The 127,571-nt window shown below is 42.2% G+C and overlaps 3 protein-coding genes across 20 annotated transcripts in view; 2 read left to right on the top strand and 1 right to left on the bottom strand.

The window, feature by feature from the left end:
* Positions 1-6,763: 6,763 nt before the first annotated feature.
* Positions 6,764-14,877, bottom strand: TMEM213 (transmembrane protein 213). Of its 2 annotated transcripts, XR_013992575.1 has the most exons (4): positions 14,601-14,877; positions 11,570-11,641; positions 10,486-10,712; positions 7,950-9,821 (listed from the first exon to the last, which is right to left on the bottom strand). XR_013992575.1 is itself a non-coding variant. In XM_081038286.1 (3 exons), exons 1-3 carry the CDS (start codon positions 14,710-14,712, stop codon positions 10,543-10,545), a joined length of 354 nt encoding a protein of 117 aa, XP_080894412.1. In that variant the 5' UTR covers positions 14,713-14,877; the 3' UTR covers positions 6,764-10,542. The 2 variants fall into 2 exon arrangements, 1 of the variants encoding a protein (XP_080894412.1); XM_081038286.1 differs by having other exon boundaries at positions 6,764-10,712.
* ATP6V0A4 (ATPase H+ transporting V0 subunit a4) lies at positions 13,171-76,728 on the top strand. Of its 17 annotated transcripts, none has more exons than XM_081038276.1 (26): positions 13,171-14,801; positions 15,616-15,731; positions 32,411-32,504; positions 32,619-32,666; positions 34,129-34,192; positions 35,967-36,100; positions 37,140-37,218; positions 37,497-37,591; positions 41,690-41,815; positions 42,257-42,351; positions 43,545-43,671; positions 45,847-45,929; positions 46,408-46,501; positions 48,340-48,552; positions 51,820-51,970; positions 53,010-53,149; positions 54,492-54,649; positions 57,832-57,925; positions 61,944-62,062; positions 63,696-63,912; positions 66,795-66,896; positions 68,226-68,315; positions 69,247-69,375; positions 72,735-72,852; positions 73,429-73,600; positions 74,487-76,728. In XM_081038276.1, the coding sequence occupies exons 6-26, from the start codon at positions 35,984-35,986 to the stop codon at positions 74,578-74,580; spliced, it is 2,613 nt and encodes an 870-aa protein (XP_080894402.1). In that variant the 5' UTR covers positions 13,171-14,801; positions 15,616-15,731; positions 32,411-32,504; positions 32,619-32,666; positions 34,129-34,192; positions 35,967-35,983; the 3' UTR covers positions 74,581-76,728. The 17 variants fall into 17 exon arrangements, with proteins under 17 accessions (XP_080894402.1, XP_080894400.1, XP_080894403.1 ...); XM_081038264.1 differs by lacking the exon at positions 68,226-68,315 and having other exon boundaries at positions 14,118-14,221; positions 14,505-14,801; XM_081038274.1 differs by lacking the exon at positions 15,616-15,731 and having other exon boundaries at positions 13,546-14,801.
* A 939-nt stretch (positions 76,729-77,667) lies between these two features.
* The window catches only part of SVOPL (SVOP like), a 54,270-nt gene continuing 4,366 nt past the window's right edge, over positions 77,668-127,571 (top strand). The window contains exons 1-15 of the mRNA XM_081038285.1: positions 77,668-77,853; positions 79,297-79,411; positions 85,104-85,218; positions 85,396-85,487; positions 88,757-88,855; positions 94,550-94,621; positions 99,431-99,555; positions 102,202-102,265; positions 104,618-104,743; positions 105,598-105,726; positions 110,294-110,367; positions 112,592-112,797; positions 113,446-113,557; positions 114,270-114,351; positions 116,338-116,427. Coding sequence (XP_080894411.1) covers positions 85,137-85,218; positions 85,396-85,487; positions 88,757-88,855; positions 94,550-94,621; positions 99,431-99,555; positions 102,202-102,265; positions 104,618-104,743; positions 105,598-105,726; positions 110,294-110,367; positions 112,592-112,797; positions 113,446-113,557; positions 114,270-114,351; positions 116,338-116,427 — 1,353 coding nt within the window. The 5' untranslated portion in view covers positions 77,668-77,853; positions 79,297-79,411; positions 85,104-85,136. The remainder of the gene's footprint in view (positions 77,854-79,296; positions 79,412-85,103; positions 85,219-85,395; positions 85,488-88,756; positions 88,856-94,549; positions 94,622-99,430; positions 99,556-102,201; positions 102,266-104,617; positions 104,744-105,597; positions 105,727-110,293; positions 110,368-112,591; positions 112,798-113,445; positions 113,558-114,269; positions 114,352-116,337; positions 116,428-127,571) is intronic.

The following is a 127,571-nucleotide window of genomic DNA, read 5'->3' as shown; positions in this document are numbered from 1 at the left end:
CAGAGTCATTTCTCCTTCCATCACCATATATTTGATCCCCCTTACCCTCATCTCCCTCCCCCCACCCCCCTTACCCTCTAGTAACCACTAAACTATTGTCTGTGTCTATGAGTTTTTGTTTCTCATTTGTTTGTCTTGTTCTTTTGTTGTTTTTGGTTTATATACCACATATCAGTGAAATCATAGGGTTCTCTGCTTTTTCTGTCTGACTTATTTCGCTTAGCATTATACTCTCAAGATCCATGTTGTCACAAATGTTCCTATATCATCTTTCCTTAATGCCGAATAGTATTCCATTGTGTATATATACCACAACTTCTTTATCCATTCATCTATCGAAGGACATTTTGGTTGTTTCCATGTCTTGGCCACCGTAAACAAAGCTGCAATGAACATTGGAGCACACGTGTCTTTATGTATAAATGATTTCAAATTCTTTGGGTAGATACCCAGGAGAGGGATTGTTGGGTCATATGGTAATTCTATTTGTAATTTTTTGAGGAACCTCCACACTGCCTTCCATAGCGGCTGCACCAGTCTGCATTCCCACCAACAGTGGATGAGGGTTCCTTTTTCTCCACAGCCTCTCCAACACTTGTTGCTATTTGTCTTGTTGATGATAGCCATTCTAACTGGGGTGAGGTGGTATCTCATTGTGGTTTTTATTTGCATTTCTCTGATGGTTAGTGATGTTGAGCATTTTTTCATATGTCTATTTGCCATTTGTAAATCCTCTTTGGAGAAATGTCTCTTCAGGTATCTGGGCCAATTTCTATGTCCAGTATCCATTTTCAGAATACATCTCATTGTACCATCACTAGCATTGAGTAATAGAGCTATATTTATAGACTTTTTAAACATTTTATAATTTGACAAAAGTTTCCACATAATTTTTACAGTATGATGTCTTTTTTTACATCTGTATAATACCCCATAGCAATATTGTCTTACCATTACCTTGTCCTTTGATATTTAGGGTTCTTTTTCCAATATGATACATTATCTAGAATAGCAAAGTATAAACAACTATTATTGTTCCAGACTATTTCCTGTCTTTTTTTCCTTTGAATTATTTTTCTATTAGGCAAATGATCAGCAATAGTCATAAAATGAGGATGTTTTCCTGGGTATATATGGATTTTAAGGGGCTCTCATAGTGTTAACATCATTTATTAGATATCATCAAGCAAAGACGGATGATCGTTGATGTGTGGTTAAGTGTGTGCACGTGAGAGAGAGAGAGAGAAAGAGAGAGAGAGAGAGAGAAGCGATTGGCCTCTAAGGTCCCTTCCAACTCAGATTCTTTGACTCACTATATTATCCCAGTATCCCAGACAGTCTTGCTGATAAGGATTTAAAGCAGAGAATTTTAAGCCTGGAAAGGATCCTTTTCTATTTTTTTTAAATCAAGCTGAGCCAACTCAGACTTTGGCCAACTCACATTATCTTCTTGGGTTACATTGAAACCCACAATGCACATAAAAATAATTTATGTAAATCACAATAAATGTGAAGCTAAACATCTCTGGGTAAAAAAAAAAATTTATCATTATTACCCTTAGACCATTGTGGAGCTCTGATGTACTTTATATGCCAGTTCTTCCCCACCCCACAGATCTTACCCACCTGGATCCTTGCCACCCTCACCCCACCCCTAGGGCTCTTCAAAGGGAATCGCCCTTGAGAAGGTGGGAGGTGAGAGATTTCTTTATTCCCGTTGAGCTGGCTGCCTTCCACACTTTATCCTGAGATGGGCTGGAGGGACTGGGCGTCTCTGGGAGGTTCATTTGTTTCCTGGAAAGATTGAACTCTTCCCGTGGTATATCCATTCTATGAAAATTATTTTAAAATATTGACCATAGTTTTTTAAATGATTAAAACTCCCTTCCTCCCTGGCATCTGCATTCTACTGTTGTGCAGAGTTACAGTGGTCTGAAATGCCCCCAGTATAAGCCTTGTAGGTCACGTCTGAGGTTTTCTCACCATCTCAGCATGTAACATGGCTGTCATTCAGCCTCATAACCCACTCGATTGTATGTTCTTGTTCCTAGGACAGACTTTTAGGATGGACCAGCAGGATCTACATTTTGGTTCATTTCTGGGAAGAACACTGTGGCGTCTCACTCATGTTCCAAAAAAGTCAATTGCTGAGTTGCTCTCTTGAACAAAAAAGTTTCTCCACGTTGCTCCAAACCTGGCATGATCCTGGCATATCTAAAGGTGAAAAATCTTTCCTGGACCCAGGAATAGAATAACACGATGGCACATTTTATTTTCTTGATTCAAATAAAACACACACTTGACTAGAATTTTATTTACAGCCAACGTTTTAAAAAACCACATTAAAAGAAAAATGCTAACTCGGATACAAATTAATAGCAATGCTGTCTTCAGATTCAAAGTAAAATTGAATTCAGTAAATCGAATTCAACATATAACAGGGATGCTGTATATATTTTTCTTTGGTGAGGCATGGACATAACTGATGTCTATCCTGGAACAGGAAGATAGAAAGAAACAAAAGTCAATTTCAATTTCTGGGGCAACTGAATGAAATTTTAAAAGCAGGTTAGTACATAATACTTAGTTTAATTAATGTGCTTCTTTTATGAGCCAGCATTACTGCCTTTGGCAATCTTTTCCAGGGAAATATGTTCACAGGCCCACAAAGGGAGTGTGTGAGGATTTCCCTGTTAGGGTGATATGGAAGTGGGACATGGAGACCTTCTAGGAATGCGTCTCTTAGCTAATGGAGAAGTGAACCATGGGGGCCCACACGTTGGAATTCTGTGCTGCAACTAGAAGCTCTGGACGTATGGACATAGCAAGGTAAATAGATCTTAAACACATTGCTATTAAATGAACAAAGTCAGAGGCAGGAGGAGATCTAATTTATGTAAATTCAAAACACCTGAATTTATAATTCTTCACTTACAAGAGCACATAAAGGACCCACCTGCCTTAGGGGATGGGAGCAGGAGAATGAGAGAGAGGAATGGGGGTAAAAGTGCATAAAGAGTAAAATGAGGACCCTGCAGAGGCCAATGATGACAGAGGGACGAGAACTGAGAGCTGTGACGAGCTACATCCTCAGCATAGATGTCCAGATAAGTGGGGGGAAAGTACCGGCTATGGCTTTTGACAGATGTGTGATGACAGGTATCCACCATTATTGTATCATACGGAACAGTTTTGCTGCCCTAAAAATCCTCTGTGCTTTGCCCGTTTATCCCTTCCTCCCCACAGCCATTTGATCTTTTTACTGTCTCCATTATTTTGCCTTTTCTAGAATGTTATATGGCTGGAATCATACAGTATGTAGCCTTTTCAGATTGGCTTCCTTAACTTAGTAATTTGCATTTAATGTTACTCTATGCCTTTTCATGGTTTGATAGCGTGTCAGTCCATTTTCAAAAGAATATTTGATTCAAAAATTTTCCAAAATATAATTTAATTCCCTATACTTCACATATTGCTTATATTGCTTTTGTATAACAATACACAACTTGGGAAAGAATCCACTTGCTCAACCAGTGAAAAGAGATATTTACTTATCTTTATAGAACCATTTTGACTTCTATTCCTTCTTGATAGAAATGAACATTTCATGAAAGAAATATGATCATTGCATTGTTTGGTTCTGTCTCTTTAGTGGGAAAGAGGAATGTAATTCCGCGTTTGCGGTCTGTCAGTCACTATTGCCATCTGTGTTGTGTTCTCTTCCTCAGTGGTGCTTTATGGGTCTTGCCACGATTGATTATTGTTTGCAGTCAAGAATTTTTTTTTTAGAACTCTAGCCCTTTCTTTTCAGTACAGTTGAAACAATGCATTTGCAAATATGCTACGGAACAAGTGTGCTTTGTACCAGACAAGCCCTTAATTGAAGCCAAGCACTACATCTCTTGTGTCATTTCTTTTTTCTTAGGTTTTAGCAGCCCTTAGGACAGACACTTCCATGCAAATTTCAAAAGGTGCCCATTCCTCAACGAAAACTGAGTGAGTTATGAACAACCTGAGCTACCCCACAAGGGCTTTCCCCATTCCAGCGGGCAGCAAGCCGCCTTGGTCCCCTACCCCTCACCTCCTCTCCTATTCCTGTGTACCCCAGATCCCAGGACACCCTCGTGGGCCTCTCAAACATGTCATGTCCTCTCCCGGGTTATGTAGAGTCAGGCAGAGGTGGATTCTGCCTTGTAGGGAGCAGCTGGGGAGGAAAGTGTGTGTGTGTGTGTGTGTGTGTGTGTGCACAGCCTCGTGGGGAGTGTGGGTTGATTCAAGGATTAGAAGGGGGCTTCATGCTGCCCCACGACTTGCACGAGAGGCCTGAATTGCTGCATTCCCCTCCCCCTGCTGCCCCCAGCTCTCACACAGGTAAGTCTGGATGGGAGCCATGCCTGTGTGCGGTGCACAGAACGTGTGTGATTCTGGGCTGACATCCATCACGTCTGGTCGCATCTCCCAGGGCAAGGTGTCCACCGCCTGATTTGTTCTTGGGCAGGTAGTGTGTGATGTGGGAGAGGAGAGCCGTGATGGGCCATCGGGCCGTGCAGGAAGGCTGCCTGGCACGTCCTGTCACAGAGGGTGAATCCCTCCACTCTCCCATGGCTGGAAGCTCCATAGGGAACTGCATTCTGCCAGTTGTCTAGTTGGTTCCATGTCGGTGGTCCATACATTACAAGCCCTTGAGCACACTTGGTTTCAGGTTGAAAGAGCTCTGTTTTCAAAAACTCATACTCCTTGTCATCGTGTAATAGTTTGCAGGGGTTGCTGTGACCAAGGACCACAAACTAGGTGGCTGAGACCAATAGAAACGTATCGTCTCACAGTTCTGGAAGCTGGAGGCCGAGATGAAGGTGTCGGCAGAGTTGCTTCCTTCTGAGGACCCTGAGGGAGACGGCTCCAGGCTTCTCCCCAAGCTCCTGGTGGTTTGCTGCCCGTCTTTTGTCTTTCTTGTCTTGGAGAAGCATCACCTGGCCTGCCTTCATGCTGACATGGCGTTCTCCCTGTGTGGGTGTCTGGGTCTGAATTTCCCCTTTCTGTAAGGGCAGATTGGATTAGGGGCCCACACTATTCCTGTGTGACCTCATCTTAACTAATTATGTCTGCAGTGACCCTGTTTCCAAAGAAGGTTACGTTCTGAGGTACTAGGGGTTAGCGTTTCCACATATGAAATTTGAGGGGACGCAGTGCAGCCCCCTCTCAGCAGTTTCCCTCATTTTGACCTGGTAACAGGATTCTCCGAGGTAAGAGATCTTTTTCAAGGTACAAAGAACAGGACAGATGTCTTAACAAAGAATTCAACAAATAGTCACTGTGGAAGTATAAACAAAGGACTACCCAAATGAGAGCAAGCAAAGGCTCTTTTTTTCAGAGCCTGCTGTAGGAAGGGAGCCAGCCACCACCATTTACATTTGGCAGAGGCAGAGGCAGGCAGGGGAGTGGGAAAGCTTTTTAGTGAGAAAGGGGGAAAGCTTCGGGTCTTCAGGTGTGTCCTCATGGAAGCTGTAGGCCTGGGGCATCTGTGTATGGACACTCAGAGTGGGGCAGCCTGTGTCATTGGTTAGGGGTACATATTTGGCTTTCTCTGATTGGTCCCAAGTTGGAAGTGGGCGCACAAATCAAGTCAACAGAAGCTGTTAGTTTTTAAATCCTGCCTGTTTGGGCCCATTGTTACGGAGGTTGTTTGGTTTGCTGGCCTGGTTGCTACAGATTGTGGGTCAAAGTACTATTTTTAGATATGGGCTGGCCCTTGCCCATTTGTATATTTAGTCTCTCATCACACAATTAACTTGTTGGGTAGACTTGCCAGTTACTCATTTCCACAAATGACTTAAGTATGTATAATCATAAACTTATAGAAACAATAATTTAAATTTTTTCCAACCTCAAATCCCAAGTTTTCTCAAGAGCCTTCTCCTTTGTCTTCCAAGCTCTGTTGCTTCACTGTGGTTATTTGCACAAGCCACGTTCCTGGGTGTCCTCTGAGTCACTAATTCATCAAACATTTCCTGCGTTTTTGCTGCACATCCAGGCACTGGTGGGAGGACTCAGAGGTTAAAGACACAGTCCCTGCCTTCAGAGACATCAGTGAGAAAGTCAAGCAGGCGGATACTGTCTTCCAAAGTGCGTGCGCTGTTGTCAAAGATAAACAAAGCCAGACACTAAAGTGATAAGGACAGATTTAATCAGTAATACACTATTGCAGTGGGTAGAGGGTCCCACATGAATTGAACTCAACTCTGATTTGTACAGAGGTGACTGAGCGTTTTAGAGGGAGGATGAGGGCGTAGGGTGGGGGTTGTTTGTGGGGGCTCAGTAGAGTCAGGGAAATGAGAAATTACAAAGAATTGGTCAATGTAAGGGCTGAGTAGGCCAGCTATGTTTACTAGCTGACAGTTGTCGAAGTTAGGATTCTGTCCTCCCACAGAAACTAGGAGACAGGGGCCCTGGCCTTCCTGATGGTTACAGTTTAAAGGAATAGCTTGCAGGCCCTGAACTGTAGGAGATACAGATGTATAAATATAGCTCTATACATCTCAAAGAGATAGAGGAAGGATTCACAACTAAACACTTTTTAGCGAATGCTCTAAGAAAGAGTGGTCAGGATCTTACTATCAGGTGTTGGTTAGAACAAACAATGAATTTTTTTGGCGACCTTGAGCTGTCTCAGGCACTTAAAGTGGGGGCTGGGGTCATCCTGGGGATATGGCCTTGTGCTGTTAGATGCTATGTTAGTGTTTAAGTCTTTTTTATTTTTCCTTTTAAAAAAATGTTTATTTTTTTAATTACAGTTGACGTACAGTATTATATTAGTTTCAGGTGTACAACATAGTGATTAGACATTTACATACCTTACAAAGTGATCCCCCCGATAAGTCTAGTACCCATCTGACACCATACATAGTTATGACAATATCATTGACTATATTCCCTGTGGTGTTTTAAGAATTTATAGGCCAAGGTTGAGAAGTGGACTCAGAGGAAGCTGGCTAGAGTTTGGACCAAGGCAGAGTCTTTGTTAACGGGCTGTCCTGGATGTGAGCACAGGCCACTGAGGTGAGGCATGTGTCCATGTGTGCGTGTCCATCCAGGGAGAAGGACACAGCTTGACTTGGAAAACCAATTCCCATAAACCAAATGAGTCCACTCAGGAAAGGGAAAGGCGTGGGAAAGAGCAAGGGCTGGTCCAGGTTTATGAGACCTAAAATGTATACAATTAGAGGGCCTTCCTTTAAAAAAACAAACAAACGAAAAGGAATTACAAAATTAGGTAGAGGGTCTCTGAGTAGGGCGGGGCATACAATTAAAGGACCCAAAATGTAAGCTTCTCTTGGTTCACAGCAAAGCTGCGTCATGGGGAGGGGTGTGCCAGGTTGTGTGAACAGCAGAAACGAGCCATGGAGGATAGAGAGGGCCTGGCATATTTAGGGAATTGAAATAATTCAAAACTGGGTTTGCTTGGAGAATACGCAAAAGCTAGAGAAACGTTGGAATCCAATTACAGAAGGTCTTGTGGGTCGTCCTAAGAGCATGGATTTTATTCTGTCCACTGTGGGGGTCACCAGAGGATTTTCAGCAAAGCAATGACTTGATCACTTATTTATGTGACAGCAAGATCAGGCTGGAAGTGTGGAGGATGGCATGGCGCCCGATAAGGCTGGTTGTAGATACCAGGTGTAGATTGCAGGTTGGTTGTAGACGCAAGGTGGGACAAGGCACTCCTACTACTTGCCAATGAAGACCATGGAATTACACCATATGTAGATACATGTAGACTTCAAGACAGATGCCAGTGTTCAGAGAAAGCTAGTCTCCATCAAAAACATTTCTAGATTGTTATTTCTCTAAGTTGAAAAACATGCTTACATATTTTTTTGTGTGGAAGAGAGGCCCAAGCTAGCCTAAGACTTGTTTTTGAGTAATCATGCATGGTACAGCATTTCATTTTTAATAGAAAATTCTGTATTTGGTTTATTTGTCATGGGGTATCATGCATATAAAAAGGAATAGCTTTAAAAATGATTTTTACAGTCAAATAATTGTGCCACACCTTAATGTTTACTCTTCTATTTCTGCATAAGATATTTTGATACAGAAATGTCTGGAAGAGTATGGGCTCTGTGTCACACAGCCTGTAAATGTGCTGAGGACAGCACTGATTACTACAGGCAAAGTTTTCCAAGGAAAAGTACATTTACAGTTGGGCAATTCTTACTGCTTTATACCAGGAAACTTAGACCCCTGGAAGTTAATACTTGATTTTTCCCCCCTCGGGTTTGCCTTTTTCATTTATTGACACATCTTTGCTGTGCTGGAATAGATTCTATGCCGAGGAAAAATCTGAGATAAAGCATCTGGGAAGCATTATCATCAAATTATATAACCATCTTTCTTTCCTGTCTCAAAGAAAAGAGTGATTGTTTGGATTTAGTCTAGCTTCCTCTTGGGCAGATGAAAGGAAAGCAATCCACGAAATGCCTAAATTTTAATGTGGCCATGGCAGCGACTACACATAATTATTCATTTTGATGTAGTCTTAGAATTTACATGTCGCCCCACATTGGAGGGGATCTCAGACACCCACCGGTGCTCTGACTCTGCTTTTTAAAGCAGCACATGAAATTTTACCATGGACATCTGATATATAAACAAGACGGGGGCCTCGGGCTCCCCGCTTTGTGCCACACCTCAAATAGCTCTACGAGTTTGCAATCACTGATTTGGTTCAAGTCTTACATTTTCCTCTTAGAAAGTTGACGCTCAGCAAGATAGTGACTTATTTCTGATCATGCTGGCCAGAAATAAATCTTAATTTCCCTTCTTATTTTTCGTTTTGGAGCCAGTGCTCTTCCCACAATGTCACACTGTTTTATTACAAAATGCTTGCAGATGTGACATCAAAGTGTGCTCCTTGCTGAGTCTTTTGATCGCTAAGGAATTAAACCATCACATATTGTAGAAACACTTTCCTTGAATCTCTAAAACAGTGGAACACAGACTCATGTATATTTCCCCAATATGCACCAGGCATCTTGCAGACACTTTTGCTCACATGCTTACTTAACACTTAAGCACAATAAATCCATCCCTTTTATTGATTCAACAACTGAGATTCTGAAACTATCTGGGTCTTCATCATGAGCAAAGCGATCCTTTTAGTTCCCACCATCATCAGGGAAGTTTAGATTTTCTGAAAGAGCGTTGGGCAGCTTTGAGTCATTTGCCATCTAAAGAAAACATTTCTTCCTATTTCAGAGGCCTTTCTCACTTCCCTCTTTTGTAGTTTGATTATTTATCCAATCTAAGTACGTGTTTCCTAACTAAGGGCAGAAATTGTTTCATAAAGAGGCATTTCGTCCATTCTTCCTTCTGATGAACCCGCCCTCCTCTCCTCCCGACCCCACTGGCAGAGTTTACAGTAACTGGAGACATCCTCATGCAAACTGACTCATTGAGAGAACAGGAATTAAACCAACTGGCTTCTTCAGAAGTTGGTTTTTTCAACCATTTATAGAAAAATGGAGATGTCCAGTGACGGTTTTAAGTTCTCTGGGACAGGGACTCATTCGTTCATTCATTCACTGGACAAACACTGAAGTATAAACTGGATGTGAGGTGGTCCATCTGTGACGGCTGCATCTCAGGGCACAGCAGCTCCAGTGCCCCCATGATGATCAGGAAGGCTCCGGGCAGAGCAAGCATTCGAGCTGGACTTTGAGCAGCAGTCTTCCTTCTGGAGATGGAGTTGGAAGGCAGCAGAGAAATGGAAGACACCAGGTGGGCCAGTCAGAGCCTTTCACCCGCTGCGCTGGGCGTCAGACCTGGAAAGATGGTTGGGCTTGTGAGAAGAGCTGAAAGCCAGGCTGTGAGGTTTCCGTTATTAGGAGTCATGGAAGGTTGTGAGCAGGGGAGTGAAAACACTACTCTGGCAGCTGCCCGTGGGGAGTGATATGCGGGGAGGAAGATCCTGAAGGCAGCGAGAACGAAAGGAAATATTCCTGAAATAATGCAGGGATGATGTAGTGAAGGCCAGACCCAGGATAGTGGCAGCAAGAATGGGACAGGCTAGCCCATTCCCATTCTGGAGACAAGAGCTGGAGAAGCATTAGATGTGTGGGTGAGGGCCGGGGGGGTGGCAGAGATGACCCTGACCTTTTGATGTCCTGCACTGAACTGAGGGACAGATAACAACGGCCTGTTTTTGGTACAAAGGTTCTGAGTTTAATTTCAAATGTGTTGACTAAAAGACTTAGTCTCATGTTTCTTGTGCACCGTCCGTGGAGCCCAGAAGAAAGTGTTGGTTAAAGTAGAAGCAATTCCCATAGAGACTGTCTTGAGAAAGGATATTATCAGGGCTCAGAAAGCCCGAGAGCCTTTTGAAATTAAGTGTTGCCTGATTTAGATCCCCTTATCATTTTTCCTTCCTTTTTAAAAGTAACGGAAGTTTAAAGGTGAAAATGACTTGAACAGAAACCACATCCGCGCCTGCAATTATCCATAATTGGGTGGCAATGGATCTGGTTGGGGCTATGATTGTCCGTCTCATGCTTGCAAATCCTTGGGCTCATCTGGAGTTAGCTTCATCAGTTTATCCACACAGAGCAGGATGAGGGTGAGAAACCAGAGACTCCAGCCGACGGCGGCCATGATCCAGCCGTACTCATCCACTCCAACGTGACAGCAGCGGGCTGCTTGCGGGCAGAAGTCCACATCTGGTGGGGAAGAGAGAGCAAGTGTTCCAGGAAGCATCATACCAGCCCCGTCCAGCTCCTTCTCTAATATTCATAATAACAACCATAATACGATAGCTCACCTTTACGAAAGCAGACCGTGCACTCGGCTAAATGCTCTGCACCTGTTACCTTATTCATACCTCACAAAGTGATACGTACAGTTGTTATTATTCCCCTTTCATATGAAGACACTGAGGCCATAACTTGCCCAAGGTCACGAGATGGCAGAACTAGAACTCAAACCCAAGACTGTAGGACTGCAAAGCCATGTTCTGAACCTCTACGTATAATTACCTATTACTGTCCTTTGTAAGTGCCTAGAAGTGAACACATTTGGTCAGTGAGGGTGGAATAAAGGAAGCCAGAATTAGAATAAAGTGAAACTTTCTGTGAATTAGACATGTGTAACAATGGTTGCTTTATAAAGGACCGACCTCTCTGTGGCTGGAAGTATTCAAGTAGAGGATGAACAGAAATATGCAAAGGGTACAAGATGAAACTCCTGCTTTGGGCAGACACGGGACTCGCTGATTTTTATGGTCTTCCCACTGCCAAACTTCCACAAGCTTTTGAAGTCGGCATCTCTGGCTGCTGTCCTGGGGAACGGGTCATTAAAACCACCAGACAAAAATTGTGAGCCTAGATGGGCGCCAAGGCCAAGATAGCTTTTTAGACATACTCTGCCAACAGTTCTGGGGCCATGAACAAACCCCACGAGTGCACAGGAAGGCCAGGCTGGCACTCAGCTACCGACATCCATTAAAAGAAAGCCAGGAACTTGTTTCCCTCCAGACCTAGGGCCAGCTCTGGGGTTAGGGCAGTTGGCAGACACTTACTGAGGCACTGCTCCAGGGTCTCAGGGTCTGGGTGGTGGGTGGTCAAGGTTGAGTTGCGGTTACTGCTTGCTTCTGGAAATAAAGACAGGAGACAGTTGGAAGTAGTCAGAAAAGCCATTCCCAGGCATAGAGTTTGAAATCTCTTTTGTAAATCAGCAGTGAGTATTATGATCATTACAGAAGTTCCAGTCTAGGCTTCATGCAACAGAGCCAACCCCCTGTTATGGACTGAATTGTGTCCCCCCCCCCCATATTCATGTGTTGAAGTCCTAACTCCAGTAGTGACTACCCCTGTTATGGACTGAATTGTGTCCCCCCCTCCCCCAATTCATGTGTTGAAGTCCTAACTCCAGTAGTGACTATATTTGGAGGTAAGACCTTTAAAGAGGTAATTTTAAGGTGAAATCGGGTCGTGCGGGTGGGTCCTAATCCAATATGACTTATAAGCAGAAGAAGAGATAGCAGGGAGGTGCGCGCACAAAGGAGAGAGCATGTGAGGACACAGCGAAAAGGTGGCCATCTGCAAGCCAAGAAGAGAGGCCTCAGGAGAAACCAGCCCTGCCAGCACCTGGAGCCTCCAGAACTGTGAGAAAATAGAATTCTGTTGTTTAAGCCACTCAGTCTGTGGTATTTCACTATGGCGGTGCTCGCAAACTAGTACCGTCAGTCCCCTTTTCCTATCCTTGTCTGTTCTTATTCAGAGATGCTTTATCTCCATTTCTTATCGTCATTAGTGACCAAGGACCTGCTATATACAGCTTTCCAAAGGCTCTATTTTAGCTGCTTTCTGTGCAGATGGATACATTGAAATCTGACTTTGATTCTTGATTTCTGACAGTAATAGTATTATTACTCAGGAAGATGGTTATCTAAAATATTAAACACCATACAGGCAAGTCTAGAGGCTGCTAGAATATGCAGCGCTTAGAATCATCCCTTGATTAACAAGCATGGAGCCCCATGATACAAGGAACTTCAGCAGGAATTGTTCCGGTTCTGTCAGAGTTTGGGAGGTGAGGTGGGGTTATGGAGATGGACAAAAAGATCTCCAAGGAAGGAAAGCTGTTTCCCACACTCCCTCTCATAACAGAATAAGAAGAGATATGTTCTCGATCCCCTCTGTCCCATATGTCAGCCACTGGTGGCTATTTAAATTGATTAAAATTAAATTGGAAGCACAGCACAGATGTGGAACATTTCCACCATCAAAAAAACTTTTTTAAGTTTCGTCCTAACCTAGGTTGGTTAAGACCAAGAGACCAATTTTGAAGACTCTTTCTGGAAATGGTGTTGCTGTTCAGTCTGCTTCTTGGGAATGCGAAAAAAAAAAAAAAGGTTTTGGAAACTCTTAAGGCCCTACTAATTCTAGGTCAGCATGTCCTTCAAAGGAGCTTGTTGTCACATAGCAGGACCAGGTAGGAAGAAATTCCTTGAATAGCCAAAGCCTTGAATTTGCTGCTCTGACTAATTTTATGCCACCCACCCCCGAGCCGCTCTGATGTCCTACCAAAAGTAATTACCTTGATGCAATCTGATTGTTACTGTAAATTATTTACAGCTTAATGGCTTAGAGCTTGGTCTTTATTTGTTTTGGGGAAATTGATTTCTCAACATTTTAATGCCCCTTATAACCCAGATCACTTTCTTGGCCCTGACTTTCACCTCCTCTCTACCCTAGACTGGAGGTGATCCCTGTCTAGAACAAGAGAGTGGAAAAACACCTAGTAAACTGGCTACTAGCATTAGATGAAACCATATGAAATTGCCATTTCTGTAGGTCAAAAATTGTTCAGCATCAGCAATTTTATATGATTCAAACTGAATAGCCTAGTTATAAGTTGCTAGGAATCTAAACATTACCCTCCTCCCTGATCAGTAGCGCCAACCAGCGAATGGTCCCACTTGGAGTCACTTCCAAAGTAAAGGCTGCTGGGAAGGCCTGGTTATTCAGTGCAATTCAATTGGTCAAGTTTTTTGAGGCTGTATGCTAAACAAGTCACCGTGAGTGTCATACAGAAAGAAATAAAGCACTCTTACTCCGGGAGGAGTTATGCTGGACAGTAAAATGAACGTACTAACATTCACTCATTGTTTACTATGAGCAGGTTTATTAGAATGTATTTACCTGTAGTCATTCATTTCATCTTTACAACAACCCTGTGTGTCGGCACTACGATTATCCCCATGTAGTGAATGAGGAAACTGCGCACAGAGAAGGTAAGTAATGTGCCCAAGGTCACACAGCTAGTAAGTTGTGCAAGCCTGAGTGGAGTTGAGGCTCACTGGCTTTGAGAGCCCACGCTCTCTGAACCTCCACAGGAGAGACTGTATGGATGAGAGAAATAGATATAGGCTTGAGGTGAGGGGCAGTGAGGATTGGTTTGGAGAGAGCAAGAGACTGTCAGGGAGCAGGGCTGTGTTCTGAGGGGAGTGTAAGAGCAACACCAAAGCCAGGAGCACCGGAGTGTACCTAACCAGCCTGGGAAGGCAGGACAGGATAGCCTCCACCCCTCGAGCCTCCACAGGGCAATAATCCAGCATCTCCTGTGCCCAGGGGAGAATGGTACTCAGCATATGGTAGCTTTCTTGAGTTAAGGTTTTGTGAAATTTGCAAAGAAAGCACAGGGCCAGGGGAGGAACAGAGGACGTGAGGTGAGGGGATGAGATTCAAAGGCAGCATTGCAAAGTGCGACAGCCCAGGGCACTGAAAAAGAGCAACCGGGAAAGAGCCCCCAAAAGATGTCATTTTAGGCTGGTTTTGTTCCCTGGTGGGAGAGACTGCTTTTTCATCTTTCTTTGTGACAAAGGTCAACAGAGGTGGCTGCTCCTGTTCTAGCTGAGGACGGAGTAAACTTTGAATACCCCCACCCCACCCCACCACCCCCTGCCTAATCTTTCAGATGACAAAGGACTGTTTCCTCTTTCCTTTATGCAGGACCAACCCTAGCCAAGCAATCCTCCTCCTTTTTCCCTCCCACCCTCCCTCCCGCCCCCTTCCCAGTGTGGCCAAGAATAAAGCTCACAGTTCTACCTGCCAAGCAAGTCGAGTGGAAGGAGGCGAAGACCAGGCTGAGGACCAGGGCAGCGTGGGGCGCGGAGATGAGGTGCCTCATGCTGGAGAGAGTGGCGTCTGTCTGCACCATCGAGGCTGACGTGTGCTGAATGACGGGTGCTATGTGTCCTGTCTGTGTGTGTCCTGTCCTGCAGGAGCTTGAAAGCAGCGCTGTCAGAGGTGAATTTCTACTCTGTGTTTTGGGAAAAAGAGAAGGGGTGGAGCAAAAGAAAATTCTCCTGTCACACCTTGCTCTTACCTCTCTAGGAGGGACGCCAAACTATGTAGCTGCAAGGAGGAAGGGAGGGGCAATTCAGGCAGCTTTTCCTTGAGCTCATGGTTTGCCCATACTGATTAAAAAAAAAGACAAGACAGAAGAGATGTGTGCCCTGCTGGTTCCTGGAGCATGAGTTTGCTCTCTCTTCCATCTGAAGATGTAGCGCTGGATTGCCTATTCCATTTAGCCCAGTATTTACTGAGTACTTACTGTGTGCACTATGCAAAAGTCTGGGAATAAATGCCCTCTGAGTGCTTTAACTACAAACATGCATTCAAACACAGAGCACCGTTTCAGGGATGACTTGGGAAGGACAAAGTACATTGGTTCCCGGCAACAAAAGGCCACATCTGTGGCTGGGATGGATGCTCTATGATGAAGGTGGCATTTGCGTTGGGTCTTGAAAGATGGCTATTAATGTTGACAGCAAAGAGAAGAAGGCACTGTAGGCAGAAGGGACAGGTGAGCCATGGCCCCGAGGGAAGAGGTGCTCAGAAGTCCACCATGCCCGCAGCTCAGGTGAGTGTAGGTGACCTGAGGATGAGGTTGAGAGGTAAATGCAGAGCCCTGAGGCTGAGCCTCTGGTGCCTCTGGCTGGGGAGTTTAAAATAGTCAGGAAGCAAACGGAAGGTTTTGTGAGGATTGTGATCTGGGTCGTAACTTGATTGGAGCTCTGCATTTAGTCTAAAACATTTATTCAGTACCCACTGTGCATAGGAAAGACCTCATCCCGGGCATTTGCCACTCAGAGATGGCTAAGACGGGATCCCCACTTGCCCTACTCAGTCCAGGAGGGAGACCAAGCAGTGAAGGAGGAATTGAGATGCAACATGGTAAGACTCAAATACGGCAATTTCCCACAGTTTGGGGCTGTAAAACAGGGAGGGGTTACATCTGCCTGTGAGGTGCAGAGGAAGGGTTCACAGAGGAAGTGCCCTTTAGGCTGGGCATGCTAGAGGAGGCACGTTTTTCTCATTTGCCCAAAGGTACAAATTAGTGGTGGCCTTATATTCTTGGGTTTAGGGGTTGGGGACAGACGTGTTTTTGGGAGGCTAGTCTTCAGGCAGTATATAAAAATCTGGTTCAGGCCGACCACTTGGTAGAACATTCATCCCTTACTGAGTAGCTGCCGTGTGCTGGGCCCTTCGGATGGGGGTGCTGAGGTGGGAAAGGCATCGCAGACCCTGTCCTCCAGGAGCTCAGGGTCCAGTGAGGGAGAGGGACGAATAATGGCGACACAATGACATCAGTATGGTCAGGAGGTCTCTACAAAGAATGGGGACTTCACCGAGGAGGGTTAGGGGCTAAGGGATTCAGAGAGCACTTCACAATGGAGATGGCATTGTGACCTGAAATTTGAAAGGTGCATGCGTTACCACCAGGCCCAGGAAAAGGAAACAGTCTGTGTAAGGCCCGTGAGGTATGAGCACGTGACCCTTGTTTGGGAAGTAATGAGTGCCCTGGGGGCCTGGGTTTGGTTGTGGTGTGTCTAGTTAGACTAAGAACAGATTGTAACGGTCCTGCATGCTAGACAAAGGGAACTGGATTCTGTCTTATGAACGGGGCACCCTGTAAGGAACTTGTGAACCCCTTTATATTTCAGAGGCAGGGAGGATAAGTCTGTGGAGGACAGGCCTGGATTCAGAGAGCTCCTCTAAGAAGCTTTTGCACATATCCCAGCCAGAGATCAAAAGGACCCTGAATTAACAGGTTGGGCTGAGGATAGAGAAGAGGGAAACAGAATCAGGAGGCACTTTGGAGGCCTCGTCAATAGAAGGGAGTCCAGAATAAAGGCACGGTTTCCAGCTGGGGTGAGTGGGTAACTATGAGGCCAGCCTGGGTGTAATTCCAGCCCTGTCTTTGATTGTCTGAGTGACCCCAGCAAGTTAGGGGTTGGGGGCAAGTTTCTTTATACATCCAAGTCTCAGGTTCATTATCTAAAAAAATAATGGGCCGTTAGCACATTTCTCAGGAGTTGTCAGCCATGTAAAGTGCTTTGCATAGTGCTAGCTGATACTCAGTAATTGTTAACTACCACTTTAAAAGAGGGGCCATCATAAATAGAAAATATGGGGGAAAGGCAGTGTTAGGGGAAAAGAACACTGTAAGTATTGATTGATTTATATCGTGTTTTGGTCCAAATAGAGTTTAAGGAAGCATACATCAATTAAGTAAGCTAGATAAAATAAATTTAACATAAATGAGAAGAAATGAGGCAAAAAAAAAAAAAGTTAGGGTAGGAACTGAAAGATGGATCCATGAGTGAGCTTAGGGCCCAAAATGGCATGCTTGTTTTCGAAGCTTCCTGGTAGCCAATGTAAAGAGGGTAACATGATCACATCCATTATTCGTGGGCTCAGAAGACGAAAACAAGAGAAGTGCAACTGCTCCTGATACCAAAGCCAGAGAGGAATTTTCCCCTTAAGTCCACAGAGATGACAGTGCTTAATAGGGCAAACATGATTCTTGACATTTTCCTCACAATAAACCTTGCACGTAGACTAGAGCTGATTTAGCTAATAGGCTCCAGAGGTAGCAGCAGTGCATTTAGGAGATTTTCAAGGGTCTCTAAAATGTTTGAGACCTGAAAAAAATGTTGTCATATCCAAAATATGAACAACTATAACAAAAACTGTGCAACCAAAAGAAGTAATTATTTCAAAAGCAAAGTTACAAAAATCATTGAAACCGAAACAATTTACTGTAGGCTATTGGGTGCATGTTTGCTATGAGCAGAGAGTGTACCTCTACGGTGATGAGAGCTCGGGACACACAAAGGTGTGAAAAGGTCCTGCCTCGGGTTGTCGTGATGCTGGTTTGAATAACATCCACCCATCTAAACTCTTAGATCTTAAGAAATCATAGCACTGAAAGAAATTCTGGATGCAGTGGATGTATTAATAGAGGGCAAGGATAATAATCTGTCTCTTCTCTCTTCTTTTTAACACATTGTTATTTGATTTGGGACTGTTTTAGATTTGGTGTTTGCAAGTCGTTAAAAGATAAACGTTCTCTTAACAGATCAAATGATTTTATTCCCCTATAAAATAGGATGGACTTCGCTGGTCTCTGATAACTCACGAATTTCTAAAGGAAAGGCTGCATGGCAGCTATTTTACGAGTGTCACCATTATTAGCTGTTTTGTTTTGGTTTTTAAAACAGGTCCATAATTAATAAATCCACGCAGCTGAGTACCTCACCCAGGAACCCAGGAAGCCTCGTGTCCATTTTACATCAGGTTTGCTTTGGAAGGTGTACCAGGAAGTTGCCTTGCTGGACATTCTGAGGGAACTGTCTCAAGATTTTTTTTAAGTGGCTGAGATTGGTGTTTGGTTACGTATACTTTTTAAAAAGTGCAGGCTAAAATGTGGCCAGGCTCCATGGTGGTGCTTGGGGTTGGTCAAGAGCCTGGGACCCTCTCTGTCTCCAGTTTTATCTGTTCTGCCTGCTATGATTTCATTTGAGAAAGAAGAGGAGGGGCAGAGTGTTTCCGGTGCTAAACGCTTGAAAATGAGCATTGTGTAGCCTGACATGACCTCTGTCTATGGGAAGGATATTTTATGTTGAGGAAACTTCCCCTTGTGATTCTGATAGGCCCTTCCACTGCCTCTCCATCTGTGGGGAGGGACCACTGGCCTTGAACGTGGAGCTTGCATTTCCAGTTGATTCATTCTGAGGAGACTCATGGCCCTGACCACTACCATGCCTGCTCTCCCTTAACTTCCGAGCAGTGATGGGGTCTGTGGCTCTTCTTGCCTGTGGCTTTGCCAGGATCGGTTTCTGTTGTCACAAAATAATGTCAGTCTCTAGATGCTCACGGACCTGAAACATTTAGACCTTCACCTGAGCAACAGTTAGTTTGTGGAGGAACTTAATCTCTCTCATTGCAACTCCGTTATGGCTCAGTCAGTTGGAGAGAATGAGGAGCATTCTTGTAAGAAAAATGGAGAACTACAGAGTCCAATTTGGACATCAAGCCATAGAGAATGAGATGAGAATTGTGACAGTGGCACTAAATCTCCTATTTTGAGACTTGGACCTCTGGTATAATTTGATTTAACAAGTGTAATTTAGCTTGGGACTTCTAGAAAGTTTTCTCCTCTTTGCCTCCCTCCCCTCCCACCAAACCTTGATGATTCTGTTTACTATCCATTTACTATGCATATTAGGTTTAGTGGTTCTGTTTGCTTGGGCCGTGGCAGGCCCTGTCATTTGGGAGGGGTTTTGAATCCACGTGGGATCCACTCCTGCTCCAACTTAAATCTGCATAACATATGCAAAGTTTGCAATAATCAGTTTAACCGTACCTTCCACCACCCCCAACGAACAAAGCCAAACTTAACAGAAAATTTTACTACAGGCCGAAGCAATTCACATCCTTGTTAGAGAATATAAAACTTCAGGCGACACAAAGACTGGAGGCAGTAATCTCCCACAGACTCTGCCCAGCCAACCCTCCTCTTACTTTAATATCTTCTTTCTGTATTTCTTTCTGCCTCGTGAATCCTTTCACAACCCTTGAGCAAGCAGCCACAACAATAGAGATGATAAAAGTAACCAAGTGAACAAGGCCTGGAGCCCACATTTTGGAACTGTTTCTGAACAGTTTCCAGGGTAGTTCATTCAGCGTGCTCTTCATCCACGACTGCATTGGGGGCGCTGGGACCACTGCCTGGACAGAGGCGGGGTTAACTAACAGAATGGGATCCTCTTGCCTAAGACCTCCCACCTGGGCCCTGGAATTCATTCTCTCCCATCTTCTCCGAAGTGCGGTGGTGGTGTTCTCTTCCTCCTCCTCTTTCTCCTCTTCCTCCTCCTCCTCCCCCCCCCCCAAGAAGTGTATTTAATTTCCAAACACAGGAAGGTTTTCTAGTTTTTGTTGTTGATATTGATTTATCTTAATTACATTGTGATCTGAGAACGCTTTTTGATGATTTCTATTTTTTGATATTTATTAAGAGTCATCACATGACCAATTTTTGTAAATGTTTGGTGGTGCTTAAAAAGAATGTATCATATACTTGTGGGGTTCAATATTCTACGTTAAATCCCATAAATCAAGAGTGCGAATTGTGTGATTCAGATCTATATTTTCCTGTGTTTTTTGTTTGTTTGTTTGTTTTTAATTTGGTCTACTTATTCTATTGAATACTGAGACAGATGATTGTGGATTTTTTCTCTTTTCCTTGTAGTTTTGTGTGTTTTGCATTCAATATTTGAGGCTGTAATTAGGCTTCATCCAAATACAGAATCATGACACCTTCTTGGTGAATTGAACCCTCTTTAAAAAATCATTTTGTAGTATCCTTCTATGATATTGATTTATAATAAGATTATAAACACATATTTGGTCTTTGATGATTAGATAGTTGGAATTTTCAGTCCCATCCCCTGAACGACTGGCCGGGGTGGGGAGAGAGACCAGATGGAGACTGGATCAATCACCAATAGCTGATGGTTTAATCATTCATGGCTGTGTAATGAAGCCTCCATAAAATCCCAAAAGGAAGGGTTCAGAGAACTGTTGGGTTGGTGAACATGTGGAAATGTTGGAAAAATGCCGCTTTGAGAAGGCGTGGAAATTCTGTGCCCCTTCCCCATACCTTGCCCTATGAATCTCTTTCCATCTGGCTGTTCCTGAGTTATATCCTTTTATAATAAATTGGTGACCTACGGAGTAAACTGGTTTCCTGAGTTCTGTGAGCCATTCTAGAAAATTAATAAAACCCAAGGAGGGGGTCATGAGAATGTTTGATTTATAGCTGGTCAGTCAGAAACACAGATAACAATCTGGACTTGCGATTGGCACCCTGAGTTGGCGGGCGTTGTTGGAACTTGCAGTTTATAGACGATTGGTCAGAAGCACAGGTTCTGACTTGGGACTGGCATCTGAAGTGGAGGGCAGTCTTGTGGGACGGAGGCCTTTACCTGTGGAATTTGATTCTGTTTCTGGGTAGAAAGCAGCAGAAGTTTGTTGCATTCTCTAACACACAACTGGCATCTGCAAATTGTTTGTTGGTGCGAGGAAGCTTCCCCCGCCACACACACACATTAGAATTGGGTCCAGGAATCCTTTTCACCCTCTTTATCTCTGTTAATGCTTTTTGCCACTAAGTTTACTTTGCTTGATGCTACTATAGCCACCGTGTTTCCCCGAAAATAAGACCTAACTGGAAAATAAGCCCGAGCGTGATTTTTACAGGATGGTATCCCCTGAACATAAGCCCTAATGTGTCTTTTGGAGCAAACCTTAATATAAGACCCAGCCTTATTTTTAGGGAAACACGGTATACTACTTTTCTTTTGCTTAGTTTTGCATGCTCTGTCTTTTCTCATCATTTCTTTCAACTTTTCTAAATCCTTATTATATTTTAGATGTGTACCTTATAAAAACATAGCGTAGGATTTTTTTAAAAACCAGTCTGACGATCTGTCTTTAATTTGGCCACTGATTCTGTTTACATGGAATGTATTTACTGATAGATTTATGTTTGAATCTGCATCTTACTGAGTTCTCTCTGGTCTTCCCATCTGTTTTATGTCCTTTTTTTTCCTCATTACTTTTGGATTGAGTTTTTTATTCTATTTTTTAGAGATTATGGCATAAATTCTTGTCTTATCAAAGTCTAATATTAATTGATACTTTTACTGTTATCACAAATAATGGGAAGACTTTGGAACTTTAACTCTACGTTTCCATTCCTGATTCTTATACGATTGTAGTCATGTATTTTGACTATATACATTCTTTTTAACTCAGTAAGTCATTATTTTATACAGTGCATGTTTATTTAAATTTATCCACATATGTACCAATTTATTGTTCTTGATTTTTGTCTGCAAGTCTGTTTTTCTATCTGCAATCATTTCCTTCTTTTTTTTTTTTTAGTAAACCTTGAGTGAGTGATTAGTGCTCTTAGTTTTTGTCTAGATATATTTTTAGTTTTCCTTCATTCTTGAAAGATACTTTCATTGGATATAGAATTCTAGGTTGGCAGATAGTTTCTTTCAGTGCTAAAGATATTCTATTTCTTTTGACTTCCATTGTTTTCTGTTAAGAACCTCCATTTAATTTGTGCTCCTTTGTAGGTAATTTGTGTCTTTTTTACTTGTCTTTTAGTTTTCAGCAGTTTTATTCTGATGTGCTCAAGTATGGCTTTCTTTTTTTTTTTTTGGTCTTGCTTGGGGTTTGTAGGTAATTGAATATGGAGTTTGATGTCTTTCATCAGTTTTGAAACGTTCTCAGCCATCAGATAATATTTCTCTTCCTTTCTTTTCTCTCCTTCTGGGAGTCCAGTTATACATAGGTTACACTTTTCCACTGTATCCTCTAATGCTCTATCCTCTTCTTTATTCTCTATCCTTTTGTTTTCATGTGCCTTATTCTGCATATTTTCTCCTGCCTTTTATTAAATCTTTTGTCATCTGTACCTAATCCAAAAAAATGATTAAAGAAGACAATTTAGGTGATACAAACAAACTTTAACACTTTATGACGTACACAGTCTCCTTTTGGAGAATCGCAAAAAAGAACAGCCAGAAGCTTTTATAGGATAAAGAACAAGGAAGAGACAAATAGAAAATATGTGATTGGCTGGGGCCACATAGTCAGCCTTATTTGGGGTGAGAAGGCCCAGAGTTGTCTTAGCATTTGGGGATTGTCTGACTAAATATACTGCGTTTCTGGTCCATCATAGCATTTACAGGGGCAAGAAAATTGTCTAAATATCAATTTGCTAACATGGCACCCCCGGCAGGAGTGGCTCCCTCTTGGACCTAGAAATTTATTTCAACAATAACTACCCATTGGGTTCTTAATTTCAGTGGTTCAGTTTTAGTTCCAGAATTTCTATTTTATTTTATTTTTTGTTATTCAATCTTGTTTTTCATCTTCATCAACAAAGTGAACATAATTATTTTAAATCTGTGTCTGATAACTTCAATATTTGCGCACCCCATTGGTCTGTCTGTTGTCTATTATTTCTGCTGGTTTTTATACATGTCATTGTGTTTCCTTGTGTACCAGGTTATTTGTGTGTGTGTGTGCGTGCAAAATTATAATTATACACAATTGTTTGTAGAAATAACTTGAAACCTAAGATGAAACTATCTTCCTCTCTATACATGAGTTGTTTTGTTTTTGTTTTTCTTTTTTGGTTATTTTAATCAGGTGCTTGGGAGCAACAACAATCTGTCATCGTGTCAGTCCAGCCTCAGTAACTAAGATAATTTATAGCTAAATTGTAGACTTTGTAAGGGACAGTTTATTTTGGTTACCTTCCCTTCTGTGGTGTAGCTCTTTAGAATCTTTTTTCCCCCAAGGAGATAAGATGAGCACAAAAATATATATTTAAGATTTTCTATCCCAACAGTATAATATTTGTAAAAATGAAAGCTTAGAAGCAATTTATAATGGAGTAAAAGATAGCAAGTAAAATGTAGAGTAACATTTAATTATTTAGAAAAATACTTGCTATGTAATACAAACAGAAGAAGCAGGATATAAAATTATACAGTATCATTGCAGTCTTGTAATACATATACAATGAAAAAAGTTTGGGAAGCATCCTAGCTGAATGTTAGTAGTGGTCACATGTGGAATATACAATTTGGGATGATTTTAATTGTCTTCTTTACACTTTGTTATGGCTTTCTAATTCTCTACAATGAATGTGTATTATTTTTAAAATCAGGAATAAAATCAAGTTAATACATTTTTTAAAAGACTATTTCACAGGAAAGCAATACAATCACAATGGAGCAGATAGACTACATTTTACAGTACCTGTCTGATTGCCTGGGGAAAATTTTCAATGTCAAGGAATCTTTTCCATTAAAAACCTTAATTATTATAAGTTGTATATGGCGTAGAAAACTGCTTATTGACAGCCTCTGTTCTTGGGGTGCCCAATGTGTACAAAAAAAGTACAGACACATGCAAGAATGTTCAGGACAGAAGATTAGAAGTAAGACACAGAAAAAAACACACAATCTCCATGTTGGAGAGTGACCTAGAGGCCATGTGGCCCAATCCTTAACCTAGTAAGATGCTCTCCTACACAGAAAGTAGTGTGTTAAAGACTTTGGTATAGCTGCATTTGACCTCTCCTGCCTCTTAAGGTTGTTACTTGGACTTCTGCTAAAATGCCTCAAATGACAGGTGCCTTACAGCCAGTTCCACTGTGCGATAACTCTGTTAGAAAAATTGGTGACTTACTAGCATCAAACCAAGTAAGGGCATTTTAAGGTGAAGTTAATTAATAAACAATTGGAGGGGAGGGTCCGTTCAGCTCAATGACTCTATGATTGGCAATTTCTGGCTCCCTTCAATTTCCAGTCTTACCATTTGTGCAAAGTATTTCTGTTGGCACAACAGTGCTTGTGGTCAGATTTATTTTTTGTTTAATAAACAGGGATGTGTGTTCTCAAAAAAGTAATTTTAAGCTAAGGTTTTTGGGAAATAAACTGCATGTTTGTGATAAACACTCAGCTGATTTTTTTTTTCTTCTAGTTTTCATGAAACTAAAAGGGAACAGATAGCCGAGTTAGAGATTGCTGGCCCTCTCTTCCCAATATCCAACTTCTCTTCTACTGTGTCTTTCTCGCCTCTTCTATGAATTTCCTTTACTGTCTATCCCTCTTCTGTCTTGTCCCGGCTGAACATAGTTCCTTGGAGGTCAACACAACCACCCTAAATCAGGAGTCCTGGATTCTAATTTTCATGTTGTCACTTCCTGTGTGACCTTGGGGGCAGTCACGTGACATTGGTGATGATGCTAAGATGATATGGTGAGGACTCTGTGGTAGGGGGACACAAGGGGGAAAATATCCAAGGAGATGCTGCCTTCAATCCTTTGTGGGAAGACCTTTGTTTGGGGTCCTTGGGATTCCCTGGAAGGGATAAAATTTCCCCGGAAGGGGTTTTGCTATGTGTGGTATTTACAGAAAGATATGTTAAGTCTTGTAAGACACAAATGGAAAAAGCTGCAGTGATGAAGTGAAAAGACCCTGATAGCCAGGAGCTCTGTGTTCTGTTTCCAGCTCTGCCACTAGTTGACTGTGTGACCGTAGGCAAATCCCTTCCCTTTCCTGAGGTTGTTTCCTCATCTCTAAAGTAAAGGGATTAGATTCCAGGATCTTGAAGTTTTCTTCCAGTGGTACAATTCTCTGCCTCTGTGCTCATTGCAGTATATTAAGTGGAGAAAGAAGAGAAACAAGGTTGTATAGTGTTTTGTTTTGTTTTGTTTTAGAAAGTAGAGGTAGAGATCATGCTGAAAAGAAACTCCCTAATAGAGTATTATTGCAGAAAAGACAAATAACTGGGAGAAGCCCCCAAGTGTAAAACCATGACAAACTTTGACGCATTCTGTTCTCATTTTGAAAGTTTGTTTTCCTAAATCTCACTTCCCGTCAGTCAGGAATGAAAGGGATGTAAAGTAGCTCTGCTCTGGAGAGTAGAGACACTGACAAGACCAAGATATGTGGAGGTGGAGAAGAGGGAAGCTGGAGGGCTCCATATTGGAGGGTCTTCTACTAAGGAATGAGGTGGCCATGTGCTGAGGGGGGTGAGATGGTGGGTAGAGGAGAGCGTAGCTGTCAGTGAGAGCCACTTGCTCTCAGGACAGGATCTAGAGGACAGAAAGCTGTAGAACAACAGTGAGTGCCACAGTGATGCAGGATGGCACCAGTGCTCACTGAGATCCATCACTGGAGAAGGCCCGTGGCCTGGAGAGAGGGGGGCGTACATAGTAAGGGATGATCCTGCTTCTAGCGTGTATAGTATTGACCTCAGTGTGCGGCTAACGTGAATTCTTGGGTGTCACTCTCGATGAATTGCATCGAATTATGTGTGTGTGTGAAGTTGAATACCATTCCCTCTCTTTTTAGCAACCTCACGTCATTTTCTTTCTGTGTTCTAGCACTTTGTGGGTACACATCGCATAGGATTGTGGGTGGTGGGCTCAGTGCCTCGCCAATGGTGGAGAGTTGCTAGGTAAGTGGATGGTGAAATCAATTGTTTGAATGAAGGTGATCTGGCTGGAATTCAGTTCAGAAAAATTAGGCACTGTTTTTCAGACTATCAGGTTGTTTTTTTTTGCTGCTAGATTATTATTTTTGGATTAAATTCCTTGCAGGTATTTTAGCTTGCTCTCCACTTACTCTCTTTCATTTTTTAAATTATGATGAGCTCCTGTAAATTGATCTTGTACAGCTGAACATGTGGTACACGGTATTGTCCTAATCCAGGGTGCAGGGATGTGAGAACAAAGGAGGCCCTTTGTTTAAAGGAATGTCCAGTAGGGGTGTGCGTGGAGTGCTTACCTGTTCCATCTGCAAGAGCCATTTTAGAGAAAGTCCTCGGGACATAAAAGTGCTTCCCCGGAGACCTGCATGGGTCTGTGTAGTGGCTGCCACTGGCACTGTGCCCCAGACTTGTCGAACCACCGATGAGAACAGTGGTATTAAACTCTAAATGTCAAAGACAGTGTTATTTTGGATGATAGAGGGGATTGATTCTCCTTTAAGCAGGTAGTTTCTCTCAAGACCTAATGCCAAATTTAAGTATTCTTTTCCTTCAAAGTATTGAGTGGCAGATTTTGAGAGTATATAAAAAATATATATATTTAATGATTACTAGGAGAATTACTTGCTTTTAAAAATGTCAGTGACATAAATACTTAAAGAAGCGTGAGTATACTATCTGGCTATGGGTAAATCAGGGCTATAAAATGTTGCATACAAAATACTGAGCTCAGTCAGGAAATGTCCAGAGAAGTTTAAAAGGTATCTTTATATGGTTCAAAGTGATTGTCTCAAATGAACATCATGGGAAAGAAAAAGTAGAGGTTGCCATTTTCTAGATGGGCTGTCCATCTAGAGCTCATAGAATTCTCTTGGATTATCAACTCTTTCCTTTGAGAAAAAAAAAAAATAAAACCCTCCAGTGATGCTTCGTTTTATCTTTAGCTGCTGCCCTGCTCCCTCCTTCCCTATCTTCTCTGCACCAGCCACTGACTCCCCAATTCCACAGTCTTTACTTTGGATTCTGTACCTTTCATTCCACTGAAGTAGGTCCATCGAAGTCACCAATAACTTCCAGATGCTTCTCAGTCTTTTTCTTGCACGGCCACTTCCCATAATAAGTATTTTATTCTTGAGACACTGTCTTGTATTCTCAATCTTCCGAGTATTCTCCACGCTCTCTGTTTCTTGTCCACCTCCTCTGTCCTGCCTTGAAACCTTTGAGTTCTCCCATGCTCAGGCCTACTTCATTGCTTCCCCTCGTTGTGGGCTGACCTCTGAATGTGACCTGATTTGGAACTAGAGTTTTTTACAGAGGTAATTAGTTAAGATGAGGTCACACTCATACTGGAGTATGCTGGGTCCCTAATCCACTATGAGTGGTGGATTAAAAAGGGAGATTTGGACACAGACACACACATGTGAAGGTGAAGTCACATCTAGGGTGATGCTTCTACAAACCAAGGAACTCCAAAGATGGCCAGCAAACCCCCAGAAGCTCGGGGAAAGACATGGAACCGATTCTCTCAGTCCTTAGAAGGAACCAACCCTACTGACACTTTAATCTTAGACTTCTCACCTCCAGACGATAAATTCTGTTGTTTAGATGACGCTGTTTGTGCCACCCTAACAAACTAGTACACCACTCTGTTCTCGCCTCACGTCAATGTTTTGGTCTAAGGGCTCTTTTATACTCTTAAAAATTATTGAGAACCCCCAAGAGCTTTGGTTTATGTGGGGTCTGTCTACCAGTATTTACCATAATAGAAATTAAAACTGAGAAATATTAAAAATGTAGATATTGACTAATTTAAAATAACCCTAAGCCTGTTGTATAATGATATGAATACATGTTTTTATGAAAGTAACTATTTTCCAAAACAGGCAATTCAGTGAGAAGAATGGCATTGTTTTATTTCGCAAGTCTCTTTAATGTCTGACTTAACAGAATTCCTGCTGATTGTCTTTTGCATATCTATTTTTACACTCCATCTGTTATGTTATTTTTGTTGATGGATAAGAAGAAAATCTGGCCTCCCATAGGTATGTAGTTTTAAAAAGGGGGAAAATATTTTACTAGCCTTTTCAGTTGTGGCTATTTTTCTTTGCTACTACACCAGAACTTAACAAGTAGTGATTTTTAAAAGTATAGCTGCAATGTGGAATCTGAAATCAAATCAGTGACCTTTTCATTTAAATCATTTATTTTTGATGGATGATTTGCCCATGCATGACTTTATAACATCGTACATAGGTCATTTGGAAAATATTGGTTCGTTGCGTTATGCAGACCTTCCAAATGTTGTCACATTTCATTATACAACACATTTTTAAAAATTACTTTATAAATATCGCCCCAGAAATATCCTCATCTGAAAAGTTTTTGGTATCAAGTTCACGGGGGCAGAAAAAAGTTTTCAAAAATTTTAATTGTCGCTTGAAAGCTAGAATTTTATCATTGGCAACAAAAACCGTCAGTTGTTTTCCTTTGAAGTGACAGAATCATTTGGATCAGTTTTTTGAGGCGATGCCTGTCAAGTAAGTGGCCAAAGTCTGCATAACGTAGTTTGTCATCTGTTCTTTCAAGGAAAAATGGTGTCTGGGAAAATAGCAACTAATTCAGCTTGCAACTCAAACAATTGCTTTTCTTACTTCATTATGCCATGCAAGTGCTTTATGTGTGCTTTCCGTTTTGTCACACAGGATATTAACGATAAAAACTACCTCATGTTTGGTCTGGACCGCTGTCCTAGTTTCATCGCTGGTCTGCCTTCTGCTGCTGCTGCTCTTGCCATCCATCCTCCCCACCCCAACCCCGCTCTCCCAATCCCTCTGTAATTAGAAATAAGTTCTCCAAGTTGTATCATTTACCCCACCCCACAGGCTTCATACCGATCAAGGGCTTCTTGTTGCTCCTAGGATAGACACCATCTTGAATCTGGTCTATAAGATCCTGAATTTCCTCGTCCTGCCCACTTCCCTAGTCCAATCCCACAGCCCTCCCTCATTCTCTCTGCCCAGGAAAGCCTTCCCTGAGCCCAGGCTGGGAGGGGATTTGCAGTCCAGAGAGCTGTCCTCCTTCCTTCATCACACCCATTCCAGTTAGTTCCCATTTGGTTATGTAATAATTTATTTACTAAGACTACGTGCCTCAGCTCTGGAACCACACTCCTTGGGTTCAAGGCTCCACTTTCCACTTACTAGCCGAGCTACCTGAACAGGTCACCTTTCTCTGCCTTAGTTTCCTAATCTGTCACACACATGCACACTCACATCACCATTCCTAATCCCTGGCCACCACTAATCTGTTCTCCATCTCTGTAATGCTTGTTATTTAGAGAATGTTGTATAAATGGAATCATGCTGTATGTGACCTTTTCAGATTGGCTTTTCCCCCTCTCAGCATAATGACCTTGTGATCTATTGAAGTTGCCGTGTTTATCAGTGGTTTATTACTGCTTTTATGCTGAGTAGTATTCTAAGGAATGGATGTACCATACGTAGGAAATTTTGGTGGTTTCCAGCTTTGGGTTATTATAAATAAAGCTGCTACCATTGATATACAGATTTTTTTTTGGTGAACATAAGTTTCCATTTCTCTGGGGTAAATGGCCATGAGCATGATTGCTGGGTCATAAAGAAAATGAGCATTTAGTTTTTTCCCACCAGCGATGCATGAGAGACCCATCTCTACACATTTTTGCCAGCATTTGGAATTGTCACTATGTATTGTGTTAGCTGTTTTAATGGATACATACTGATATTTCATCGTGGTTTTAATTTGTATTTCCCTAATGGCTAGTGACGAGGAATATTTTTTCATGTGCTTATTTGCCAACGGTATATCCTCTTTGGTGAAATGTCTCTTCACATTTTTGGCACTTTTTCTAATTGGATTGTTTTGAGAATTCTATAAATTCTAGATATCGATCCTTTCTCAGATACATAGCTTGCAAATATTTCCTTCCAGCCCTTAGCTTGTATTTTCATCCTTTTAATAGGGTCTTTTCGAACAGCAAAAATTTTTTATCAGTGTTTTTTCTTTAATGGATTGCTTTAGGTGTCCTAAGAACTCTTCACCAGGCCATCAATTCTGAAAATGTTTTACTGTGTTTCTTCTACAAGCTCTATAGTTTTACATGTTCCATGTATCTCTGATCTGTTCGGAGTTAACTTTTGTATAAGGTGTGAGGTTTAGGTGTTAGTTCCATTTTTGGCCTATGGATAATACCTAATTGCTTCAGTATCATTTGTTGAAAAGACTGTGGTTCCTCCTCTGAACTGCTTTCTCACCTTTGTCAAAAATCAGTTGACGGGACTGACTGGTGTGGGGCTATTTCTGGCTTCTGTATTTTCTTACATTCACCTATGTGTCTATCTTTCCACCAGTGCCACAGTCTTGATTACTGTACAGTACAGTAAGCCTTAAAATTGTGTAGAGTGGTTTCTCCCATTTTGTCCTTCTGTGCCCTAGACCTCTGATGACTCAACTCACGGACCCTGGCTGGGAGGAGCAGAAGTGCCTGACTGCTCCTCCCCACATGACCTCTGCACCCCAATTAGGGGGTAGCCTCATTACCAATGGGCAGTGGTGCAAGTGCTGATTAGTTCTCTTCAGACACCACCGAAACACAGGTTAATGAGGGGTGCCTTGTTGGGTGGGCTGGGAGTTCAGGCCATCTGATGTCACACGGGGAGGTGTCGCTTTGGTAGAGCTCCGTGAGAGTAGAAATCTAGGCTTTCCTCTGGGGCTTTGCTGCTGTGGGTAGTATGGGGCCGTAGTTTTTTATGATGTCTGGCTGTGTCAGAGTGATCATTCCGTGAAACTCTTCTATTCTTGCTAGGCTGCCCCTTTCCTCATCCTTTGGTTAGAGTGAGGAGGCTTTCTTTGGAATGTTTTTTTGTCTGCATATCTTGCCTGGTTTCTGCAGCACCAAGTCTAGAATATGTGAGGTGCAAAAACCAAAATAAACCACCAAAAAAAAACCAGAGAACTCATCTCTCGACTGATGTTTCTCAACTCTGAGAACCCCACAACTTCTGTCTTCTCTCTACCTTGCAGAATCTTCTAATATTTGTTGTATATTTAATGTTTAGGGTTTTTAGGTTTACTTGTTTACTAAGGAAAAGTACTTCTACTCCATCTTTCCAAAAGCAGAAGTCAAAGTAATTTTTCTAAAAATGTGAATCAAGTAATCAAGCCACTCCCTTGCTTAAAATTTTCCAAGGGCTTCCCTATGCAATTAGAATAAAATCCAAATTTCCTACTGGCTCATCAGACCTCACATGGCTTGGCCCTGACTCTTCTAACACACCGCATACTACCTGTCCCACCCTCACATGCCTCAGCCACACGGGCGTTCTCTCTGTTTCTCAAACATGTTAGCTTTTCAGACCCTGAGACAACATGATGCAGTAATTGTAAATAAGGACTCTGGTGTCTGATGACCTCTGTGAGTGACCGGGTGACCTTGGGCAAGTCACTGAGCCTCTTTGTGCCTCTGTTTCCTCATGTGTAGTATGAGAATAAGAATCCACCAACCTCATATGGTTGTTAAGCTTAAATGAGTTAAGACATGTAAAGTCCTTAAATGTATTCTGAAGTTGTGACAATGTCCAGCACATGAGAAATACTCAATAGATATATTCTCTGTAGCAAGGATGTTGCACACCTGCTCTTGCATTGCTATTCTAGCTGCCTGGAATACCCTTCCCCCAGTTTCTTTTTGTAAGATGGACTCATTTTCATCCTCCAAGTCTCAGTAACAATGCTACCTTTTGAGAGAGGCCTGCCCTGACAACTCATCTAAAGTAGCCTCTCAGCATTTCTCTAATTTTGGTCTTTCTATGATTGCACTTTTCATAATCTGCGATATCTTGCTCACTTTTTCCTTGTTTACTGTTGTTTCCTTCCATATGAACATAAGCTTCATGAGAGAAAGGCCTTGTCTCTTATTTACTGCCCTGTCCTCAGATCCCAGAACACAGCGGCACACAGACTATAAATATTGAACAGATGAAAGAATTCAGGTTATTTACAATTATTACACTAATTACAAACAGTGCTACAACAGATATTGTAGTTAAATTTTGGTTTGCAACCTTACTTTTATTTTTTTTTTAGGGTGAACTTTCTCAAATGGGATTATTGGGTCAAAGGACTCACAAGTCACCTTTCAGACAGATGGCACTCGTTTGTAGTCCTGCCAGGGTCACACGAGTGTGCTGGCCTTTTGCACCTTCCACTTGGGGCTTTAGGAGAGAAGAAAGCAAACTTTAAAATAACCTCTCCTTTCTATACTTCCACATTCTAAATAAATATCCAAGATCCTATTAGGTTTTGCAGATAAGGACCCTGAGGCCCTGGGGTTAAAGAGCTTCCGCAAGGTCACACAGGGTAAATGGCAGAGCTAGGGTCCTGCGTCAGGCAGTTTGGCTTTGACTCCGCTCTGCCCTTAAGATGTGCTTTCTTCTCTGTATGCTTCTCAGTGATCCTTGGGCACCGGGACATTTGACAACTATTGCTCCACTGCTGACCAGAAGACATAGCCAAGCCCAGCTGCAGTGGAGAGCAGCGTGAGAGGTGGGCAGGTTAGGGGCAGGAAGAGGGAGGCACTGACCGGGGCCCGGACTCCCCCGGCCTCCAGAGCTTGTCTGATGGGGGAGGCAACATCTGCTTTGGTGCTTTCTCTCCCAGATTCCAGTCCCAATTTTCCTGCTCCGCTGTGCACATCCTGAATTCCCGGTGAGTCTGAACTCTTGAGTGGCTGTGCCCTGTTGGAATGGGTGGGTATGGCCAAGCTCTGCTTCTCAAGAAACCCAAGCAGTACCTTCCCGATAGCGTCTAGTTACAGGCCACCCGCTCCCTCAGACACTGGCCTCCACTGTCCCAGGTTCAAAATCCTGCGTCTTCTTAGCTGATGGTTCCCCATCGGCCTCCCTCCTGCTGTTCTCTGCTGCCTCCCAGGCTTACATTAGATTTTTCACCGTGTGTTCTCAGAAGCAATGGTTCTAACGTGATCATGCACAAGAATCTCCCGAGGGACTTATTAAAAAGGCAGATGTCAGACAACCTGGGAAACTGGAGCACTGACAGAACTACTGTGGCATTTTAGGCGTGACCATGGTATCGTATAGTATATAGTCGAGCCTTGAACAACATGGCTTTGAACTATGCAGTCCACGCATATACAGATTTTTTCAATAAGCACGTACAGTACTGTAAATGTAGTTTCTCTTCCCTATGATTTTCGTAATATTTTCTTTTCTCTGTCTTACTTTATTGTAAGACTATAGTATATAGTATATAAACATACAAAATATGTGTTAATGGACTGTGTGTTGTTGGTAAGGCTTCCAGTCAACAGTAGGCTGGTAGTGGTTACGTTTTGGGGGAGTCATAAGTTACATGCAGATTTTCAACTGTGGGGTGGGGCGGGGAAAGGGGAGACGGGTGAGCACCCCTAACCCCCATGTTGTTCAAGGGTCAACTGTGTGTGTGTGTGTGTGTGTGTGTGTGTGTGTGTAAGAATCCTTTTAGAGGTAAATACTGAAATATTTTGCAAGACATAATATGATATATAGAACTTGCTTCAAAATAATCGAGGGCAGGTAGAAGTGGACAGGTCATACAAAATTCAATTGTTGATGCTAAGTGGTCTGTACGTGGGGGTTCATTATACTGTTCCCTGTACTTTTGCAGAGGCTTTAATTTTTCCATAATAAAAAGTAAAAAAACAAAAACAAAAAAAAAAACAGACCAGCTGAAAAACAGAAAGCACCCCTTATTCTGGGGTATGTTATTTTTTTTACAGGCACCCAGGTGGGCAAATGGGGGGGGGGACCTAGCCCCCCAATTGCTCTGCAAAGTTGGTTAATGTGAACTCAGGTGGTTTCTGTAGAGTAATCCCTGGGCCAAGAGCAAGTCATCTAATTGGCTCACTGTGCTCTTGACCCCTCCACCAAATCAATAGGAAAGACAGCAAGATTAGGGTAAACCTCACATCTGGCCCTGTCTCTTTTTACCTGGGTCACACAGAAGCTGAGTTTTAGTCATTGGGTATTTATAAAGGTCTGTCTGTTTATTTTCCTTTGAAGGGAAAGTGTTGTAGAAAATAATTGTTGTTAGGATGGTGTGTGTGATTTTGGTTTTTTTTTTTCTTTTCCTAAATTATTTTTCAATGTTATTTCATTTTTACCATGGAAAGGAGTGTGTTGGTGTTGGAAGGTTGTCTCAGAGCACCTCTTCCCGAACCCTCTGCTCCCTGGGAGGTAAGTTACTTTCCTTAGAGAAGACAGTCATTGCTTCTGGGTGGGGCCCCAATGTCTCGGCCCAGGGCACAGGTGAGGTGGAGGGAGGAAGAGAGGGAGGAGGGGATTTGAGCAGGCTGGCGGGCAGGTTTGTCCTTACCCAGGCTGGTGTTGATACAACAAGAGCTGCCTCAGGGCTCTGCAGGCTGCAGAGAAGCTCCAGAGGAGCAGCCAGGAAAGGGCTCCGGGGTCAGGGCTCGGCACTGCAGGGAGGACGCCTGCTGAATCCCCAGTCAGGCTGGTCCCACCTGGGCTGCCTCTTGGGTTCCGCGACTGCAGCCAAAGGATCGGGTGAAGGAAGTCACTGGAGAGCCGCAGCGCCCGGCCAGCTCCAGTGCCCAGTCCAGACCTGCTCGGAAGAAGCTGGGGTAGGAAGGTGTACTTTTTGGTCTGTGCCAAGACGGTGTCTTCTGTGTCCTTCTATGAAAACATTACCTATTTATCAGAAAGGGCAGTGTGGAAAGTGGAGTCATTTTGGTTCCAAAGGCAAAAATAGGGGCCCAGACTATACATTCTGGAAAGAGGAAAGATGGTTAGCTTCTAGTCAATAAATCAGGAATCATTGTTTCAGCACTTGCTTTGGGGTTGAGCTAGACTGGGGCTACAGCGGAAAACATGCAAAGTTCTAACCTCATGGATTTTTCTGGCTAGTGGGCAATGCAGACATTAAACAAATAATTGCAGATAATTTATATTCTGGGAGCAGATAGGAGGGGGCGTGGTTCCCTGGGGTGTTGGCTGTGGTCAGGAAAGGCTTATGGAGGAAGAGATTCCTTATACTGAGACCTGAGAAATGACAGGATTACGTGGAGTACAGGGGGTGGCGGGGTAAAGAAGGTGTTAAGGTTCTAAATCTAGGGGAAAGCGTGGACAAAGGTTCTGAGGCAGATAGGGGCTGTAGGAGAAATTCTGTGTCTGCAGAGTAGCATGAGGAGAGATGAAGCTGGAGGGAACACAGACCAGATTAAGCAGCCTTTTGTTGGCAAAGTCAAGGGATTTAGACTTTTTCCTATGGGAAAATGAAACAATGGAAGGGTTAGGACAGGAGGGATAAACCCAGTGTCTGCACATGGTGGATACTCTATACATTATAAAATGACTCAAGGAAAATGTGCCCACTATAGAAGTGAGAGAGTTCTTCCAGAAGGTTGGACTTTGGAGAAAACAATTTGGGTTGGCAGCAGTTGAGTAGTCATAGAGGGTCTTTGATGAAAATAGATTCTAGATGAATATTCTTTTTCCATATAGAGGATATGCAGATTTATTTCATTCCTACTGACTGCACAGTGTTCTGTTGTATCAGATTAACCATTTCCCTATTGATGGATATCTAGGTTAAGTCCACTTATTACAATTATTATATACAATGTTATCTGAAACATCCTTGTGGAAATCTTGAGTCTTGAGTATGAATAATATCAAATTTAATAGATACTGACAAATTGTTGTCTGGAAAAGCTGTACCAATTTACACTTCAACTCCTCTAAGTGTATGAAAATGCCTGTTCTCTCATACCCTCCACAATGTGAGTCTTTAGTAATATTTTTTAATCTGTTGCCAATCTGATAGATGGTGAAAACTGCTGTCTTATTTTTGTTTATGTTTTTAAAATCAGGAGTGATTCCTGTTGGATTTTTTTTTCTATTGGGTTTTAATTTACCTCAACAACAAAAAATAATTTTCATCCTAAGGTTTTCTCACATTTACTACCTCAAATATCTTTGTCTTCTGCAGACTGAGGCTGGGTCAAGATGGCTTCTGTGTTTCGCAGTGAGGAGATGTGTTTGTCACAGCTATTTCTCCAAGTAGAGGCTGCATATTGCTGTGTCTCTGAGCTTGGAGAGCTTGGATTGGTTCAATTCAAAGATGTAAGTACTACATTCTTTGGAGGCCAGAGGAAGGCGGAGTGGGTGTTGGCAAATCTTTCACACCACTTCTTGGTGGTGAACAAAGTGCAGGAAGAAGAGCCCTGAGCTGGACTAGATGGAATTCCATGATTCCAGTCCTCTGACTAGGAGTTGTGATAGCATTGGGCGAGTGACTTGCAAACACGGTCCCCTTCTCCCATATGTGTCTTCTCTGCAGGAATGTTTTGAAGCTCTAACACAATCACTACATGTTAGATGTGTTGTATTCTATTTCTTTTGTAGCAACTTCAAAGCATTGGCTATATCCAAAGTGTACATGGATTACCAAATCTTGTTCTGAGAACAGAAACCAATTCTTGACTAGTCTGTCTGAAGACAAAGTATCCTTGAGTCCACAGTCTCCCTAGAGTGACATCCTAAGACTACTGTCTTGAGTGTGATGTTGGGATATCATATCCTTATCAAGCTGTTTTGAATCCATTTTGGAAAATTGAACTCTTTACTCTTTGTTACTTCCTCACCAAGGTCAAGGTCAAAACTAAGCTCCTGCCTCCTTGTTCTTTGCGTCCCTAGTTCCTAGCACAGGACCTGATGTGAGCATTTCCTCAGTAACATTTATAGGGTTGGGCTGAAGGTCACTAGCACGAGAATGCTGAATTTTTGTTGCTGACCAGGGTACATCACCTGGATCTTGGCAGTTTTCAGGGTCCCGTCATATTCGTGCCTCCACTGAGGACTTTAAGGCTCGTTTGGGTAGAAAATGTAGCTAAAAGTAAGGAAAGCTTAGCTATGAGAGGACTTTGTTTCTCTTAGAAGGGTAAGAAGGCCAGAGCTCAGGCATTTGGGGGATTGCGTATAAGCACATCAAGGTGTGTTTTGCCTGTAGCACACTGGTCTTGAACATGGAAAGATCTTTTTCTAAGATAATTTCAGTGACATTCTCCAGCATTAAAAATATATATATATAGTCAAATAACCAGAGGGAATGTGATAGCAGCTGTTGCTACTAATGTGTGCTTTGTGGTTCTGCCCCTTCTAGTTAAATATGAATGTGAACAGCTTCCAAAGGAAATTCGTGAATGAAGTCAGAAGGTGTGAGTCGATGGAGAGGATCCTCCGTAAGCCAATTTTCTGCCTACTGGTTAACTGAACTGGCGGGAGGTAAATGGTGTGTAGGTCTTGCTGAACAAACACGTCCCTCTTTGTAATACTTTGCAAGGTGATCCTGGAGGCAGGGTGGGGAGGTTAGAGATGGGATCTACATGCCGTGGCAGGTCCCCGCGGCAATTCAGGCAGCTGAGCTGGCCGAAAGTCACCTGTCCTGCCTGGCCCCATATTTCTTAGGTATGAGAATATACAATCACCTTGGGCTCTCCGGTGCGGTTTCCTCCCTCAGGTTTTCTGGAAGATGAGATCAAAAATGAGATTGAGGTTCAATTGCCGGACAAGTCCCCAGCAACCCCTCTCCCACGGGAAATGATTACCCTGGAGGTAGGTTCTTCTCTACTTTGCTGAGGACAGTCACGGAACCTGTCTCCTGGGGAGCTCTGAGAGCCACTCATGGATCCATTATCCGGTTCCTGAAGGTGTGGTGGTGGATTTGTATGGTTGTCCACTTATCAGTTACACCCCCAGGAAAATTCCATTGTGCAATTTTTAGAGTCACTCTTCCTGATCCAGGAAAGAGCCCCTTTTCTCTCCCAGTGCAGCCCTAGGGACGCTCACCGCACTTAGAGAAATGGTTTTCTTATTGGGCATAAGATTGTCACAGGCAAGGAAGTCTTGTCAGTATGGTGCCACTGGACAGGAGTTATGTTGGTACAATGGGACCCTCTCTCCGTCCCTTCCATCACCATGCTGTACATTACATCCCCAGGATTTATGTATCTTATAACTGGAAGTTTGTACCTTTTGACCACCTTCACTCATTTCTCCCACTCGCCTCACCCTCCGCCTCTGTCAACCACCAATCTGTTTTCTGTATCTATGAGTTTGGTTTGCGTGTTTTATTTATTTATGTATTTATTTATTTATTTGTATTTATTGGGGTGACAATTGGTTTGTTTATTTTAGATTTCACATGTAAGTGTACTCATATAGTATTTGTCTTTCTCTGCCTGACTTATCTCACTTAGCACAATGCCCTCAAGGTCCATCCATGTTGTTGCAAATGGCAGGATTTCCTTCATTTTTAAGGCTGTTAATATTTGGGTGTGTGTGTGTGTATTTCTCCATTCACCTGTTGATGTTTCAATGTCCTGGCTATTGTAAATAATTCTGCAGTGAACATGGGGATGCAGATATTGTTTTTGAGATAGTGATTTCATTTCTTTTGGATAAACACTGAGAAGTAGAATTCCTGGATCCAATGGGATGGTTCCTGATTATCTGTCTGGTGGGAAACAGCTGATGCATCAAATCCACTCTAGCTTTTGAGATCAACTTTGCTAAGATCAACTGTCAGAAGATAGCAGTTTTCTTTAGCCAAGGACATTATGGCTGGTGGGGTCCTCCCTTTTTCTTTCCCCTCTCTGTCTACTTCCTTTTATAAAAGGCACCTTAGAAATAAAACATGGCGGTGCCCGCTAGGAGTTTCTAGAACAGGTGGTGGAAAGAGGAGGGAGGGGTGAGGCAGTGAGAGAGGATGTCAAAAGATGGCAGAGCCAGATCGTGGAGATTGTATCTTGATAAAAATGGAGATTTTAATCCTTGGAGCAAGAAGGGAGGAGGGCAGGTAGGTGGGAGTTTCACTGAGCTTATTAGCCTTATCTCTGGCTGGGTTTGTCTTTATTTTCTTTTGACATAACTTAAGATTCTTAAAATTTCTGTAGCCATCAGTAAGTAGTATACATCTAGATACTCTCAGAGAGATGTGAGACTGGCAACTTCCCTAGAAAACATTTTGGATCTTGCCAATTACAAATCTGGATATTTTGGGAGAAAGCTTTTAACCAAAAAGCTATGAATAGGATCTCAATAAAATCGTCTCTAGTTTCTCTTATCACTAGTCTTCTAATTCCGGACCTGTTAATTAGCAGCTTCCCTCCCATCATTATCCCCTTCACCTTTATCACCTAGACCCGGTTCTTGGGACCTGTGAGATGTCATTCTGGCTTATGCTTTCACCCTCATCTTATTCCTGAGTTTTGGCAGACGTTTGCTAGGTTTTCCAGCTTTCTTCCTAACCATTCTCGTCTATTCTGCCTCCTACCACCAGCCTAAGATTTGTCACCGTATTGCTTTATTTTGCCACTTCCCTGCTCAAGAATGTAGTATGGTATTTCCCTGCTCACCTGTGTTAGGTCCCACCTGGCCGTCAAAGTCTGCTCTCTCCAGCTCTGTCCTACTTTTCAAGTCTTCCACTCTCCTTGGGCTGGACTGTTGATTGTTCTCTGTTTGCCTCGGGTTCATTTCTCAGCTCCATGCTGTGGTTCATGCTGGACCTCATGCCCAGAGTCTAAAGTGCATCTCCTGCGTACACACCACCACTTTTCTCAAATCTTACCACACCCCCAGACTCAGTTTAATCCCCACATCGTCTGTAAAGCCTTCTCCGACTATGCCAAGACCCATGAATTCTAAGTTTCTCAGAACTCCTCTTGGGCTTCTGATCATTTTCAGAGTTTATCCTCTAATTCAGTGGTTATTAAGCTTCTTGATCTCAGATACCTTTATACTCTTAAACATTACAGAGGATAAAGAGCTTTGTTCATGTGGATTGTAGTTATTGATATTTACAGCATTAGAAACTAAAACTAAAAAAATATAAAATATTTATTGATTTCTTTAAAAATAATAGTATCTCATTACATGTTACACTTTAAAAATTAAAAATAACTGTTTTCCATGCGTAACCCTTTAGTGAGAAGAAAGGCACGGCTTGATAGAAGACAGGCTTCTCACATCTATTCTGCTTTGAGTCTGTTGTGGTCCATTGTTCTTACCGAAGTACAGAAAGAAAATTCAGCTTTGCAGAGACATATAATAGGAAAAAGGAGGAGTATTTTAATAGCCATTTCAAATCACTGGATATTCTTCTTTGATATTACATTGAAACTTGACAAGCACAGAAACTTTCTTGCTTTTGTTAAACAGGCAACAAGTGTTTTTGTTTCCAAATTGAGTTGGTTATGTTTCAGATAGTACCTTAAAAAATCAGTTCATCCAAATGAACAAAGTGTATGGATTTATTTATAATGGTTTTTATCACATATTAAATTTATATAGTAGAATTTGTAGAAAAATACGTATAAGGTATAAAGGATAATGACACAGAAAAGTCCAAGTGCTACCATCTTGTGTAAGATGAAAGGTGGCTACAGTGGTGCTCTTAAAGCCCTCAGTGTGCCCTGCCTCACCCCTCCCCTCCTGACCCACCTTCCTTTCCCTTCCCCGGTTGGAGATAATTACTACCCTGAATTTTGTATTTTTTCCTTGTTTCTTCATGGTTTTATCACATGTGTAGTCTTTTAAATAGCTCATGGTTTAGCTTTGCACACTTAAAATTTTTATAAAATTGGAGCCATTCTTTTGTAACTTGCTATTTTCTTTCATCGTTTTATTTTTTAAGACACCATATTGTTTCATTTTTCTGAAATTAATTCATTTCCAGTGCTGGGTAGTGTTCCTTCTATTGAATGTACCACACTTTTTCCATTCTATTGTTGATGGACATTTGGATAAATGAGAAATGAGACTTCATATGTTTAAATTATTTGCTAAATCTCAATAATTGCATTCACAAATTGTGTCCAGTATAGAGTTGATCTCATCTATTGGATTTTGAATTTCAATAGCTATATTTCATATTGACAAGATTTCTAAATAGTTCTCTTTTTATGTCTACTTTCATTTTACAGTATATTTGTTTAATAATTTCTTACCTTTCCTTTTAGTGGAAATAATGCCTTCATTCCTTAAAATCTTTAAACTCTTTTGCAGAATATTCTATAAAAATAATTTCACCCACTGTGATTTTGTGTTCTGATTATTGATTTTCTTGGTAATTTTTCTTATCATTACATTTCTTTGTGAGCCTTATTCTCTTTGTATGCTTATTTTGGAAAGCAGATTGCTTTCTTTCTTGTTTTTGTCTTCTTGCCTACCCTTCTGTTTTCTTTTTTCACTTGATTATCCGTGGTTCTCCAGACCCGCAACCCCGAACTGATGGTTGTTTGGGGGTGGGGGTGATACAAGGTTTCTTTTTTAAATATTTTATTTATATTACAATGTGTTTGGGGCAGATGGAATTTTCAACATGTAAATTCACTCTAGATTCCCTTTTTAGTGTTTTAAATGGGAGAGAGACATGCAATTTGCTGAAATGCTTTGACCTCTTCATGAAGTTGCCTTTTTCATTCCCCCAGTCTGATTTTTAATTCTCCCAATTTGATGATGAAACTCAAGAGTGTGTGGATGTGGCTCAGGCTGATAGTTCCGCAATCATGTTGAGTTTCTGGCTGACCAGGCCAGTCAACTTGAAACTACATTATGATGCACTGAACACTTCTTTGATATTTGGGTATCTGTTATGGTTAATATGTCATAGCACTTTCCGCCTGGTTTACCTTCTTTCTCTCCCCTCTGTAGACTGTTCTAGAAAAACTAGAAGGAGAGTTACAGGAAGCCAACCAGAACCAGCAGGCATTGAAGAAAAGCTTCCTAGAACTCACTGAACTCAAATATCTCCTGAAGAAAACCCAGGACTTCTTTGAGGTTGTTATTTGGCCCCCCAAAGCCTCACATTTTTATTTTGAAATTGGGCTGGTTTGGAATATGAACAAAATACTCTGTTTCTACCCCATAACTAGGCCATTGGTGAGTGAGAGAGTATTCTGGGTGGAATAACTATGGTGCTGGTAGAATTGAATGCAAACATATCATGATGGTCATTGAAAAGTATGTGCTTCAAATGGCCCAAACAGACATGGAAGTCAGAACAAATCAGAACAGTTAGTTTGAGCAAATTTGGGGTTTTGGTAGGAGGAGATTGGGAAAACTTTTTGATCTGGCAAGGAGACCTCTACTTTTAGAATTCTGTTAACTGTTTGTGGAAAATTAAAACTTCATTAAAAGCAGAAAAAACCTTGAAGTGTGGGTTGCTTTTAAGGTAGTTTAAATACATTTAAATGAAAATAGTGATTGTTTGACTTTCAGACGGAAACCAACTTACCTGATGATTTCTTTACTGAAGACACTTCTGGTCTCCTGGAATTAAGAGCTATGCCTGCATACATGACTGGAAAGCTGGGGTTAGTGTAATTGTGCTCTGAAACTTATGTGTAGATGGGTCCCTAATCCATAGCTGGCATATGATAGATTTCCCCGAGTGTTTGAGTGAATGAATAAGCAAATAGCCATTGGAATCGGGACTATTTCACATGAATATAAGGCCTCCACACAGTAATAAACCCAAGTATAACCTTACTAGGTTGTTGGAGTTGCAGGTAGTGTTTCCTTCTTGAGCCTGAAGGAGGCAATGTTTGTATTGTCCCAACCAGGGAAAGATGTCAGGATAATCGTTTAGATGGGTTTTCTCAGCAGTCCCCTGGCTTTGGACAAGGATTATAGGGTATATGGGTTTTTGTTGTGTTTTTTTTTCAACTTTGAAATATTGATTTGATAATAAAATAGATTTGGAGTTTGAAGTTTGAAGTGTAATAAGAAATGGGATAGTAATGCAATCAAGTTATTGCCAAGCAGTGGCAACACAATGTGATTATACTCGTCTAAATGTGTGATGATTCAAAATGGTGGGATTTTATTCAGTGTCCAAGTAAAATTGATGAATTGGTCAAGTGGTGAGTTTTGGAATTCTAGTTTTTTTTTATTAAATAGACATTTGAGGGCCTGCTATTTGACGCACTAGGCATTAAATTTGAAATGCAAAGAAAATATTTATTGACAATATTTAATCAAAAGGTGATACAGGATTAATGTACATTGAAAATAATAGTCCAATAAAAGTAACTCCCTTAAGGTTAGTATGTAAAGTTTGGGTCAGAAATTACCTAGATACCTGGATGATGATAAAAGCAGAGTAGTTTAGAAATCCATGTATATGTTTCACCCTTAGTACACTATTTGTAAAAATGTAGAGACCATTGAGCATTTTAAACATTTGCTTCCTTAGCTGCAATGCTATATAATGAAAGGGCTATCATATTTTTAATTGCAAATAATTGAATATGTAGTACTGAGATGGTTAAGGAAACCTCAGCATGCCAAAGAAAACAGGAGGTCACAAGCGACTTGGGGCAAGTTGGGGCTGGGATGCAGAGTGGCCTTGGGACTCCTGCCAGAGAGTCCTGTGTCATCACCTGCTGCTCAAAAGGAAGTGGTCCTTCATCTCATGGCAGCTCATCTTCACGTCTTACAGGGCCTTCTCCCTGCACCCCACTCCCTGAGCCTCAGTAATGTCTCCTCTTCTGACTGTTCACACCAGGTTCACGGCTGGCGTGATAAACAGGGAGAGAATGGCTTCCTTTGAGAGGCTGCTTTGGCGCGTTTGCCGAGGAAACATCTACTTAAAGTTCAGTGAGATGGACACAATTCTGGAGGATCCCGTCACAGTGGGTATCTCAGGCTACAGAAAGCTTTCTCTTAGATGTCCTGCAGCCCTCACCAGAGGGTTTTATTCTCTCAAACACCGAGTCTTCAGTTCTGTGAAGCTAATCTCTCTGTCCTCTCTTTCTCCTTTCTTTTTATCCTTTTAAAAAATACCTTGGAAAGGTCCATTCAAGGACTGATTCTTATCAACACCTCATTCCTTCAGGAAACTTAGCTATACTGGTTTCTAGAAACTCACCTGTGCTCGTGCCACACTAGGCAGCTGCTGTGTCTTAATCACAAAGAACTAAGAACTGATTTAGGTCAGTACGCCTCGAGCGTCAGTGTGTCCGTGAGCGTAGGACACGTTAAAAATGCAAGTTCTTATTTAGTGGGTCTACACGGGGCGCAGAAGTGTCTTCTGCGTTTTAACAAGCTTGCTGATACTGTCGTCACCAAGCCACAGAACAAACAAGGATTTTGAGGGTGCTCTTCACTGAGTGTCACACCTTTATTGCTGTTAATTGCGTAAGGTTTTGCTTCCTCTCTGTCCGCCCAGTGGTATTTAAATCCACTTACACTTTAATTCCAAGCGAGGCTTATTTTCAAAAGTCATGATCTTTTCCAGAAGAGAGGCTAGAAAAATTAATTTTAAGTTTTAGTTCACAGAAAACAACTTCATAGTTAAACAAAATTTAACATAAGACGAAAGCTTATTAGGAAAACAACCCACAAACCCTCGCGACTTTAATGTCTTTATTTTCCTTTCGTGCTGCTTTTCTCCAGTCCATAGCCATAGGCAGGTGTAATTTAATACGGTTGCCGTAATAACATAGAAATCATTTTTCCACGATCCCTTCACTTTAGATAATACAAATTTCCTGGTATATTACTATGTGTCCTTTATACATGTTATCTTAGAATATGACATTGAATCGTCACTTTTCATAATCATGTTTTGACATGTAGTAGTCATGGTGATGGAGTATTTATAAAGTAATCATCTGGAAAAAGATGACTTTAGCCTGTTGGCATTGGAGGTCCACCAAGTACATGACATGAGATCAGAATGGATTCATGGAGTTTGTGGATCAAGAGACAAAAGAACCTAAGAGATTCAAAAAAGATCAGTGGTGAACTTCATGGATGAAGGAACGTTGGGAAATAATGTAAAGCAAGTCGCTCCCCAAATCCTAAAACACCCCTCCCTTGCTCTAAGGAGAAGCAACCAGAGATGATTCATTTTGATATTTTTCAATCGATGCTTAAAATTTCCACTGAGTTGATGTGACATTAGCTGTCTGTTCTGGACACTTTATTTCTAGTTTTTCCCCAGAATATAGACACTATGATGGGCCTCGTCATGCCTGTGGATATGTATTTTCTTTTGAATTAGTTTCATAATAAGAATAAAAATTTAAGAAAATAGGACACTTGATGGGACCTGACAAGTGGCTTTTCAGTGGGGTTGTACCTATTCCCGTGCCCAGAGGGGTATGGGATGAGTAGTTGGTTGGATTAATTGTAACTTTTCCCACAGTGAGTTTTGTAATTTTACCTTTACTGCTCCCCACCCCAAACTAAATAAGAGCAAAGCAGGACATTTCTTTGCTTAGAGTAAAACTTGAACATTTTCTTATATTTCATCTATGAACTACATATCCTCCTTTTCCTGTGAATTGTCAAGCTTGGACTTTAAAGATGCATTTTAATCAGTGTTCTTATGGATGTACAGAGAGTTAACTTGTGAGTCAAACCTTTGTTAAATATCAAACACCCAACTTATCCCTGAAATGTAAATGTGTGGGAGTTAACACTGGTGAAAAGGTCAGCTCTTTTCATTTTAAGCCCTGCAGTATCCTGGTCCCCTTTTTCTGGATGTGTTCTTATTTATTAATACAACCCTTCAGTGTAGGGCTTAGAGCTGAATACAAGGCCCACTGTGATTCAACTTGTGGAGCCAACAGTAGGGTTGTCACTTTAAGGCTGCTTTGGTTTCCCTGATGGCCCCGGACAGCCTGCCTCAGTGGCCCTGTGCTCAACCATAATTGATTATGAACTTGTATCAACTGGGACAAGTGGAAGTTTTCCAATTTTAAATTTATAACTTTTTTAAAACCTAAAAACAGAACTTTACATTTCTGTTTTATTCTAACTAGAAAGAAATAGTAATGTTTTTACTTGTTCTAATTTTCCAGAAAGAAGAAATTAAAAAGAATATGTTTATCATATTTTATCAAGGAGAGCAGCTCAGACAGAAAATCAAGAAGATCTGTGAGGGGTAAGAGAGACTGTTAACAGCTTTTTCATCAGTGGTTTGGGTCAGAATCAGGTAAACAGGTGTGCAAAGCAAAATACACGATTGGGGCTCCTTTGAGGTTGAGGGATTGAGAATAACTTCCCCACATTTGACAAGATAGTGTCAAAAGTGCAGCTGACTTTTAGTAGCTGTAGGACTAGGAACAGACAGGACTTGAACAAGCAGAAACCGAAGGTAACTCAAGTAGACATTTTAACTATTTCAGTTTCTTCCTGCTCACAGGCAAACCATATGCTAAGTTGTCTGTGATGTTATAAAATCGTCTTGTCTCCAGCCCCTTAGAAGCAGAAATTGCTCCGTAAAGAAGGACATTAATACATTAATAAGGTATGGGGTGGGGGGAGAAGGGACAAGTTAAGCTGGCAAATGGCGGCTTAGCAGAAGAGGACGTGCGGAACGCTTTAACCATGTATGTCCCTTCGGAATTCATTGCCCACAGGTTTCGAGCCACCATATACCCCTGCCCAGAGCCTGCAGGGGAGCGAAGAGAAATGCTGGATGGTGTCAACATGAGGCTGGAAGATTTAGCCACTGTGAGTAAGGAGTTCAGGCGCATGGTCTAAGGGGGGCTGCAGCTGGGGCTACCTCTGCCATTGTCATCTAAGTCCTGTCCCCCTGGGGCCCTTGCTGGGAAGCTGGCTGGGGTGCTTGCTATGCTCTTCTAGCTCTTGCTGAGGAAGAGTTCATAATTAGGAAACTGTTCAGCAGGCTAGAGGTGATGGTTCTGCATGTCAGTAATGCTTTGCGGGTATTAGAATTGACCACTGCCCTAGGCCACCCAGTGTTATCAAAGGAGCCCTTTATCACCAGCCTGGCCTCATCTACGATACAGCTAACTAGCCAATTATGTTGACCAACCAGTCTGACCGATTCTTTTGCTGCTGATTGCCCGGTTATTTGAGCCCACCAATTCTGTAGAAACAGTCTAGTTTCGCATGTGAACACACCCCAAATTCAGATCCTCTTGTAGTCTGTTGTCGCCCGGTGTGGCACTTAACACGTCTATGATTAGAACACTTTTCTTCAGTCAGCTTTGGAAGTAATCACTGAAAGCAGCAGGACCTACATCAAATTCTATATTCTACACCAGTACTGTCCAGCAGAACTTTCTGTGGTGGTGGAAATGTTACGTGACCTGAGGCCAGTGCGGTAGCATTGAGCCATGTGTGACCACTGAGCACTTTGAAACCATCTTTTTATTTTTAATTGAATTTTAATTAAATTGTAGTAACCCCTGTGGCTGGTGGATGGGACAGCACAGTTCTAGAGCCTCCAGGAATGTCTTTAGTAATTAGGTGTGTGTATGTTTTACAACTCTTAAGGCTGACAGATATCTTTACCTTCCCAGAAAAATGTGTTTGATTTCTTTAATCCCGTCTGTTCCCTCTTTGTCATTTGTTAAGGAGACTGTATTTCCCTGAAGCAATTTCCCTTGAGGCCCTTCTCCCCAGTACTTTATGAAGATAATGGAAAAGAAGTTTATGCTAAACATGCTTATGTTTAGTATGACTTGGGTAGCCATGTGCCAGGTTATTACTGAAAAGCGTTATTCTCGTTATCACCAGAACAAAAATGAGCACCATGAAATCAATTCTTTGTGAGGGGTGCTGAGGTCACGAGGGCAGAGCCCTTCCGAATGGGATTAGTGCCCTTATTAAAGAAGCCCCAGAGAGCTTGCTTGCCCCTTCCTCCACCTAAGGGTAGAATGTGAAGTCTGCAGTCCAGAAGAGGGCCCTCACCTGACCATGCTGGCACCTTGATGCCCTCCTGCCTCCAGAACTGTGAGAAATAAATTTCTGTTGTTTATAAGCTGCCCGGCCTGCGGTATTTTATTATAGCAGCCCAAATGGACTAGAGCATCTTCCTAGCCTCTGTTGGCAATCCTCGGTGTTCCTTGATTTGTAGATGTGTCATTCCAGTCTCTGCCTCCCATCCCACAGGGTGTTGTTCTCCGGGTGTCTCAATGTCCAAATTTCTTACATAAGGACACCAGTCATTCCGGAGTAGGCCCTCCAATACAAACTCAACTTGGTTACACCTGGAAAGCCCCCATTTCCAAATAAGATCACCTTAACAGTGGATTAGGACTTTAGTATATCTTTTGGGGAGACACACACGGTTCAACACATAGCAACAGAACCGGAAGGAATGTAGAAGAAAAGCAAGATACGATCTTTGCCTCAGGGTGTTCACCCCCACCCTCAGGAGATAAACTATTCCTGAGAGTTAAAGCCCAGGTGAGAGCTGCAGGCCAGAGGCGGGAGCCCAGTGCACAGGAATCCACTATGGCTGATGAACCCCACATTTGTGCTGCATTGCCAGACATGTCCTGAAGTGTTCCTCGTTTTCCTGTGTGCTGCTTTCTGCCCAGGTCATAACCCAGACAGAGTCTCACCGTCAGGGCCTCCTGCAGGAAGCCGCTGCCAGCTGGCACTCCTGGGTCGTCAAAGTGCAGAAGATGAAAGCCATTTACCACACCCTAAACCTGTGCAACATTGATGTCACCCAGCAGTGCATTATCGCCGAGATCTGGTTCCCAGTGGCAGACACCGGGCGCATCAAGAGGGCGTTAGAGCAAGGCATGGTGAGTGGCAGGTGGGGCAGGGCACGGGGACGATGAGTCACGTCCCCCTCGGCCGCCCCCTGAAGTCACGTGAACTTCCCACGTGACTTGCTAGCAGGATTGTCTCCTTCCTCTTTGTTTCTTTAGTTCTTAACCCAGCGCGAGGGCCCATTTCAGAAACTCCTTTTCTCCGCTGTGTTTGACAATTAGTCACCATTTCTTTCATCTTCAGCGAGTGTCTATTGAGCGCTGATATGCCAGTCACCCTGCTAGTGACGACGGTAGATACCACCCACCGTCTAGCTCATAAAGGGCACAGTCTCCCTGGAAAGAACCACCAGCCAGAAGGAGTAGATGGCTCCCTGGGTGCCAGCAACCGTGCTGAGCAGTTATGTACCAGATTTCCTCCTCATAGCTCTCTTCATTCATCTCTCCAGATGTCCACCCTGGACCAGGAACTGACCTAGGGCTGTGCTGGCAGAACAAGGCCCTGCTCTGAAAGGCTTTCTAGAAAGGGAGACAGACAGTAAACATGTCCATCACTAGTGTGATTTCAGGCAGTGATAAGTGGTGGGCAGTAAGTAAAGCAGGGGGTGGTGAAGGGTGGGGTGGGTGGCGGGGGTTTGTTCCGATCCCCTATTTACCCCATTGGTGAAGATGGGATCATCTGCCCTAAACAGTGCAAGATGGCCAAACATATGACACCTGATTCTGGATAGCAGTTTGAAATTGGCAGCAGTTTACTAGTCACCTATGCTCATAGCCCAGGAGAGGAGGACACTACGTGACACATAGGGCCATATGGAGGTTGCAGTCGGGATCTGTACATGGGAGTAGAATGAACCAGCAGGAATTATGGGAGGCAGGCTTTGTAGTGACAGGGTGAGATGACCCGTGGTTTCCATGGAAGGATATGATTAGCTTGAATAATTTTCAGGGTGGCAGGGAGTTAAAACCCATTTGGTTGAAGACTAAGCAGTGTGCAACTGGTGTGGCTGATGGGAACACTAGCTGGGTGGGCATCCTTGCCTGCTAAGTAGGTGGCATATGTGGTGAGCCAGAGGAACTCATGGCTTGGCCTTTGGGGCTCTGTGAGACTCAAAGATGTCAAGGTAGCACTTGAACTTTTAGGTCTTATAATACTGTTATAGGGCTGTTGCTGGAGAGGGGGCCCCTCTGAATAGGTGGCATTGGAGCAGACCTCTCTAAATGTCAGGGGAAGATTGGGGTGGGTAGGAGAAAGAGGCTGAAGGGTCTGAAGGTAAAGGCCTTGATGTGGGCTTGGGACTAGGAGATAGGAGCTAACTTTATCACCTTTATACAGATGAGGAAACTGAGACACACAGAACTAAGTTGACTATGGTCCTGTAGCCAGGAAGCAGGATTCGAATATCCCCACAACATGGCCCAATAACCACCCAAATGGGGGCTCTTACACATATATAGGGTAAGATTCCAGATTGGGAAGAGCAGGGTGCTATATGGAGGAAGTGATGGATGAGCTGAACTGTGAAAGGGTGGTCAGAAGACAGGTGGAGAGGAGTGTGGGGTACAGGCCCCCCTGAGGCCAGTGGCTGGGGAGAGAGGGCAGCAAGTTTAAGGAACAAGAAGGTCAGGAACAGGCTTCTGGACAGATCCTGAAGGACTGTCTAGTGGTGTAAGGGGTCTGGTTTTATTCCCATGCTGGGTGACATCATCCAATTTGCATTTTATTATAGAAACCCTTCCCTGCAGTGTGGAGCACGAAGCATTGTCCTAATGCAAGGATTTAACTGATCAGTGTCATCCTGTAATCACAAAGGGGTCAACCTTCTATACAAGTCTGCTTAGGGCTATTTCTTCGGTTTCTTCAACACCTGAAATATCAAAAGTATTTCCCCAGATAGGAGTAGAAAACCTTATGCTGGTAGGAGATAAGGAGACAAGTGCAGGGGAATAGCTGTCATTATCACCAATAAGCAAAAAATACCCTATGCCAGGCATTACTTCAGCTGCTGGAGGGCATGTTACAAAAAAAAAAGGAAGCTACAGTCTTCGCTCTCAAGGGGGTCATATACGTGAAAAGATATATGACAATAGAATAAGGACCTCCTCTACTTGAGTTTTAACCTTGGGGAAGTTGCTTAACATCTCTATGCCTTAGTTTCCTCATCTGGAAAGTGGGGCTGCGATATTTAACTCGTGGAACTGGTGGGAGGATGGGTGAACACTCATTCCGCTGGTGCTGAGTCCCACTGAGTGTGCAGGTGGTGAGTGCTGTTGGAGTTCGAAGCGACCAGAAGGTTCCTGGGGTGGTGAGCTTGGAGAATGGTTAAAACTTGGGTAAGTAAAGAAGGGAGATAGTTAGTGTGGAGTTGGCTGATTTCCATGGGAAAATAGTTAGGGTGAAGGTGTGAATGGATGATGAAGTCAATATTGTAAAGAAGTCCCAATTAGAAGATTAATGAGTTCTGGTTTCATTCTTTAGTTAATAGAAGTCTGAGGATGTGGGGGTAGGAGGGTAACATGAATAAAGGAGTGCTTTTATTGTTGTTGTTTTGCTTTATTAAAAGAAGGATTACGTGGTCAGGAATGTAAGATAAATGGAAGGGAAAGAGGCTGGAGGAAGATGGTGAACCTCGAGGCTTGTCCATGTGGCTATGCACAGGGGAGGGAGAAGGATTTGAAAAGGACAGCTAGCCAGAGGTGGAGGTTGATTGATTGAATCAGGAGAAGGGATAAGTCTGCTGATTCTAAAGTTTCAGGAATTCGGAGAATGGAGACTGCTAAAGGAGCCTGGCTTTGGGGCAGGTTGATGAGTTCACTTCCAGGCTCCTGGGTTATGTGGGATTGCTGAGACATGAGAGTTGGAAAGCTGTGGCAAGCAAGTAAAAAAGAATTGAAATGCGGGAGAGGGTTAGGGCCATTCAGAAGGTAGGAATGAAATTAGGGAAGCGGATGAACTCTTGAGGGAGTAAGTGGAGAGAAAGGAAGAGTAAAGGCCTAGAACTGAGGTATACATCGCTTCTCGGCCTTTTGGCTAAGATCATGTGTGAGGTATAACATGCATTTCAGGAGGAGTGTGGAAATTGCCAGAGAATCAGGAGGAACTCTACTCTCTTAATAGCTGTCTTAATGGTATAGGTAAGTGTTAGGACGGTATTAACTTTTACAGAAGAAATCATGAGTCTTAGGTCAAGAAATTGACTCATGTTCACCCAGTAAGTGATGGCAGGAGTTGGACTGTATCCGTGGGCCGATACCCCACCCGAGGCTCTCTTCCTCATTTTTGTCATGTTCTTTTTGCAGGAACTCAGTGGCTCCTCCATGGCCCCTATCTTGACAGCAGTGCAATCGACAACAGCTCCTCCCACATTTAACAGGACCAATAAATTCACAGCTGGCTTCCAGAATATTGTAGACGCGTATGGCGTAGGCTGTTACCGGGAGATGAACCCAGGTAAAGGATCTGATATGTTGCACAGCTGAGCAGATTTACCCCTGTGGTGGCCTAGGAGGTGGATTGCTTAAAACTGTGACTTTGCTAAAATCCTATTTGGTTTCCTAATGCCCTACATTGTCTTCTGTAAAAGGTGAGGTGACAGATTTGTTCTTTGTCAAGATTTCACCTGTTCTCCCTTACACTACAGGCTTCTCAGGCAGCCCAGTTCAGTTCTTGTTTCCTTCAATTCAGTGAGGGTCCTCTCTAGGCATTTTCCCAGTCCTGTGGTTATGTAGGAGAGATGGGAGCACACAGAACACAGAGTCGGAAGACTGGAATCTGAGTGACATAAGCTGATATTGGTGGCCTGCTTTGTAAAATAAAGGGGTAGACCAGACGTCCTTTAGCCAAGCAGTTCATGGCACTGTTTTTCTCTAGCAGCCTGAGTCTCAGTGTAACTAGTGACCCCTAATGCAGGGGCCCCATAGGTTCAGGGGCCTGTAACTGCTGGAGATATGTCGGACATGTGAATGGTGGAGAAACAGACCAAAGATGGTGTTGGAAAAGTAGAGAAAGCACTTGGAAAACTGATTTTAAATCCAGTTAAACTTTGTGATCTTGGGCAAGTCCCTCAACTGCTCCCAAGCTCAGTGAGCTCATCTGCAAAGTGGGGAATAATAATGTTTACTCACTGATAAGCTAACATATATGGGGGCTAAGCAAGTGTCCGGGGTGGGGATGCTGAGAGAAGACAGAATAAGAAAGACACAAGAAAGCTAGCACTTGGATCAAGGAGCGTGATAGAGAAATCTTTTTTTTCCCCCCGCTTTCTTCTGCCTTCTCCTCACCCTCACTCCAGTTCAAGTGGTTGTTTCTCAGTCTAGTTGTGTAGGACACAGCTCCCTGGCCTATGTGGGAATTGAACCGGTAACCTCGGCATTAGGAGCACGGTGTTCCAACCACCTGAGCCACCAGGATGGCCCTCGAGAAATCTTTAATGGGGGGGCCCAAAGGATTGCTGGGAAAACTCAGGCTGTTGTGGGTCTCACCTCTACAGCTCCCTATACTATCATCACTTTCCCCTTCCTGTTTGCTGTGATGTTTGGAGACTGTGGTCATGGAACTGTGATGCTACTAGCAGCCCTTTGGATGGTCCTAAATGAGAGACGTTTGCTTGCCCAGAAGACGGACAATGAGGTGGGTGTCCATCAAATGCCTCTCCTCATTTCCTTGAAGTTACAAGTAGAATATTAAACGTGTGTGTTGTTTTCACTATAGAAATAACATGTTTTTATTAAAAGTTAAGGGAAAGACAAAGTGAAAAGGGGCCAACATTCAAAGGATTTTACCTCGTGGCCAAAGGTAAATCCTTTGGATGGTTTGGTGCAGTTTCTTTTAGCATTTTCGTTTTTTTCCACTTCTTGACAAGGCATTGATCTTTCCTTTTTTCCTAACATTGATTTTTTCCCCCCTTTGATTATAAAAGCAATATGGGTTCATCGTAAAAACTGGGAAATACAACAATCTACCTAGGAAAAAAAATCACAATATTTTTGTGTTATATTTCCAGTTTTTTCCTCTATGCATATATACAAGTATATAATCTTCAAAAACTGGGATCAAATGGTGCATATTTACTTATAGCCTTTTTAAAATCATTATATCACAATACTTTTTCATGGCAGAGCCTTTTCCCCACAAGTGCATAATCAGTGTTTTTGTGACACACTGAAAAATCCTAAAAACTACGTCTTCACTTTGACTGCATTGTTGCAGAGTTAATCAGTTAGCGAGACTTTATGTCCACTGTTAGTACATTTTACAAAGTGGAAACACACCTTTAGCTATGTTCTGAATTTTAGGAATATCTGCAATCCTTTTTTACAGGTTGACTTAACTAGAGCTAGTTCCGTGATGTCAAAGTGAGTTAATCATCAGCAAGGCTAGTGGAAAAATCAACCTATGACCAGTGAAGTTTTCCATGACCAGCATTTTCATAGATGTAGTTTCCTGTAATAAATATCTGAAGTTTCCAAGTTACACTTCAGCAGTTCGGAGAGTGACCGCTACACATCATCCAGTATTAGGGGAAGGCACTTTCTCTTCTTAGTGGATGTCCTTAGAGATTCAGGTTTCTATTGAAGACCCAAAATGAGTGGAAGCTTGAACTGTAAAATTGAGCAGCCCTCTGAGGCCAGCTCAGTGCCTGCCTCGTGGAAGTACTTAAGACAAGAGTCTCCCACTTTCAGGTGAGGCCTCAGTTTCTGCTTTTGTTACTTTTTCTAACCAAGGCTGAATTAAAGCATGCGAGACTTACATGTTTCATTTCCACAATAACAACTACCATTCTCGGACTTTTCTGACCCACCCGTAGAAGCTCAGGAAAATCATGATGTGTGTGCTCTTGCTACTTGGATCCCCTTGACGTCTGCCCTGTCACGTGACCCCTCCGTACGGGGCCTGGTGCCTTGCTGTGGCAATTCTAGTGGTGCTGGTTCAGAGCTTCTGACAGTCATGCTCTCTGTTTCTCGGAGGCCAGATCTGGAACACCTTCTTCAACGGGCGCTATCTCATCCTCCTTATGGGGATCTTCTCCATTTACACGGGGATGATTTACAACGACTGCTTCTCCAAGGCTTTCAACATCTTTGGCTCTTCTTGGAGTGTCCAGCCCATGTTCAGAAATGGCACATGGAAGTAAGTTTACAGGCAGAGATGGGTCACTCACTGGCCATGCAAGGTGGCCTCAGTGACAGTTTTCATGGTTGGGCGAGTCTATGCGTGGCTCTGCTCCTACAAATTCAACATGCAATTCCATTTTATCAACGGGGTGTGAGATCGTGTGCTGCTGACTCAGTAGCCGTGCTGGTAACTGTAATGCATGGAAATAGTTTTTAAAACTTCAGCTCAAGTAAGTCTGTATCCTGGAGTACATACTGTGTGCCAGGCACCGTTACGAAAACAAAAGTACAGCAGGTATAAACGGGGCATCCTCAGAACAGCAGGCTTCCCGGAGAAGAGGTGGCATTTAAAACATAGCTTGCTCTGTCAGGGAACTGGAGAGAGAGAATAAAGTTGTGCGTCCATGCACTTAGGACAGAGGCTTTGCTTTACGAAGTGCTGATGCAGGAGTGGAACTCTATGAATGATTCGTTTCCAGTAGTCAAGGCCCCAGCCTCTCCAGAAGGGCATTTTCAGTAAGTGATCAAAGCAAAGGAAGAAATAGTTTTGCAATGCTGGTTCCCTGTGTTTGCCTTGTAGGTGATGGAGGGAGGTAGGAAGCGGTAGGGTAGTGAGGGTAGGTGGGGTGCTTGGTGAGGAGATGTACTGACTGCAGAAACGTGAGGTCTGGAAGTTCTCCACATCCCCACAAATCATTCTTCCCACAGGCACCCCACAATTATTTTATGCAGTTAATCAGATGAACCATCATCAGAATAGAAACGCAACTCTTCAGGAATGGGGACTTTTGTGGGGAGGGAGAAAGATTTTCATGTTTGAGAGGTAGGTTAACTCGATGAATTGGGAGAGCACAGATGGGCAGTGGAGGACAGGAGACAAAGGAAACAAATGGAAATCATGACCACCTTGTGATCTTTGGGGTTCTTGGGCTGCCTGTGTTTCATACCCACGGTAACCACAACAGTTTCAGGCTAATTTGCAAGGCCCTAAACGTCACAGGTGACGTTTTCCTCACGTCTGTCTGCCCAGCTTCTTCAGGTCAGCTAAGGCTTCTCTGTCTCATTCTGGAGCTTCCACTTGAAAGTATGACAGGAGCGGACTGAACCCATGGAGGCAAAGATGTGTTAACATTTTTGCAACTTCGCTTCCCATCTTTTCTCTCCCAAGCATGGTAGGACTCTAAAATTTCTATTTCAGGTACTTCAAGGCTTTTACCTGCTCCCTGAAATCTGCGCTCACATCATAAATGGGAGGAGAGAATAAACAATCAATTTCATCCAAGGATTTTTCAGTAGAAAAGATTCAATCCAGGGTTCTTTTTGGCCTGGAGCTTTTCCAAGAGCATTTTAAGGGCTTGATGCTGATCAAAGGCACAGATAGGCGCAGAGAAACTATTGTAATATGGGGGTGGGGGTGTCATGGAAGGCATTCCTTTTTAGTTTCTCTGCTGGGTCCCAGTTCCCTCTAGTAAAGGACAGGAATGTTAAACAATAAGTCAGTAAAAAAAGAAGAAAATGTTTTCCAGAATTACACATGACTACATCGATGGGGTGTTTTTTCTTTGTTTGTTTTGGTTTTGCTTTGCAATTAGTATTCTGGAAATGCCTAGAAAAGCAAAACTTTCGTAAATTTAAAGACCCATTACTTAGTTCTGCTCTTCCGATTCAAACTTCTAAGCACAGTGATGGAGCATGTATTATCTCAGCATAATTTCACCAAACTACCAACACGGGATTTCATTTGCCCTGCAGTGTGATTGTGAAAGGACCAAGCCATCTGGTTCGTTGTCACTCTGCAAATGTGGGTCAAAATGTCAGTCTTTTATGCACGTGCAAATCACCTCGGCCCCAATCGAAGGCTCTTTGAGGCCCAGCCCAGTCTGAGGGACACTCAGCCACGTGCCCAAGGATCAATGGCGTAAAGCAGCGAGGCAAAGGGAAACTGTAGTCACCCATCAGAGCGGCAAAGCACACAGCAAGCTGATTTGGGTCACCGGCCTGACACAAGCTAGGTCTTGGACCTGCTTTCCCTGACAAGTGACATTGTCATAATATCCTTCAGCCAAAGACCACCAGACACATACTTCTCGTCACCCAAAATTGGGTTTATTGACCCAGTGAGGGATATGGCACCGCAGTGGGGACCGTGGGCATTTCAGTAAGAGGGTGTCAGAAAGGGCTTAGAGGACTTGGCCTCTGAGAGGACAAGGGGAGTGCTTGGTCCTTTTTGTGGTTTGGACAATGTCCTTAGGTTGATATGGCCATATTTTGGTATCAGATACGATTGTGGAATGGTCTTGTTTTTGTCTGGCTCCATCACGGTGGCAGAGTGGCCCTGTCTGCTGTTGGTGTTCTGTGAAATTATTTATGCCCAACAGCAGACATAGCTGTGGGTGCCAGGCCAGTTCCCTCTCGTCAGGAGCAGCTTTCTGCTTTGTCGACACACAAACACATCTCTGCTCATTAAATCCAACCATTTGCCCTGAGGCATGCCATTCAGGCAGGAGTCTTGTATGTCTGAAATGGCTGGTCAGAGCCAGCTGTTTCCATCTATTGACGGCCTGGTCAGCATGCTCAGGCTTCCTCACTTCCCACCTCTGCTCCCAAATACCCTCTAGCACCTCAGTTGCAGGAGGGAGCAGAGTATATTTCTAGGCTTCCTGTCAAAGTTGCCAATATTCTGTTCCTCATCATTTCAAATACTCATATTTCGTTACTTCTATAGATGCATGCTCTGTTTTGTACTTCTGGGTAAAAATAGAACACAGATTTCAAGACATGCAATGGACCTCAACTTTTGAGATCAGGGTCCATGTGTGACAGCCAGTTCACTCTTCCAGGAGCTGCCCACACACTCCCAGGAGAGATTTCCCAGGCTTGCCCCTGGGTTGGGATTTCTTTCCTGTAGGCTCCCTCACCTCTGCCCCTGCCTTTTTTCTGATGTGGCGTAACTTGACTAAACCCCACGAGGCTGAGAGCCCTTTGGAAACTCAGACTGTGAACTCCTTGGGGGCTGGCTGATCATTTCTGTAGCCTCAGCACCTAGGACAGTACCGGGCACGTAGTAGGTATTCAATACTCATTCATGGAATAACTGAATGAGCCAAAGTGATGAGTTACGCCAACAATGAGGCTTTGATTGGCTGGACAATTCCTGCCTTTGGTTTCATGGGTTTTGTTTTTTTCTTTCTCCTGCAGTATGAAAGTAATAGAAACAAATCCGCTTCTACAGCTGGATCCAGCCATTCCAGGAGTGTACTCTGGAAATCCATATCCATTTGGGATTGATCCGGTAATGTCTTCTTGTTAAATATTTATTACTTAAATGTCTTACTGAGGAGATCTCTGGGTGGAGGAGCAGAAAGTGCCAAGACCTCTCAAATCCACCAGCTTATGCTGAGATAGAGTAACGTGGACTGGACGTTTTTGTGACACCTTGCGCTGGATTCAAGTGACGGTCTTACCCACATCCTTGACGCAGTCCCTGGGTCATTTTCCATACAAACACCTGCGTCTGTGTCCATCCATTATACCCTGGTGGTTAATGATTGCTTCCTTAAAAGGCCCTTGGTTGCCTGGAAAGTGTTAATATTAGATAAGCAATTTATCGTCCTAATCAAGTTCTATACTTGAGCATTTTGTTGCAGTAGGTAATATCTCTCTTTTTCCTAGAAAAGTAAGGGTTTGCTTTCGTTTTTTTGCTTTATTTTATTGCACAGAATTGATACACGTTAAAAGAAAGGACACATATTCACTTTTATTTGTTTATTACATTTATCTCAGTTGGACTGGAGCCAAGCAAAACAAAGGTGCTTCCTTGCACAGCCTATAGTTATGAAGGGATTTCCAGACGTTGTGTCAAGCCACTCACACGATGGCCCAGCGCATGTCGCCACCAGGTGGCAGCCTTGTGCTCCAGATGAGCATGAGGGGTCTAGATTTGAACTTGGCGTTGGACGTCCATTAATGTTTCTTCTAAGCTGTTTTTGTGGGAGAGAACTGAGACTCAGTGTTAGTTGCTGACAGCTAGAATATACATTACTGACCCTCACGTTGGTTTTCTGGTCTCTCCTGTCTGTGGGTCATCTCCTTGTTTGTTTTCCTGGATCCTCCTGCTGTCTGCCCACCTTTCCTCCCTGATAAAAACAGAAAGCGCCACCCAGCATTTGTTTACACTTGCTGCCCGGGGGCACTTGAATTCCAACTTTTATCACAAATTGTAACGTTCTTGAAAGCTGGTTTGTAAGCTGCAATGGGCTGAAAACAAATGCAAGTTGTTATTTTTATAGACTGGAAGGCTTTATCTTCGGTCCTGGGAATTTTATGATTAGCAAGAAGAGGAGGAATATAGAGGGGAGTGATTTTAGCGTCTGGTTGACCTTGCTTTGCTTTGAATCTCGTTGCGCCTACTGTCCTCTTCCCGTCACGGCCCACATCTAATTCGTCAGCAAATCCTGTTTGTCCCACTCTGCTCCTCACAGACAGAGGGGAGGGCAGTGTATTTCACATTTCAAAACAGAGTGGTCCAGATTTTCTACTCCGCATGCAATTTTGTCATGTGCCCACTAGTCAGAAAGGAAAGGCAAATGTGAGGGTGCAAGAGAAGATGGGATGTTGAAAATAATTTTTTTCCTGGTAACATTTAGATTTTTGCAAACCTCTGGTCTTGTTATTATAAAATAATAATATATGATTAAAATCCATGTACAAAATATAAAAAAGGAAAGGAAAGAGTTGTCTTTCCTACTTTTCCTGCAATCCTGTTCCCCAGAGATGACCTTTCTAATGGGACATATCTGTGCCTGTATGAGCACTTACATGCATTAATGAAGGATTTGATTTTTACATCATGTAACTTACTCCAGCTGCATTTATTAACCGTGTGCAGTATCTAGTTTGAATCAAATCACAAACTATTTGGCTAGCAGAGCTGAGAGCTCCTTCTAAAGGCGTTTGTAAATATTTCATAATAAATGAACATGACACAATGGTTAAAAGCCCACACTTTGGAATCAGACAGCCTGTGTTTAAATCTTGGCTTTTCTGTTTCCTTGCTGTGTGATTTCGAGCAAGTTACTATCTCTGTGTCTCTCTTTCCTCGTCTATAATATGGATCTACTAAGAGCCCTAACCCAAAGGGTTGCTCAGAAAAGTAAATGATTATTACAGTTAAAACACTCAGAACAGAGTGGGGTGCATAAATGGGGGAAACGCTCCATATTATGTTTTCCTAGATGTAGAAGTAACTTAATCTCCCTGCGAGTAAGATAAATCCCCTTATCTGTAAAATGGGAATAGTTATACAGTAGTCCCCTGCTTCTTCACAGGAAATACAGTCCAAGATCCCGAGTGGATGCCTGAAACCATGGATAGTACTGAACCCTATATGTACCATGTTTTTTCCTACACATACGTGTGATAAAGTTTAATTTATAAATTAGGCACAGTTAAGACATTAACAACAATAATAGAACAATTATAACTATATTGTAATAAAAGCTAGGTGAATGTGGTCTCTCAAAATGTCTTACTGTACTGTACTCACCTTTTCACTTAAAGGAAGCACTTTAGAGCTTCTCTCTGGCAGATCTGAATTGCCAGCATTCCTATTCTTGCGCTTTGGGGTCATTATTAAGTAAAATAAGGGTGACTTGAACACAAGCACTGCGGCACCAGGACAGCTGATCGGATAACCAAGATGGCTGGCTACTAAGTGACTTCACAGGCAGGAAGCGTATTCAGTGTGGAGAGACGCTGGACAAAGGGATGGTTCACATCCCGGGTGAGATGGAGCGTGGCGGTGCGAGATTTCATCACACTACTCAGAACGGCACACAGTGTAAAACTTCAGAATTGTTTCTTTCTGGAATTTTCCATTTTATATTTTCTGACCTCTGGACCACTGTTGACCATGGGTAACAAGCCACAAAAAGTGAAACCGCAGATAAGGAGAGACTACTGTATCTATCTCATAGAAGTTTTGTTAGAATGAAATGAGATCAGTCCCTTCCAGGAGCTTTGTATGTGTCTGGTTCTTAACCATGAACATTTTTAGTTGACCAGATTTGGCTGGGTCTGTTGTGTGCTGGGTACCCTGCCCTCACCACACTGAGTGACTCTGTGGGGTTGATAAACCAGGTGGGCAAAAGGAAGGGCAGAGGATGGAGGGCGAGCTTGGTGCAGGTTAGATACTAGTGCAGATGGGGAGGTTAGAGGAGACTCTGGTGTGTGGGCACCTGTTACTGGAGTCCCTCCCCTCCCCTTCCCAGCAGCCTCCTTAGTGATTGTGCAGCTGGAGACGTTGTAAAGCAGGAATCAGTGAGATTGCTTCCTGCCCCTGTGTGTGCTTGGGGTAGGGGACATAGTGACAATGCATTGACACTGCGCCTAGGTGGATGTTGTCCCCTTGACAGCAAAGCAGTTTAGAGAGGAGGAAGTCATTTTAGGCGGGAAGATGAGAAGACCCTGTGGCGTTGTTACCTTTGAGATGCAGCAAGGCAAACTCCCAAGATGTGTGTAGCAGGTGGTTTGGGATGGGCCTAACGTTCAAGAGGGGTCAGAAGTAGGCACAAGGACTTGCATCATTTGCATGGGGCTGGGGATTGGAAATCACAGGGGAACTTGAGATTTCTGTGGCGAAGAAGAACCTTAGTGACGGGTCATTAACCCGTGTGAGATCCTGACCAGCCCCCTAACCACTCTGAGTGGTTGCTCTGTGTGCCATTCTCCTTTGGGGCTGGCAGGTACATACACGTGGCCCTTTCTTTGCAAGTTTGGCAAACTGGGCCCTTGGCGAAGGCAGGGACGTGGCTTACCCATAGTGCTAATAAATATTGGCTATAGGAGTGGCTACTGGACAAGGGCCTGGAAAATGCTTTTTAATGTGAAGTGCCATAGGAATTCAAAGCAAAAGGTGGTATTATTAAGAAAGGATTGGTTAAATTCATGGGCCAGAGAGCTACACCTTTCTTATAGGAACTGAGGCAAGTATGCGATCTCCATAATACTTCAGAATCTGTTTTCACTTAGAACAAGGGAAAAATCATATAGGATTTTTCCCCCCAGTTTCCTTTTAGCCACTTGATATTTTACTAGTGGTACTAATAGTTCTGACATTTTTGTCATCAGCGTTGCATTTATAAGGGGCTTGGTCCTTTTCTGAACCTAAAATACATGCGTTGAACTGGACTGAAATTTGAAAATGTGGTTTCCAGCGTGACTTCCTCAGGGGAAACAGCACCGTCGCCCCCAACTCCAGTTAAGCGTCTAGATTCTGGTCTCATGTGTTTCTGGTCACCTTTCCCATCCAGATTTGGAATTTGGCTTCAAACAAACTAACGTTCCTGAACTCCTATAAGATGAAGATGTCGGTTATCCTGGGAATCGTCCAGATGGCTTTCGGCGTCATTCTCAGCCTTTTCAATCACATGTGAGTTTTATGGTTAACTTCCCACCTGTTGGTCTGACCCCACGGTGACAGGGACGGAGCCACCAGTTCACTCTGTGTCCCTCTATGTGAGTGTGCTTCCTACGGGAGTCTTTCCGTGTCTCTTGGCTTGAGCCATGATAAGCTGGTTTGCCAGAAATGGCACCTCCGTTTCTCCTCAGCTGAATCTTTCAAAGGTCAGTGCACCTTTTACTTCGCATATATTTGAAAGAGGCTGGCAGGCCCCCAGCACCTCATGTCCCCACAACCTGAAAGACCTGCATTGGTGCTACATCCACGCTTAGCTCCCACCAGTGTGCAAATGGGGACGTAAGTGCGTTTTGACCAAAGTGCCCTCAGATTCTGAATTGCTTTGGTGTAATTTCTTCCTACTGGCAGCACCCTTCCACTTCTTTGGCTATTCCTTTCCTTCTATCAAGATCCCTTTCTGGAAAGCTTCTCCAGCTTGTTTATGCTAAAGGTATCAATCTTTGAAAACAGCTTCAAATTGCCTGTTCAGAAGCATCTTGTGTGGACATGGCAGCTTGTAGGTGTTGCTGAAACCCCACCTGCAAGGTAGTTTAGGAGTGAGTGCAGGCAGCATGGTGCCACAGAAATGAAACAGAGTTTGGAATCAGAAGTTTAAGTACTGGTTCCAACTTTTAATAGCTGTGTGATGCTGGACATGTTATTTGACATCTCCGAGATTGTGTAGTCAGTATGAGCTAGGTTATTGTGTGGTAACAAACATCCCCCCAAATCTCAGTAGCTCAAGACCATGACACCTGTCCATTGTGGGCCCACTGGGGGCTCTGTTCCTGTCATCCTCACCGTGGGTCCTGGGCTGATGGGCAGCCACCGGCTGGAAAACTGCCAGCTGCCATGTGTGGAGGAGAGTGGTCAATTACACATTGACTCTCAAGCTTCCACCTCAAAGTAACACCTGCCACTTTCATTCCCATTTCATCGGCCAGAGCCAGTCATGTGGCGACCCCCGGTGGGAAAGGCCAAAGAAGGACAAGGACACCTAGTAAATATTTTAGGCTTTGCAGACCAGACAGTCTCTGTCACAACTGCTCCGTTCTAGTGTAGTGGTGAGAAAACTGCTATTGACAATATGTACACGGATGAGTGTGGCTATGTTCTAATAAAACTTTATGTAGGAATGCTGAAATTTGAATTCCATATAATTTTCCTGTGTCAAACATATTTTTCCTCTTTTGACTTCCCCCCCCGCCAGCCCTTTTAAAATATGAAAACCATTTTTAACTTGCAGGCTGTACCAAGAGTGAGGGCCATAGTTTGCTGGCCTTAGGGCATTCTTAGGAGAAATCTTCTAAGTCGCCCTTATATATCTTTGTGCCTTTGAATGTGTTGATAAAAGCTGGGCCTGCATTTGAAGCTTTGGCCAAATCACCAACTGTCGGTGTGGGTGTGACCTTTGTTTCAGACATCACCTTCTAGGCCCTGGTTCTCCAGGAATCTTTTGTACAAAAGCACTTTCTCTTGTCCATTTGTGCGTGACTGCTGCTTCCCAGGGAATTGAATGCAGTGAACATTTTGTGCTTAGGGGAGAATAACGAGTTACTGATATTGTCTCAATGTTCTATCTCGTTTGTGTGTCTCCCACCCCCAGATACTTCAGAAAAACACTCAACATCATTCTGCAGTTTATTCCTGAGATGATTTTTATGCTCTGTCTGTTTGGATACCTGGTTTTCATGATCATTTTCAAGTGGTGCCACTTCGATGTCCATGTGTCTCGGAAAGCTCCGAGCATTCTCATCCATTTCATCAATATGTTTATGTTCAACTATAGCGACTCTTCAAATGCACCCCTGTACCAACATCAGGTATTTCTAGGTTTCTTTCTTCTGCTATGCACTTGACTATGTCAGATTTCTCATACTCTTGAGTACTGCAGAGAGTAATTATTTGCAAGACTGAGCCACCTTTGCACCCAGTCAAGGTCTTTACATTTCAGGACTTTTATTAAATGAGGGACAGGGCTGAGGGCAGTGTGGTGGTGCAGCTCCAGCTATTCCTGTCGGGGTAATACATGAGACGGGTATTGCTGTGGGGTGGAAAATTGACTTGTACGTTGTCTGAAGAAAGAAAAGCTAATCCTTCAACTTGATTGGCTTGAAATTGTAAATGCTCCACGTAAAATTTGATAATCTCGTATTCTAAAAGTAAGCTCTAGTTAAGGTTCCCAAGAAAGAAAATGGAAATAGAGTCAAGAAGCGGAGTCCCTCTGTTCATGCGGGTGGTGGGTTTGTGGAAAACTGTGGACCAAACTCAGGCTGTCCTGTGAGCGTCTGTGGCTCGTTGGAAGTGCTTCTTACTCTTTCTTCTTGTGGCTCTTCTTTTGTGGACAGTATCTCACAACAGCTGGACTTGATTACCATTCTGATTTCTTCCATTTCTTTCAGCCTCTTTACCAACTTAATATTTTATCTTTAAAAATAATAAATGTCCCTTGGGAGCTAAATGTAAATATAATTCAGTGAATAATTCTTTGCTAACCCAAATAATTTTTTTCCTCTGGACTCTCCCAGTGATTAACCTGATTATATTGCTTGAAGGTAGGTTTTCACTAAAGGAAGACCCACTTCTATAACTTCTGATTCCTCTGGGTCAAGCTCTGGGGCTAATGTTCCAATGCCAGGTGACCCTGTGGTGTACCTGTCACCTGACTGTGATTGCTCATTTGGGGTGTCCTAGGGAAAGCCATGGTCCCGCTATGGCCATACACGTCCCCATAAGCTTGATTTCTAGTTGTCCACATAAGCTTGATTTCTCTTCCGCTATAGAAGCAAATAAGAAAAAAACGTGTGACAGGGCAATTTTTTATGAAAATAATAAGGAATGATTTTAGGTAATAACCAGAGAAAACCTATACTTCTGAAAGCTCTCTTGTGGTATTTCAAATCACTGTGATAACACCTTTTTGTTATACATCAGTAGTAACCTTCAACCACCCCTAGGTTTTAGCATTAAATGAATGTATTTGGAAGGTTCATGTGGTCACTGCTTGAGTCTAAATGAAAGTGTGCTTGGATTTCCCAAACAGGTCTTCTCTTTTAGGCAAAGGACTCAGATTCACCAAATGTTTCCTGTGTCACTAGCTCTTGTCATGAACACTGAAGCCCACACTTAGTCTGGAATATGCACTGAGCATTGCATAGTCGATGGCGTTTCCAGCTTTTTCCCATTAAAAAAAAAACAAAACATTGTTGGGAGTTGGCTGGTTTCCCCAAGCCCTAGTATGAAGATGAATGATCTTGACACAGTTTGAAGTTTCCATAACCTCCTTTTGGGGTCAAACAGCTGGAAGAGATAATGGAAGTTGATAAATACAGCCCCTTCCCAGCACTACCCTGGCTGTCTTGGTGCCACGTTTGAATATCAAAGAAGAACAGCAACAGATAAACATAAATCCCCAGTTGCTTTGTATGTCATGGTTTAAAACTGGACAATCGGTTTCTGTTCCCTTTTGAGTGTGTAAGTGGAGGAGGATAGAAGGTCGAACAGCTAAGATGTTCCCACTGTCATCACAGTAATTCGTGTTACCATTGGGATAATAAATGGCCTCACTAAGAGCTCAGCCACAACAGATGAAGACGTATCAGGGCTGAAGAGCCACTTTTCCCTTTTACTCTGAGCACCTCGACGCCAGTCCTCTGTCTAGGTCTGACCAAGCCCTCCGAGGCCTCCTGGTTCTCGATGACAGCAGCTTTGAGTCACTCCTCAAAACTGGTGACTAGTGAACGTATGAAAGAAGAGACGGGGTTATGTGGGCGACAGAGGAAATACGTGACAGGATCCCAAAATGGGAGCGCTCCTGGGTTTCAAGACAGACATAAAAACCACAGATGCCTCATTGCAAAGCGAACTGTGAGAAAGAGACATGGAAGAGAGTTCTACGTAGGTTTCCCAGAACCCCTTAGGTAACTCACACACAATGAGAACGTGCGTCAGGTGGACATGGTGAGGGATTTTTTTTTTTATGTTCAGCATAGCGTGCATTTATTTAAAAATTCCAACTAGTCAATGTTTTTTTTTTTTTTAATTATCATACAAAAGTAGTATGTATGTATTGTAGACATTAAGGAAATAAAAACTAAATTATATATAACATATATAATCTTTCTTTAAAAATTAAATTCATTGGGGTAATTGGTTCATAACAGGAGAGATTTTTTTTTTTTTTTGAAAGAGAGAGCTGAGATAATTGTCTTGTACTGGAAATATAAAATTACTGATTGAGATAATGCTTGTGACTTAAAGTGACCCAAGGACTTTGGGTGACCACAAGGCGACTGGTAAAGTCATGGGTCTGGCCACACCTTTCATCCAGGGCCAGAGGCTAACTGTTCCCACGGAACAGAGTTAAAGGGACAAATAAAGTTGCCCTTATGGTGTCTCATGAGTACTTCTTGTTCAAATGACTGGTTACACATGGTTTGACTGTACAGTAAAGGGTTGCTTAGAGAATAAGGAATAAAGAAGGTGAGTTTTCAAGCCTCCCCACTATTACACTGGGAACCACTGGACTGACATTTCTCTATCGGCAGTTAGAATAGTCAAGGTATGAAGGTGACTGAATTCACTGAAATGCTTTAGAGCTCTCAAAATAAAATACCACCGAGATGACCTATAGCTAGCATTTTTATCATAAGTATGCTGTGTGGTTACCTTAAAATGATGGGCACTTACCATTTTGTTCTTGCAGCAAGAAGTCCAAACTTTCTTTGTTATTATGGCCCTGATTTCTGTGCCGTGGATGCTTCTGATCAAGCCGTTAATTCTTAGAGCCAATCATCGGAAATCCCAGGTACGAGTCATTTGTTTCAATTCACTTACCGTGGGTAGGACTGTGGGTTCCTTGGAAATAGAAATCCGGGATTTAGAGACAACGGTGGGCTTACCAGGGCCTGCAGGACAGTAGCGAGGTGAGTAACTGGCCTTCCCCAGGTACACTTCCTTCTGCAGAGTCCGACTTTTCCTAGGGGCCTTCCTAGCTCTAGCACAATGCTCTATTAATGGCAAGCGTGTTTGACTCTCATGTCTTGCAAACTTTGCTCGGGGCGTGTGTGTGCGCGAGTGTGCATGCATGTGTGTGTTTGCTATATGATATTCCCTTGTGTCGATATACCACAATAATTTAGTTCCTCTTCATATATTGAAAGTAATTTGGCATGTTTTCAGTTTTAGTAATTACAAATAGCATTGCTGTAAACATCCTGTGCATGTCTTTTGGCATATGTGTTTTTAGAAAGTTGCAAGTAACTCATTTAAAATTGATTTACTATTGTTGAGCACCCAGCTCAAACATTGTGAGATGCTTAGTTAAGGGGACGGCAAAGTATATTTTGACTGGGGAAGAGGAGTCACTACGATTCACAAAGTTTCGTATCTTGCTTCTTTCTACAAAATTATTCCTGTTCATTTTAACCAATTCCAGGATATAACCAGAAAAGGCAAGAGTTGGGGATGGAAATGGAGAAACTATTTTCTGTTTCTTCTTTGGTGTTTTCTTCCTTAAGTAGAGAGGGAGAGAAAATAGGATTTTAAGAATTCAAAGTAATATTAACTTGAGTCACTTCCCTCACCATGGGACAAGGAACCTACATGGCCAAGGGGAAAGGCTTACCCAGAACCCCTTCTTGGTACTGGACACCCTGGAATTCCTGGCCAGATGGACTCAAGCCCACTTCCAGGCCCTCAAAGAGCCAACCACACCACTGGCATTGGTACCACTGGGCCCTATAGGTGTGGAGAGTGTGGATGGAATGTGGATGTCGTGGGAGGGCGTGCGCACAGATGTGCACGGAAGACCCTCGTGCTGTGGGTTGCAATCAGAGGTGGTAATGAAAGGATGGTGTACCATGGTACAAGGCCAGCCCTCCTGAGACTCTGAATTTGAACCTGGCCTTTCACGTTCTTATGAGGATTTATTGATCAAGATGGGAGGCTAGAACATACTTCATTTAGGACTTTGTTGGCTGGATTTATAGCCGTTAAATATTTAAACAAATGGCATGCAGACTTCCATCATGATGTTTGCCCTGGACCCTGCCAATATTAGGTGCAGACTTGCTAAAGAAAGGTGAAGATGCTTTCATGCCTACATTGCACTATTCCACCCCTGAAATCATTCTAGGAAAACTTTGGACATGGACATTATGTTTCACAACGACTTGAGAGAAATATTCTATTGAAATTCACGGATAAAAGCAGGCCAAATGGAATGGTGACTACAGCTAGATTTTTTTTTCTTAGCCATTTTTATAAAGTGATGTTTTTATTTTAAAAAGTATATTTGTGTTGGAAAAGTCATTGTTTTAGACTGTGGGGACTGCTATAACCAAATACCACACTGGGTGGCTTATAAAGAATAGAAACGTATTGCTCACCATTATGGAGGCTGAGAAGTCCGAGATCAAGGGTTCAGGATGCTCATTATGGTGAGCGCCCACTTCCTGCTTCATCTGCATTTTTCTTGCTGTGTCCTCTCTTGGTGGAAGGGGTGAGGGCTCTCTCTGGGGTCTCTTTTATCAGGGCACTAATCCCATTCATGAGGGCTCCATCCTCAGGACCTAATCACTTCCCAAAGGCCCTGCCTTCTAATACTATCATCTTTGGGGTTGAGGATTTTCACATATAAATTTTGGTGGTGGACACAAACCTTCAGACCATAGCAGTCATTCATGTCCTAATTTTGCCTGTAGAAATCTGAGTGTTTAGGTCCCAAGGCCATGTATGTCGAAGCCACAGCTGATGATTTCAGGACTGTGTATTCTTTTAAACAATAGAAAGGCCCACCTGTCCCTGCACTAATTTACCGTCAAGACTGAATTGTTTGGCACCTCCTGCAGGACATGCTTTGGAATCAGACTGCCTGGGTTTGAATCCTGGCTTTGCTGCTGACAAGCCTCACCGGCTGTGTGATCCTGGGCACATTTCTTAACCTTTCTGTGCTGTAGTTCCCCGCTGTGTAAAAACAGGGTGATCATTGTGCTTCCGGGAAAAAACTGTGATTAAGGCGAAATGAGGTAATGCAGAGCTTAGAACAGTGTCTGGTCTGTAGCTAATATTTAACGAAAGCCTTTATTTCGGACAGAATTGTTGTGATTCTGATTCTAAGGATGAATGTAGCACTTCCTTCCCTTGCTTGCTGACAGCTGCAGGGATCCATGATCCAAGGGCACGCCACGGAGGACATCGAAGGTGACAGCTCCAACTCTTCCCTGCACGGTGATCGGGCCACTTCTGCCGGTGCCCACGGGACCCAGGATGAACATGAAGGAGAGGTATTTGGGACCCGATCCCCTGTGAAGACTTCCCACTTCGTACAGATTCCAGAAGCGGATCTGCTCAGGGGCGATAGTCAAGTACTTAGGAGCCAGCACCAGCCCATCAGCGTGAACTTCGGCAGCAGAGCTGGGAGGGTCCAGAGGACCCTGCTGGTGGCAGGCCTGTAATTGTTGAGTCTTGGGAAGCTGGGGAGGCCCCAGGGCAGGGGGAGCGCCTAGGAGGAGCAGAGCAACAGCTCCTCACCCACTAATCGAGGAGTACTGTAATATTTTAGCACCGGCGCTGCTGTATCTGTGACAGAGGTGAGTATCAGCATTCAGATCTGGGGACCTAGGAAGCCCTCAATGTTACTGAGTCCTCCTGGGCTCAGAACCGGGCCCCCGGGAGTCAGCTGCGTTTATCAATGAGCTTTCCCATCAGTGCCCCTCACTCCGTGAGAGCAGAGCCCAAATCTAGCCCGAGATACTGGAGCAAAACGTGGGTGATTTTATTCCCACCCCCGTCCCCAGCGTAGCAGCACAGCTGCCGTGACCTCCTCCTGCCTGCACCCTGGCTCTGTCATGACTTTGGTGACTACTTATTGTAACATTATCTGCCTCTCCGATGAATTCAGGATTTGTTTGATTCTGTCCCCCCTCCTTGCCTTCTCTGTCCAAGGGCAGCCACTCCCCCCCTCAGGAATGTGCCACATTTTCCCAGACGGAGGTAGGCAGCTGGCTGTTTTTCTGCCATGATAGAGGTCCCCCACAATCCACTGGAGCTCTTCTCTGATTCTGGAGTGGGGGCAGGTTCCTGTGATGCTGAGGTGCTGGAAGGAGCTCCACTGGGGACGTAAATTACTAAAAAAAAAAAAAAAAAAAAAAAAGATTCATTTGAACTAATGGATGGTCAGTTAGAATTAATGAATAATCTGGATGATGGAAAATTTTTCCCGCAAGAGTCTAGGTACAGAGAGTAACCATACTAGTGGCTACTGATAGTCCTGAGTCGGTCAGACCTGCTGGAAGGTTTTACAATCCAACGCACACATCTTTGGACTCACTAAGTCCCACCCAGTTCAGTACAACCTTCATCTGTTCTCACACCACCTCCGCCAATTGGCTGCCCTTTTTGGGCAACGTCAGGCTCCCCCAGGTATCATCACGCATGGTGTCCCATCACGAGGCAAACACAGTCTTGACTCTGTTTCCCTCTCAAAGCCCTCTCCCACTGCTCTCCTCACCAGGAGTTAGCCAAACTCAAGGTTAAGAGCACAGTTCTCCAGACTGCCAAGTCTGCCCAACACTTTTGACACTAGCCACAAGTTTGGGGGACTCCAGGACCACCCTCATTCAGACCAGCCAGTTATAAATATAGGGTCCCCTCAGACTCCCTCAGATTCAATAATTTATCGACTGACTCATGGAACTCAGGAAAGTGCTATACTGACAGTTGATTGTAACAAAAGTACACAAATGAGAACCAGCCAGAGGAAGAGGCACATAGGCAGAATCCACTGGGAGAGTTCCAGATGTCAGGCCTCTGTGTCCTTAGAGATGCGTTACTCTCCCAGCAGTACGTGCACAGCATTGCCAGCCCAGGAAGTTCACCTGAACGTCAGTGTCCTGTATTTTATTGGGGTTCATTATGCAGCCATGATTGATCATGTGGTTATAGCCAACCTCCAGCTCCTTCCCCTCCCTGGAGATGGGGCTGGTAACACAGGCTCCAAGCCTCAACTCTCTAACCTCACACGGTCTTTCTGGTGTGGCCAGCCTTCACATAAAGGATCACATGTGGTCCCAGGGGCTCACCAAAAATTACGAAGACATTTCTTTCACTTGGGAAATGCCGAGGGCTTAGAGGTTGCCTCGTAGGAGCCAGGACAAAGCTGGACCTCTCTTTGAACAGGGTTAATTCTTCACATTATGTCTTTACCTTGACCCTCTCTGCCCACTCTCTCCGTCTCTGGCCTCCCCCACCCTTCAGTTCCTCCTAGTTGTTTTCATTGCTGAATTGAGAGGCGTCGACTTTTGTCTCTTCTTCTCTGAAGCCTCTGACATCGTTGAGCACACCCTCAGTTCCTTCCTGGGTCTCTCTCCATCCTTGACTATAGACACATGGCTCCCCCTGGTTCTCTGACCTTTTCAGCAGGAGTGTTTTCCTTATCTCGGAATGAAGATGTTTCCCAAGGCTGGGAGCTCTTCTTCCTGTGATCTTTCCCTTGTGGATATTCTCAGTCCTCTTAGCTCCCAGTGTCATGCCTCCCACAGATGAGGTCCCAGGTGTGCCTTTCCAGCCTGGACTTTTCTTTGGAGCCTGTTCTGCCTCTCCTGTTGTGTGCTGAGAGATTCGTCGTACATGGGCAGCTATCACCTGGAATGCAACATGTCTGAGAATCGACTACTCATCTTCTCCAGTTTCTCCATTTCTGTCATTCTCCATTCATTTAGCTACTTAGACTCAAGAACCTCAAAGCCTTGGGTCACCCCGGACCCTACTGGGTAGGGACCCTTCTCTGTGTTCCCACAATCCTGCACTTCCCTGATGACTGCACTTCCCATACTGTTGGGTGGTAACTGTCCTTTTACATATTCTCCCCGTTAGACTGAGCTCTTGAGGGAAACAACTGTTTCTTTCCTCCACTGTGTCACAGCATGTGAAGGAAGCAGGGAACTGTCTTTGCCTTGTCTCTTCTCCCCTCATACCTGGATTATTAAGCTGACCAACAAACAGGCTTTTTATCAGCATTCCTTTCACTTTTGCAACCAGATTGCAACCAGATTAATCTTCCCCCAAATATTTCCTTATTTCCTCTGGCCACTTTCGATTCAGATGCTTTTTATGGTTCTTTATTGACTCCAGGTTATTTTCTCAACTCTGTCCATCATTGGCCTTTCCTGAAACTTCACACCTGCGTACTTTTTTCTGCCTCTCACTTACACAAGATCCCAGTTCCAGCCAAAATTGTTTTTCCCCGTAATTTTTCTCATGATGACCCCACCTAGAGGCTTTTTCCTTACCAGGAGTCGTTCTCTTCACCAGGAATGATCTTGCTTCTCTTTGCCCTCTGATCTCTCCCCATCCTCACGGCACAGCACACATCTCACGTCCTCTGACGACTCCCCTTACCAGCCAGTTTCTCTTCTTTGAACCTTTTCAACTATTTCTGGGAAATGTTACAGCACACATACTAGACCCTACTTTGCTCTGCTAATTTTCAATTTTCTTTCTACAGTATATTAATGTTTATTTTCCCCTAGTTCAACCAGAACTGTCCATAGTCTTACTGATCTGTCTTACTTATCTGTGTGTCATTTGTAGTACCTTTTCTGTAGAAAGTACCTAATGCATTAGAATAAAAATTCTCTTTCAGTTCAATTTTGGAGACATATTTGTGCATCAAGCCATCCACACGATCGAATACTGCCTGGGCTGCATTTCCAACACCGCCTCTTACCTCCGGCTCTGGGCCCTCAGCCTGGCTCATGCAGGTGAGTGAGGCACCCATCAGGGTCATAATCAGAGGCCATGGGCTCGCAGATAAAAGTGCCTTCTCTGTGGGTTACTTCTAGCAAGTTTAGCTCTGTAATGGCTCTTCTTTCTTAGGACTAAATCACCTTTTTTTTTCCCAGTAGGTCTGGCACTGTAACTGTGTCATAGGACCTCACCCTCACGACCTTACTCACCTCCCAAAGGCGCCATCCCCAAATAGCATCGTTAGGTAGAGGCGGGTGGAGACACACAGATCCAGTCCATAGCCAGTCACATTACACGTGTTCGTCTGTTTTGCTCCTTAGGCGTAGCACTCTGTTACTCAGATTTCCTTACATTGCTGTGTTCGCTGTCGTTGGCTCACTTTCCCTGGTGCACACTGGGCCCCCATGTATTTGTCCTCCTGACGGAAACTCCCCCACTGTGTGGACCATCTCATGTGGGGCCCTAGGGCACGCCTGCCTGGCTCCTCACCCGGGAGTGGAGACGCTGAATCCTGGGGTCTGCAGATCCAGGATGACCTGCGTTTGCCAGAGGAGCCCCATGGGTGAGAATGTTTCTCTTGCCTCTTGCAGAGCTGTCCGAAGTGCTGTGGACCATGGTGATGAACATCGGCCTCCGCCTACGAGGCTGGGGAGGCCTCGTCGGGGTCTTCATCATTTTCGCCATATTTGCTGTTCTGACAGTAGCCATCCTTCTGGTCATGGAGGGGCTCTCTGCTTTCCTGCATGCCCTGCGATTGCACTGGTAAGGGCGTCCGCGCTGCAGAAGCTTCGTGGGCTCTAGGGTGGGAGGATAGGCTGTAGGGCCAGCCAACCGGGTTCCAAGCCTGACTTGTGTGACATTAGCAACGTCACCCATTGGTGTAATATTCAATGATGTCATATAGGTGTGTATTTCATAGCCATCCTCTCATAAATGGTGGTTCCCGTTGGTTCCTTCTCTTTTAAATTTCCATTCGTTATATTACAGTGGGCTTCCAAATAAGGGGCACCTCCAAGTATTGGTAAGATGACAGATCTGAACGAGGCTCGCAGAGGGCTTGCTAAGCGACTCTGGGAGCTTTGGCCCCTGTGGCTGAGTGCAGGAGTCATACGAGCACTACAAGCTACTATTCTCTCCGGAAACTGGGCGCAGAAGGAGGGTCCCCACAAGGAAGGAAGTGCTCCCAGGAAGCCCTTGACATTCACAGATGTATCCAGAATATCTGGACACAGCTTGTCTTTAGCTTTCACTGATGCTGTCCACCTCCCTCTATGCCTGCTATTCGTAAAGAAAGGTTTTACACTTCGTGTGTTGAGTTGAGAATCACAGCGTCCTCTGTCTCAGGTTCTCATTTCTTCCCACGTCATTGCAGAAATGAACTCTGCAACATCGTAAACATAAATGGTCATACATGGTATCTGGTCTGTAAGGTTCTATTTGTTCACCAGTGTGAGCCCTGTGATTTCAGATCAGGATGGAAACGAAACACGACACATACTCGTAACCTCGTGGAGTGAGCTCCTCACGAGCCTTTCAGATGGGGGTGCACGGGCGAGGGCTTCTTTGTGGGGTGCGGTGGTCCATTGAGGCCACTAGCAGAGGCCTCTCGCTGTGGGTTTAATCCCCGTTTTCTTGCCCCCAACAACAGGGTGGAGTTCCAGAACAAGTTCTACGTTGGGGCTGGTTACAAGTTTTCTCCATTCTCCTTTAAAAACATCCTGGATGGGACAGCCGAGGAATAGCTGCAGGTCTGATGGCTGCAGCCACCTCCTGCACCAGTCGTGTTTAACATCAGCCTGTGCAAGACGGTCAGTGGAATGCTTGAGGCAGGAAGCCATGTATTATTCACTTACAAGGCTTGAGATTTAATATGACTTCACCTTGTCACAGAGGAACCACACTGGCAAGTCATTTGAACCTCATGTGGGGTCTTAATTGTCAAATACTAAAATGGTGGAGAAATGGGAGGGGGCACTAAACTCATGTTTTCTTCCAATATTTTGAGTACTATATTTAAGAGAATAAACTTCTGGGCCATTCACTTTTTCTTTAAGATGTCTTTATTCAAAATTTTATTCCATAAAATTTAGTGTTGAGAATTACACGGCAAAGTTAAACAATAGAGTTATGCAAACTAATTCAGGAGAAGGATTATATTTATTTTATTTCTTCATTTCCTGCTTCCTCAAACACCTTTTATCCTTGTCTGGGGCTAAGCTCTACAAGATTAGGAACTTTCTCATGAATGTTCACTTCAGGTGAGAAGGAACAGATAATGTTCTGTGTTGGATGAAGGGCTCACCCCGTGTGGCTCTGCATTGTTAAATCCTGTGGAATGAAGTGTGGCAACATATCACCAATGACTTTGTTTACTCTCAAACCACATTATGCTGAAGTAACTGGAGAAATTGATTTGCAGGCTTGGCCAAGTTCTGGAAAATGACGTGACGTGACAGACACTCTCTGGGTTAGTTGGCCCCAAAGTCATTTCTTAGGGTACCTGGCTTGGTAAACTCCTAAGAGCCAGGTGTAGAATAAGATTGTTCCAAATGGACACACAGACCAATGGAATAGAAGTGAGAGCCCAGAAATAAACCCACACACCTGTGGGCAACTAATTTTTGACTAGGAGCCAAAAAACATACAACGGAGAAAAGAAAGTCTCTTCCATAAGTGGAGTTGGGAAAACTGGAAAACTGCATTCAAAAGAATGAAACTAGACTGCTGTCTGACACCATACAAAAACGAACTCAAAGTGGATTAAAGCCTTGAATCTAAGGCTGAAATAATAAAATACACAGGAAGAAACATAGGTACCAAATTTATGGACCCTGCTTTTTGTGAACTTGACCCCAAAGGCAAGAGAAGTAAAAGCAAAAGTAAATGAATGGGACTACATCAAACTAAAAACCTCCTGCACAGCAAAAAACCATCAACAAAACAAAAGGCAACCAACTGAATAGGAGAAGATATTTGTAGACCACACGTTCGATAAGGGGCTAATATCCAAAATATACAAAGAACTCATACAACTCCACAACAAAGAAAACAAATAGTCCAATTAAAAAATGGGTGCAGGACCTGAACAGACACTTTTCCCAAGAAGACATACAAAGGACCAACAGATATATGAAAAATTGCTCACCTTCACTAGCTGTAGGGAAATGCAAGTCAAAACCACCATGAGATACCACCTCACTGGTATCACTGATACCACCTGTCGGTGTGGTATCATAGCAGAATGGCTGCTATCAATAAGAAGAAATAAGTGTTGGAGAGGATGTGAAAAAAAGGGAACTGCTGGTGGGGTTGTAAATTGGTGCAGCCTCTATAGAAAACAGTATGAAGCGTTCTCAAAAAATTAAGAATAGAGTTAATATATGATCCAGCAATCCTTCTTCTGGGTATCTACCCCCAAAATTTGAAAACACTTATTCTTAAAGATATATGCACCCCTATGTTCATTGCAGCATTATACACAATAACCAAGATATGGATCCAACCTAAGTGTCCTTTAATGGACGACTGGGTAAAGAAGTACATGTATACAATGGAATACTATTCTGCCGTGAAAAATGAAATATTGCCATTTGTGACCACATGGCTGGATCTTGAGCGTATCGTGCTAAGTGAAATAAATCAGATGGAAAAGGACAAGAGCCATGTAATTTCACTCATGTGGGATATAAAACAGCAAAAAATGAACAAACAAAACAGACTCATAGACACAGACAACAGTAGGGTGGTCACCAGAGTGGAACGGGGTCAAATATATGGTGACGGAAGAAGACTAGACTTTGGAGGGCAATGAAATATGCACACAATGTATTACAGAACTGTACACCTGAAACTTATGTAACCAATGTTATGTAATAAATTTAAAGAAACCCAAAAAACTAGCTCCATCGACTGTTTGGTCTTAATGAGCTTTATCCAGGTTCATTACAATCTCTGTGGTAACTATCCTGGTAGAATTAAGGATAGTTAACATTGGTGTAGCACTTTATATTATGAAGCAGTTTCACGTAGTATCTAGATCTAAATAAGGTTCCAGAAGACCTGACAAAATTTAAAATCACCTTTTGGACAGGTCTGTGTTTCAGTGCCACCTGCCCCTCCGTGTAGTGGGTTAACTCTTGCTCACGGAAATGTCATTGCTCACACCCAAGGAAGCTTCCGTGTCACCTTCATGCCTTGTCCAGCACAATTTAAGGCTCAGTTAGATGCTCAACACATAGTCATTTAATGATTAAAACATGTTGAACCCAAGAATGACAGTTGGAATCAGAAGATGTATACATTCGAGTTCCAGCTCCGATCCGTTATCATTTGTGCCCTGGGGCAGGAATTGGAGTCGTTCTCCTCATTGCCAAAATGGGGACAGTGATCTCCATCTCTGGGTTGTGGAAGGAGGTTGTAAAGTACTGGGTCTCTGCCCAGTACTCAGTCAATGACATTGACCCTATGACAGCAGGGTCATTGGACAGTTTCAAGGTTCTCAGCTCATTACTGCCCTTCTCAACAACTGTTTAAAAATCTGCTGTGCTTAGATGGGTCACCAGCCTTTTGCCCTTTAGTTTTAAACAGCGATGGCTGCAAGAAAAGATTTTAAAAGGCAAACTTCCATCTGTGCCTTGCCAAGACCCTCGCTCTCATAGAAATTCCCCCAGCCTTCCTGAGAACAACATATTAGTTTCCTTCAAGTTCTGGCAGCCTCTGTCTGCAAGAGGGATGTAATTTCCCGTTCAAAAAGGGATCAGGTGAAGGGCTAGCTGAGAAGGGGTGTGGCCTGGATGTCACTCACTTGCTGAGGATGCAGGGTTGTCCTTAAATAATTCTGTTCACAGAACTGAGCTGAAAGGGGAGGAGAAGCCCTGGGGGCCAGGCTTCTGGGGAAGGTAAGTCCAGAATCCCCTGAGAGGCCTCCAGTGGTCCAAGGTCCATGTGAGATTTGGCTGTGATAAGGGAGACTGAAAGAGCCCAGAACTGGAAGGATTTCCAAGAAATATTCACAGGTAAGGAACTCCGACTGGCAAGATGGATCCGGATTTATTTCTCCTACTCTGGGATGATGGGGGATGTGGACCATTTGTAGCTGGCTGACGGCAAGTGGTGTATGAAACTTTCACTCTTCTTACTGATGATACTGCAAAACAAATTACATTATACACATACAAGTTCAGTTTGAAAAACTCTGCAGTGGCCCAATTATTTCTGGCTAAAAAATTCAGTATAGCAAAATGCAATAGGATAAAATGTCCGTCCGTTCTGTAGAATTTTTTTTTTTTTCCCTTGGGGAAGGGGAACAGGATATTACTCGGGAACAGTGTGTACTTCCAGGACTTTTTCCAAATCAAGTTGTTGTCCTTTCAATCTTAATTGTGGAGGGCACAGCTCAGCTCCAGGTCCAGTTGCCGTTGTTAGTTGCAGGGGGCGCAGCCCACCATCCCTTGCGGGAGTCGAGGGGATTGAACCGGCAACCTTGTGGTTGAGAGCCCACTGGCCCATATGGGAATCAAACTGGTAGCCTTCGTTGTTAGGAGTGCAGAGCTCCAACCGCCTGAGCCACCGGGCCGGTCCAGTTCCATAGAATTTGTTTGGATGAAGTTTGAACTCTATCTGAGCCTTTCAGTTTCAGAGAAAGTCCCCAATATGTCAATTCTTTATTAGACTTTTTTGAAGGTAGGTCATGGGTTCCTTTCCCATTGTACTTTTCAAGGAACTGATGGTGGTGAGGGCTGTGAAGCATTCTTCCCCATGTTACCTGTTTTCCTGAATTGGTCTGACTGATCATTTGTCCATCTATCCATCCATGCTCTTCCTAGCTTTAGAACAGGGGTGTCAAAACTGCTGCCCATGGGCCAACTGCGGCCCGCAATTCATTGTTAATTGGCCCGCAGCAAATTCCAAAAATACATTTAGTTTACTTAAATAAACTAGGTGAGGCAATACGTACTTCACCTTGAGTGAGTGGTCTGGCTGTTTGTGTATTTTACCGCATATGGCCCTCGGTAAAAAAAAAAAAAAGTTTGGACATCCCTGCTTTAGAATGACTTAAGAAGCCAACAGGGATTTAGCATGCCTGAAGAAGCCAACATTTCTATTTCACACTTGCGATTGCAGTATCTCTCACTAACATTCCTCATCTGCATCTCTATGAAACATTTTGTCCTTTTCTTTATGAAACTTTTGGCTGAAACTCTAGAAAATACTAAGCGAATCCTTTCCATATGTGTTAACTTAGAGTTAGTGTTTGAGTGTCTTCTTAATGACGTGGAATGTAAGCCCCTTTACACTGCACAGACATAAATGCCCACATCCTGATAATCTGTCCACACCAACATGTCCCCATCAAAGAAATCCTGTTGTTGATGACCCTGTATAACCTCTTTAGGCAGGATGAGAACTTTTCTCTGATGAAGGTAACTTGTACATTTGTTTCTTCCATCTTTTGGCAGCCTTCCCTGACATTGGGAACCCACCTTGCTGATCGGCTTTGACCCTTTTCAAGGGCAGGGCATTAGAAAGATCGACCTTACAACTGGTGGCACTGAGCCCTGCGTCAGTGGCTGGGTAAGGGTCTGCTTGCTCTTCTGAGTAGAGTTTGAGTGAGTCATACATCACCGCCACCCTTTTTCCCCACCCCACCTCACGCCTGCACCAACGAGGCCATACCTAACTAGGGTGTGGAAGGTTTTTCTTTCTCTAAAATATACTGATTATACAATATAGACCAACAAGGCTGTTTTTAGTGAAAATGATCCATTTTGTTGTGCTTTTCGTAAGTAAGATGAGGTGACTGGTTTGGGTGAATATCAGTGTTATATCTGGTTGGAGCAGTTTTGAGGTCTTATTTTCCAATAAGCATCTAGCACCTGTGAGGGTTTCTTAACACCACTTAAGTTTACCCTTGAAATAAGATCAGTCTGTTTCAGAAAACAAGTAACTTTTTCTTTTTGTGGTTTTTCATTTGAGCCCAGTGTGTTCTAATGTTAGCAGAATATTAGCAGTAAATGCCTTTGGAAATATATGTGTTTGATAACTTCATAGATACTTAAGAACTTACCCTGAGTGTATTTGATTTGTGATTATGGTGAAATTTTAGAAATTTAGTTGATACCTTTATTCAGAGATGAAAAAGAGTAAGTACTACCATGAGTGCTTATGTTGCAATGGCACTGTGCCATATTATACAAACATCCTCTCATTTAATCTTTATAACATACTTAAGAGGAAGTTTATCAGTTAAGAATTGCACACAATTGGCTAGTCTGAGTGCAGTTGTGTTTGTAATTAATGACAGCCAGTTGCAGATTTCTTTGTTCCTTCTCCTCCCATTGCTTCACTTCACTAGCCTTAAAAAGAACAATGGAGAAAAAAAAAAAGAATTGCACACAACTGCTAGTAAGAAACAGAGACCAGAAATAACAGTGTCTTAAATAAGAGGGAGCTTTATTTTTTTCCCCATGTAAAAGATGTCTGCAGGTAGGCAGTCCAATACTAAGGGAGCTCCACGCCTTCAGGTCCCAGGCTCTTTCTTGGTTGTGCTCTGCCAGGCTTCGCCCAAAGTTTCCACCTTTCCATTTCATGTTTGTGTCATGACCCAAGGTGCCTGCTGAAGTGCCAGCCATCATGTTTCCATGATCAGAAAGAGACAGGAAGACGAGGGGAAGGGGCAAAAGGACTTTCTCAGAAGCACTCTTGACCTGCAACAACTTTTACCTGCATCGCAGTGGCTACCTATTCAATAAGGTGCAAGGGAAGACTTGCTGTTTCTCCCACAGGCAGCTAGTCTTGTTTGCACATGAAGAAAAAGATGTAGAAGAAATGATACTGGTTCAGTCTCAATCTCATCACGGCTACTGACTTCCTTCCTCTCTCTCTTCCTCCTCCTTCCCTTCTTGCCTCCTTTAATCCTTCTTTCCTCCTCCCTTTCTTTCTTCCTTTCCCTCCTTCCTTCCTTCTCTCTCTCCATTCCTTTCTCCTTCCCTTCTTCATTTTTCCTCCCTCCATCCTTTCTTCCTCCTTTTCTTCCTATGTGTGTTAATTCAGTAGGCATAAACTGATAACTAACGATGTTTTATTAATATAATTTTGTCATTTATTATAGAAGATAAACAACTTTACAATTTCATCTACAATTTATATGTCATCTTGTGAATTGCCTAGCCATATAATTTGTCCATTAATTTATTAGGATCTTAACTTTTTCTTGTAATTTGTGGTTTATATCCAGTGCAAACATTAGTGGTATGTGTGTGTGTATACACACACATATATACACACACATATATGTAATGTACGTACACATATACATTATGTACATACATTTTGGAAAATGCTTTTCAACACTAAATAGCCTTTCACGTAAAAGATTTTCAATTATATTCTGTTATGGGAATATATTATAATATTTTTAGCCACTTCTCTACTGGTGTGCATTTAGGTTGTACCTGATTCTTTTGTTGTTTTCATATCTGTATTTATGTAATGTATACTTGTATGTGTGTGTGTGTGTGTGTATACACACACACATACATATTTGAAAATGGCTTTTATTATTTTACTCTTTTAAATCGTAGTTAGAATACACATAACAAAATTTACCACTGTAACAATCTCAAAGTGAACAATTCAGTGGCATTTAGTTGTACAATTGAGCTGTCCAGTGTTGTACAACCACCACCACTACTAAACGTCCTCCCATGCAGGCCACCTGGCCACTGGCAGACTTCTGACCAGTAACTCCACTGTGTCCTGGTCAAGTTCCTACCCCTGACCCAACAGGTCATGGTCAGTGATGGAGGGTAGGTGTACTGACAGTGACCTCCTCAGTACAGCAACATGTCAACTACATGCTGGTTAGTTTCTTCCAAAAGACAATTCATGGTTCAAAGACTGGCCTTTCTAAAAATTCAAACAATGCAGAAAAGTATAAAGAAGAATGTTTTGTACACTTGAAACTAATTTTAAAAATGAGAAAAACAAAGCAAAAAACATCTCAGTTCTACCTGCCACAGGTAATTCTTTTCTCATCTTTTTTTATTGGCCAGGTCCTGCTTGTCTTTCAGGCCTCAGTTTACACTTCCTGCAAGAGGTTCCCCAGGTCTCAGGACTCCCTTACGTTGCCAGAGCAGCCCCTGGTTAACCTTGGGACCACATTTTCCCTTCCTGAAATGTGCCTTTATTCCCCGTTAGACTCTAAGTTCCTCGGGGGCGGGACCCTTTCCATTATATTTTATTGTCTGATATAGTAGTGCTTTGCTAATACTTCTTGATAGATAAAACATGGTCTTATTTCATCGGACATCTCTCCTGAAATCTCTATGTAGGTAGGTATTTAAATGAAAATGGGATCATTTTCATTTAATGGGATCATTATGACATATACACATACATTATGACATATACACTATGTACTTATATATTGGAAAATACTTTTCAACACTGAATAGCCTTTCACTTAAGAGCTGTAAATGGCCAGAGTTACTTTTGGATTTTAAGCCTGTTGCCATGATTTACATTACTATTTTTTAGGGGGAAAAAAGTTGATGTAATTTACATGCATGAAAATTCACCGTATTAAAATGTATATATAATTCAATGATTTTTAGTATAGCCACAAGGTTTTGCAACCATCACCACTCTTTAATTCTCACTGAATGATCTTGTTCTCATATTTTGATTGAGTTAAATCTATTTTAACAGTTCATCTTCCCAATCTAGAAACATGATAGTCAAAGCTGATTTTTAATGTGTACTGAGGTCCTTTTTATAATCAAAAGAAGGTGATTTTTCTGCTAAAATTTTAGAACTTGCCAGATAAAGAGTATCCCTTTAGAGGGTGTTTTCCAGACAATGTCTGGAAAAGGAGCAGTAGGAGTTCTAGAATGTCTGTCTTCATGGCTTTCAGGCTTCCAGATGGGCTTAGAGGCCAATTATTTTTACTTTTTCTACTCTGTGAAAACAACAACTTTTTAATACTTTCCATGGTGTCTTTTGGGAAAGGGGATTTCATGGACTTATTTCTGAGCATTATTGATCCATCTGTCATCTGGGAATGCTTGTGTCTCTGTGACAGTGTTTTAAGAAAACAAATAATATCCACATTGCAGTCTAGTTGTTTTTTATATGTGTCTTTGGTGTCCCCAACTAGATTAAAAACTCCTTAAGGCAAGGAACATGTCAGATGCTCTTCTGCTGTCTCCACAGGAGCGCACACAACACAAGAATGCAGAGCTGGCACTTAAACGTTAATGACCTTGATGGGTTGCTGTACGACAGCTCTGTGGCTGTTTTTATGTTCTGGGGAAAGCACCTTTGTTTGAGTTCTGACTCTGCTACTCACCGGCGGTCTGACATTGAAAGAGTTAAGAGACTCAGAACCTCATTTGTTTGCAGTATTTATTTTGAAAAGTGCTACACTTCTTCAAAAGCAGAGGGTAGTAAACTGAACTCCAATGTACCCACCATCCTTCTTCAGTAATTTTCAACATGTGGCCATCCTTTTCTTATCTATATACCCATCTCCTTCTTATGGTCCCTATTCCCACCCTACCATTGAATTATTCTTAAATGAATCCCAGACATTACATTTCATCTGTATACATTTCAGTATGTATCTCTGAAATACAAGATCCTTTTTTCTAGCGTAGCCATAATAGCATTGTCACACCTAATGATGTCATCAGTAATTCCTTAATATTATCAAACTTCCAAACTTGCTTACATTTTCCTGAGTTTCGATCATCTCTTTTTCATCTCATTCTCTTTGCTGTTGTTTTTACAGTTGGTTTGAATGAGGAGCCAAGCAAAACTCATTTATTTGATTGACTTGTCCCTTTCCTTTTAGTCTACAGGTTCCCTTTTCCTCTTTTTTTTTTTTGCCATTTATTTATTGAATAAGTTGGGTCATTTATCTTAGAGAACTTCCCACCTTCTAGATTTTTCTTATTGCATGCCCATGATGTAGTTTAACATGTTTCTTTATCCCCTGTATAAACTGGTAGTTAGAACTAGAGGCTTGATCGAGTCCAGGTTCCATATTTTTTTTTAATGAGAATACATCACAGGTGATGTATGCTCCCTTGGCATCTTATCAGGAGCCGTATAATATCTGACCATCTCTCTTGCAGTAGCGTTAGGATCTTTCAGTGGGTTCAGGTGTTAATGAGTCTTATCCATGTGTCTAAGTAAAGTTCTCCATCAGCTTTTCACCTAATAGTTTATCAGCCACTGATAAACTAGGTGTATTATTTTATTAGAAATTGCAAAATTGTAATAATCTAATTCCGTCATTCTTCCTGCATGTATTAGCTGAAATTAAAGAATAATTTTCTTTCACCAACTGTCTGGTTACTCTGAAATACAGACAATGTGTACAAGAAGGCAAGATATTTACTAGTTCGTAAAACAATCAATTGGTTTCTTAGTATTTGCCAAAGATGATCAATAAGATTTTCATTTTAGTAATCCTATGAACAATGGGTTTTGATGTCTTTCAATTCTTTGCATTCTTCTTATAGGATCTGATACATAATGAATTCATTCAAATTGATGTTTCTAACTCAAAACTTTGATTTTTGTATCTTTTTTCTCTTACACTGAAAATCTTGGTTCCTAATAATGTTAACATAAATACTTATTTGCTTTATCCTGCAATATGTACTAGTATCAAAATAATGAAACTAACATTATAACAATATAATTTCTGAGAACAGATTAGGAGTTCTGTTTTCCCCACTAGAGATGTAGAGTTAAATTGCCGTGTCTTAAAGTCATTTGAAAAAAAAATTTACTAACTTGATACTCACCTTTGTTTTATTTTTTCTTTTGATTTTTGGGGTCAAGAATCCCCTTTAGAGTGAGATACAGAAAAGGAGGAATAAAAAAATGTTCCATGCATTTCTGTCAGTAGTAAATGAAAATAATACACAAAAAAGCCATGTTTGCACTGTAAACCATGGGGTGTATGGAAATGAGGAGAGCTGGCTACTGTGATTATTTCTCTGTAGCAAAGCCCACCTTCACTCCCAGTCGAAGGATGCCATTGGTAAGATTGTTAAGAGCTCACCTGACCCCCATATAGAGTTGATTACTAACCAGTGGGGCCCAATTGTCTCAGTCGGCCATTTAATCTCTCTGTGTTTCAGGTTCCTCATGTAAAATTGTAATAAATGATCATTTCTACTTCAGATTTTCTGTGAAGATTAAAGAAGAATATGTAGTCCATTATATTTCTTCTTCCTTCCTCCCCTTCCATCAGGGAAGCTGTGTGGAAAATCGAACCATTTAGAAGATGGCAAGCAAGCGGACAGAACCGGTTACCATCATTAGCCTTCGGAAGTTGAGCCAGGAGACTCCAGAACCACAGCCAAAAGGTAAGATTATTTAGAAGTCTCCAACCCTCAAGCTACTGCTTAATTTTGCCCCTACCCTGTATTTACTAGGTTTTATAATGACGAATTGGTTTTCCAACATCCTCCAAGGGTGAGCCATAATCCATACACATTCCCTTCCACGGAGGCTGTTGCTTTCCTTTTGTCTTTCCTTGTTAGAGCCAAAGACGTTCACTGTGGAAGATGCCGTGGAGACCATTGGCTTCGGACGTTTCCACATCGCCCTGTTTCTGATCATGGGTAGCACTGGGGTGAGTGCTCCTTGGAGATTGTTTGAGTCTCCAAAGCTAATTCATTGTCGGACACAAAGTATCTTCCATTGACCTTGAGCTCAGGGCTGTCCATTCAGGGAGGAGTGGGAAAGGAAACAGGAATCCTGTAAAGAGGACCATCCAAAAATAATTTTCATCCACCTTAGGCAGGTGTGTGGTTATAAGCAAATGAATATCTGTGTTCCATAGTTTGGGGATTCAATACCCATTTAAGAAAATGGTTTAAATTGAGTTACTTGGAAGAGCGGAGCAAGCTATAATATTATTCTAAGTAAAATTAGACATGGATTCTCAAACATTTTGTGCTTAAGAATCACCTGGAATCCTTTTTGTAATTACAGATTTCCAGATCCTTTATGGGCACTGAGGAAGGTTTGTTATTTACTATCCATTATTTTGAGAAACACAGAAGAGTGACAGCTCAGCCCTAGGGCTTTCACAATTAGTGGGATGTATTAGAAAACCACTGGGGCTTCCTCCTTTTGTAGGTGGAGTGAAAATATTTAAGAACCCCATTCTGAGATGCATAATAATAGAGATATGGCACAGAATGGAAAAATCTGAGACAAATGGTCAACATAGCAATGGTTTCAGGTAGGAGAAAAGGTAACTAAGACGGAGACCAAGAATAAACAGTAGAGAGCCTTGACCCTCACTGCTTAGCTAAATAGTATAAGAAAAAGAGTGATGTGAGCTGGAGGTAGCACATGACAAGTTCTGGTGCATCTATCAAAAGCCTTGCATTCTCAGGAGGCAGCCTAGTATAAAAAGAAACACAAGACATGTCTTACTCCTATTGTTATAATAACCAATAGTACGGGTCAAATATTTCTTCATCTATACATTCATCTTGCCTAGGCTCTGAATTTTTTTTTTTTTTTAAAGATTTTATTGGGGAAGGGGAACAGTGTGTACTTCCAGGCCTTTTTTCCAAGTCAAGTTGTTGTCCTTTCAGTGTTAATTGTGGAGGGTGCACCTCAGCTCCAGGTCCAGTTGCCCTTGCTAGTTGCAGGGGTCGCAGCCCACCATCCCTTTCGGGAGTTGCACTGGCAACCTTGTGGTTGAGAGCCCACTGGCCCACATGGGAACCAAACTGGCAGCCTTTGGCGTTAGGAGCTCGGAGCTCCAACCGCTTGAGCCACCGGGCCAGCCCAGGTCCGAATTTTTAAGATTCCGTATTTTGAGAGACAGAGAGGTACAGATGGATAGGGTTTTATCATTACCTCTCCTTTACTTTCAACCAGAATGTCTCCCCTTCTGCTTTGCATATTTGGTTTCTAGTATGTTTTATTTCACGGTTCCCTTGCTTAAACAGTGCTAGAAATGCTCTGTGTCTTTTACCTTCAGATAGTTTGGGAACCTGTCTTTGAGAAATGTAGAAATTTTTTACTTCCCCAAACCAACCAAACTACTCATGGAAAGGAATTGCATCTCTGTTATTATCTGTACTAGAAAGAGAGTGCCATTGTAGCCCCTTTCCATTGTACCACTTCTCTATGGGTAACCCCCATCTCCAGATCCATGTCCATGGAGATTGTATATTTCTTGCACATTTATGCTTGATGTTGTTGTGGTCTTCTGGTCTTCTTTAAGTATCTTACAGGTTGCTTCAATTCTTCCCAGCCCACTAGCTAGGAAGGGCCCTTTACTTCCCCTTTTCTATCCGCCCCCCCTCCCCAGAGAAATAACTGCTTGTTTTCCCTCCACTGGTTTAAGGATGGGCTGCTTTGTGGACCAGGATCTTCTCACTGGAATAGATGTGTTGACAGTGATGGGCGTGCTCTGTCAGGCCATGGCCTGTTCAGGCTCTTGTTGAAGCTCTTGTTCATGGCATTTGGAGCAATAGCTGGACTCAGGGTCTCATGTATGTAAGAGCATCACAGCAGCAGAGTAGCCTGTCTGTGACTAGGACTCCTGCTCCTGGTCTTCTCTAAGGTCTTCCATGAGGAGTTCTAAAGTCTTGTACAGTGCTGTTCCTACATGCTGCCTGCCTAGCTCCTGGCTGGTCTCTCTCCCCTAAGGCTATTATATCAGAGTGGGGCAGAGTCATATCCTTTATTGGCTTATTTCTTCCTGAGACTCCACTCCCAGTCAGAAGGGAGTAATATTGACCCAACTGCTCTATATTACTGAGGGAGAGAAGTTTAATAAATTGAACTTTCTCCTGAAAATCAAACATGCTATGTCTTATTCATGATACTTTTTGGACTAAAACATCCTAGCTACCTGAACACCAAACATGACTATAATACTCTCCAAGGGCAGACAAGCTATTGTGATTTACTTCCAATTCCCACACATTAGCTCACATCACTATCCCTTTTTTGTTAAGTTACACAAATACGAATAGTACTATAATAAGTACCTCATACAAAATCTTATTGTTATCAACAGAGCATGTCTCAAACAAATTCATTTCCCCCTTTAGTTTCCCCTTTTCCCTTCCTCATACCCTTATCCCTTTCAGTGATGTCATTTTCATCCCTTCTTCCAGGCACAAAGCCCCAGAATCATCTTTGACTTCCTTCTTCATTATCCTGTGCTTATTTTCAATCATCTATTTGTTTAGTCTGTCAATTCTTTCCTAGCATCTACTTCATTTCCCTGGGAGATGAACTCACCTTGTAATGGATAGCAAGATATGGACAGAGGATGATATTCAAACTATCTATTGAAAGAAATATTTAGTCACATATCTTACACTAAGTTTGCTAAGAAGACATTCTTTCCTGATGATGAACTACTGCTTTGTCCTTCTTGCATTCTTGTTTTCTCGCTTTCATGAATCTTGCCTCCCCATCCCAACTTCTTGAGAAAGGGCCTATTTCAAAAATCCATTTGCAAGGGGTACGTCCTGAGATCTTCACAATGACAAGTAGAAGACAACAAAGCCAGGTTGATGCAGCTGCTGGCAGTTAGCTAGGTTCCCCTACTAGCTAAGCAACTGGCCTCCACACAACACCCTCATCGTGCTACAATGCAAATGCGTGAATCTCCGACATCACAAGTGGATATGTTTGGGGATCATTTCCAAAGGTTCAAAGCATAAAAGTCCGATCAGTGAGAGCCAAGGTTCTACTGTGCTTCTTTATCCAACTAGCAGTGCTGAGTGGATCCACAACAGGTGCTCCCTATGTAGGGGAGGGGAAGGAAGTGGTCAGTGCTAGAAGTATGGTGGACAGGCGGATGCGGGAAGACGTGATGACATGCTACACTTAGACGTGGTGTTTTTCCTCCTTTTTCTTAAGATTGCCGAGGCCATGGAGATCATGTTAATAGCAGTTGTTTCACCTGTCATCCGCTGTGAATGGCAGCTGGAGAACTGGCAGGTGGCTTTGGTGACCACGGTGAGTGCTTGCTCCCTGTGCTGCAAATGAGCAAACTGAGGACCCAGGGCTTCCGCTCCCCTTCCCACGCCACAGGACTGAGAGCCAAAGGAAACCTCACCACTTGGTGTGATGGCTTCCAAATCTCATGGGTTTGCAGGCCCGAATTAGCATTGGAGGCCTTTCTCCCCTTTTTTACTTTTTCCGCTAGAGAGCATTACCTTGAATTGCTTATTTTCCAGCTCTTAGCCAAAGCCCCAAAGAAATAAATGCAAATCAAAAAAAGTAACTCTTAAGCCATGGGTTAGTTATGGTGTAACTATGAACTATTGGTTCAGATCACTGAGTCTACTTAGTTGAACCATAGTGACTTAACCAATCACCAAATCACCCTCACTGAATTGCCTGTTACACATTCAACTTTTCTCAAAGACCATTATGAAGAAGCTTTGGAATTGCACACTTAAGTTTTGCTGCAAAGTGGAATTAAGGATATTATCTAACATTCTTTAAAAGGCGTTTCAGTACCAATGACTTGCCAGGAGACTGCGTGCGTGTGCGTGCGTGTGCGTACGTGTCGGAGGCAGTGTCAGCAGTTCCATGTTGGCTAAACAGAGAGTGAGGAAGTGGGAGCAGTCGAGGTTGCAGAGACAGGCGGGCGCCAGGAGCATCTCAGAGACTGTGCATGGGCTCCAGTCTGTACACCCCCGGAGGCCACTGTGCCCCCACTTGGGCCAAAGTACACAAACCTTCTAAGCAAAATATAGTTCACACAACTAGGTGTGACAGGTTATCAAATTACCAGTTTGTATGACAAAAATAAATTTTACACAAGGCATTATTGACTTCACAGTCATCATGCAGTTCTCATTAAATGAATTTTAACGTACACTTTCTATCATGCAGAGAGCTGTTAGATCTTTAAAAAGAAATCTTACAAGAGGCTCTTCATGCAAAAACATGTTGGAATGCGCGTCCACTGTGGCTGGTGGGGAAGCATTGAAGGGGGTTAAAGAGCAACATAATCAGTTTTCCAAGAACCCCGAGGAGATAAGGTTAGAGGGTGGATTAGCTGGGGGGCTGTGATGGTGGTGCTGGTGGTGCTGGTGGTGGTGTGGCAGAGTGTATGGAGGTAAGAGTGTGTGTCCTGAGAGTATTTAGCAGGTGACATCAGCTAAGATGGTCAGGTCAGCCAAGGAGCTCAAAGAAGCACAAGGTGAGGTATGGAGAGTTGATTACGTGAGTATTGAAGCTGGTTTTCATGAAGGTGCCATGAGCCAGGTGCCAACATCTTCACTGAAAGAGGAGAGTGTCTGGGAGGTGGGTAGATGGTAATGGTATTGGATGACAGAGTCAGATGGCAGAGGCCTCAAAGGAGGGTAAGACTCTGTAAGAGCATGTGAGTTATGGTCTGAAACTGGCAGTGGAGAATGCCAGAAGTTTCCCCCTGACTCCCAGCCTTCTGGGGGTTATGCGGGAGAGCAACCCTTGCTGTGGAAGGCTGCAGGTGAAGAGGTGTTCCTACCTCTCTCTCACTGCCTTAACCAAATTTTACCCAGGAATTCTTATCTGTGTTGGATACCAGGAAAAACTCCCCCACGCATAAGGAACTGATCTGAGTTCTCCTCTCCGATAATGTATGTTATATGCCCAGTTGTGTTTCCTTCTGGGTTTTGGAGACCAGGAAATTGGTAGCCCAGTTTTATGTTCAGTCACAGCAGCAAATGTAAGAATCTGCTGTAGGGGCAGAAAAAGTTTCCTTCTTCCCTTCCAGGTTCTTGGGCTAGTCTAATAAATTAACATAGGACAGGTTAACAGGAGAAAAACAAATTTAATTTTGTATGTACAGGAGCCCCATAAAAATATGAGGCGAGTTGAGTGTTTGAGGCTTATGTATGTATACCATCCTGAGCTAAGGAATAGGAAGGGGGACAGGGGACCCAAAGGGGAGGAGGGTAAGAGAGCAGATGCTTGGACATTCAGATAAAAGTTACCTCTGACAGTAGCGCTCTCTCTGAGCCAGGCTCTCCCTATCTAAATTTTTTAGATAGTTAAAGGAGAGGTAAAAGTTTTGGTGCTTTCTTTTTTTTTTTTCGTTTTGTTTTTTGTTTTTGAGTCTGCTGGGTTTTCATTACCTTCAGCTCAAAATAATCCACATACCAAAGTGGCTTATTTTAGGGTCACATCTTATCCTTTCTTTCATCACCCTATTTTCTTAGCTCCATTTCCCTCTTTAAAATTCCTCTTTTATAATGGTTCTACTTGCTCTTTTGGTGTTTTTTTGGTTTGTTTTTAAAGCTCTAATATTTTTAGGAAAGAAAATGGGTATAAATAAAAAATAACCAAAGATCTCACCTGGGCTTGTAATTAAGTGACTGAACTTTTTTTTTTTTTTTTTTTGGTTCTACGTACAAAATATAGTTGCAGTTTAGAACGCATTCCTGTCAATCCTTGTATCTGTAGGGTGAGTGCTGTAGTGCAATGTGTAATTATCAGGGCTCCACTCCCAGTTGCTTTGTAGGTATGCATGTCTTCATGCCTGAGAAGACTGGAGAATGCTGCATCTGTCACTCCCAGGAAATGACACTGCATGGTACAGTTTCTGTATTTATAGCTGACATCTCGTGGGTTGCACTTATGTCGTTCCTAATGACACCTACAGAGGCTCGTCAGTGTCAGCGGTAACATGATTTCCTTGTTAGGTGGGTCACAGCTCAGAAGACTTTTCTCTAGGTACGTACCTCACTTAGATGTGGCTGTTTCCTGCTCCAAGTTCCTCTGCTCCACCTGTCCTTTAGTCTCTTTCATCCTCGTTGTGGCTCTGAGTCCCATCTGACTTTGGCACCCGTTCCCTGGGGTCACTGACCACAGCCTTGTTAACAGGAGAGGCCCAGGCTGGTTTAGCAAGGAGGCACCATTTTCACTGGCTCCCAGGCTTCCCGTCCCCGAACGATAACCCCACTTTCTGGACAACCTGGCCTGAGTAGTTGATACTCGAGTAACCTTAAGGACTGTGGGTGAATTACGGCCCACATTTTTGTGACTAAGAGTTGATGCAGAAGAAATGAAACTTCATGTGTACATAAATCAGAAACAGGTCATTTTTACACTAAAAATAAGCACTGAAGTAAACACTCCAAAGGGAGGGAGGGAGAGAGAGGGAGCACTTTGTGTCTCCATGAGTCTCCCAAAGAGGATTACAGAGTTCACAAGCTTTGAGGTTCCCAGAACTTTAAGTCATGGTTTATGTTCCAGACAAACTTAACAGTAAATAACTGAACCTTAAGAAACTAATTACACTGAATGGAAAGAAAACAAGAAAAAAAACCGAATCTGCCAGTTATGGTAGAGAACATTGTAAAATTTGAATTTAATCTTACTCGGCTATTTCCTTTACGTTTACTAATCAGCTGATTGAGTTTAGTCCAGCTACAATTTAGTCTGTGAGCACAACACAACATCGCAATAAACAAAAGTATTTTGTGCCCTAGGCAGTCAGTCTATTGTTTCCTTTCACTTTCCCTTTTTGGAGGGAGTTTGCTCGTTTTTGTTTCCACAGTACAGTCGTGTGCTGTACACCGATGTTTTGGACCAGTGCCAGTGGTCCCATCAGGTTTTAATGGACCTGAAAAATTCCAGTGGCCTCGTGATGTCATAGGCTTCCTAACATGTTGCAACGCATGACTCACGTGTGTGCGGGGATACTGGTGTGAACAAACCTGTGCTGCCCATTGTATAAAAGTGGAGCACATACAATTATGTACAGGGCACGATACTTCAAAATGATGATAAATGACTGTTATTGATTTGTGTATTTACTATACTACTTATCGTTATTTTAGAGTGTACTCTTTCTATGGATTAAGAAACTGCTGTACAACAGTATGCGTGTTATGCTGGCAGCAACTTCATACATCGTGTTTACCACGTCTCTTGACTGCATCCCGTTCCCTTAGACAGGATTTAATCTCGTGCTGTTTGGTACAGGGACAGGCTGCAACAGGCTTGTAGCCTAGGAGCAGGAGGCTGTACTGTAGAGCCTAGGTATGCAGGAGGCTGTACCTTGGAGGTGTATGTGCGTGCACTGTGATATTCGCACAATGACAGAATCGCTCGAGAATGTATCCCCATCAATAAGCAGCACAGGACTGCAGAGAGTTAATTTCCGGGGAACCCAAACGCTGGGATTCAGCAAATGATATAATTTTTTCTTTAAATTGAGTGACTGACATGTGATTGACATTTAAATATATATATTTACACACATACATACACAGAGGGTGCCAAGAAAATGTATACACATTTTAAGAAAGGAAAACTGTATTAAAATTATAATGCTCAATATATACCGATAACAAAAGATGAATATAAGTCACATTTCCCTTCTGCAATGACAAGAGGTGCTCAGAGTGGTTCCCATCAGCGTCCAGACACTTCTGATTATGGTGAACTACTGCTTGAGCAACGTTGACCAAAGTGTCCACTTGTATACATTTTTTTGGCTCCCCCACTTCCCCCGGTGTGTGTGTGTGTATAATATAAATATTTGCCAATAAGGTCATTAGAAGAAGAGGACGCAGAAAATCTTGCCATCAACAACCATGAAAACAAAAGAAGGGCACATGAACAGTAACAATCAGAAAGACAATTATTCCAGACTAAAAAGAGCCCTTCATATTTGATAAATTGTCACCTCTTTAATGAATGTATCCCATTTTCCTTATTATCATTTTGCTGAGGACTGATTAGATTTTGTTATGGTGGTGAATCTGTTCCAGGACTGGCATTTAGAAAACACTGGCTTTTCCCATTTCTGTTCTATCCTAGGACGTCCAGTGCCCAGAGGAAAAGCATGGCCTTTGTCACTCAAGAACAGATATGATGGTTTTTTAAAAAAAATTCCCTGTGGAAGAAAAGCGTTTGAGTCGTCCTTATGACCAGTAAGGAAGCCAGAGACAAAAAGAGAAAGCAAAGCAGGCAGCAGATTGAATCAGAGCTTTTTAATTGAAAAAGGGCCAGAAATGCCAGCCCGACACCTTTTTTTTTGACTACCTCGGAAGCAGTCACTCAGGGATCTTACTAGAAAGGAAAACAAGTGAATCTTGGAAGTGCCAAAAGCAGAAAAATAAGATGCCTAAAGGCACAGACATCATGTTATAACTCAGGCTGAATTAAAATGTTGGTGTCATCTCCAGGTTCTTATTATATCAGGGTAGGACAAGCCACTGTGAGAATAAGGAAAAGAGGTAGGCTTCTATTAGTTCTGAAGTGTTTCTAAATGAATGAATGGTTTTGGCGTTTGTTCTGTAGTGACATAAAGGAGACTGCTTCTAGAAATCTCGACTTGTGTGTGGAAATAGCGCACGAATGAATAGAGTTTTGTGTTTTTAAATGGAAATTCACAATTATATATCCGATGGGAGCCTATGACCCCCTTGAATCGAGGGGAAAGCGGTGACCTGTTCTTTTCACTTGCTACCACCTGGTGGCAGTGTCTCCAGGTGGGAGGTCCCCCAACAAGAAAGCATCAACCTCCAAAGCCCTGAACAAATTAAACAGGAGTCAGGGGAGGGCTTGGTGTGAAACCTGTTCAACGTCCACTTCTCGCACATGTATAGTCTACCTGTAGTTAAGGTGCACGAATGTGTAATGCAGTAAATTAGCGGATTATACCAACTCCGCTCAAAGGATCATTTTTTCTCGCCCCACATCCAGATGGTGTTTTTCGGCTACATGATATCCAGCATCCTCTTTGGCCTCCTTGCTGACCGATATGGCCGCTGGAAGGTAGGTTGGCCTTGAAGGGTGATTTGGAATTTTCTTTTGTGGCTATGTCACCACTGCTTCTCTTGGGTGGGTATTTCTCTATTGACACCCTAGATAGAAAGTGTGGAAATGTCCTTCTCTGACGTCACATGCCTGAATTCCAGGCTTGTCTTCTTGCTTTCTCATTTTTTCTTGAGGTACCTGTCCCCATGCCTGGTCCACCTAGCCCAGGTCTGGAGCTGGTGGCTGTGCATAGTTAAAATATACTAGAATATGGGAACTTGCACGTGTAAACGTCAGCAGCTGCACATTAGTTTATTTGGGTATAGCTTTGTGTATAAATGTTTTCAGATGTTTTGGGTAGATACCCAGGAGAGCGATTGCTGGGTCATGTGGTAATTCTATTCATAATTTTTTGAGGAACCTCCACACTGCCTTCCATAGTGGCTGCACCAGTCTGCATTCCCACCAACAGTGTTTGAGGGTTCCTTTTTCTTCACAGTCTCTCCAACACTTGTTACTATTTGTCTTGTTGATGACAGCCATTCTAACTGGGGTGAGGTGATATCTCATTGTGTTTTTTATTTGCATTTCTCTGACGATTAGTAATGTTGAGCATGTTTTCATATGTCTATTTGCCATTTGTATGTCCTCTTTGGAGAAATGTCTCTTCAGGTCCTCTGCCCATTTGTCAATTGGGTTGTTTGTTTTTTTGTTGTTGAGTTTCATGAGTTCCTTGTATATTTTGGATATTAGACCCTTATTGGAGGAACTGTTTGCAAAAATCTTCTCCCATTCAGTCGGTTGCCTCTTTATTTTGTCGATGGTTTCTTTTGCTGTGCAGAAACTTTTAAGTTTCATATAGTCCCATTCATTTATTTTAGTCTTTACTTCCCTTGCCTTCGGAGTCAAATTCATAAAATGCTCTTTGAACCCAAGGTCCATAAGTTTAGTACCTATGTTTTCTTCTATGCAGTTTATTGTGTCAGGTCTTATGCTTAAGTCTTTGATCCATTTTGAATTAATTTTGGTACATGGTGACAGCAGTCCAGTTTCATTCTTTTGCACGTGGCTTTCCAATTCTGCCAGCACCATTTATTGAAGAGGCTGTCTTTTCTCCATTGTATGTTTTTAGCTTCTTTGTCAAAAATTATCTGTCCATATTTATGTGGTTTCATTTCTGGGTTCCCAATTCTATTCCATTGGTCGATGTGTCTGTTTTTCTGCCAACATCGTGCTGTTTTGATTATTGTTGCCCTGTAGTACAAGCTAAAGTCAGGGAGTGTGATACCTCCAGCATTGCTCTTTTTTTCTTAAGATTGCTTTGGCTATTCGGGGTCTTTTGTGGTTCCAAACAAATCTGATTATTTTTTGTTCTATTTCTTTAAAAAATGCCATTGGGATTTTGATGGGATTGCATTAAATCTGTATATTGCTTTGGGTAATATGGCCATTTTAACTATGTTGATTCTTCCAATCCATGAGCACAGAATGTCTTTCCATTTCTTTGTGTCTTCTTCAATTTCTTTCAAAAATGTCTTATAGTTTTCAGCATATAGGTCTTTCACATCCTTGGTTAAGTTTATTCCTAGGTATTTTATTCTTTTTGCTGCAATTGCAAAAGGAATTGTTTTTTGTATTTCTTTTTCTGAGATTTCATTGTTAGTATATAGGAATGAAATGGACTTTTGTACGTTGATTTTGTAGCCAGCAACTTTACTGTATTCGTTGATTGTTTCCAATAGCTTTTTGGTGGAGTCTTATGGTTTTCTATATATAGCATCATGTCATCTGCAGAGAGTGACAGTTTAACTTCTTCATTCCCAATTTGGACGCCTTTTATTTCTTTCTCTTGCCTGATGGCTCTGGCAAGGACTTCCAACACTATGTTGAAAAGCAGAGGTGATAGGGGACAGCCCTGTCGTGTTCCTGAACGTAGAGCAAAGGGCTTCAGTTTTTCACCATTAATTATGAGATTAGCTGAGGGCTTGTCACATATAGAAGGTATTTTCCTTCTATACCTGTTTTATTAAGTGTTTAAATCATAAATAGATGTTGTATCTTGTCAAATGCTTTTTCTGCATCAATTGATATAATCATATAATTTTTGTCCTTTATTTTGTTTATGTGATGTATCACATTGATGGATTTGCGGATGTTGAACCATCCTTGTGCCCCGGGGATGAACCCCCGATTTGCTAGGATTTTGTTTAGGATTTTTGCATCAGTATTTATCAGAGATATTGGTCTGTAGTTCTCTTTTTTGTGTTGTCCTTACCAGGTTTTGGTATCAGGGTAATGTTGGCCTCATAAAATGAGTTAGGGAGTACTGTCTCTTCTTCAATTTTTAGGAAGAGTTTGAGCAGGATTGGTATTAGATCCTATTGAAGGTTTGGTAGAATTTGGGTTTAGCTTTGAAACTAAGTCACGTGCTCACAGTCACACATCTGCTAAGATTAAATATCAAGACATACCTCTACGTTTTTTTGTTACAAACCCAGGCCTCTCTTCTTGTCTTGTCTGATTTCTTATGGGGAAGTCTTCTGTAAGCAAAGGGAGAAGCCCCAAAGGAAAACATTAATAGAATTGGCTGTATGTTTTAAAGTATACAAAATAAATGCCGGAGACTCATAAATTAACATGGAAACACAAAGTATCTCAAACAAATGTAAAGAGCACACGAAGGCATTTTGCAAAAGAAGTACAAAATAGTTAAGGGAACTGAAAAGCATTCAGTCACAGGATTTGGCAAAAGCAAAGTGACATAGTGTCAACAAAAAGAAAACTGAATCTCTGGAACTTAAAGAAGGAGTTTTCTTTGGGAGTCACTGACAGCTATGGCCCAAGAGCAAAGCTTCAAGGAGCCTTGAAACAGTGCTCTAACTTTGGAGAAGCAAGTGACACTTACATAGGCAGAAAAGTCAGCCAAGTTACATTTGGTATGTCAGAAGTTTCGGTTAGTGTACGTACCTGTCAATGATTAGCAGTTTTACATCAGATGGAAAGAATGCATAGGAAAGATGAGGTTGGGTCTGGAGATTATTAAATTGACTCGGAACTGTTTGAGATGCATTTTAAAATGTGGATTTGGAAAGAACAGGCACTGCTTTCTGTAATCACTGACCTTTAGTGTTGAAATTCTGCATGTTAGGGGCTAGCCCCCATGGTGTATGCCTTAGTGGGGAATTTAGGGAGGTCCATTATATTCCCTTGGTCACTGATTTAGCCAGATGAGCTTAAGCACCCTTTCCTTTCCTCAATAGCAGATATAACTTTTTTCTTATGAAATCCATTTCAAACATCAAATCCATAAGGAATTTTTCTTAAAGAATCCTGCAAGTGTATAGATGTTCTCACAAACTATTGGTGTAGTTTTTCTGACCATCAGTTGGGCAGTATGAATCAAGAACCTTGAGAATATTCATCCGTCTCATCTGATAATTTTCATTCCAGGAATCTAGCCTGTTTCAGTAGTCAGAGAACCACAGAGATTTATACACAGACATTGTCACACTTATTTTAATAGGAAAGTGAAACCACCTCCACATTCAACAATAGGGAATAGATTCATGCACTGTATTTGGTGTATTACTGTATATCTTTTCCAGTGTAATATTTTGCAGTCATTAAAAATATGTCTTCCCTTACAAACGGAAGAAAATTGGACAAAATCATGTTAACAGTATTTTCTCTGGGTTGGAGAATCAGGGGTGATTTAAATATTTTTATTTCTTTTTCTTTTTCCCCCCATATTTTTTACTATGAACTTGTATTATTCTTACAATTACAGAAAATCACATATCTTAAATTTTCTCCTGATGCCCATTCCAACACAATATTCCTCGTGCTCCTGACTTCGCTATGGACAGGAAGGGCAAGTGTTTGCATTCTCAGTGCAGTGGGAGCATTTTTTTTTATTATTATTATTATTTAATTTATTTATTGGGGTGACAATTGTTAATGAAATTACATAATTTCAGGTGTACAATTCTGTATTACATCATCTATAAATCTTGGGAGCATTTTGAAGAATGGTCTAAACTCAGAATTGTGAATGAAAAGGGGGCTCTAATAAATCTGACAAGTCTAGTGAGCGAAAGTAACCTCACAGGGTGATCTGATCATAAATCCCTAACTGGGCAGGTCATGGTGGGGAGTCACACCCCAGGCCTATAACTTCCTTAGTAAAAGGTTTATCTTTGTCTTCAGAGCTGTCCATTTTTCTTGTGCATATAGTTAACACACCTTTGAAATGCCAGCATGATCCTTATTTCCAGACCCCTCAGAGGAGTAACCACCCTCAAGAAAGCACATGGCACATGATCTTGTCACTTATTACCACTGTTTTTACTGTAAATGTTAAATATTAACTATCCTATACCCACAAACGTAAAGAAATAATGCATCTCTCCATTTTACTTTTTATCCAATCAGAGAGATTTTCCCATCTTGCTTTCCCCTACCTTCATGTAATCTTACTTATGTTCCCGCCTCAATTCCAAGTGCATAAAAAGAACTGCAGAACTGTCATTCTGCAGAGCATTCGAGATCTTGCTTCCCAGCACGTTATCTGTTTGGCTCAAATAAACTCTTATAACAATTCTCTACAGGTTTGGACATTCTTATGTCAACAGGACGTCTGGGCTTTCAGACAAGAGAATGTCATAGATTATTCGATAATTGTGAGAGATCAGTGCGCTGGCTGTAGGTTAGCTCCTCAGCGAAGCAAACATCTGGATGGAAATTAAAAATCACCTTCAGAAGTTGGGTTTTCTCCCCGACTTCTGAAGGGAGGCAGGCCTATTAATAAGTCTCCTTTCTTTGCTTCAGGTTTTGTTCCTGTCGTTCCTGTGGGGAGCCTACTTCTCCTTGCTGACCTCGTTCTCTCCCTCGTACATCTGGTTTGTCTTCCTGCGGATGATGGTTGGCTGTGGCGTGTCTGGCCATGCACAAGGGTATGACCCCCAAAAGAGAGCTATGTACACCCACATACACTGTGGTTCATGGATTAATAGCATCAATAAGTTGCACATTTATAAACTTCACTTGTGCTAATTATTTTTGAGCTTTACTTTTTTATAAGTGACGGCTGTTGATTCCACTAGGAACTATATGCTCATCAACACGATGTTCGAAGGTGAGGCTCGCAGACTGCTGGGTTGAGCATCTATTAACATTTTCATCCCTAAGGCTGAACGCTATTCTTTAGATGAATACTGTTTTGTTAGACTAAATGCTAACAAAAAAATACCATAGGTAATCGGGCACAGAAACGTCAACCCAAACACAGTCTGGTCGTTTCTTTGGAACTGGTTGCAAGGGTTTAGTTTGACCATAAACACCTGTCACATTTAGGAATAACCATTTTAAAAGTTCCATTGCCCTCCAATTTAAGACTCTTGTCAAAGTGAAATTGCAGAGCAGGGTGAGATGTACCGAGAGAAATATGCTGCTGTTTGTCTTCCTTCTGCCCTTAGATAAGTGTACAGTGTCTTGTGCATGGGCTGTTGTGCATGGGCTTGAAAGGTGTGATGCTAAATTTTCAGCAACTTGAGAGCTTCCCTTAAATTAGCAGAGCCCCTCAGGCTGTTCTCTCCAGGGTGCCTTGGAACAAACTCCCTTAGAATATGTTAGAAGATGTCAAAGCACCTAATTGTTACCTTAACGTGTTAGGGGAAAAAATTGTTCTTCCCTGGGGTGAAAGATAAGCATCACTCTGAGCTGGAGCCTTGGAGGAGGAGAAGTTAGGTAGAATTTTAAAACATCCCTCAGGAGGCAGGCCAATAAATATGTTAAAAACCCCAAAGCCTTGCTAATAACTGCCTCAGAAAAGAACAATTAGAAAACAGGTGGAATATCAGTCCTTTTGTTCTTCTATTCACAAAATTAATGTGTGCTTAATTAGAAACTTGTGTTTTGACTGTCATCATTAGTTGGGAACACTACCTTTTCTCGGTTGTATTTTAATTTCCCAAGCATGTTTTAGAAAAGAGAACCAAGCTTGGGAAAACGTTTTGCCAACATTTCTCCTGGCAAAAGAGATAAGGCTAATCTCTCTTAAATAGTAAGAGGTAACTTTGGGAATAAATAACTTTGACTTCCAATAACGTTGGGAATAAAAATGTAAACAGAAGAGCAGGTGTACTTTTTGTTCTCTTATGTGGAGGATAGCTGTGTTGACCTAAAAGTAAAAAACCACAGTAAGAGGGAATAAATGTTTGAGCCAAAAGAATAGCTAGCTATTTGGGAAGCACTGATTAAGGAAGAAACCCAAAGTGTTCCGATTAGGAGGTGAAGGCCAGGTGTGTTTATGACTAAAGGGAAGGGAAATAATTACATGGACTAGAAAGAAGAAATTTCTGTGGGTGCAAGTAAGCAGCTAAGGAAAAAATTTCTATAGGAGCAGATAAACTAACACAGTGTCTAATTCTAAAGAATGACTTTTCATTTTCAGGCATGATGTCTGCTTTCCTATTATTTTTGCCAACAGTTCATTGGAATACAGTGCTGCTTCAGGCCCAGTCCAAAGGTTATTTTGTCCAATTTAAACATTCCAAAGGAGTAGGACATGCAAAGTCGTTCCTCTGGGGTGGCAACTCTGTCTCCATTTTGAAGTGGCTCCATTTATGTTCTTTTTTTTTTTTAACAGCTATAACAATTGTATTTTGATGTATGATATCTAGGAAAAACTCTTCCGTTTTCCTTTAATGCTCTCACTCAGTACTCCTGATAATACTTCACTTCTGACACCAGCTGTGTGCACTTTTCCCCCCACCAACCAATTTTCTGACACCAGCTGGATGTCCCACAATTCATTTCTGACCCTTCCCAGAGGTAGTGCTGATACCACAGGCTAAAGACCCAGTTCCACAAGACTGCCCCCCACTTCACCCCTTGCCAAGTAGTAGGTCCCCAGGTGACCCACCACTTCTGTCTAACTTGGCTATAAATCAGAAGTTCCCACAAACCCCTCCTTGGGTTTGAGAATTTGCTGGAGTGGCTGACACAACCCAGGAAACTAATTTTCTTACTATTACGAAACAGGTGTTTATTACAAAAGACATTTGAAAGGATACAAACGAACAGCCTGATGAAGAGATACACAGGGCAAGGCCCAGAAGTGTCCTGAGCACAAGTGTCCCTGTGGAGTTGGGTACACCCCTCCCGGCACACAGACGCCAACGTTAGAGAGTTTTATGGAGGCTTCATATTAACTCATTTTCCAGTCGCTCTCCTCTCTCTGGAGCGTGGCGGGGGACTGAAAAGTCCCAAGTTCTCATCATGGCTTGGTCTTTCTAGTGACTGGCCCATCCAGGAGCACACCGAGTGTCGCCTCATTAGACCAAAAGATGGTCCTATCACCCAGAAAATCTCAAGGGTTTTGGGAGCTCTTGTCAGGAGACCAGAGTCAAAGACCAAACATTACCAGGAACTGGGGCTGAGAATAATATACATATTTCTTATCATTTCACAATGATGTATGTCTGTGTTTTCTAATTCTTTATCTCTGTGACAAGAAAAAAATTATAATTGTTAAAAAAAATTATTTGGTTTTAGAAAAACAAAATTATTGTGTTTCCCCTCGCCCTCTTTCTTTTTAGGCTAATCATAAAGACTGAATTTTTGCCTACAAAATATCGAGGCTACATGCTCCCCTTGTCTCAGGTAAGGGAATATAGGAATTCTACCCAGTCTTCTGATCCTATAGAATATGATATACCTGGTTTTCCTCTGGCGGGTTGATTATTCTTCGATTAGCACACTGCCTATTACTTGGTGTGCATTGGGCATGCTTGACCAAAGAGCATTGGGAATGCTTGACACCAGAGGTCCAATTCCAAGGTTTTCTGAGCCAGGACTTCTGTCGTCTAACAGCATTATGATACAGTTACGCATTCCTCAATAACTAGGAAACATTGCAATGGCTGCTTTCACTGAATGACAGAAGCCCAGGAATGCATGTGGCATGAAATTTCTCTGGGGAGGGACAGAGCTACCGACTGCCTTCCAAGCACGCTAGTATCTGCAGGTCTATAATGGGCCTGTGGGAACATGCCATATCACCTCCTCCAGGTGAGCCATTCCTCCAGGTGAGAAGACTGGGATGGCCCCAAACCCTTGCAGACCGTCTTGACCGTTGATTAGACGATTTGCATCCAGAAACTGTGTCACTCCAGAAGCACTTCTACGATCTTTCATGCCATCATTATCCCCAACTCCTGACCTTTCAGAAGGCCAGAAAAAAGACAGCCCTTCCCACTGAGCCATTATATATTTGGCAATAAATCAAGCAGTAGGAGAAACATTTTAAAATTTATTTTTAATTTTTCTAATACGAAATGTAGGCAACAAAAAAAAAAAATTAGAAATAATCTAACAACCACTGAATAACTCTTTACATTCCGCCCAGATTTTTTTTCTGATCTTTGTTGGACAGACACACACACACTTTTAATAGTTAGGGGGTGGATTTTACATTTAACATTATTTAATTGGCACGGTCCTGCTCAGGTTCATCTGTGGACATTTTCTCTTCCACCTGTCGCTCATTCCGTGGCGTGCTTCCGGGTTATGTCCTCTCCTTGCTGGTCTTTTTTTCCACATCTCCTTGGGTCATCTAATTTACTCCCAATGGTTTTAGCTATCTATGTGCCTATGACCCCCACAATCTTTACCCACAACCAAGACAACCTCTTTGAACTTCAGACCCAGGTGGCCAACTCCCTAATAACCACTTGAATATCCTACAGGCTCCTCAACTACAATGTTCATAGAATTAACCTCTTCATCTTCCTCTGAAGACTCTTATTTACATGTTTCCACTTTTAGCTAATAGCAAACATCATCCCTTTAGTCATCTGAGCCACAAACTCAAGAGCTATGCCGGACCCTTCCTTTTCCCTCACCCCCGTTCAATCAATCACCAAGCCCCACTAATTCAGCCACTGTTAATGGACCCTCACCTGCAGTGTCTATCAGCAAACTCTCTCACCTTTACCTCCAAAGCGTGTACCAAATCCATCAGTTAAAAAGATTTATTTTGCCATGTCACTACTAAAATCCTTTTAGTATGCCACCTCACCTGTCACCTGGTCTGCTGCAGTGGCTTATTACTGACCTTACCTGCTGCTCTTCAGAAGGGTCATCCCTGACCAGTCAAGTCACTCTCCGTCCCCTTACTGTTATTTTTCATAAGCCTCACCACTTTCTGAAGTAATCTTGTTTGGTTTTTTATAATTGAATTCCTTGGTGATGAAATGGTCACCCTAAGTAATCCCCCAAAGGATCTTTTATTGTATTATATTCTCTCCATCTCTGTGAGGTGGAATGGAGTTTATTCTCCATCTACCAGAGGGGAAATAACGTTCAGGCTAAACACTCAGAATTGTTTTCATTCCCAACCGATGGGGCCTGGTCATAGCTGGCTGCCATGTTATTTGTTGATATAAAATCTCTGAGACATATTTTTCAGTGTGAAAAGCAAAGTGTAAAGCATTATTTATATTAGCATTTGTGAGAAAGAAGAGAAGAACAAAACACTATATCCTTATTAGCTTGTATATGTTTAGAACAGCTTTGGAAGGATGTAAGAAAGAATGTAAGAAACGAGTAATACTGGGTCCTTCTGAGAATAGAAACTAGGTGACAGGGAACTGGGAGAAGAGAATCTTTTTACAATGTTCTTTGTACCTTCAGTTATGAACCAGTGAATTATTTATTCAAGGGAAAAAGTCAGTTTCTTGGATCCTAGATTTTAAAACCTTTGGTGACGTGAGCCCCCTTTCTAGTTGAGTCTCCTACTTACAGACAAGCAAATGGAGCCGTGGAGAAGTGACTTTCCCAATTCACCCAGGTCCTGGAAGTAGTGCTGGGACTCGAACCTGAACCCCGGCTCCTCAGTCAGAGACCCTCTTCCACCTCCCCGTCTTCTGGGGGTAAAAGGCTGGCTGGGGTGGCTCCTGAGACAGGCAGTGTGGAGCACGTTGGAGAGGAGGGCTTGGTCTTCCATCCCCCCAGGTGTTCTGGCTGGCGGGCTCCCTGCTCATCATCGGCCTGGCCTCTGTGGTGATCCCCACCATCGGGTGGCGCTGGCTTATCCGCATCGCCTCCATTCCTGGCCTCGTCCTCATCTTGGCCTTCAAGGTGAGAAAGCTCATGCAGCTCCCCCCTCACTCCCGCCTCCAACCCCCAGCTGGCCAGTGGCCTTGAGACCTTGAGGGCCAGAGGTGCTGGAAATGTGGAAAGGGCTGTGTGGACACTGGGCAGGAGGGAAAATGGAACAGGGCCCAGAAGCAGTTAGAAAGTGTCAAGAGTAATGCCAGCAGGAGATGAGGAGGACGTGAACTGCGCCCTGGCCGTGGGGCGGGGGAACAGGGTACCGCTGGGGGACGTGCTCTTCTGAGGAAGAACCAACTGGCCTTGACTCCGCTGTGAGGCCTGAGGGGCAGGCAGGGAGCAGGCCAGGTCGATTCTCAAGGTCCCAGCTTCAGTGGAGGCCGGTACTGTTTGCTGACTGTGGTGTTTAAACTATTCCACATCAGTGGGTTGGAGACCCTGACAGTCAGGACGGCTTCCTCCACCTCCTGGGTGCTGGAGGCCCCTGCTGTGGTCCCCCTTTAGACTGCTGCACTCTGGGGAGATGCCAAGGTTCCTGCGAAGGGCTGGGGTGACAGAGCAGTGGAGAGGCAGGCACTGGGGGCCTTGGGGCATTGGGTGTGTACTCATTGGGTGTAAGAATTTCATTGTATTAACACATCGGTTGAGCCAAATTGGGGTAAAGCTCAGTATCAGCGCGCTGTCATCCAAGACAGGCCCACAATAAGGAGAACGCGACCTTTTCTTGTTCCAAATCATCCTGCCAGTACGATGTGCCTTTATGCTTGCTACATCCTTTCCCACCTCCTGAAACTGACTATGTAGCGTATGGAGCCATAATAGCTGTACCCATGGGGTCCACTTCAGTTGCAGCTCTGATGTTATTTGTCGTCTGTGCCCAGTTTATTCCTGAATCTGCTCGGTTCAATGTCTCCACCGGGAACACGCAGGCTGCCCTGGCCACGCTGGAGCATATTGCCAAGATGAACCGCTCCGTCATGCCGGAGGGGAGACTGGTGGAGCCCATCCTGGTGAGTTCCTAGATGGGAGGTCCTTTCCCCACCATGGTGGCCACCTTCTAGTCCTGGAAGGCTAGAAGGAAGGGGACTTTGGCTCTCTGGTCCTGCCCTGGAGGGACTAGAGAAAAGAGCAGAGTAGATGGGACTAAATCCAGCCCTGCAGAGGTCAGGGAGTCCTGGTCAGTTACCTTCCTTCACTTTCCTCATCAATAAAATAGGAATAGTAACACCTAGATTGCAGAGCTAGTCACATGATTTGGCATCATGGTTTATAGGTGAGAGACTGTGTTACAATTTTACCTTCCTGTACTGGCCTTGTCTTATTTTGCTATCAAAATTATAAACGTCATTAAATATTTTTTTTTTAAAATTTGACATTGAAATTCTAATGGTTCTAGGACTCTCAAGGTCAGTCTGCATTCATTTCTCACACCCGCTCAGACCACCCACCTGCAGGCGGGTCAGTCACAGGCTTCTGGAAGAGTTTACCAGAGCCACCTTCCTCACCTGTCCTGCCCGCTCAGCGACAGTGTCTATCAGATAGGAATTCACCTCTTGGAATGTTTGGTAAAAGTTGCCTATAAAGCAATTTACACCTAATATTTATTTTTGAGGTGAGTGGTAGCGGGAAAATTAGGAGGTATTAGAAGGAAGAGTTTTAAAAACTATTTTAAATTGGTGTGAAGGTTAGAGTCCATGTTTAATCCTTTTGAGTTAATTTTGGTGATACATATATTTTAGAAAATTGTCCAATTCATCTAGGTTTTCAAATTTATTAACATAAAATTGTTCTTAGTGTTTTCTTGTGAGTTTCAAAAATCTACTATGTATGTTCACTTTGTTCATTTTTAATATTGTTTATGTGTGCCTTCTTTTTTTCTTGGTCCCTCTTAGTAGAGGTTCGTTAATTTTATTAAACTTCGAGGAACAAGATTGTTTTTTGGTGTTCTCTTTTGTTTTTTTCTTTGGCTTTTTAGCTCTTCTATCTTCTGGCTTCTTGAGTTCAGTTTTAGCTCACTTATTTTCAGTCTTTGATTTTTAATAAACCATTCGGTTGCACTCAACAAGTTTTGTTAGAGTAATTTTATTTTTTTAAACTTTCATTTATTTAAGTGTGTTTTTCCAGGACCCATCAGCTTCAAGTCAAGTAGTTGTTTCAATCTAGTGGTGGAGGGCGCAGCTCACAGTGGCCCATGTGGGGATCGAACCGGCAACCTTGTTGTTAAGAGCACTGCACTCGAACCAACTGTGCTACGTGGCCACCCTTATTTTTATTTCTATATTTTAACTGTTATGAGTTTCTCTTTAATCAATGAGTTACCTGTTTATGATCTTTTGTATTCTCTGTCTCTAATTGCATTTTGGTCAGAGGATTATTTGGAATTATTTGGAATTTATTGAGACTTTTCTCTAAATAATGACTTTTTATTAATGTTCCATGCATGCTTAAAAAGGACGTGTGTTCTCATTGAGTACGTATTATTAGGGCCATGTAAATGTCTGATACTTGTCTAGATTTTGCCTGCTTGAGTTAACAGTTTTTCATTAAGGTGATGACTTTGTTCATATCTTCTTCTAGGCTTGATAGTTTACTCCACATTGTTTGAGGCTATCAGGTGGCATCCTAGTATATGATTGACTTATTCTGTGCGTGAATGATTCCTATTATTTGAAATATTTCTTTATCCCTATATTGCTTTGTGCCTTAGATTTTCTTTTCTCTCATAGTAACATACCGAAACTGGCTTTCGTTAGTACTTTCCTAGTATATCTTTGTTCCAGCCCTTTACATCTAACCTTTCTGTATTGCTTTGCTTAAATGTCTTGCTTATAAATATATAGCTGACGTTTATTTTTTTTCACTCAATCTGATATCCTGTCTTTCAATGAGTTTGATCCATTTATATCTACTGTGATTACTCATGTATTTGGATTTCTGCCATTTTATATTTCCTCTTAACCATGTCTTTCCTTTTCTGCTTTTTTTCGCCTTTCTCCTTCCATTAGATTGACTGTTTGCGCCACACTCCCCTTGCTTTTTTTATGATTTCCTTCTACTGGCTTGGAATTTATGCACTCTTTTGTTATAGAAGTAGCGCTTAAATATTGAAAATGTGCACCTACACAGCTAATGTTATGTGGTATCTTTATCTGAACAATACGAGGACCTTAAGAGATACTAATTCTGACCTAGTTTCATCATCCAAATCATTTTTGTCTGGTATTTTGGTTTCACTTTGTTCCTAAGATTTCCTAAATTAGACATGATTTCTTAAGCCAGTATCTATTTAGATTTAATGTTTTTACTACTGTCTTTTCTTTTTAAGTTGGTTTCTAACTTAATTTTTACAACCACATTCTTGTATCCCTCTCTTTTCAAATGGGTTAATTTGGTTTCATACTTACTATTTCAATGTTGGATCTATCTGGGTTTAATTGGATATAAGAAACACGGTACAGATCTAGCTTTCTCATATCCATATGGCTAACCAGTTGCACTCATGTATTTTTATTGAGTAATCCATCCCTTATATATTTGAGTCTATTCTTGAATATTCTATTCTGTTCTAATAAAACACTTGTAGATTCAAATTTATATGGGGATTTATTGAAAAGAAGGTATTTCATATTGTTGGGAAAAGTATACAGGTTAATTGTTGGTCCAATATGACATGTTTAATTACAGTATTTTGCAATGTATTCTTTATATCTAATAGTGTAGGTACCCCATCAAAGTTCTTTTTCAGAATTTTCCAAGTGCTTTTCTCAGTACTGTTTTTCTAGAACAACTTTGAAGTCATTTTATCAAGATCTCCTTATTCCTCCCCTCCCCTGCAAAAAAAAAAAAAAAAGAAAGAAAGAAAGAAACCAAAAAACCCAAAACAAACAAACCTCTGAGAGTTTCATTGGGTTAATATAAGAGAATTCCTACCTTCATAATATTAGTATTGCTATTCTGATCCAAGTATATTTCCCCATTTATTCAAGACTTTTTATATTCCTCAGCAGAATTTTATAGCAACTTATGTAATCCTTGCACATCTCTTGTAAAATCTATTCCTATCTATTTTGTTTTTAAACCCTATCGTAGTTCTATCTGGTTCATCCCCCTTTTAGTCTGTGCTGGGTGGCTCATTTATTTTTGCAGTTTTTGTCCTCTGAAATACTTTCATAGCTGCATAACCCTCTTACCAACAGTAAATGCCAATTTCTTGGTTGTTAAATGGCACCTATGTTAATAGAATTCCTCATGAACCTGTTGAGGAAAACATTTCTCTGGGGAACAGCAAAACACATCTTTAACAGAACTGGGCACCTGAGATTCAGACTAGCTATAGGGCTTGAACTCTGCCTAAGCGCTCGCCCCTGGCCTCTGCTCACATTCCAGTCTTCTGTCTTTATCTTTCCGTAAGATATTGACACTTGTAGTTGACAAGATAGCAAACCTCACATTTACCATGCTTGAAACAAAAATCCTCCTCCATCCAGTTCTTTCCCCCTTTCCTGTCTTTCCTTCCTTTTTTATGATTATGGTAAAATGCACATAACATAAAATTGACCTTTTTTTAAAAAGATTTTATTGGAGAAGGGGAACAGGACTTTATTGGGGAACAGTGTGTACTTCCAGGACTTTTTATTTTTCCAGGTCAAGTTGTTGTCCTTTCAATCTTAGTTGTGGAGGGCGCAGCTCAGTTCCAGGTCCAATTGCCGTTGCTAGTTGCAGGGGGCACTGCCCACCATCCCTTGCGGGACTCGAGGAATCGAACCAGCAACCTTGTGGTTGAGAGTCCACTGGCCCATGTGGGAATCGAACCAGCAGCCTTCAGAGTTAGGAGTATGGGGCGCCAACCGCCTGAGACACCGGGCCGGCCCAAATGGACCATTTTTTAAGTGTGCAATTCGGTGGCATTAAATACACTCAGAACTGCTTCTCCATCCAGTATAGACTGGTACAGACACTCTACACCAATTAGGCAATAACTCCTCACTCCTGCCCACCCCGAGCCCTGGGTAACTTCTTTCTGTCTCTATGAATTTGACTATGCCAGGTGTTTCATATAAGGGGAATCCTACGATACTGTTTCTGGCTCATTTCGCGTCACATCCCCTGCCAGGCCTTACTTACCGCTCTTCTCTCTCTATGGCGTCCTCTTTGACTCACTTCAGTCCCTCCTTGCCACCATGGCCAACCAGCTGCTACCGTGTTTCCCCGAAAATAAGACCTCGCCGAACCATCAGCTCTAATGCGTTTTTTGGAGCAAAAATTAATATAAGCCCAGGTCTTATTTTAATGTAAGAACAGATCTTATAGAATGTAATGTAATATATGATATAATACCAGGTCTTATATTAATTTTTGCCAGTGGTAATAAAAAGCATGAAAAGACTGAGTAGCTGAGATGAATGTATTTAAAATCATTATCTCTGGGTTGGGTGAGATGTACTCATGGGGGCTGAGTGGTTATCTCACCCACCACATTCCCATGTTCTCGTTTTCTATGCTCTAAAATATTAGACACACCTTTGCTTGTCCTTAACCCACTAAATCTACTCTGTCTCCCCCTTTTCACCACCCTAGAAAAAAAGAGGAAGATTTGCAGACCTGTTGGATGCCAAATATTTAAGGACCACGTTACAGATCTGGGTCATATGGTAAGAATGTAGTTATTTCAAAGTGAGTTTTAGAGAAAGCTTATTGAAGTCAATCCACTCTGAATGCTATGGGGAGAAAAACATAAGACTCTAGCAATGCTTTATCTTTCTGGTAACACCACCAACCAAAGAAATATATAAGGTAATTTTTAAAAGAAAAAAAATCCTGTAGATTGTCTACAACCAGTTTTTTATTTTTCACCTGAGCACATGAGCTCACGTTTTAACCTTTTGCAGCCTGGTTCACCATTACAAATCTACCCGAAGAGCTAAAATTAAAAAAAGACTGACTGTACCAAGTGTTGGGAAGGATGCAAAGTAACTGGAACTTTCATACACTGCTGATTGCAGTTCATGTTAGTACAACCACTTTAGAAAACTGTTTGGAGATACCGATTGAAAATATGCATATCCTATGGATGACTCAGCAATTCCACTCCTCGGTTTATACCCAACAGAAATGCATACACGTCCACCAAGAGACATTTACATGAATGTCCATAGCATTAGTTTATTTGTACAGCCCCAAACTAGAAACAACCCACACATCCATCAACAGTGTAATAGGTAAATTGAGTTATATTCATACATGTGATTGCATTTATATAAAGATAGAAAACAGGCAAAACGAACCCACAGTGTTGGATTCAGGAAAAGGTTACCTACCTGCCTTTTTCAGGTATAATTCCTATTAATAGGTCAGTCTGTTTCCTCCTTTTGAGACTTTGTGATTTTGAAAATACTCTTAATATTTGGAAATTAAACAAGTTAAAGTTACTTTGATAACAAGGGTAGGTATTGTGATTGTTTTTTAGTATTTCAATACAAAAATTCCCAAATGTGCATGAAAGCGAAGAGGATACCATGATGGATTCTGATTCACTTGTCACCCAAATCTGATAATCATGGCTGTTCACCCATTTTTGCTTCAGCTACGTTTTTCCTGGGCTGAAGTAGTTTCAAGCAAGCCCCAGGCTTCATGACATTTCATCCCCAGATACTTCATTAGCTGTCTCAACTACTTGAGGACATTTTCTTAGATGACTCCAATCGTATAATCACACTGACAGGATAACAATCATCCCGTTACTATCATCCATTATCCAGAGCATATGATTTCCCCTGATTGTCCCCATATGTCTTTTACAGCTGGCTTTTACAACCATTTCTGCAAGACGGAGGGAACAACGGGGATTTCTGGGAGGCAGATATTATTCTTTTTCTTGACATTGATTTATGAACTTTTCTGTATGTTATTTTTATATCTCAACAAGGATAGCGATGAAAGAGTAGGAAGAAAATACAAAGCAAAAGCAAAAACCTTCCATAGCTCCTCATGGCCTGCGAAAGACTTTTTGTGATAGGCAGACTTCTAAAGATGACCCCCAATTCTAGGGGATTCAATCACACACTACTTTGGATGCTGAAGTGAAGGGACCGTGTAGATGTAATTGAAATTACAGGTTGTAAAGTAGGGAGATTATCCTGGATTTGGCAGGGGCCCCTCGAGTCCTTAAAAGTAGAGAAATTTCTCCCCCTGGAATCAGAGCTGCAGTACAAGAGAAGACAAGAAACAAGGCAGCAGGAGAGAACAGAGATGCAAAGCAAGAGGACTCAACCCCCTTGCTGCTGGCTGGCTTTGAAGACAAGGAATGAAGGAAGCCTGTAGAAGCTGAGAACAACTGGTCAACAGCCAGCGAGGAAACAGGAGTTGTACAGCCCCCCCCCCCCGAGCTGAATTCTGCCAGCCATCTGGGCGAGCTTGCAAAATGGATTCTTTCCCCCTCCCTCAAAGGCCTGCCGACCTGTCTGCAGTTTGATTTCTGCCTCTTAGATGCGGAGCAGAGAGGTCAGCCACACCCACACAACTTCTGACTTCCAGAACTGTGAGATACTAAATGTGCGTTGTTTTAAGCCACTAAATTTGTGCTAAGTTGTTATAGCAGCGACAAAAAAACGAGTCCCAACTTCAAACGCCTTCACCAGGCTTGTGGGGCCCTGTACCACCTGGCCCCATGCTACTCTGGCAAATTGGTTCTCACCGTGCTGCCCTGTCTCCCCTGCTACATGCGTGAGCCTATCTTTCTTCTCCTTTCCCTGCTTCCCTCACTCTGAGTTTTCCGCCTGGACCACTCTCCCCACTTCTCCCCCCACTCATGGTGCCGCCCCCCTCCTTCAGGCCTGCCGGCAGCTTTTCCTCACGTCCACCTTTTCTCACTTCCAGGCTGGGCATCTCTTTCGCCTACTATGGGGTCATCCTGGCCAGCGCTGAGATGCTGGAGCGGGACCTGGTCTGTGGTTCTCGGTCTGAGTCTGAAGTGGTGGTGACTGTGGGGGTCTCAGAGGAGAGCCAGAGCCCCTGTCACTGCCACATGTTTGCCCCCTCCGACTACCAGACCATGATCATCAGCACCATTGGGGAAATTGCTTGTAAGTGTTTCTCTGTGCATTGGGTGGAGGGCATGCTTCTCAGAGCTTTAGAGGAGAGAAACGAGACCCTGTCATAGACTGGGAATAACTTCTCAGATCATGCTGACATGTCTCCTGTATGGATGGGTGTGGGGAAGAAAGCCTGGAGAAGGAGAGCTCTGCATCACTGAATTATATCAATGCTAAGATGCATTTTCCTTTCTTCACATTTGAACATCTCTGAAATTGGGATGTCTTGCAATGGCTTGTGAGATTGAAATTTGCAGTACTGTCTCTGTTTCAGTAGACCTAAAATAATGGTACTTAAAATTCAATGGCACCTTGAATTTGATGAAAAACAGTATAAAACATTTGAAGTACAGATGTAGCAAGTTGGCAATTTACAATAGGCCTACAGGACATAATAAGCATCCTGGGCATAAAATGTCCTTTACATACAACCAGTGCTCGTTGTACTTTTCCCACGTGGGGTCCAAGAATGTCATAGCAGTCATGAAGCTGATGACAATGTGACTAGGTCTTGCCAGGAATACCCACGAGGTCTGGATGAAATTACTTCTACAATGAGTAGGAGGAATCCATGCCAGTGTTGGTAAGTGCCAGTTGCCTTCAAGGTTCCAGGAATTGTCTTTGTCATTTGCTTTCTAGTGAATCCTTTCAATATCCTGGGCATTAATTTCCTGGGCAGACGGCTGAGCCTTTCTATCACCATGGGATGTACAGCTGTCTTCTTCCTTCTCCTCAATATTTGCACTTCAAGGTATTTTTCTCTCTGGTTGCTTCAAAATAATCTAGTTTTGTGCAGTCATTTTAAGATGGCGTCTCCTAACCCATAGTGTTCAGAGGGAGTTGGGGGCAAGTGCCTTTCACCAGGAGAGCTGAGAATGGGGTGCTTGTTTGTCTAGAGTGATCTTGAGTGGTAACTACCCCTCCCATTCCCATTCCCACTGGCCTTGCCCCTCTCCAGTTATCACAGGATATGGATGCCGGTGTGGGTGTACTCACTTCACCCACCAAAATATTTAGCATCTTTGTACAAAGCTTCCTGGAGAAAGGGGACTCTAGTTGTTGATCCAAATTATCCTGACCATTGTCAAGATAATTTAGTGATACACCCCATACCTGTGGTGTGAACATTCATTTCACTGTTAATTTGCAATCCTGGAGTGACCTCAATGGTAATATTCGTATTTATCACTTATTCTGCAAACTGCATCACTTTTGGGGGGGGTGGCAGAAGGTGTGCTAATCTGGGGGGCCAGGCCGGAATGGCACAGGTTGGGGAGTAGGACTAAAGGCTTGAGTCAGGCATTTGCTTTAGGACCCCTCACTCAGGCCACTCACTGAGCAGCAGCAGCTCCTGGAACCTGGAAATCTGTGGGTGTGTGTGAACATTTCTAAGGCACGTTGGCCGTGGCCATGGGAGGCTGTCTGTGCTGCCTCTGGTAACTTCTCTCGCTTCCTGTTCCTAGTGCTGGCCTCATTGGCTTCCTCTTCATGCTGAGGGCTTTGGTGGCAGCCAATTTCAACACCATCTACATTTACACTGCTGAGGTGAGTTCGGGGGAAGGGGCTGGTTACCATGCGAAGGGCATGCAAGGTGAGCTGCTTAGAGGGGGTGTCCGTCCACAGATCATGCGTCCCTGGCTTCTTGTTGACTTCTGACGATTTTCTATAAACATCCCATTAAAATGACGCCAGAAAGTTTATTGGATATGGAGTTTCCCCTGCCTCATTGAACTGAATGAAAGTCAGTGTCTGAGAAGAGAGGGCCTTCTCCCTTTCTCCCTAAACAGTATGTGTGTAAAAAAAAAAAAAAATCTTGTTGCCCTAGCACCATGCTTCCAGAAGTAGCTCGGGGAGTTATATATTGCTGTCAAGATGTAAAACTCCCCATTTCTCTATCCTTTTGAAGTTACAATGTATGTTTCACCTTTATTCTTTTGAAAGAGTACACCCCCTTCATTATTTGCTGTGTAGCTTAAATTCAAACATAATAGTAATGTATTCTTTCTTTACTGAATTGACATCTATTATATGCAAAGCACTATCTGCAGTAGTTAAATGATCTTCTCACAAACCCTCACATTCAAGCGTTAATATTCCTAGAGATAAATAATATTTGAATGGGAAATTTAGTATTTTCCCTGCTTTTACCATTCATTGAGCTGAATGGGAAATTTAGTATTTTCACTGTTTTTACCATTCATTGAGCTAGAAAAAAACAGTGCTATAGGGACTGATAAAGCTGCATTTATTTCCATTTCAGGAAATGCAGAAGCCGTTCAGATTACAGATGTGGCACGTCTCCCCCACATACAGATAAAAATAGGACATTATGACATACTCAACGTATACATAATACTTGATTTAATTCCATTAACATCTCCTAAAATTATTCTGTGAATTTATGAACCTAAACACCAGTGTGCTTCTAAAGTTATATTTGGAATATTCAACTTTACATTTTGGAATGTGTTCATTTAAGAGTCATTTCCAAGTATTTACTTTTTTTCTGATCCTTCTTGTTAAAGAAAAACCCCAAAGCTGTGTATCCGAAGATGATCGTCTATTATTCCATCTCCCCACTTATCAAAATATAAACAAAAGATTGTGTTGCTATTATATAAAGAACATCACCCTGTATGTGAATCCATTGTTTTTAGGTATAGTCAGAAGCCTCATTTTCTAGAAAAAGAAAGCAAGCTTCCCATAAAGGCACTCTACCCCAGAACTTCTCTTAGAAACACAGGATTGTCCCTGAGGCAGGAAGTCATCTTGCGTTTGCATTTCACAGATGGTGGCTAATTAGATGTGGCCAAGGAAAGGGGATCCATGCTTTGCATTAGTGAAATGGTACAAACGGTTTTATTGGTATTGTGTAGCACCAAGAAAAAATTGTCCAGAGTTTTGAAAAACCACTCTTTCATATCAAGTATTCTCCCTACCATCTTATTAAATGATATTTGCTTACTTATTTACCTCTGCCAGTTCCTGTAAGAATTCTGAATTAATTAAGTACGGATTATTAGGGTTTACTATGAACACAAGAAAGTTGCAGCAAGAAAGTAGATAATGCCACCAGATTCCACATTGAGGTGGTGCATGGTGGAGCATGTGCCCGGCACTCTGGTTAATTCTTCTCACTGCAGCTGGCTTAAAGGTTTCGTTGACTCATTATTTGGAGAGTAGTTTCTTTCCTTTCAGCGGAATCACCTTTATACATTTATAGCTCTAAAGCAGAATTCTGTCTGATTCCGGAGCTAACCTTTCTAAAAGTATATTTGGAATTTTCAGTTAAACACATAAGTTTGAATGTGCTCACTTAAAGGATAATTTCTACTATTTTGGGGGGAATAGTTCTTGTTTAAAAATTCAACGTGGTGTGCCTGAGAAAATGAACATCTTCTATATTCTACATACATAACCTATATAGAATACTTGGTACTTAATATTTTTATCTACCAAAGCCTGACCTGGGTGGGGAAGGGCAGAGGAGAGATACCTGAATTAACTGTTGCTCTATGCTCCTCTCTCCAGGTCTACCCCACGACGATGCGTGCTTTGGGGTTGGGAACCAGTGGCTCCTTGTGTCGCATTGGTGCAATGGTGGCGCCATTTATATCCCAGGTACAACCCATGGGTCTCTGCAGGGAGGATGGGTCTAAGGGAGGTGGGAAAGAGGAAACCTGGGTCCCTTCATGTTTAGGGGGTAACCAGAGATTTGTTTACTTAATGAGTTTTCTTGAGGGGCAATTTTCCCATTGTTTGGCGAATTTGGGAAAAAGGCTAAATTAATGCTTCCAGGCTTCCATTCAATTCAATAGCAGGTAGTGCAATGCAAGCAGGGTTTGGATTTTTGGGGGCGTTGTTGGGGGAGGATGCAAAAGAAATGGATAACACAAGGAGCTTGAGCAGCTGAATGCCAACGGGCTCTAACTTTGACCCTTGACCTTGTCAAGGGATGCAATTAAAAAACTCTGCACAGAAATGAAGGGAGGTTGAGCCCAGGTACAGGGAAGTGGCCTTGGGCAGGGTCCAGGGCTTGGGCAAATCAGATGCAGGCTTGGATAAAATCTACTGGTGACCTGGACCTGTGATGGAGGCCTCCTGAGACTTCTAAGGTATGAGAAGTTGACAACTTGTAAAGGGAAATAGCACTTCAAGTAAAATGATAGCTGGTACAGGGCCCAGAGGTGGGACAGAGATTCGTGTGTTCCAGGAATAGGAAATTGCTGTGGTGAGCAAAATGGAAAGAAATATAGGGGAGAATGTCTCTCACTGGCATATTGAAGACTCTGCATTATTTCTTAGGAGTAGCGGGGAATAGGCAGGTGAGTGACATGACCGTTTAGCGTTTTTTAAATAAAAGCATTGTAGTCGCTATGTAGTGAATTGTTGAGGGGGGATAGGAACAAGGGTGACACAAGCTCATAATAAGACTAATTTCTAATTTCACATGGTCTTGTACTACTACTCACATGAAATGGGAGATTGCAGAATTCTGGAAAACCCTTTCTCTTATCGTAGAAAGATACAGGAAAAGACTACATAAAATTTTTAAATTTCTGCACAGAAAAAAAGAAATCTACCCTATATGAAGGATGAAACCCCTCATTGAATTGTCACAACTGAACAATGATTTTGTTGTCCTATCAAAATACGTGATCCCCTGCAAACCTGGAAACCCAATGGATTGATGCGTAAGACTATATACACAGAGCTTCACAAGTTCCCGGGAATGAAAAATCTACCCATTTCGTATTTTCATAAGTGATTTCTAATAAGCAGTAAACTTATTGAGAAACTGCATTGTCAAAGATGAACAATTCTGGACACAAGTTAAAGTGGTAAGGGCAGATTTTGATCAGTAATAACTATTACAATAGGGAAAAGGGTCCAGTGTGAACTGAACTCAACTTTGAATTGTGTACTCTTAGAGGTTTTCAAAGGAGAATGAGGGAGGAGGATAAGCAGCGTCTCTGTCAAGTCAGGGAAGTGAAAAATTGCGAAAAGCGGGAACGGGAGTTGGCTCCATGTGAAAACCCACACGGGGCCCCATTTTCACGCGTTGAATGGAACAAACAGTAAATTCTTTTGGCAGCCTTGAGTCATCTCAGGTAGGCACTTGAAGGGGATAGGGTCACCCTACAATGGCTGTGGCCTGGAGCTATCAGAAACTATGTCAGTGTTTGTTCAAGTCTTTATAGACCAAGGGTGAGGAGGCCTAGGCGAGAAGAAGCTTAGAGGAGCCTGACTAGAGTTTCGTCAGGGAGAGAGTCTTGTCAATGTCAAGTGGTTCATAAATATGTTTGTGTTTCTTGTATTTTCAGTGATTAAAGAGATTGCCAAAGGCAATTTTCACAGCACATGATTTTTGTTTCTAGGTTGAAAATGTAAAAAATTAAAACTAAAATTAAAATTTCACTAATTTACTAGATAACAAATATTTTAATGAAGCTCTTTCAATATATCTAAGTATGTGTATATATAAATATGCATATACATTTACCCAAATATGATCATAGTTCATATACTTTTTTTAAGTGAGATACAATTGACATAGTACATTATATTAGTTTCAAGTGTACAACGTAATGATTCGATACAGGATAGATTATGAAATGATCACCACAATAAGTCTACTTAACATCCATCATTACTCATAAGTTTTTCTTCTCTTGTGATGAAAAATTTTAAGATTTACTTTCTTAGCAACTTTTAAATATACAATATAGAATTATTAACTATAGTTACCAAGCTGTACGAGTATGTTATATCCCTAGGACTTATTTTATAACTGAAAGTTTGTACCTTTTGACTTCCTTCATCCATTTTGCATGAACCCCCACAAACTACACGCTCCCTACCCCCACAAACCCCCCCCCCACACACACACCTCTTGCAGCCACCAATCTTCCCTCTGTGTCTATGAGTTTGGAATTTTTTTGTTTGTAGATTCCACATAAGTAAGATCATATCGTATTTGTCTTTGATTTGTATCTCCCTGGCTTGTTTCTCTTAGCTTAATGCCCTCAAGGTCCACCCATACTATTGCAAGTACCAGGATTTCCTTCTTTTTTATGGCTGAATAATATTCCATTGCATGTGTATACCACATTTAATTTATCCATTCATCCATCGATGGACACTTACGTTGCTTCCGTGTCTTGGCTACTGTAAATAATGCTGCAATGAACATGGGAGTGCAGATACCTCTTCGAGTTAGTTTTTGGTTCTTTCAGATAAATACCCAGAAGTGGAACTGCTGGTGCACATGATAGCTCTTTTTAATTGTTTGAGGAATCTTCATACTGTTTTCCATAGTAGCGGCCCCAATTTACGTTCCCACCAACAGTGAACAAGGGTTCCCTTTTTTCCACATCCTTGCCAACACTTGTCTCGTCTCTTTGATAACAGCCATCCTGACAGTGTGAGGTGATATCTCACTGTGGTTTTGATTTGCGTTTCCCTGATTAGTGATGTTGAGCACATTTTCATGTGTCTGTTGATCATCTAAATGTCTTTTTTGGAAAAATGTCTATTCAGATCCTCTGCCCATTTTTAAATTGTTAAGTTGTATGAGTTCTTTATATATTTTGGATATTAGCCCCTTATCAGATATGATTTCCAAATCGGTTCTCCCATTCTGTGGGCTACCTTTTCATTTTGTTGGTTTTCTTCGCTGTGCAGAAGCACAGCCTATGTTTTCTTTTGGGAGTTTTATGGTTTTGGGGCTTATGTTGAAATCTTTAATCCATTTGAGTTATTTGTGCATGGTTTAAGATAGTGGTCCAGTTTCATTCTTTTGCACGTGTCCATTCAGCTATTTTGTCTTTTGACTGAAGAAATTTAGTTATTTTACATTTAAAGTAATTATTGATATATGTAGGTACTTACTGCCATTTTGTTCATTGCTTTCTGGCTTTTTTTGTTTTCTTCTCCTCTTGCTCTCCCTTTGTGATTTGATGATTTTCTGTAGTGGAATGCTTAGATTCACTTCTCTTTATCTTTTGTGTCTCTAATACAGGTTTTTACTTTGTGGTTACCATGAGGCTCACATAAAATATCTTACAGATATATCAGTCTATTTTTAAGTTGGTAACAACTTAAGTTCAAACTCATTATAAAGCCCTACATTTTTTACTCCCTATGTTTTATATTTTTTGATGTCACAATTTATCTTGTGACAGCTTTTTACCTTGTGTATCCATTAACAAACTGTTGCAGTTATATTTACTGTTTTTGGTGTGGTGCAGAGGGGGAACGCAAAGAAGGCATCTGCCAGCCTCCGTGGTCTCTGGAGAGGATTGTAGTCAGCCTACATGTGCGTTTAAATAGTAGCCTGTACCCTGGCCACAGCTATGAAGATAAGCTAATAGGCCTCTTCCACAGAAAGACTGAGGGTGCATTTCAGTCTGCTTTCTTTGCTGTGCCCTGGCGGGGGTGGGGGGCAGGCAGCAAGGTAAGAATTGTTTTTTGTTTGTTACAGTCCAAGGGGACCCGTGAACGTAAGGCCTCCTGGCCACCAGAACCAGGTGATCAAGGCATGTCCCTTGCATGGCAGCCACAAAAACTAGGGCACCTCACGTGTATGCACAAGCCCCTTTCCAGAAGACAACTGACTTGGAGTGAGTCAGAGGAGAGTGCAAAGATGGCACCCACCGGCCTCTCTCTTTGGGGAGTACTAGATGGGCACCTAGATGGGTGTTAAATACGTGTCCCTCAGGGTGATGCTCTAAGATAAGCCAGTAAGCCTTGCTTACAGAAATACTGGGTGTTTCAATGGGCTGCATGTGTGCTGGGCCCTGGGGGTGGGGTGGGGTAGGGAGCCAGATGAGTCCACAAAAGTCCCTTCAGAACTGCTTCAGTTTGCTGGCCTCCTGCGTCTATACATACAAACACTGTTGGCTTTCAAAGCTAGTTTTGGGGCTTGTCGCTCAGTGCAGGTCTTGAAAATTGGGGTGCCAGTTGTGGGGTTCAAACCCTTAGCTCCTCAGGAAGAAGCTCGGAGATGTGAATTCCCTCCTAATTGTGGGCACCAGGAATGGAGTTTATGACAAGATTGTGTGTCATTCAGGCTCTCCTACACAGTGTGGTGTGGGTTTTTTCTCTTTTGCCGGATGTATAGTAGTTGTTCTAGTTTGGGGGTTTCTTTCAGAGGAAGTTATTATGTACGTAGCTGTAGATTCAGTGTGTGCGGGAGTAGGTGAGCCCAGCATTCACCTGTGTTGCCATCTTGATCCAGAACCTTCATATACTTTGCCTTTTGCACACAAAAACATGTTGCCGACTTTTTTTTCATGTCAATATAAAAAACAAGGCCCTTTCATGCTGAAAAATGTCATTGTACGTACAAATATACCCCAAAAGTTATTTTTTGATTACTTTATCAGTCCTGTCTTGTTCAACGTCTAGACTATTTCAGGCATTTTTCTATTATAAACAACAGTAATCAGTATCCATGTGCTTCCATTTTTATCGAGCTCTGCAGTTATCTCCTTAGGATACATTCCTAGAAATTGGATTGGTGGGTGAAGGGGTCTGCTCATTTTCCATTTTGCTATATTGTGCTAGAATTCCCTTTGGGAAGCTTGTGCCAATGCATCAGAGCCCTGCTGCCTCACACAATTGCCTCCTGGTTTTGTTGTCTTTTTCATGTTGGTCAAAGTCACTGTCTATAAATAATAGCTCTTGTTATTATAATTAGTGTTGCTTTGATTAGAAATCAAACTGAATATTCTTGTCATATTTTAATGGGGTATTTTATCTTGTTTAGTTTGGCCATGCAGGTCCTTGCCGGTTTTTCAGTTTAGTCCTTCAAACACTGATCTGTGACAGTCCTTCACATATACGCTCAGAAAGGATTTTAGCTATTTTTCTGACATGTTGTAAATACCTACCACTCCCCCATTTTCAATTTGTCTTTCATTCTTATGTTTTCCTTTCTCTGTATAGACACTTTAAGTTCATAGACACTTATATTTATATCATGATTTTTCTTTACAATTTCTGGATTCTATGGTTAGGATTAAAATATGCATCTGTCTTTTCTTCCAGAGGCCTTCTCTTTTGGGGAAGAGGGTGTGTCAAGTTCTTATTGAAGTATCACATACATACGTGTCAAATCCTAAGTGTACAACGTAATCAATTTTCATGAAGTGAATGCGTGCCGGATTCTGACCCAGAAATCCCTGACATGCCATCAAGGTACTGGAGTGTGAGGTTTCGTGCAGGCAACAGCATTATGACTTCCTAAATGGAAGGCCAGTTGTCCCTACACAATTTATTGAATAACCTAGACTTTACTCATGGATGCAAAATGTCTGCTTATATTCCCACAATTATTTGGTCCAAATCTAGCCTACTTGAAGTCCGTTGATCTGTCTGGTTTCATCACTACCATATTCTTTTCATTAGTTGAATGAAATATACAGCACAATTTTAACACTGGCGGTTACAGCCCTACCTCATTGCTCTTTCCAAGATGTGTTTGAGTCGTTTAGTTACATTCTGCCTCCCTCGTCTACCCAAATCCTATTAAGATTTTAATTGTTAATTTGTTAAATGTATTGTTTAATGTAGGATAAATTGGCTTTTTTTAGTGTTGTCTTCCTAAATAGCAAGGTTTGTCTTTCCATTTGTTCAGTGTTCCTTTTAGGTCCCTTGCTGGGATTGTATTGTTTTCAAATAGACCCAGCACGGTCTTAAGTTTATTCTTAGGCACTTTATGGCTTTTCATTGTTATTGCCAATACTTTTTCATTATAACTTCTAGTCTAACATTCTAACTAGTTATTTGTCTTTAGAAAGACTATTGAGTTTTTGTCTATTGATTTTCAAGCAGCCAGCTTACTGAACTCATTCCAGATGGTTCTTTCATTTGAGTCTCTTGAGTTTTTTTCAGGTTTATAATTGCATCTGTCCTGTGATTTCATTTTATTTCTCCATGTTGAAACCTTCCAGTTAGCATTTTAATGTACTTAAGATTTCATAGCTTACAAAATGTAAACTCCACCCCATTGACTAGCTCTTACCTCCTCTTTCCAGCCAAATTCCTCAAAATGGTTCCTTCTCTGCACTGTCATTTCCTTTCCCCTCACTCGCTCCTTCACCCTCCCAACCTGGCTGCAGCCATCCCTTCTCTACCAAAATGAGTCTTGATGACATCTCTGGTGACTTCCACAGCTCTAAATCCAAATGTTTAGAGCTGTCCCTAAGGACCGATGGCCACACCCTTGTTCTCAGTCCCCTTCCCAGGGCATCCATCACCTTGCACTTTTGTAGTTTTCTTCCTACATCTTTGGCTGTTTCTCCTCAATCTGTGTTATATCGTCCTCTACTTTATTGTTGAGGTTTGTTATTGCTCAATATTAGACCCTCATGTTTTCATATTTTATGCTCGTTAGGTGGTTCCATCTACTTTTATGATTTCAATTACCAGCTATATACTTATGACTCACAAATTTATTTCTCTAGAGTAGGCCTTTCTTCTGAGCTCCAGATTCATACATCTAATTGCCTCTTCCACATTTCCACTGGAATGTCTCAAAATCATTTTAAGTCAGCATGTCCAAAATTAAATTCATGACATTTCTCCCCAAACCCACTCCTCTTCCCGTTTCCATCAGTGACTGGCATCACCACCCAACCTGGAGTTGTTTCTCTATTCCCTTCTTTCGTCGTCGTATTCAGTCCTAATAGATGTTCAGTCGTACCTCGTTTTCCACCACTATAGGACCACTCGGTTGCAAACTGTCACCTTTCACTGGTCTCCTCTTATTCTCATTCAACTCATTTTCCTCACAACATCCATGCAGATCTTATATTATTCTTGGGCTTATAACCCTTTAACATCGTGTCCTTTCCCTTCCTCATAGATAAAGGCCCAAATCTTCAGCGTGATTTCCGGCACCCCCATCTCATACTTTTTTTTTTAATTTAAATTTATTTATTGGGGTGACAATTGTTAATGAAATTACATAATTTCAGGTGTATAATTCTGTATTACATCAACTATAAATCCCATTGTGTATTCACCACCCAGAGTCAGTTCTCCGTCCATCACCATATATTTGCCCATCTCATACTCTTACCTGCTGTTTACTTAGCTAAACAATCTGGTTCTTGTAGTTTATTAAAAACAGCAGTTATTTTCTCTGGAGGTTTCCTCACTTGCTGGGACTGGAAACCCTCTCCCCCTTCCTATGTCGCCACCTATACCGAGTGGTGATTTGTTCCCTGCTTAGGAAAGCCCTCCCTGTTGCCCTAAACTAAGTTTGGTCCGTCCACTCCTCGCACTGTGAGCTCTTACAGCACATTGAGATTTTCCTCCATATTGCTTATCAGATTGTAATTGCCTATTTGACAGGCTATTTAAAATCTCTCTTCCAATAGACTTTAGGGCCCATGAGGACAGGGATTCGTGCATATTTCGCTAATTTTTTATTCCTAGCTCCTTCTCCAGTGTCTGGCATACAGTAGGTACTCATAACATTTTGGGAATGGTGTTTCTCAGTCTATTTTTTTGCATATCAGGAACAGATTTTTCATATTAATTTTGTATCCAACTGTTACTATAATATGGATCAGTTTGGGTCCTCAGAAAAGCACATGGCAACATGGAATGACACATGCAAGAGGTTTATTGGCAAATATCTGGAAGGGTGAAAGGGAGAAGGAGCGAGAGTGGGTAAAGAGAGCCTTTAGACCACGATGCCGTGTGACACGGTGAGACCGTCACTCAACCAGTGTTTTCCTCTTTCGGCGAACCACCGCGTTTTTTTGTGTGCTAGTATTTATAAATCTTGAATCAATACTCATACATGAGATGGGGGTTGGTTTGTGTGTGTGTTTTATCTTTGTTAGGTTCTGAAATCATTGTCATCTGGTTTCATTAAAAAGAAATAAGCTTTTCTTCTTACCCTGGACTCTGTTCCTTAGTGATTTGAAAGAACAGATCTATGAAAGTGAATCCTGGCACTTTTGATGATGTACTTTAGTCACCGTTTTCTAGTTATTTGTTTCTGTTTTATATCTTTGAGTGAAGGTTAGGAAACATTTTTATTGATTAATTCAAATGTATTAAAGAATTGTGGGTAGTATTCTCTATGGTTCTTTTTCATTTCCTCTGTTATTAGTAATTATTTCCTCTTCCACATTCTTAATTCCATGTATTTCTCTAATTTTCACTTTAATTCATAACTAGCCTTACTTTTCCAAAATAAAATAGCTTATATAGCTCTTGGATAAATTTATCAAGTCCGCTTGTTTCTGTTTTCAATTATTCATTTAGGCTTTTGTTTTTGTAAATTATTTTACACTGGTTTCTTAGGTTTATTAGCTTTCTTCTTTTTTACTTCTTGAGTCAGAAGAGTAATTTTATTTTTATTAGCAAGTTTTATAAAAATCATTTTTGATTCTTTTCTGAATATAAATAGGCTTGTTGTAAATATTCACACACAGAAATGTGTAACCAAGAAAGGAAAAATTCCCTGTAATTTGACATCAGAGATAGCCACTGTTATCTCTTCTTAATAGTTTGGGGTATTCTTCCAAATGCTTTTCAATGCATTTATTATTTCTCTTGAGGTGTCTACGTAACATTTGTATATGTGTACAGATGTGTGTATATATAAATGTATTTATTATACATAGGTGTACGTATATATGTAGATGTATTTACATCCATGAATATTTGCTTATCTATATCTATGTATGTACCTATATGTTACGGTCACCTGCAGAGACAGATGAACTCCCACCCCCAAGTTTTGAGTTGGATGTCACAATTGGTGACACATACCCACATCAAGAGGGTATGAAGTTTTCTTAATTACATAGTTTAGGTCTGTGGGAGAGCAGGTCAGGCCTCTCACAGATCTAAAATGGCCTAAGAGAGCCAGGACAAGAGACTGACTGCAGTTTTTATTGTGGTTGGGGTGAGGGTTCCCATGTTAAGGCAGGGGCTTGTGTCATTTCAGACTCTTGTTGGCACCAAAGGAAGCACACAGGCTTTCTTACCACTTTGTCCAGCAGTTGGGAACAGGGGAAGAGGGACAGGTGAGGCTTAAAGGCCGTCAGCAGCCATTAGATGGAGTCAGACTCCTCTTGATACTGTGCATTTACAGCTGTGAGTATGTGTTCATGTATAAACACACACCCGTGCACAAGCCTATCCATTCACACATTCACGTACTGCAATTGCCTTTTCTCATAAATCTGATGTCAGCCTGTGTGGATCCTCATTCTTTAAAATAGGAGCATGTTTCCATTGCATAGATGTGCCATAATTGGTCATTATCTTAAGTTGTTTCCCTATTATTTCTGTCCAGTTTACAATGGGACACGGATTCGTGCACACTACACTTGTGTATATGTGCAACTGTGTTAGTCATTCAACAGTCATGCGCTCTGACGTCCCAGATTCTTTTGAAGTTACACGCTAGTGGAGGAAGGGCACGGGGTAGTGTCCTAGTGAACAGAACAAAAGATGGTGGGCACAGGGTGATGAGGGAGGACCTCACAGCAGGGCAGACACGGGCGATGACTAACTGTGGAGTTGTCTCAGGGAAGAGCACAATTTTGTAGACAAAGTCTATTAGATAATTTTTAGAGCAATAGTGTGCATATTTTAAATGATAGAACTTGTCAAATTGTTTCTATTTTTTAAAAATTATACTCCCCAGTGTAACATGTTAACACATTCTTAACCAAACATCCATTTCTTTCCATCACCAAATGGGACAGTAACTTTATTTTATGTTTTTGACATGGTGGACAAATTATATCGTCTTAATTTGCAGTTTGTTCATTTACAGTAAGACTGTGCATCTTTCATTTGCTTGTTATCCATTTGTATTTTTTTGGTAAATTGCGTATTTATGTGATTTGCAATTTTTCCACAGGCCATTGAACATTTATTATTCTACAAATATTTTTTTGTTGTTTCTGGTTTGCTTTTTCATTGTATTAGGTCGGTGCAAAAGTAATTGCGGTTTAAAAGGTTAAGAATTGCAAAAACTGGAACTACTTTTACACCAACCTAACACTATCACTTTTTTTTGGCATACAGAATTTAGAAATTTTATACAGTCAATTTGCCAATTATTTTAACTTAAAGAGTTAGTGTTCTGTGTCACCCCCAATGGCCCCCTCGTCACTTCCTTGTTCATCCATATTTCTAAAACTTTGAAAGTTCAAAGACTTTCAATGTTTCATTTAACTTATGCTTAAGGCCTGAAGTAAAGGAATCCGCTTTAAAAATCAACAAAACTCAACAATTTAGACACATGCCTAACTACAGCATATAGATTTGGTCAGGATTCAGGCTGCCTGGTTTCACAGCCTTCTACAAACACACACACACACACTCTTATACAAAGTCCTGTTTGGGAAAAACTATTTTACTTTGGGAAATAGAAAATAACACCTATTACTTGCTAGGTCAACTATAAAATAATGAAGCTAACTAACATCATGGGTTCTGTTGCATGACAAGTGGCCTTATTTACTGTTCTGGAAGGCAGCAGACTTTATACAAAAAGAGCAGTCTCTCAACATGTGTATTTTAGGGGAGCCTAAGTGGCGGTGAAAGCACTATGCTGTGTATCAGGGATCTGTATGTACCTTGGGAACAAGGAGTCACACAGCTCTGACTCCAGGCTCATCTGTAAAGGGAGGAGGTTGGACTAGATCAGATGGTTTCTAGGCCGCTCCAAATTGCAATATTCTGTGACTGGAGAGAGCCTCGCTGTTCCTTAGTTGACAATCATC

Source organism: Rhinolophus hipposideros, assembly GCF_964194185.1.
Source record: "Rhinolophus hipposideros genome assembly, chromosome: 25".
Classification (NCBI taxonomy): Eukaryota; Metazoa; Chordata; class Mammalia; order Chiroptera; family Rhinolophidae; genus Rhinolophus; species Rhinolophus hipposideros.
Note: the sequence above shows the minus strand (reverse complement) of the source record. Positions and strands in the feature narration are given on the sequence as shown.

What these genes read in the sequence shown, in the direction of transcription:
- ATP6V0A4 (XM_081038263.1), top strand. Translation starts at nt 35,984, where the DNA reads ATGGCTTCTGTGTTTCGCAGTGAGGAGATGTGTTTGTCACAGCTATTT. An exon ending in TACATGACTGGAAAGCTGGG is followed by an intron (nt 42,352 to 43,544) that starts GTTAGTGTAATT and finishes TGTTCACACCAG; the next exon opens with GTTCACGGCTGGCGTGATAA. An exon ending in CCTCAGCCTGGCTCATGCAG is followed by an intron (nt 72,853 to 73,428) that starts GTGAGTGAGGCA and finishes TGCCTCTTGCAG; the next exon opens with AGCTGTCCGAAGTGCTGTGG.
- TMEM213 (XM_081038286.1), bottom strand. Translation starts at nt 14,712, where the DNA reads ATGGTGCAGACAGACGCCACTCTCTCCAGCATGAGGCACCTCATCTCC. An exon ending in CCACTCGACTTGCTTGGCAG is followed by an intron (nt 11,642 to 14,600) that starts GTAGAACTGTGA and finishes CTTTATTTCCAG; the next exon opens with AAGCAAGCAGTAACCGCAAC. An exon ending in GACCCTGGAGCAGTGCCTCA is followed by an intron (nt 10,713 to 11,569) that starts GTAAGTGTCTGC and finishes CTTCCCCACCAG; the next exon opens with ATGTGGACTTCTGCCCGCAA.